At 45.2% G+C, this 143,655-nt stretch overlaps 6 protein-coding genes across 6 annotated transcripts; all 6 read right to left on the reverse strand.

The window, feature by feature from the left end:
• Positions 1-4,561: 4,561 nt before the first annotated feature.
• On the reverse strand, positions 4,562-26,732 carry LOC130479602 (zona pellucida sperm-binding protein 1-like). Its single transcript, XM_056851997.1, is given in 12 exon segments — positions 4,562-4,654; positions 5,073-5,223; positions 5,309-5,498; positions 5,593-5,720; positions 12,187-12,284; positions 12,379-12,563; positions 12,823-12,966; positions 13,674-15,237; positions 16,069-16,187; positions 20,491-20,571; positions 21,936-22,040; positions 26,714-26,732. Coding segments are annotated over 12 exon segments (2,877 nt in total).
• Positions 26,733-28,523: 1,791 nt separating this feature from the next.
• Positions 28,524-51,154, reverse strand: LOC130479603 (zona pellucida sperm-binding protein 1-like). Its single transcript, XM_056851998.1, has 12 exons — positions 51,121-51,154; positions 44,989-45,123; positions 43,418-43,539; positions 42,463-42,802; positions 41,597-41,740; positions 39,826-40,010; positions 39,630-39,727; positions 38,988-39,115; positions 38,708-38,897; positions 38,465-38,615; positions 32,193-32,277; positions 28,524-28,654 (listed from the first exon to the last, which is right to left on the reverse strand). The coding sequence occupies exons 1-12, from the start codon at positions 51,152-51,154 to the stop codon at positions 28,524-28,526; spliced, it is 1,743 nt and encodes a 580-aa protein (XP_056707976.1).
• Positions 51,155-55,853: 4,699 nt separating this feature from the next.
• Positions 55,854-65,138, reverse strand: LOC130479349 (acyl-coenzyme A amino acid N-acyltransferase 1-like). Its single transcript, XM_056851737.1, has 3 exons — positions 64,658-65,138; positions 61,939-62,141; positions 55,854-56,456 (listed from the first exon to the last, which is right to left on the reverse strand). Exons 1-3 carry the CDS (start codon positions 65,118-65,120, stop codon positions 55,860-55,862), a joined length of 1,263 nt encoding a protein of 420 aa, XP_056707715.1. The 5' UTR covers positions 65,121-65,138; the 3' UTR covers positions 55,854-55,859.
• A 13,688-nt stretch (positions 65,139-78,826) lies between these two features.
• On the reverse strand, positions 78,827-85,875 carry CCDC86 (coiled-coil domain containing 86). The gene is made up of 4 exons (XM_056851999.1): positions 85,592-85,875; positions 82,861-82,990; positions 79,967-80,041; positions 78,827-78,946 (listed from the first exon to the last, which is right to left on the reverse strand). Exons 1-4 carry the CDS (start codon positions 85,873-85,875, stop codon positions 78,827-78,829), a joined length of 609 nt encoding a protein of 202 aa, XP_056707977.1.
• Positions 85,876-94,718: 8,843 nt separating this feature from the next.
• On the reverse strand, positions 94,719-101,324 carry LOC130479715 (membrane-spanning 4-domains subfamily A member 5-like). The gene is made up of 6 exons (XM_056852122.1): positions 101,151-101,324; positions 98,664-98,783; positions 98,020-98,076; positions 96,337-96,483; positions 95,098-95,217; positions 94,719-94,737 (listed from the first exon to the last, which is right to left on the reverse strand). The coding sequence occupies exons 1-6, from the start codon at positions 101,322-101,324 to the stop codon at positions 94,726-94,728; spliced, it is 630 nt and encodes a 209-aa protein (XP_056708100.1). The 3' UTR covers positions 94,719-94,725.
• A 20,087-nt stretch (positions 101,325-121,411) lies between these two features.
• LOC130479605 (olfactory receptor 9G4-like) lies at positions 121,412-122,353 on the reverse strand. Its single transcript, XM_056852000.1, has one exon. It carries the CDS (start codon positions 122,351-122,353, stop codon positions 121,412-121,414), a length of 942 nt encoding a protein of 313 aa, XP_056707978.1.
• Between the last annotated feature and the right edge of the window lie 21,302 nt (positions 122,354-143,655).

The following is a 143,655-nucleotide window of genomic DNA, read 5'->3' on the forward strand; positions in this document are numbered from 1 at the left end:
TCATCTGCCCTTTTCCTGCCTCATTTCTTGTCAGCCATTCACCGATCTACCTTATATCTGCCTCCCATTTTTGGCTATATTATTTATTTACTTTGTTTATACCCCACCTTTCTCCACAGTGGGGACCAACGTAGCTTACATTATTATCCTCTCCTTTTTTCCCTCACAGTTGTGTGAGGTAGGTTAGGCTGAAAATATGTGACTGGCCCCAAAGCACTCAGTGAACTTTCACAGCAAGATACAAATTCAAACTTGGGTCTCCCAGACCCTACTCAGAAGCTCTTAGTGGCTTTAATAGGGTGGCTGCTGTTGAACAGCAAAAGGCAGCCAGGCCTAGGTGAGTCATGCAGATTTCATGGTATCAGATCACCCAGAGGTTTCTTCCATCCCCAGGGTTGCCAACTTCCAAGCGAGTCCTCCCACTTCTGAACTCCAGACAACAGAGATCTGTCCCCCCTGGAGAAAATGGCTGCCTTGAAGGGTGGACTCTGACATTATATCCAAGTGAGGCCCTTCCCCTCCCCAAACCCTGCCAAACTCCACCCCAAAATCCTCAGGAATTTCCCAACTTGAAGCTGGCAACCCTAGCCAGGCCTGGCCCGAATGAGCCCTCCCTCAAAGATAAAACAGCCTGGAAAGGACCCTGCTCCTCCCCCAGCCTTTTACTGAAAGCCAGCCTGGCATCTAAGGTTGCCTAGCACAACCACTGAGGGAATCCATTTGTTAAAGTTACAGGTGCTTCTTTTCTCATTGGAGGCTTTTAAAAAACCTCAATGTGTGTGTATATATACATATATATAAGATTTCAGATTTTTCTGCATATCTGGGGTGTTTTTCAGGTTCGTAGAAAGATCTGTTTGGCCCAGTCACATCTCCAGTCACCGGATTTAAGTATCCTCAGATTTGGCTGACTTCGCTATTAGAATATGATGATACCTGATGCCTCCAACCAACAGAATGTGGCAGCACACAAAGAGTGTGGGACATAGGGGTGGGGAGCTGTGAAAACTCTTCAGGCAGGCAGGCATTTCTCAGAACTAACAGGTTGGAGAATACTACTCCAGTCAAACACCAGTGATAGGGCCGCTGCCAATAGATGGTAGCAGTGGAGGAAATGGTTGATGACAGCAGCCATTAAGAGTGATATAGAAGTGACTTATTTCCTGAAGCTAAGACACTACAGTTTTACACCTGAAGTGTTTTCAGATACGAAGAATGAAAATCCAGGAGTGAGCATTTTGAATATGCTGCCAAGGTGAATCACTGGGCTGATGAGCACAAAGTTGATTTTCTGGTGTTTCTTGTAAGAGAATTACTGTCTTCTGCCTGAAGACTTTACATATCTAGCAGTGCAGTATTATTGCACCAACTGTACTTGCTACAGCACTGGTAGTCAAGATCAGATTTATTTACTTCATTTGTACCCTACCTTTCTCCCCAATGGGGACCCAAGGTGACTTACATTATTCTCTTCTCCATTTTATCCTCACAACAACCCTGTGAGGCAGGTTAGGCTGAGGGAGTGTGTGACTGGCCTAGGGTCACCCAGCGAGCTTCATGGCACAAGTGGGGATTAAAACCTGGGCCTCCCAGATACTAGTCTGACACTTCTAACCACTGTACCACACTGGCTCTCCTGTGGATTATCATAGGCTTTTATTTTTGTCTTACATCTCTGCTACAGAGAAGAGTCATGATCTTTTATGGTTCCATCTCCAGACCATTGTCAGCAGTACAACCACAGAAGACACAGCTGCCACAGAAAGGAGCCCCAAGGCAACAGAGTTAAAATCTGTTTGGAGTTCTGAGCCTGGAATAGATGCATAGTAATGTTAGAATAGCACCAACACCCCCAGCCACAGTTCCTTACTCAGATGGCATCAGTGAATGACCAAGTCTGTTCCAGCATCAAGATTTATAGCTACTTTCCAGCAGCAAGCATCTGTCATCTTACCCACATATATAATGGCTACAAAAGCTCCCCCATTCATGAAATAAAGAGCCATGGCCAATCCCACCTTCTGCAGCCATTAAATAGTGGTGGAAGACATCACACAGATTCAGATGCAACCCACTGCAGAAGTGGGGGGGGGCAAGCTGCAGGTCTCCCTGCTGTCCATCCGTCTCATCTTTAATTGTAGCCAGTCTCTCTGTGCACCTTTGACCCATACCCCAAACGTCAGGAAATGGTTAGTTCTCACTGGCTTTGGCCACAACTGTTTATAGGCTGACGCAGCTCAATTTTTAAAACTCAGGCTTTCATGCTACTGCTACCCACAAAAGCAGTCACTTGGGGAGGTAGAGTACTATAAAATAAATACCTAACACGAGCAAGAAGAGTTGCCATTTAGTAGCTTAGGCAAAAAGCTTACGTCTGGCAAAAAAGCTAATAGATGCCTTCTCGTCTAGTTACAGGATGATAGAAGTCTGTTGCCCTGGCATGGGTAGCCCAGGCTAGCCCAATCTCGGCAGATCTTGAAAGCTAAGCAGGGCTGGCTCTTGTCACTATTCCTTGTCACCAAGGAACGCCAGGGTCACGACACAGAGGTAGGCAATGGCAAACCACCTCTGCCTTCAAAACCCTACTTGGTCGCCATAAGTCAGCTACAATTTGACGGTAAAAAAAGAAAAAAAAACTCACTCAAAAATGGCTTCCAGAGTGTGGGGAAAACTGATGGCTCAGCCACCATTGCTCCCAATTACCTCAGTTGCAGAACAAAAGCAGTATAATCATCCTATATGCATACACCAAACCAGGAGACTGAAAAATAATTGAATTTTCCAGGCCCCGAAACTTGGAATTTTGTCAAAAAGAAGGGATGACTAGTCCTCATCAGGCATGGCAATCCAGTGTCATACTTTTAAACAAAAACTGAAGCAGACAGAGGTCTTTTATGCATCGCTGTTTCACTTGCCATCACCTCTCTGATGTCTTTGGGTCTTTGAATTACGCATGCCGTTTCCGACAGTCAGAGGTTGCCTTGCTCTCCCCCTGCGTTTCCCCACATTTTGCCCGTGTTTTCAAATTTGAGATAAAACAGGCCCCTCAAAACGTGGGGAAACGCAGGGGGGATAGAGAGGTGACCTCTGATGGTTGGAAACAGCAGGCATAATCCAAACAAAGACTCAAAGTCATCAGAGGGGTGACTGCAAATGGAACAGCCATGCATAAAAGACCAGGGTTCCCTGCTCCTAATGCAAAGGAAGGAAATTGAAACTGGGATCACATATGCTGAGCAGTTAGTTGGAGTCTGAAAGACTGATACTTTGTTCCATGGGGTAGTCTGACCAATTAGAAAATCCCTCCATTTACAGAGCTTTCGAGCTGTCAGGCAACACTTAGCAGGGAGGGAGCTCAGCCTGAAGCTCCTCTGAAACAATGGACAACTTGTTCAAAGATGATAAGTTGCTCCCTAGCAGACCAGGTGCTTGAAAAGGAGGTTTTTGGCTTTATGAGCTGGTTCAGTCCACTGTGTCAAGTCAGCATTGATCATAATATGTTCATACTCTTCATGCCTTGAAAGTTACCTCTCCCGTATTCCAGTGTACATCCTAGGGTGCTTCAGTAAAGTGACTTGTATTCGTGTTGGACAGTTACCTGCCAGGAACCCTTCATTAGGGATTCATGGTCAGACGAGTAGCTGTGTGGTTTGCGTCCCTTGGTTGCAGTGAAAACAAGACAGGATCAGGGAGATCATCTTATTACAAAGGAACTTACTTTTAGACACTGGCTCCTTGGTCTCCTCAGGAAAGATCACAGGCCCATGAGAGCTTGCCAGATCCAAGGGCTCTGTCCTATTCATAGGGCTCACGAACCTGCGGCCTCCTAGGAGATGCAGCAAGAAGGTACTTTTGAGCACGCTGAGAACATTTACATTCAATGCCAGACAGTGCTTGGCCACAAAAAATATTTTATAATAGCAACAAGGGTTGCTTTTGCTTGATGAATCATGAGATTATTCAATTCAACAGCTTGTTGTAACAAACATTCCAAGTGCTCGTTCATGAGGATAAATCGCTATATTCCCATCGGAAGTAGCATGCAGCTGTATGTGTGTGTTTGTGTGTGTGTACACACACACACATATACAGCTGCATGCTACTTCTCTGTGTGTGTGTGTATGTGTGTGTGTGTGTGTACACACACACACACATATAGGGCTGTATGTATATATCATAAACATGGATCTATTGTGCAGAGGTGGCAATTTGGAAAAGGAAGATCTTAGGCAGAAAAAGGGTTAGGCAACCTCCAAATTATATTTTCTGTAGATGCTTCTCTTTACACAAGAGATGTCTGAGCTTTAATGTAATATACAGTTTTTCTTCTTGGATTTCATTTTCAACTTCCCAACTGCTCTTGCAACAAGATATCAGCCTTTCTCCCTAAAACGTTCAAGCAGTAGGATACAGTGGGAAATATGGTGGATGAAACATCCAGAATCAATCGCGAATAAGAGTGTGCAATAACAACCCTTGTGTGCATGTACCCCGTCTTTGGAGGGACTGGTGCTTGTGTTGGGTTTTCACATTTGGAACCAATTGGCATCAGGCAGAGAGGTCACTCACTTGGAGAAGATCTTGCGCTGCATGTTGCTCGGCAAGGCTCAAACTGAGAAGGGTAGCAGGCTGATGCACTACAGAAGAGGTACACCTGAAACAACAAAGTCTCACTCATATAAGTTTTACATTACAGTTCATAAGTAAGATGTGAACACCACCCACTAAGGATTCTTATTTTAATACCAGGATAGTTGTTAAACTTTGTTTCTCCAACAAGAATATACTGGTAGCATCATCAAAGGTAAGTTTCTTTGGACCCTGAGTTTGCTGTGCTACAAGCAGCACGAGAGTTACCATCAGCAGAGGGGAAGAAAGCATTTATCACTGCCATATCCTAGCTCCCTATAACCTGAAGGACAAAGTACACCTTTGTGAAGAGGGCATGGCAAAACAGAATGATAGCTGGCTAGCAAGTTTGTCACTTTATTATCCATGACATCCATGGGAGAACAGAGGTTTCCTGTCTATGTTTTGTTCCTCAGCATGCAACTGTAAATATATTTCCATACCAACTGACTGAGCACCGCTTGAGAGCCAGACTCCACAAATGTGAAAGTAGAAATGATGAAGCGCTGGTAGTGAGTGGGAAAAGGCAGCTCGGATGAGGCAGGCCCCAGGGGCACCCGCTGGGTTCTGTAGTTGTCTCCTTCAAATGGGCACCTGGGAACAAAAAGCATTGCCATTCAAACAGGCCGTGGAAGCCAACCCGCCACAACCGAGAACGAGCAGCTTTTTCTCCACTCACCCGTCCACCAGGATCGGCCACTGCAGCTGCTCAAGGGGATTAGCGCTGGGAGTAGCCCAACAGTCATGCAGAACCAGAACCAGGGATGGGTCCATTCTCTGCAGGATGTGAACCTCCACGTACACAGGTTCCCTGAGTACCTTCACCACAGGATAATCTCCATCTGAGTAATAGGTTTTGTAACTGGCATCTAGGGATGGGAGGCAAAGCAAAAGTATCAAGAGAGTGGCTCTTCAGGCGAAGACAGTGGTTGGTCTTGGCACCAAGTTTAGAAGTACTTTTACCTGTAGCAATGCGCAGTTCAAGCCGGAGAGGCCCCATCTGGGAAATTGGAGCTGGGGTGGGAGGCAAGAGGACTTCAGCCTGGACTGGCAGGAAGCCGGTGGCATTGTAGATGCAGCGAGCATGGAGACTGCATACAGAAGATGACAAAGTCTCGTTTATTGGTAAGATCTCGCTATTCTACTTTTTATTGCAACATGACCTCTAAAGGAGCTTACATAATATCTTAGGTTGCCATTTTATGACGAGACATATAGGCCCACCAACTACTCAGCAAAACAAGCCATGCTTAACCAGCAGACGCCAACCAAGTAGGCGGTAGCAGCCCATAACAAAAGCCATCTAAACTGAAAGTTATTTAAACCAGAAGCATTTTTAAAAATCTGGGATGATGTTGCTAGATTTACTTCATGGCAAAGGGAATGCCACAGTCAGGTCATATCTGATAGGGGGCCGGTGCCACAGGGGGGTGTTCCTGGGGACGGGGCTGACTTCAGTCAGCTCCCTAAGCCCTTTTGCCCCAGGAACTCCCCCCTTTTGGAGACACGAACTTGCACCTGCAAAAATCATGGCCTAGCCCCATGTAATTCTATGGAGCAGTTTCATGGGGCCTGGGAGGAAATTTGTTTTTTATTCTTACTGCGCTGCTGCAAGGCGGTGCGACATTGCCGTCCCTGGGCACTTTGAAACTACCCCCCCCTTAGGATTGCTCTGTTCGTCTACCACATTTCCCCATTATTGGAAACCATGTCCTGCGGTGTGCTGGCCTTATTTCCCCTCCATTGTGGCTACTATGGCTTATTTATCTCCTCTCCCTTGTTTCTGATGGGAATAATACCCTTGGTTAGAGGAAATGGATCGTTGAATATTAATGGTATTAGAGGTAGAAGCTAATTAATGTTGCGCGCCCGCAATAAAGACTCACAGGGTGAAAACGCATGGTCGCTTTATCCTCCTTTAATCCCCGTTTCAGCCAGGATTCAGCCAGGATCGAACGCGTGCGTTTCACCTAATGTGCGTTCGATCCTGGCTAAAACAGGGATTAAAGGAGGATAAAGCGACCATGCGTTTTCGCCCACAGTCTCTTCTCTTAGCAAAAATCAGTTTTACTTACTAACATCAGGGAAGGGTAACTTGAGTCGAAAATAACAAATTCCTTACTACATTCTAAGTTTCCTATCGCATCCCAGAAGCTGGGAGTTAGCTGGGAGTACTATAGCTTTACATCTTCACATGGTAAAATCTAAAATACAATGGCGATGGCTTCTTCTTGCTAAACCAAGAAGAGGCCCTAGGATGCAAATACTTTTACAACTGTCCTGTTTAACCAATAGCTACTTGACACATACTGTAGGTTACATCACCTTTGATCTGGTCAGCTTGGTTACAAACAATGTAACCCTTGACTGTCTGAAATACAATGAAACTCGCTACCTAAGACCTAACAGTTTCGCCTCTAGTATCTAGTATTGGACGTATACTTTTAGTGAATGCGGAGGCTCCATTTAGCTAACGTGGTCGATAGCCCCTGATAGAGCCATCCTCTTGCCAATTTATAGAGTCATAGAGTTGGAAGGGACCACCAGGGTCATCTAGTCCAACCCCCTGCCCAATGCAGGAAACTCACAACTACCTCCCCACCACACCTAGCATTTGCCTAATCCTTTCTTTAAAACAGTGTACTCTGTTGGCCATCTCTTCATCTTAAGGCAGCAAATTCTTGTAAATTAATTCTGTGATGTGTAAAGACTTCTTCTGCACTTAAGCCACAGCTTCCTGGCTTGGGGCCCTTCTCCCTCTGCCCGTACATAGGGGCTGCGATCACTTTGCAAGGAGGGAAACATTTAGAAATGGAATCCGGCAGTCACATCTCTAAACAGCAAACACCTACATTTCTTACTGCGTGACTCAAATTTCCCTCTTGAGTCTAATGGTCAGCGCTATCCCATCAGTGTTTATTACGAAGCGAGTGAGCGATCATAGGCTCGCAGCCTGTAGTGACTTAGTCAGTTAGTGGCTGCATCCTGCACAGGGCTGGGGGCACAATAGGGTGGCCAACCTCCAGGTAGTAGCTGGAGATCTCCTGCTATTACAACTGGTCTCTCTTTTTATATATTTTTATTATTTTTCAATAATAACCAACATTAGATTTAGACATACACCCTCTATATCCATAAAAATAATCATTAAAAATTCATTAAAAATTCATAAAATTATTAGATGTCTTTAAAATACAATCAAAAACATTTGACTTCCCCACCGTCTTCCTCCCTCTCTAAAATATCCAAGATCTCCTTTGCATCCATGCATTCTAATTCATCTATAAGTCACCCTATTATATTTGTACTTTCCCCTTATCCAATATATTCAATATTAATAATACCAAGGAGAGAAAAAGAAAGGAGAAAAAAAAGAAGAAAAAAGAGAGAAATCCCATCCTGCACAGGGGTGGGGGCACAATAGGGTTGCCAACCGCCAGGTAGTAGCTGGAGATCTCCTGCTATTACAACTGGTCTCCAGCCGATAGAGATCAGATCACCTGGAGAAAAATGGCCACTTTGCCAATTGGACTCTATGGCATTGAAGTCCCTCCCCTCCCCAAACCCTCCCCTCTTCAGGCTCCGCCCCCAAAATCTCCCGCTGGTTGCTAAGAGGGACCTGGCAACCCTAGGGCACAAGTTGGCCGTTAAGTCTAAAGGCTAAAGTTACCTACAGCTTCCCTACCTCTGCTCCCAGGGAGCCCCAGACCTCAGGACCAGCTGGGTGGCATGGCGGGGGGGTTCTGCAGATGAACAGACAGATACGTTCTGCCAAGTGGAGCTTTGCATTTTAGGGTTGCCAGGTCCCTCTTTGCCACCGGCAGGAGGTTTTTGGGGCAGAGCCTGAAGTGGGTGGCGTTTGGGGAGGGGCGGGACTTCAATGTAGGGTTGCCAATTGCCCGGTGGTGGTGGGTAAACTACCGCCCATCCACCGGGCTGCCCACCGGCCAGCTAAGGGCCGGCGGGCACTGCGAGCACGCACACACCAACGCGGCGCACAAGTCACTTTTGGGTAAACCCGAAAGTGACTCGGACGCTCTAGCACCCTCAGCTAAAACTCTATGGAAACCATAGAGTTTTAGCCGGGATCGCTAGAGCGTCCCTGTCACTTCCGGGTTAAACTGGAAGTGACGTAGGCTCTGTAATGTCCTGATTACTTATAGCATTCAATCAAGTAATTCAAGACAGAGGTTAACAATTAAGCAGGTCTTTTATTGATCAATAGAGAGCATAGCGCACGTGGAAGAGACTCTGTCAAAGGTCAGAGCTCTCCACCTAGAACAGGGGTCACCAAACTGCGGCTCGAGAGCCGCATGCGGCTCTTTGGCCCCTTGAGTGCGGCTCTCCGAACTTGGTTCGGAGCCCCTGCTCTTGCGCCCAGTCAATGTCAGTCATTGTCATGATTTAATTTTATGGATACCTTACTTACTTTTTTCCCTCCTCAGAGGCCATGTCTACCCACTGGCTTTCTTGGCGGTAGACCTGGACTCTGAGGAGGGGAAGAAGTCCCCCTTCAGAGGCCAGGTCCACCAATTGGCTTCTATGGGCCTCCGGAGGCCAGGTCTACTGCCAAAAAAGCCAATGGGTAGACCTGGCCTCCCAATGGGACTCAGCCGGAGGCCAGGTCTACCAATAGGCTTTTATGGCGGTAGACCAGGCCTCCAGACGAGGACTCCGGACGGGGAGGGGGAAATGGCAAGGACTTACACTTTAATTTTTATCAATAAAAAGATCATTATTAAGTATGATATCAAGTTTTATTCAGTGAACCTATAGTTTAATTAAGACTTAAAACTTTAATTAAAGTTTATTAAGTTAATAAACAGTGTACCTACTTATATAGTTTAAGAAATTTGGCTCTCAAAAGAAATCTCAATCGTTGTACTGTTGATATTTGGCTCTGTTGACTAATGAGTTTGCCGACCCCTGACCTAGAACAAAGGCTTACAACATGTTTTATAGGTCATTAGACAGACAACACTAATGATGCTTGTGTAGAAGACTTTAGCCACTGACCATTAAGAACGTATAAACAAGCATTTACAAATCCTATAGAATCTTGTGAAGGCGTCACCCTAGCTGGTAATGAAGATCTGCATCCCTTCACATTCTAGGATGACATTAATGGTCTCATCAATCACTAGCCTGTTAGCTCGTTAGCGAGGCTGCTTGTACCATTCAAAACACAGAGAGCAATGATCTAATTTGGTCAGCTGCCTGCAGACAGTTGCAGGTCACTCTGACATTTCCTTACAGTAGGAAATGTCTGTTGACCAAAGAATCCATGTTACCCATAATGCATCGTGATTCTACAATTGTATATAAGAATATATATGCATGTGTGTGTTATGCTTTGTGAATATGTGTATATGTATAAAGAATATATGTTTTTCCCTTAAACTAAATTAATAAGGCACTACAGCTCTTAACGTGCTAACGCCACAGCCCCACGAAGCTCCCGCCAGTGGAGCTGCAGGGCCTGTCAAGCCTACTTCAATGCCATTGAGTCCAATTGCTAAAGCGGCCGTTTTCTCCCGGGGAACTGATCTCTATCGGCTGGAGATCAGTTGTAATAGCAGGAGATCTCCAGCTAGTACCTGGAAGTTGGCAACCCTATTGCATGTGGATCTTTGGATCCAACCCAGCAGTGATCTCCAGATCATGAAATGATTCATTTACAGATTCCTACCTACCAAACAGAAGATATGAAAGGATAAAAGATTCTTTCCAAGAAGAATCTTTTGAACAAGAACCTACAGTCTTAGAAAGTGAAGTGAAAGCTGCATTGAGAGCAATCGGGAGAAACAAATCACCAGGAGCAGATGGGATATCAATAGAGCTATTCCAAGCCACAGAAAAGGAGTCCATCAAAATCTTGACAAGAATATTCCAACAGATATGGAAAACAAAACAATGGCCCACAGACTGGAAACGATCTATTTACATTCCAATTCCCAAGAAAGGAGACATCAAAGATTGCAGCAACTATCGGACCATCGCATTAATTTCTCATGCAAGTAAAGCAGCCCTATCCTAAACCACTGGGATGGTGAATTCACTACACTGACAGAGACCCAAAGAACATTTATTTATTTATTGGTCCTATATCCCGCTCTATATCCTGGCCAAAGCCGGGCTCAGAGTGGCTAAAAGTCATAAAATATCATACACACATATTTAAAACATAATACATATAAAGTGATGCTCAAAATCTTACAGCAAAGGCTGTTACCATATATGGAACGAGAAATGCCTGATGTTCAAGCTGCTTTCAGAAAAGGGAGAGGCACTAGAGATCATATTGCAAACATACACTGGTTACTGGAGCATACGAGAGAATTTCAGAAGACAATCCGCTTGTGTTTCATAGATTACTGCAAAGCTTTTGACTGTGTAGATCATGAAAAGCTATGGCTGGTTTTAAAGGAAATGGGTGTGCCACTACATCTGATCATTTTAATGCGCAACCTGTACTCTGGACAAGAGGCCACAGTTAGAACAGAATATGGAGAAACGGAATGGTTTCCAATTGGCAAAGGTGACAGACAAGGATGTATTTTATCTCCCTATCTCTTCAATCTATATGCAGAACATATAATTAGGAAAGCTGGATTAGATTTAGATTAAGGTGGAGTGAAAATTGGAGGGAGGAACATTAATAATTTGAGATATGCTGATGACACTACATTATTGGCAGAAAACAGCGAAGATTTGAAACAACTACTGCTAAAAGTTAAAAGAGAAAGTGCCAAAGCAGGACTACAGCTGAACATCAAGAAAACAAAAGTAATGACTACAGGAGAATTACACAACTTTAAGGTTGACAATGAGGAAATTGAAATTGTTCAAGACTTTCTATTCCTTGGCTCCACCATCAACCAAAAGGGAGACTGCAGCCAAGAAATCAGAAGGAGATTGAGACTGGGAAGGGCAGCCGTGAAGGAGCTAGAAAAAATTTTGAAGTGTAAGGATGTGTCACTGGCCACCAAGACTAGATTAATTCATGCCATCGTATTCCCTATTACTATGTATGAGTGTGAAAGCTGGACAGTGAAGAAAGCTGATAGGAAGAAAATAGATTCCTTTGAAATGTGGTGTTGGGGGAGAGGGTTACGGATTCCGTGGACTGCCAAAAAAACAAATCAGTGGGTTATCGATTAAATCAAGCCTGAACTGACCCTAGAAGCTAAAATGACTAAAGTGAGGCTATCGTGTTTTGGTCACGTCATGAGACGACAAGAGTCACTGGAAAAGACAGTCATGCTAGGAAAAGTTGAGGGCAGCAGGAAAAGAGGAAGACCCAACAAGAGATGGATTGACTCAATAAAGGAAGCCACAGCCTTCAATTTGCAAGATCTGAGCAAGGCTGTCAAAGATAGGACATTTTGGAGGACTTTCATTCATAGGGTCGCCATGAGTCGGAAACGACTTGACGGCACTTAACACACACACACACACACCTACCAAACTGACATTAGAGGGAGAGGAGGAGGACAGACCACTTGCCCACCCCCCCAGTCTGTTGGCAGCTCCATACATACCATAGCAGAAACTTACATGAATGTGCTGTCGCGGGTGATGGATCCATCTGGCCCATTTTGGATATCAATGCCAGAGATTAACTGATTTTCATAAATTAGTTTGTCACCAATCACCTAGGAAGGATGGAAATGATAGAATGTGTATTCCTCTACGCAACAATTTCAGCTCTGACCGTTTCCCCTGGCTTGAAAGCAGAGGCCTTCTCACCTGGACAGTTGTGCCACACTGGGTCAGGGGGAAGCGGAAGACAAGGAAAGCCTCTGTTCTCCTGACAGGGTCACACCCTGCTTGGGCATAAGACAACTTAACAGTGTCAAGAACAACTGGGTAGTCCAACATGTCCCTAGAGACAACAAGGATGAAGTGGCCGTCCGTAAGGCACTGAACAGTGACTGTAAGGAGCAAAAGGATCATAGAACAGGTCTCAGCAATAGAATGACAACAAGTATGGTTTCTTCATAACCCATTCACCCTCTGGGAGTTGGCAGAGCCATTTTAGCAAAATGTGTAACATTCAGTTGTACGGCTGCATCATGCCCCTGCTCCCCAAAGTTAACATATCGGAGACATTCACAATGCGGCACCAGATAGTTCTTGAACAATCACACCAGTATAAGGAATTCTGTTCATCAGTCAGATGCCAGATTTTACCTGTGTGTCCATAGTAACAAGGAGTACTAAAGTCACTGTCATCATAGCAGCAGCTAGCTTGGCGGCAAGTTGCTTGATCATCGGTGTCTGCACAAGGGATTTTACTGCCCAGAACTCGACATTGTTCCATTGTTAAATGTGTGCCTGCAAGAGCCCAAAACAAAAGCATCCCATGACTTCACTCATTTGTGGGAGCAAGCACAAGCACCTTGATGCTGAATTTGTGTAGCGCATCCTCACCTGTTTGGGCACACAGTAGTTTACATAATATTGCAAGGGCAATTCAAAACGTCAACTCTGGTAGTAAGAAACTTTTGCTATATTTATTATTAAGACATACTCATTTATTTCTGTGGTATAAGTGTGGAATTATTTATAGGTGTGTGTGTGTGTATTGCTGTCAAGTCATAGCTGACTTATGGTTACCCCAAAGAGACCTTTGGAGGTGCTTTGCCATTGCCTGCATCCATATCATGACCCTGGTATTCCTTGGAGATCTCCCATCCTAATACTAGCCAAGGTCAGGGCTGAGAGTGAGTGACTGGCCCAAGGTCACCCAGCAGCAAGCTTCCATGGCGTGAGTGGGGACTTGGATCTGGGTTTCCCAGGTCTCAGTCTGACACCTTAACCACTACACCATGCTGGCTCATGGAGTTTATATAGAACTGGTAAAATATATGAAAAGGTTTAGAGGCACATTTCAAGAGAATTATGGGCAAAATGGTAAAATCTGCAGCGCCACATCCAATGAATGCAGAACCCAAAGTTGTACTTAATGAGGAAACTGCTTCATGCACGTTAAAGCATTTGAAAGGCTAGCAATAATTATTATATATTGGAAGTTCACATACCTATGTTGTATATTGGAGGATATAGCTGAGGCGGCGGGCGCGCCAGGCCAGGTTGAGGCTGAGGAGGCAGCGGGCGCACCAGGCCATGTTGAGGCTGAGCTGGCAGCGGGCGCCCCAGGCCAGGTTGGGGCTGAGCAGGCAGCGGGCGCCCCAGGCCTGGCTGGGGCTGAGGCGGCAGCGGGCGCCCCAGGCCAGGCTGGGGCTGAGGCGGCAGCGGGCGGCCCAGGCCAGGCTGGGGCTGAGCAGGCACTGGGCGCCACAGTCCAGGTTGGGGCTGAGCAGGCAGCGGGCGCCCCAGGCCCGGCTGGGGCTGAGCAGGCACTGGGCGCCCCAGGCCCGGCTGGGGCTGAGGCGGCAGCGGGCGCCCCAGGCCAGGCTGGGGCTGAGCAGGCACTGGGCGCCCCAGTCCAGGTTGGGGCTGAGCAGGCAGCGGGCGCCCCAGGCCAGGCTGGGGCTGAGGCGGCAGCGGGCGCCCCAGGCCAGGCTGGGGCTGAGCAGGCAGCGGGCGCCCCAGGCCCGGCTGGGGCTGAGCAGGCAGCGGGCGCCCCAGGCCCGGCTGGGGCTGAGCAGGCACTGGGCGCCCCAGTCCAGGTTGGGGCTGAGCAGGCAGCGGGCGCCCCAGGCCCGGCTGGGGCTGAGCAGGCACTGGGCGCCCCAGGCCCGGCTGGGGCTGAGCAGGCACTGGGCGCCCCAGGCCCGGCTGAGGCGGCACCTGGTGCACCAGTCCAGGTTGGATATGAGCAGGTACCGGGCGCACCATGCCAGGCTGAGGCGGCACCGGGTGCACCAGTCCAGGCTGAGGCCGAGCAGGCAGCGGGTGCCCCAGGCCAGGTTGGGGCTGAGCAGGCACCGGGCGCCCCAGGCCCGGCTGGGGCTGAGGAGGCACTGGGCGCCCCAGTCCAGGTTGGGGCTGAGGAGGCAGTGGGCGCCCCAGGCCTGGCTGGGGCTGAGCAGGCACTGGGCGCTCCAGGCCAGGCTGAGGAGGCACTGGGCGCCCCAGTCCAGGTTGGGGCTGAGCAGGCACTGGACGCACCATGCCAGGCTGAGGAGGCACTGGGTGCACCAGTCCAGGTTGGGGCTGAGCAGGCACTGGACGCCCCAGGCCCAGCTGGGGCTCAGCAGGCACCGGGCGCCCCAGGCCCGGCTGGGGCTCGGCAGGCACCGGGCGCCCCAGGCCCGGCTGGGGCTCGGCAGGCACCGGGCGCCCCAGGCCCGGCTGGGGCTCGGCAGGCACCGGGCGCCCCAGGCCCGGCTGGGGCTCGGCAGGCACCGGGCGCCCCAGGCCCGGCTGGGGCTCGGCAGGCACCGGGCGCCCCAGGCCCGGCTGGGGCTCAGCAGGCTGGGGCTCAGCAGGCACCGGGCGCACCATGCCAGGCTGTGGTTGAGGAGGCACTGGGCGCACCAGGACAGGCTGTGGCGGCTGGGGCACACGTCGCATGCCGTCCTCTGGTGTCAAGAAGTTTTCTTCTGGTTTCGGGCAGACCATGTTGATATCATGAAAAGCAGCAACACGTCCATTTCCTGTCATTTCCTCTACTCGGACCATCAGACGGTTGTAGCCATCCTGGAAAAGTCATCAAATCAAAATGCTTTGGTAATGTCACTCCCAACCTCTGATGTATTTGCTACTCATGCTTGGGGCATCAGATCAAAATATACAGCTTAGTCAATTCCGATTTAGGACATACTTGCAGTAACAATAGTATTTTTGTGTGTGGGTGCCATCCTGTGATTTTTGGGAGGGGTTGTAATTTTGAAGGGTCAACACTGACTGACTAAACGTGTCGGCATTCCTATACTGCAAATGGCCAAGTTTCTCCTACAAAGAAGTCTTGGAAGTTTACAAAACAATCTTACGTTCTATAGCAGTGTGCTTTTGCTGTAGCTGTGTTTATAGTTTCTTCTTTTTCTCTGACTTTCGGACATCGTTTAATCTATCCCCAACCTGTGATCTCCCCAAAGGTGCTTATAGATCAGAGTATCTTGACAGAAAGCTTTGTTGCAGAGACTTTTCAACATAGGAAGTTGCAAATGACTCAAACTGGACACAGATTGTTAGCAAAAAAAAAGTAAGAAATTGAGCTACACATTTCTCTCTTGGTACAGGTGGCAGATTTAATGTCGGGGCTTGTGTTTGAACATCATCCCATATTGTCTATAGAGCAAATATTAACCACCCTATAAACTCACACCTTAGAGTTTTTCATAACTCGGTGTCTTTTCCTTTTGGCTTATTTGCTCAACAAAAACTTCCTGAGGCACTAGACTGAATGTTCCTACATTTCAATTAGCAACCCCTCATCTCAAGGTCTATGAACTTCCACTCGCCTGTGTTTTCTCTACACTTTCCATTCCTGGCCAACAGGGACTCAGAACTGTAGCTGTTGGACCTTACCTTGCGGTACACGTGGCAGCCTTGGTAACCAGCAGAAAATACTGCTCCATCTTCATTGGATGTGACCCAGTGAAGGCAGATAGAACAATTTGTGACTTCAAAGGCTGTCCCAAATTCATCTGCAGACAATTATAATCAGATGTTTGACTGTTTATGAACAATGTTTAAGTTTTAAAGGGGTATACTTTCGTCTAGATAGAACAAAGATGTGGACCAGCTAATTAAGTGTCATGGTACTCACCCCAAAGCACTCACTAAGATCCACTTACCATTTCCACAGCTAGACAAGCCCTGCAGTTTATGGGAAAATCTAGCCTCTCTAGCAAACCCACAGAAATCACTTGCCCTTGACTTTCCCCCTGTATTAGTTTGCCTGCCAACTAGTTGTGGTTAGGGCATCATGCTTTCTACATTAGATGGAGTTCAGCTGACTCTCACTGATTCAGTTAAGAACTGATTCAGTTAAGAACCCAGCCTTACTGGTGAAAAAACAAGTTAATGCAGTTGCAAAAATGCTTTCTTCCATCTTCATGTAAACTGGAAGGTGACTGCCTACCTTGACCTGGCCATGTGGGTTCACGGCACGGTAATCTCAAGGCTAGAGGCTGGACTATTGTAATACAGCCTAAATACAGCCTACATGAGCCTGCACCCTTTAAGACAACTCTGGAATGCTAGCTGGAACAGAACACCACAGCTCAATTGCTGTATGGAACTAGGCAGAGTATGCACATTACACCTATTCTGTAGTCACTCAACTGGTTACTAATTTGTTCCCAGATTCAGTTCAAGTTGTTGGTTATTACTTATAAAACCTTTCATGGCTTAAGACCCCTATATTTGCAGAAGTGCCTCTCCTGAAAGAGCCATCCTGCAAAGGGATAAGATCGACAATTGCCATCCTTGAGAAACTAAACAACAATTTTAATGCATGGCTTTTTAGAATTGAGCATCAGCTCAAAGAGGAAAGAGCTAATTTTTCATTAACTGCTCCACGACCTTCAGGTCCTGAAAATGAAGTCACAAGATGGGACAATGCAGATGGCAAGGCACAAAATTTAATTATAAGTACACTGGCTAATTCCCAATTGGTCTACATAAAGGGACAAGAAACAGCAAAAGGGATGATTGAAGCCTTAAGAAAAGTTTTTGGTGAGCAAGATGAAGCAAGCAAAGTCTCAATGTTTAGGGAGCTTTTCTCCATCAGACTACAGGAAAATGGAAATGCAGAAACCCATATTGAAACTTTATTAAATCTAATTGACAGGCATGCAACTGCTGGTGAATTGTTAGGTGACAGTTTAAAAGTTGGACTGTTTTTAAGTTCTCTCCCTGAATCTTACTCTGCATTCATTTCAACATTTAATGGAAAAGATTCTAAGTTGGAGGATGTTCTAGGGCTAATCAGAGCTGAGTACCACAGGCAAAAGGGCTCTCATGAGCAGAACAAAAGCAAGAATGATTCAAGTTACATGGTCCGAGAGACCAGGCCAAAGTGGGCAGGAACTAAGCCAATCGATCACAGAAAGCCCAAACCCAAAGACAAAAGGAATGTACCTATCTGTTTCAATTGCAATAAGCCAGGTCATATTCAGAGAGAGTTTTTGCTCAATAAAGATGCAAATACCAACAGCAGCAAACAAACTTGCCCTGTATCACAGAGACACTGTGGCTCACACACCTGAGCAAAAAAATCGCTCTATAATGGACATGGTCAGGTGCATGCTGATTGACTCAGGCCTTCCCTATAGGCACTGGGGAGAAGCTGCAATGACCGCAGTTTACTTGCAGAACAGATTGCCAACCAAAGCCACAGAGAAAACTCCTTATGAGTTATGGCATAACAGAAAGCCAAGCATAGAACACATCAGGATATTTGGATCCAAGGTTTATGCTCATATACCAAAAGAAAAGAAAAGATCCAAACTAGAACCCAGAGCCGAAGAAGGCATCTTTGTAGGATACTCTCCAGAGAGTAAGGGATACAGAATTCTAGACCCGAGTACTAACAAAATTACTACAAGCAGAGTGGTACAGTTTGATGAGCGACCAAGGAGCCATCAGACTGCTGCGACAGATGACTGTCCAGAGGGAGATCGGGACAACGACCAACTGCTGGTGTATCTCCCAGAGCCAATGGATGCAGTCACTACGCAGACACACCCAGATGCTCAACCAGAGGAGGCTGTGAGGGCAAAAATTCCTGAACAAGCAGGTGAGCCAGAGACCGCTGCGGAGGCAGATGGGACCCTGAATCTCAGACGCTCATAGCGAGCCAACAAGGGAGTTTCAGCTAAGAAACTCACCTACCTCGCAAGGACATTGCTACCACATGAACCAGCATCATATGCTGAATTACTGCGCATGCCTGAACCAGAGGCAAGCAAGTGGAGGAAAGCAGCACAAGAGGAAATGGACGCACTGCATAAGAACGAGACATAGATTCTCACCCAACGTCCTGAGGGTAAGAATGCCATTGGGTGCAAATGGGTTTTTAAGGCTAAGCAGGATGCAAAAGGTGAAGTTGAGAGATACAAAGCCAGACTAGTGGCAAAAGGATTCTCTCAGACTTATGGATCAGACTGTGACCAAACTTTTGCACCAGTTGTGAAATACCCCACAATTAGGATGCTCCTAAGCATCGCAGCATCTAGAAACATGCAAACAGAACACTTAGATATTAAGACTGCCTTTTTACATGGTGAAATAGAGGAAGAACTATACATGAAATAGCCCCCAGGGTTTACAGATGAAAAGAATAAACATCTAGTCTGTAAACTTCAAAAGGGGCTTTATGGGCTTAAACAAGCTGCGAAAGCATGGTCGGACAAGCTGACCAAGATGCTACTCAATCAAGGCTTCAGACAAGGCAATGCTGACCCCTGTCTTTACAGTAGACATAAAGATGGGAGATGGACATTTATTCTAACATATGTTGACTATCTGATTATTTGCCATGAAAATCAAAATGACTGTGCTGAGATTATATTCCAACTAAACAAAGAAGTGGAAGTCAAACACTTAGGAAATGCTAACTTTTACTTGGGAATTCAGATTAAACGGGAACAAGATGGAAGTTATCTTCTTAGCCAAAAGCAGAAGATACTAGACCTGTTGCTAAGCCTGGGCCTGGAAGGTGTTAATCCAATGCCTACACCAATGGAATCAGGCTTCTACAGAGAAAAGGTACCCGATGAACCACTGCCAGACAACAATAACTACAGAGCTGCCATAGGCAAACTTCTGTATTTAGCAATGACAACAAGACCTGACATTGCAACAGCTGTAAGTATATTATCCAGAAGGGTTAGCACACCCACCACAAATGATTGGGCTGCAGTTAAAAGGGTGATGAGATACTTAAAGGGTACTGCACACTTTAAACTGAGACTGCCAGCAACTAATAACCCCACACTATTGGGATATGCTGATGCAGACTGGGCTGGAGAAAGATCAGACCTAAGATCTAGTGGTTATATATTTTTCTATGGGGGTGGTGCCATTAGCTGGGCAAGTCATAAACAATAAATTGTTGCCCACTCATCTACTGAAGCAGAATTTGTATCCGCTTCTGAAGTGTGCAGAGAATTAGAGTGGCTTACAATGTTACTGGAGGATTTTGGTATTAAAGAGCCTTTGCCAGTTCAAATGCTAGATGATAACCAGAGTTGTATAGCCCTCTCTCTTTCAGAAAAGAACAGTGCGCTAACAAAGCACATTGGAATCAGGAACCAGTACGTAAGGGCCTTGCAGAGACAAGGAGTTGTCAAACTACACTACTGTCCCACTGGGAAAATGACAGCAGACATATTTACCAAACCGCTACCAAGAGACAAGTACCAAAGCCTGCGTGACAACCTGAATGTTGTGAACGTTGATGGCATACAGAGTCAGTGAGAGCGACTCAGCATGCCTGGACATTGGGGGGCGCTATGTTACTCTTAAGTTTGTAGTTGCTTTTTCTTTAATGAGATGTTGCTGTTTGGCTGAACTTGGGTGGGGGGCTGCACTCTAACTCCTCCTTCTCCTTTCTCAGCAGCCAGTTTGTCTCTCTGCTCTTGCCAGGTGGTCTGCAAAGGAGGCAGACGTTTCTACAGGTCTCTCCTGCATAAACCATACAATCATACTCGCACTCCCATGACGCTGGATTAGCTAGCCACTTGTATAGGGACATGTATTCTTTAGATGAGGCTTTCTATCTTTTATCAACTGCAACAAGAATGTTAACAAACTGAACCTGAATAAATGTACGTTCTACTTTCTTTTGCAATTTGCTTCTTGGGAAGACTGAATTTATTGCACTCAATATCTCGCTTCCACGACTGGGCAAACTCTGCTCTGTTAACCAAATATAAAATCCCAACACTTTTAACCCCCAGTTTAAAAAAAAAAGTGAGAGAAGAGTAAATAAGAGACACTTACCCACAACTTTAAAGCGTACCGAAAGGCTTGGCTTAGGAGGCACTATTAACTGCATGCTGTGCTCTCCGCAGTCATACCTATGTGACAAAACTAAAAAATTAACACTCTGGATACCATATTGCCCATAAGACAAGCCAACTAGAAACACTAGTGCTAAGGCTATACAGTAATTGCAGCGTAACACCATTGCTGAAGGACAAAAGTACCCACGATACTCTTAGTGATTACATTACCAAAGAGTGCTCAGGGATGTGCATTTATAGGGAGGGGAGAGGTTGTGAAACTGTTGGGCAGATTTGCACCTGGAAGAGTTTTGTGAAACCATCTGAGGGGCCATGTCAAAAGTGCAAAGTTCTGAACAGAGAGGAAATATTTCACACCCATGTTCCACCAAATTGTTCTGGTACACCTTCATTTGTGACCTTCTCCTATCACCTCTCTTTCTCTCCCCCCCTTTATTTTTTCTTTCATCCTTTTCTCTCTCTCTCTCTCTGTCTCTCCCTCCATCTTTCTGTCTCTTTCAGACGTTCTGAGAACTCAGATTTCCTACCCCACCCCTTGGGCTGTGGGCAAGTAACATGAAACCAATCTCGAAAGGGACTCCGAATTTCGTCTTTGAGTTGGCAGGTGTCATGCACGTCTTGCCTCAGGTCACAGAAGTGCCATCTGGCATATTGTGATGTACTTTTCAACCTCTGACTATTTTTTTTAAAGCACTAGGCAGAAATTCAACACATGCATCTTTTCCTGGAATGTTCAGAAAGCATCTCTTGTTGAATCTTTGCCTGTTAAAAATTAAAAAAAATGCCCTTTTAGAGGAAAAAAGGACAACCCAAGTATCAATGGTTCTTACTTGCAGATGGTATGGTGTTGCTTCTGCTCATTCACTGATTGATATCTTGTTCATTATAATCTTCAATACACATTTGTGTTTTGAATTGTGAACTTCAGGTAACGGATTGCTACAGCTTGTGCAGCAGAACGAATAATCACATGCATTTTGGAGATGGGTTGTAAACCTACCTGGGGAAAAGTGTCCTGTCACTTTAACAGAGGCTCAATGGGTTATTTCAGGTGATGTTACTTACCTGTATGTCATCAAAATATTCAGCCTTCCATTCTGACACATTAAACCACTATTAAAGGGATAGGAAGCTGACAGGAAGAAAGTAGATTCGTTTGAAATGTGTTGGAGGAGAGTGTTACAGATACCGTGGAGCACCAAAAAGACAAATAAGTGGATTATAGATCAAATCAAGCCTGAACAGTCCCTAGAAGCTAAAATGACTAAACTGAGCTATCGTATTTTGGTCACATTATGAGAAGACAAGAGTCACTGGAAAAGACAATAATGCTAGGGAAACTGGAAGGCAGCAGGAAAAGAGAAAGACCCAATATGAGATGGATTGACTCTGTAAAGGAAGCCACAGCCCTCAGTTTGCAAGACCTGAGCAAGGCTGTTGACTAGGGTTGCCAACCTCCAGGAATTACCAGGAGCAAAGGGACACTGAATTTGCACCCAAAACCCTCATGAAGGGACTCAGCAGACCCTAAAGGGACATCTCCAGAAAGGGCCTCATCGCACAGAAGCCTCATTTTAATTGAGGTCTTTGTACCCACTTACTTAAATGCTAAATTGCATAGTGCAAAAAGATTATAGACTACAATCAACTGACGAAGCAACTTTATTGTGAAACGTACACGAATCCGGAAGGGTCGTTTTGGATTTTCTTTGATTTTTGGACTGATTATACCGCTGGACTTCCCCTTTTTCTGGACTGGGATTCCGTGCCGTCAGGTGAAGTAACCGGGCTACTGGATGTTTATGGACTGAGTGAGCCACGCTGGCAGGGGATGTAACCGTCCATTTGGACCTTGATTTGGGACTATGAGTTGGATTGTGGAACTCCTCAGCTGATTAATTTTGCAGTTTGCTTTGAAAGTAAAGAACACATATAAGGAAAGTATACCTTGGTTGTCTGCACAGCCGTTATTTGTATTTTGTATTTACTTTCTTGTTAAAGAATATTCTTACTAACTAGAGAATTTGAGTTAATATTGGAGCCTGGGTGCTGCAGTTTTCTTCAACCTCCAGGAATTAGCAGGAGATCTCCCACTATTACTGCTGATCTTAGGGTTGCCAGGTCCCTCTTTGCCACCGGCAGGAGGTTTTTGAGCCGGAGCCTGAGGAGGGAGGGTTTGGGGAGGGACTTCCATGCCATAGAGTCCAATTGCCAAAGCGGCCATTTTCTCCAAGTGAACTGAGCTCTATCGGCTGGAGATCAGTTGTAATAGCAGGAGATCTCCAGCTACTACCTGGAGGTTGGCAACCCTAACTGATCTCCAGCCGATAGAGATCAGTTCACCTGGAGAAAATGGCCACTTTGGCAATTGGACTCTATGGCATGGAAGTCCCTCCCCTCCAACCCCGCCCATAGGTTCTGCCCCAAAAACCTCCCGCCAGTGGCGATAAGGGACCTGGCAACCCTACTGTTGACTATAGGACATTTTGGAGGACATTGATTCATAGGATCACCATGAGTCGGACGTGACTTGACAGCACTTAATACACACACACAAAGGGATAGGATATTTTTCTTGGGACCTGTTGGAAACCCTATTCTCCAACCAGTGTCAGCTACCTTCAGGCTTGTATGATAATGGTGTGTGAATCTTCCATGTGTTTAAATTGGCACATGTGGAAGGGACATTTAACCATTATTCCCCACCATATGGATTTCCTGTGGAGTCAAGACATCCATGTGCTAATAACATGCATCTAGGTGTGAGGAAGTCAGCAGGAGATGGTTTTCCTGGCATGGAGAGAAACATTACGATCTGCTCATTTCACACATCAAGTCACTGTTATTGAAGACACAGCTACAGATGCTAGTTAACAAGCTGGCAATCCCCCTAATTACTCATAGGGGAGAGGCTTCCTCTTAGCAACCATGGATGCTGAGCTGACATATATACAATATAACTTTAAAGTGAACCAGTGTTATATAGCAGTTAGAGTGTATGACTAGGGCCTTGGATGTTGTGGGTTCAAACACCCATCCTGTAATGAAACTTACTGCATGACCTTGAGCCAATCATTCTCTCATAGGGCGATTGTGAGGAGAAGCCAAAGGGAGAAGGAACCATATATGCCACCCTGAGCTTCTTTAGGAAGGGTGAGATAAAATGATCAAAAAAGATAAATGGAGAAACTACTATGTTGTATCGTTTACATGGATTTAAATTTTGAGCCACCTCAAACGGGTCTTTGGAGAGTTGGCAGATAACTTTTTAAAAATAAATTGATGGAGGCTAGTATTTTTAAATCGGCACAATCTGTTCAGCCTTCAAGAGGTGGTTGTCCTGAGCGAAATGCAGCTTTGTATCCTGGCCCACGTTCATTCGATGGTAGTGAGAATATTAATCTGACCTCATGGTTTGCACTCCCTTGAGCTTTAACAGCAATTCAGCTGCGCTTACAGCGATCCTGACGGGCACTGATGCCGCAATAGATCTGCCGCAGCAGTGCATTGGCATTGCCTCAAAAGTAAGGTAAGACTGTCGCTTCATTACTTATTAAATCATGAACTGAAGGAAAGTTCTTGTTCTATAGTTCCAAACAAACACATGGCTTGAAAAGCTGAACCTAAGGTCTCTGTAGGGGGCATAGATGTTTTCTAAATAAATAATGCGCTGAATAGTTGAGAAGAATTGGCGACTGGCAGAATGGTCCTCCTATGATAGCACAGGGTGGCTGGGTCCGCATATCGGTGCATATATTACACTGATCTAATCTTTTACCTCTTGAGTCTTTCTGTCTGTATGGGAAGATGCGGGAAGTGAATGATCAATATCCCAAAAATGGTGGACCTCAGGGGAGGCTTCGCAGGTTCTAACTGGATGTGTTTCCTCATTGGGAAGAGGAAACATATAAACAGCGGGTGGGTGTCTAACTCTTACAAGATGAAGGGAGATGGATCTTCCCCATGTATGCCTCTCCCAGCCGAGATAGAATAAAGGCGCGGGGAAGCCTCCGGCAATGGAGTGGGGAAGAACTAAGTCTTCCCCAGTGCCAAGTCCCAACATTGGATTGCCAACTCCAGGACAGGAAATTCCTAGAGGTTTTTTTTGGCGGGTGGAGCCTGGAAACAGGGATGCCAAGAGGCTGGAACTACGGGGACAAAATCTGGGGGGCCCAAGTCAGCCCTAGGGCCCCTGAAGCCAGTGTCAGGCTGTATTCACAGAATGCCTTTAAGAAGATTTCTAGGGGTGCAGGGAAGGCTGAGGACAGGAAACTAGAGCCACATCTGACTCTTGCCTGGTTAGGGTAGCCAGGTCCCTCTTTGCAACTGGCGGGATGTTTTGGGTGGGTGGGGGCCTGAGGAGGGTGGGGTTTCGGGAGGGGAGGAACTTCAATGCCATAGAGTCCAACTGCCCAAACGGCCATTTTCTCCAGGTGAACTGATCTCTGTCGGCTGGAGAGCAGTTGTAATAGCAGGAGGTCTCCAGCTAGTACCAGGAGGGTGACAGCCCCTTTCTGCAAAGTTTACTGCCAGGCTGAGGGAGACCCTTGCTTCTCAGATCCTGCTGCCAAGCCAGCCCTAGAGTAAAGCAAGACCAGCCAGGACAAGCTACAACCATCGCCAGGATGCAGTCTCTTAACATGGTCATTATCTCCAGCACTCTATGGTTTTGACTGATTTATTAAAACAATTAATACCCCCATTTTAACAATTAATACCCCATTTTTCCTCATGGTTCAAGGAGGTCTACAGTAGCAGGCAAAAGTGTTTTCAGTTAACATTAAAACCAGAATGAAACAAACCCCAAATATCTCCCCTTCTTAAAAGATGTCTGCCATCCAACACCCACCCCCCTTCAAAAGCTTTGGCAAACAAGCAAGCCTTGCGATGCCTCCTGAAAATCTCCACGGAGGGAGCTCCTCACACCTCTTCAAGGAGCCCATTCCACAGAGAAGGAACCACAAGGGTTGGTGCCAGGCAGGGCCACCCTAAGTAGCACCCTAAGTAGCACCCTAAGTAGCAGCTTCAGGGGCCCTAGGGCTGACTTGGGCCCCCCAGATGGCTGCCTGACAACCATAATTGGGGCACAGAGACATACGAAAGGAGGTGGTCCTTCAAATATGTGGGTCCCAGGTTGTGAAGGTCTTTAAAGGTCACAAGCAGCACTTTGCATGGAACTCGGAAACAGACTGGCAGCCAATGTAGCTCTTTCAAAACGGGCGACAGATGTTCCCAGCAGCGACCCCTGACAATAGTCAGGCTTCCGCTTTCTGGACCAGGGTTGCCTTCAATGACAGCCCCACGTAGAGCATCTCGCGGTAATTCAACTGTGAGGTTACAGAAACACAGATCAGCATGGCCAGACTGGCTGAGTCTAGAGAACAAGATAATGGGTGAATCAGATGCAGTTGACAGAAGGCGCTCCGTCCTGGGCACCACGCCAACCTGCTTTTCAAACAACGAGGAAGCGCCTATGAGCACACCCCATTGCCAACACCTGTTCAACCTGCAGGCCCCCCTTGTCAACACCTGTTTGAGTAAACAGGGTCTGCTATGCCCTTAGGCAGCCTCTTGAACGGGCAGTTTTAACTGAGGGCACTTTCAGATAGGACTTTTAATCCATTTTGGTATTTGATGGAGAATGGGGTTTGGTTTTGCATTTCAGACAGGTAAGTTCTTTAAACTGTTGCCAGTTCTAATGGTTAATTATTATTATTTTCATTTTAGATGTTGTAAAGGGTAAGTGTTCTATTTTTTTAAATAAATGTTTGATCCATTTTTGAAGCCACTATTCTTCAAGGTTTTTAAAAATCTGTTTCTGAATCACAGCAGCACTGTCTGAGATGTTTGTAGTACTTCGTAATGAGGTGCACAGTTACACACTTCTAGGGTCATATATGCATGGTTTGTTTGTTTCACGATTCTCCTGTGATTGTCTCGGTTTGCCATCAAGGTTATGTGTGACATTCTCCTTCCTGGGGGCTCAGCTCGCTTCCGTCCCACGACTTCCCTGGGTTTTCCAATCCCTGTTTTATCATGCTTTTAAGTTTTGTCCCAAGCCCATCTCGGGCACCAAGAAGGTATATAGTTCAGCCGCTGGTTGATCTTCTTCCCATGTCCCTGCACGCCCCCATTCTCCAACTCCTCCCCCTCCAGCCAGCCTTCAGCCATCCGCTCCGCAATGCCCCAGGAAGCCATACCGGAGACGGAGGCAGCCATGGCCGCCTCCTTCTCTGGGTGCCCTCCACAGGTTTTTTTCTGCTGCTCTGATTATTCCACCAGAAAATATCATCAAATTATCCAAAATACTAATCAAAATCACAGAGAGAAGCAGCAGAGCCTAGGATTGTGCATCCCCCACCCCTGCATTTGAATGATGAGTTACCCACTGAGGGAAGGAGTGAGTCCGTGATCCTAAGCTCCACTGCCACTCTCTGCGATTTTGATTAGTATTTTGGATTATTTGATGATATATTGATATATCGATATTCCATCAGAGCAGCAGGAAAACAAAAATGCAGAGGGTGCCCAGAGAAGGAGGCATCTTTTTTCTTTTGTGCAGTTCACAGACTTGGGGATGAACGGAGAACTCACCCCACCCACCCATAATGTCTATTCTAGTCAGTTTCAGCAGTGTGTGTATACAACTGAGAATCCCCCCCCTTTTACTTTTGTGGATGTACTTCAGTACTCCATTTTGCAAGTTGGGTTGTGAAATGGCCACTCACCTGGGTAGGGGTGACATTTTTGTCAGAGTAAACACTACTGCCAATGACAGTGCAGCATTTCAAGGGGTGGGGACTCAGATGCTTCCTGATTTCTGCTTGTCATTATGCAGTGCTCCTGAGAGTCCCAGGACTTCCTTCACAACAAGCCATACCATGCAAAGGATTTCCAATTCCGGGATATAAAACTGTGAGACAAGAGAGGGACGAACCAGGGACATACTAGCCATGCATAAAAGGCCTAAGTCCACTGAAGTCAAGGACTGCACTGAAAACTCAGTTTTGTTGTAACAGCTACTTATCTGCTATCCATCTCAGGCTACACACATTGTTGATTATTATTTGCTTTCATTATGTTATTAAAATTATTTACCTCCTAATTGTCTTTTTAGTATAGGACAATCCAGGAGGTAAATTCTAATAACCAACAATGCATGGATCCTGCCTAAGTTTCCTAGTACTAAAGCTTGACAGCCTCCCACCCCGCAAAAGAGCTGGAAAATGGGAAGAACATCTAAGGTAAATTGGAAAGCAACTATGAAAGTTCACAGAAGTATATTCCTAGCTAGTTTGATAGACAGCATTTGAAAGCTCAAACAGACATTAAAGCTGAGGACCATGGGATGTTTTGCAGGGAAGAAATAGAAGGGAAAGGGTGTGCAAGACCCCTGGCAGTTCTGTCCTTCAGCTATGCTGTCCAGAATCCAACATTTAGATTATCACATTTGGAACCATGCACCTGGCTAGGCAACATGAAGTTGCATCCCAGTTTGGACTTCAGATGTCTCAGTGGGGGCACTGAAAAGGCACCTAATTTATTTATGCTCCATCTTTCTCACTGAGACTCAAGGCAGATTGTGCAGTGTAAGTCAATAGTATTAGTATGATGAGACATCTAATAAGCAGTGAGATAAAATAATTTGTATCTGGACTTTAGAGAATGTTGGAATTCCCCACTGTAAAGAGTAGAATGGGAGGAACAGGATGGTACTCCTGGAGTACCATTACTATCATGCTCTGGGGTCCATGATTTCTGTGTATTGCCTTTTCCCATGCTTACTGGAATATGGACAAGGGGATATTTTCCAACAACAGAACCATGCCTTGATAAGCTGGCCATAAAAGCATGCTTTGATTGTAGGTAGTAGAGAATGTCACCAGGGGGAGGGGGAGGAGATTATGAAGCAAAGACCATGAACCCAAAGCAGCTGCTGTATGGTACATAACAGACTAGTGGGAAGCCATCTGAGTGTATAGCTTTATTTACATATTTTGCCAATCACTGTTAGAGCTTTGTCATCCTGCTTGTCGTCCTGCTTTTCTTCCAGACCACTAGCACAGCAACAAACAGGATTACACCCAACAATGACAGCACCACCATGTACATCAGGGTCACATTCACACTGGAGACCATGTCTGTGGACAGAGGAGAGGTTAAGAAGCCTGCCTTTGCACTTCATAGATAATACATAGAACTGTATGAAGCAACAAGGTGTACCTAAGTCACACTTTATAGTCAGTTGTAACTAGGGTTGCCAAGTGCCAGGTGGTGGCGGGCAAACCCCCGCCAATCCACCTGGCTGACCAGCTGAAGGTCGGCGGGCAACACGTACATGCACGCCTACCAATGGCGCCACGTCACTTCCGGTTTACACCCGGAAGTGCCACATTGCAAGGGGCCGTTTACCACTCAAACTCCCAGTTTGAGTGGTAAAGGCCCCTTGTGATGTGGCACGTCCGGGTGTGAAGTGATGTGATCGCATTGGTGCAGCTGCGCACGCACAATCATACCTCACCAGCGCCCCAAAACCCTCCATCCAGAGGAAAGGAGGGACCTGGTAAGCCTAGTTGTAACTGACTGTATCTTGCTAAGATAGCAGTACCATAACATGGGCCTGAAAGATACAGATTAAGGCTTGGATCCAGCAATATGCCAGCAGAAGACACTGGCCAATATAAATCTTCCCTTCATTACCCTCCACCCCACCCCCAAATAGTCCATTCCAGTCAATCCCTGGGGTTGCGGGATTCATAAGGACACAAGTCAGGGGGCTGCAATAAAGGAGATAGCAAATTGTCTTTCCTTCCTCAAACCAATACTAACAAAAAAAAGAGGAATGATGATTTTGGCCTCTTTCACCCCCTCAGTATGACCCCAGAAATCAACTTTCCTGGGTTGGAAAGGATTCATGGGGTAGACGAACAAGGGAAATATCCATAATCATTGTGCTCAGCAGTTCCAGGAATACCACCATTTACTTCCTTCCTCCTGTTTTTGAAAATCATTGAGGTATTGTTGACTTTCAAGTAGAGGCTCCAGTTGTAAGCTGTATAAGCTAATGTTGATTTTCAAGTAGAGGCTCCAGTTGTAAGCTGTATAAGCTGAAGCACCCTTTTCAGCAATTTGTATTAGCTACTAACCTATCAGAAACTATCAGGACTTGCTTTAGCAGAGGTAGGCTGCCTAGTGCTAGCAGATTTTAGGATACTTCTGCTTGTAGATAAAGATTGTAGGCCACAGAATATTTCAGTCGTGATCATGCAATATATTAGGGCCAACAAAACAGCAAGCTTCCCCCCCCCAAAAAAAAACTTTTTATCCAACTGGATGTTCAGTTCAAAATGCAAGTGTATTGTTTAAATTGGTTTTATGATATTGTATGTTATTTAATGATGTTAGCTGCCCTGAGCCTGGCCTTGCCCAGGGAATATAAATCAAATAATAAATAAAATAATTAGATGGGGGAGGAGGAAGAGACTCTATACTATAGTTCTAAAGAATCTAAAAATGAAAAATGGAATACAAGACATGTTTAAAACTTGATTGTGTAGCATTGGGTGCATTTTGCAGCTGGGGTTGCAAGACAAGAGACCCAAAAGCAGCTACATTCCCTTTGTCAATACCTTCCCTGCACCCTGTTTCCATTTTCTAGTCAGGCACCATGGTGTAACAATTACCAGGACACTGTTTTTGGTAACTGCTCCTAATATACTATGTGGTGTAGTGGTTTGGAGCGGTGGACTCTGATCTGGAGAACCGGGTTTGATTCCCCACTCCTCCACATGAGCGGCGGAGGCTAATCTGGTGAACTAGGTTAGTTTCCCCACTCCTCCGCATGAAGCCAGCTGGGTGACCTTGGGCCAGTCACACGCTCTCAGCCCCACCCACCTCACAGGGTGTCTGTTGTGGGGAGGGGAAGGGAAGGTGATTGTAAGCCAGTTTGAGTCTCCCCTAAGTGGTAGAGAAATTCGGCATATAAAAACCAACTCTTCTTCTTCTTTCTAGTTGCTAACTGGTTCCATTGTTGCAGTCACTTACTCTTCTCTCCTTTAACTTGTTTTTCTTGATAGTGGCTGCTCTCTTGGAAGATTACAGCACCGTAGGTACTTATTAGGTCCAGGGATTCTGTCCCATTTCTGATCTCCAAAAAACGACGGCTTCCTGAAGGGACAATTGTTGAGAAAGTGACTAAGAATGCATCCATACATTTGGGGGGAGGAAGGGAAAAGACACAGGATGTTTTGGTATTCAGTGGCAAAAGAGTGACCACATTAGTAGGGTTGCCAACCTCCAGGTACTAGCTGGAGATCTCCTGCTATTACAACTGATCTCCAGCCGATAAAGATGAGTTCACCTGGAGAAAATGGCCACTTTGGCAATTGGACTCTATGGCATTGAAGTCCCTCCCCAAACCCCGCCCTCCTCAGGCTCCCCCCCAAAAACCTCCCGCTGATGGAGAAGAGGGACCTGGCAACCCTACACATTAGCTGGTTCACCATTCTTCCCTATCCCTCCTCCCAATGCCGCCAGAGTGTTATGAAACTATAGAAATATACCTATTGGGGATTCTCTTTTAAAAGCCAGCAAAAATCCAGCCAGTGGAAGGGGCGGAGAGGATAAGAAGGAAACCGTGAGATGTGGGCAAACCCACTTTGACTGCAAAGCTTTTAGGAATGTCAGAGCCAACTAGGGGTAAAATGGACAGGGAATGGTTGGGTGTTGTAAAAACCCCACCAAGAGCCAGAATGGAACAAACCCTCCATGTAAAAGCACCCGTAATAATTGTTCTATGGTGGAATTATGATGCTGGAAATACAAGTTGAATCTACATGTTGAATGAGTAAAACTACATTATTGTAAAAAAGAGATTGTTTGAGAGGAAACGCCAAGTTCCTTCCATGGGTGTGCAGCTGTAGCAAGCCCCCCCACCCCATACCGAGGTGATGTGCCGGAGCTTAGAGCACTTTTTATTTCAGCAGAAGAACACTAGAAGATGTCTGAGGAGAGATATTTTACTCAGGCAGGGTCTTGTCACCTGATGTTAAAGGATCGTGCAATCAAGGCGCCCAGTTATGGAACACTGTTTGCTCAAGGATATTACAGCTGGGCAACAACCCAAGGTTAAGTGACCAGAATGAGCAAGGAATGCTGTATTGCCAACAGGGTTTGGGGGGCATTTCAGAAGGAGCACCTTCAGTTCTTGCCCCTCACTCACCTTCTTCCCTAGATGTCACTCCATAGCTCCCAACGCCATGTCTCCCACCCGCCATTTCAGAGTTCCTAGTACCAATGTTTATTTCAAGTTTTAATAGTAGGCAAATATTGGGTGCATAACTGGGAAAGCAGGTGCTTGGGAGTCAGACAGGATAGTTAAACTATTCCATCTTACTTAAATGACTAAACTGAGGCTATTGTACTTTGGACATATTATGAGAAGACAAGAGTCAATGGAAAAGACAATCATGCCAGGAAAAGTTGAAGGCAGCAGGAAAAGAGGAAGACCCAACAAGAGTTGGATTGACTCTATAAAGGAAGCCACGGCTTTCAGTTTGCAAGATCTGAGCAAGGCTGTTAAGGATAGGACACTTTGGAGGACATTGATTCATAGGGTCGCCATGAGTCGGAAACGACTTGACGGCACTTCACACACACACACACACACACACATCTTACTTGAAGCCACTGGCCTTTGGCATGAGGTCCTGCATGGTTCTAGTGGTGAGGGGTAGCAGACAGACACACTACAGAAGAGATACACCTAAAAAAACAACACCAACACTGGCATTAATGCATGACAGATGCCCACCTCATCCTAGCAGGACTAATTTCCACCTTTTTTGCCACTCCATCTATCATCCTCTACACCCTAAATTTTATTGTAAGGCCATTTTTGCATGGCTTTCCCCTCGCAGTTACCCTGCCGACTACTTCAGGGCTTTGCCTTGATTATGCATGCATTTTCCCAGTGTCGGAGGTCACCTCGCTCTCCCCTCGAGTTTCTGCGCATTTTGCCCACATTTTCTGGCTTTGTGTTTAACCAGCATCCAGAAAATCCAAGCAAAATGCTCGGAAATGCATGGAGTGTTGGAACATGAGACTGCACATGGCAAGCAGATGTAAAAGATCTATGTGACAGCCAGGTGATTGGTGGTGTCACATGACAGCTCAATGACTGAGCAGAAAAACTGGCTTGTACTGGACTGAGCTAGATAGTCCTGGAGACAAGGCAGCCAACAGGTGATTGGCTGAGAGACTATGCCAGATATGTATATAGGTGTGTTATATATGTATTGGGTTGTGGGTTGTGGAGAGTTGATGACCAAGCGGAGCATTCTGTCACTGTGAATAAAAGAGCACTTTTGTACTAAGTGCTGAGTCTTCTGTGCTTACTCGCCTGTAGAGCTGCAACGCTTTCTAACATACGCCAACAGGGTTATGGGCCCAGAACAGCTCAACTGCGCTACATCCTGGAGGTTCTGAGCAGAGGTACTATCTGTGGAACAAGGGCTGTAGTGAGCAGAAGGCGAGTGGATGTCTGAGGTTGAGTCAGACGGAGCAGAGGAGGTGCCCAGCAGGTCTGTCAGCAGCAGTGCGTCTGAGGCGGAGGAGGAGAGCGACACGGAGCAGGAGCAGCAGGGAGCGGGAGAAATTATGGCTCAAGCTGCAATGTCCTTGCTTGTGGAGAAGCTCACTTCTACCAACTACAATGTGTGGGCGTTACGTATGCAACACTACCTTAAAAGAGAGGCACTGTGGATTTATGTCTCCAACCCCCCGGATCCTGAGACGCCGCAGGACGTGGTGAAAGATGAGAAGGCACTGGCAAGCATAGTGCTGAGCGTGGCTGACGACCAGCTTGTCCATGTGACGGGAGCTTTAAAAGCGAAAGCAGCCTGGAACTCATTATCTCAGGTCTACGTACAAAAAACAGCTGGCTCTTTGATAGCCATATCGAGACGTTTGTACAGAACTTTTCTTTTGCCGTCAGTTCCTGTGAGAAACCATATAAATGAACTGACTGAATGTTTCCAAATGCTAGAGCAGAGGGGGAAGACTCTACAGGAGGATGATAAAGTTTATATACTCCTGAGCTCTCTGTCTGAGCAGTATAATATGTTAGTTACTGCTCTGGAGTCGGTTGAAATTGATAAACTGACTCTACAATATGTTGTTGGAAAAATTTTGGACCATGAAAAGAGATTGCTTGCAACAAATCCTGAGAAGCCTGCCAAGCCGGAGGGAAACCTGCCAAGCCGGGAGACGCGGAGGTTTGCCGGCGGAGAGAGGAATGCGGAGCAGAGAAAGCCGGGTGATTTACAGCAGCACGTGGCTCTGAGGGTCAGACGTTGCTACATCTGCAAGGCAACAAATCACTTAAAGCGCGACTGCCCAGAAGCAAGCAAGAAAAGCCGAAGGGACCAGTCGTCACGTGAGTTTGTGAGCGGTCAGAAGGCATCATTGGTGCTGACTGAGCACAGTGACACAGCCGGTGTCTGGATTTTAGACTCTGGTGCGTCACAGACCATTTGCCGGCATCAGGAACTTTTAAAAGACACACGGGACTCAAGTTTGCCGCATGTAAGCCTCGCTGATGGAAGGAATTCTGAAGTGACACGTGAGGGGAGTGTGTGGTTCCCAGCTTTGAACTATACATTTAAAAAGGTGCTATGTGTCCCTGAACTAGAGAACAATCTGTTAAGTGTAAGTGCCCTTGACAGGGCTGGATATACTGTAACATTTACAGACAAGGCTTGTAAGATATCCAAAGGTGGGAAAGTGCTTCTTACAGGGAAAATGTGTAATAATATGTATGTGGTAGAAAATAGGCATGTGGAGGCAAAGATGATAACTAATAAGAGCCCCCATGACAATTGCATACATCTGCTACATAGAAGGTTGGCTCATGCAAATTATGAGACCATAAAGAAAACGCTAGCCTTACTGGGGAAGGAAAAAGTTAAAGAGTGTGGGAACTACCTGGATTGTGAGGTATGCAAAAGTTCCAAATCTAAGGCTTACCCAGTGGCTAAGCATAGTGAGAGACTCTCAGACACTGCATTAAAGGTAGTGCATGCAGATGTAATAGGCCCCTACAGGGAGAGTCACTCAGGTAACCATTACGCGTTGATTCTGGTGGATGATTGCACCAGATTCTCATGGGTGTATCCTTTGAAAAAGAAGTCACAGGTGTTTGAAACATTTAAGTATTGGGCCAAAAGAGTGCAGAAACAGCTTAAATGTACCTTGGATTCTCTCCAAACAGATTTTGGGGGAGAATTCATGTCAAATGAGTTTAAGAAATGGTTACAGGTGCAAGGTGTGAGGCACAGAGTTGCCAACGTGGCGGTGCCAGCAGAAAATGGTGTTGCTGAGCGACATGGGGGAATGCTACAAACAAAAATGTATTCCATGTTGCAGGATGCAGGGTTGCCAATGACATACTGGGCAGAGGCAATCAAGGCCGCCGCTTATGTTTCCAACAGGATCTGGACCAGGTCCATACAAGACATACCTTATAGGGTTTTGTACCAGAGGGATCCTAGCTTAGGTTACCTCAGAGTGTTTGGTACAAAAGCCTGGGTTGATGTGCCAATATCCAAGAGAAGGAAAGGAGGAGCGAGAGCTAAGAAACTAACCTTCCTTGGGTATCAGTCTGGCATGAAATCATACAGGTTTGCTGATGAGCATAATTCTCTCAGCTACAGCAGAGCTGCGAATTTTTGTGAGGGAAATAACTGGGCCAGAATTCATGGACAGGAGGAGCCAAAAGAAATTGGGCTACCATTGACAGATCTCTCACAGGATGCAGATGGGGTGAAGCAGGAGGGATCTCCTCAGAGGGCTTCATCACCAAGGGCTGAAGAGGGGAGGCAGATTCCTAGGGTGTCAAGCAGGAGCACTAAAGGAATTCCCCCAGAGAGGTATGGTTTTGAGACTACTGATGTCAATCATGTACAGGTCAAAGAACCAAAGAGTTTTCAGGAGGTAATGGCTTTGGAAAGCAGGGAAAAGGAGGCCTGGCTAGAAGCCATGCAAACTGAGTTTGATTCCCTGAAAGAGAATAAGGTATTCTCTGTAACAAAACTGCCAGCTCAGAGAAAAGCCATAGGGTGCAGATGGCTTTACAAAGTCAAACAGTGTCCAGAAGGGAAGATACTCCGTAAGGCCAGGCTTGTGGCTAAGGGTTATTCCCAAGTTGAAGGGCAAGACTTTGATGAATTATTTGCTCCCACTGTGAAGGCTGATACTATAAGAGCTGCATTGTGTAAAGCTGTCAGAGATAATATGTTAGTGCACCATTTTGATTTCACCACTGCATATCTGAATGCAACAATAAGTGAAGAGATATATATGGAGCAGATCTCTGGGTTTGAATGCAAGGGTAAACAAGGAGTATTAAAATTGCATAAGGCTCTGTATGGATTAAAGCAGAGCGCACGTGCATGGTCCCAATGCATTAGTGAAGCATTGGCAAATCTTGGGTTTAAGCAAGGTGTTGCTGATCCTTGTATGTTTACCAAATGTGTAAAGGGCTCTGACTGTGTTGTATTTTTATATGTTGATGATCTTTGTTTGTTGTGTCATACAAAGGAACAACTAAACTGGTTTAAGGAGGCTACTGGAAAACTGTTTAAAATGAAGCATCTTGGTGACATTCAAAATTATCTGGGGGTAGAAATTACCAGAAACCCAGAAGGATATTTTGAATTGTGCCAGGAGAAAAAGATTGAACAGCTCCTAGAAAAATTTAAAATGACAGAGGCAAAAAGCACTGAGACTCCCATGACAACAGGGTATGTGAAAGAGGTGGATGACAAGGTATTCCATGACAAAAATCAATACCAATCGTTGGTGGGTTCATTGTTATATCTGTCATGTTGGACAAGACCAGACATTTGTATGGCAGTACATTTGCTTTGCCAGAAATGTGCATGTCCATACATGAAAGACTGGAATGCAGCAAAAAGGGTGCTGCGATACTTAAAAGGCTCAGCTTCAGCCAGGTTGTGTTTAAAGGCTGATGCAGAGGAAACAATCACAGTGTATAGTGACTCCAGTTGGGGAGAGAGAGAAGAAGGAAAGTCTACCACTGGGTATGTGTTATTTTTACATGGGGCACTGGTTATGTGGAAGTCTTTGAAACAGACTCATGTAGCTACCAGCACATGTGAGGCAGAATATTCTGCATTAAGCGACAGTGAGATTCAGCTGGAATGGCTGTGTCAACTGGCTAAAGACCTAAATCTTGAATGTGAAATGCCTGTAAGTGTTTACTGTGATAATACTGCAGCACAGCAATTGGCTGGATATCAAGGTATTAGAACAAGAAGTAAACACATCACAATAAGATACCAAAATGTCAGGGAAGCGGTAAACAATGGTTTAATAGTTCTGAAACATTGTGCTTCAAATGTAAATATTGCTGACGTTTTTACCAAGTGTTTGCCTACAGAAAAGTTTGAACTGTTTAGAAGCAAATTGGGGCTTGCAATGTCAGTCTAGGAGGAGTGTTGGAACATGAGACTGCACATGGCAAGCAGATGTAAAAGATCTATGTGACAGCCAGGTGATTGGTGGTGTCACATGACAGCTCAATGACTGAGCAGAAAAACTGGCTTGTACTGGACTGAGCGAGATAGTCCTGGAGACAAGGCAGCCAACAGGTGATTGGCTGAGAGACTATGCCAGATATGTATATAGGTGTGTTATATATGTATTGGGTTGTGGGTTGTGGAGAGTTGATGACCAAGCGGAGCATTCTGTCACTGTGAATAAAAGAGCACTTTTGTACTAAGTGCTGAGTCTTCTGTGCTTACTCGCCTGTAGAGCTGCAACGCTTTCTAACATACGCCAACATGGAGAAAGTGAGTCGACCTCTGACAGTGGGAAAATGCATGCATAATCAAGGCAAAGCCCCGAAGTAGTCGTCAGGGTGACCACAAGGAAACAGCCATGCATAAATGACGTATGTTTACAAACAGAGTGCATACTTTGTGTCTTTGACAGATAAGGCGTAATACTTCCATTTAAGACGTACTCCAGTATATTTTCCAGCAATTACTAGGCTTTCTACCAGAAAGGAGGGTAGGGATGCCAACTGTGGGTTGGGAAATTCATGGAGATTTTGGAATGGACAGGGAGCTCAGCAGAGATGTGCTGCCATAGATTCTACCCTCTAAAGTTGCCATTTTATGCAGGGGGACTGATTTCTGTAGGCTAGAGATGAGTTGGGAAGATGACTGGGGAAGGCACTGGCAAAGCACCCCGTAAACAAAGTCTGCCTATTAAACGTCGGGATGTGACGTCACCCCATGGGTCAGGAATGACCTGGTGCTTGCACAGAGGACCTTTACCTTAGATATGAGCTGTAGGTCTTGGAGAATTCCAGGCCCCACCTAGAGATTGGCAACTCTAGAGGTCAGTTCATTTGGACTTACACATGTAGTAGGATATCTGATGAAAGGAGCTTTGACTCTTGAGAGCTTCTACCCCTAAAATCTTGTTTGTCTCTAAGGTGCTACTGGACTTGAATCTAGCTGTTCTACTGCAGACCAACATGGCTGCCCTCTGAAACTATGTATTAGGATAGGTAAGCAAATGCATGGCCTTTATGAGTAGCTGTTAATGACAACCCTTCTAAATATAAGATAGCCATTTTAATTACAGCTAGACCAAAGTCTGACAACTTCAATTGAACTGAGAAGAGCTAATTTCACCCTAGGCTCCTAACACTTAATCCTGGTCAAGCCACTTCCCTGGCAGACTGCATACCTTTAACTTGGCACTGTAAATGTTCTAGGCAGGTTAAGAACTGCAAGTCAATAAAAAGGTTTCCTAGAGAAATTTCTGAGTCATCCATAACTGAGGAACATGAATAACGTCCTCCCGCCCCCATGGAAAGGTTTTATTGCTCTAATTGAAGAATTTTGTCCCATCATTCTTACCAAGCCATCAAGCACCACTTGAGAGCCAGACTCCACAAATGTGAAAGTAGAAATGATGAAGCGCTGGTAGTGAGTGGGAAATGGCAGCTCGGATGAGGCAGGCCCCAGGGGCACCCGCTGGGTTCTGTAGTTGTCTCCTTCAAATGGGCACCTGGGAACAAAAAGCAGGCCGTGGAAACATTCAAACAGGCCGTGGAAGCCAACCCACCACAATCGAGAACAAGCAGCTTTTTCTCCACTCACCCGTCCACCAGGATCGGCCACTGCAGCTGCTCAAAGGGATTAGTGCTGGGAGTAGCCCAACAGTCATGCAGAACCAGAACCAGGGATGGGTCCATTCTCTGCAGGATGCGAACCTCCATGTACACAGGGTCCCCGAGTACCTTCATCACAGGATAATTTCCATCCGAGTAATAGGATTTGTAGCTGACATCTGGGGACAAGAGGCAAAGCAGAAGTGTCAGCTGTGTGGCTCTACAGGGGAGGGTAGTGTTTGTGGCACTAAGTCTGAGAGAACATTTACCTGTAGCAATGCGCAGTTCAAGCCGGAGAGGCCCCATCTGGGAAACTGGAGCTGGGGTGGGAGGCAAGAGGACTTCAGCCTGGACTGGCAGGAAGTCAGCGGCATTGTAGATGCAGCGAGCATGGAGACTGCATACATGAGAGAACAGATCGTGCGTAGTCTTGTACTAGCCATTAGCCTCCATTGTTTTCAAATCAACTTTATGGTTCCTATGACTATGTCAAATCAACTTTATGGTTCCTATGACTATGCAAGAATCCTATCTTATTTTAATAAGTCATTTTATAGCAAGGGATAAAACCCACCAAGTAATAGGCTAGAAATGAAGTCAGCAAGAAAATAAATAATTGGTTGTCCAGAAGCACCAAGAGGTCAGTTCCGATTTGAATAAGTTTTTTAGTAATCATAGTAGGTAATACTCTTATTCCACAGACTTCCTTTTGGAGGCCACTACTGTTTACAACCTGAGCCTCTGATGAGCCTGAGGTGCAAAAAGAAAGATGCAATCTGTAGTAGTTGTTGTAGTGTCTCATTGGGAAATAAAGGTGTAATATGCAAGACTAACAGCATCCAGCCTACGGGTGCAACAACCCCTGAGAAGGTACCAACTATCTCAGAAAAGTATGGAATAGATCACCTTACATGAAAGTGCTGTCTCGTGTGATAGAGCCGTCTGGCCCACTTAAGATGGCAATGCCAGATACCAGCTGATTTTCATATATCAATCTACCACCAGTCACCTAGAAAAAACCAACAACAATACAAGTTATGTGTCACAAAGGTACAGTCAAACAAATACACATGGAGGGGTCAAGGCTGCACAATCCTGCATCATCACCTGGACTGTTGTGCCACACTGTGTCAGGGGAAAGTGGAAGACCAGGAAATCCTCTGTTCTTCTCATGGGATCACACCCTGCTTGGGTGTAAGACAGCCTGACACTTTCGAGGATAACTGGGTAGTCCAACATATGCCTGGAGACAACCAGGATGAAGTGACCATCCTGAAGACACTGAACAGTGACTGCAAAGCAGAAGAACAGGACGAGAATTACAAAGAAGTTCCTAGTTTTGGTAGTAAAATCTTGGTGTCCTTAGAACCAAACTGTGTGGGCAGAAAAAAGAAAGCTCTATTTCTTTAGTTTCAGCAGTTCAAGAGTTTCTCCCATCTCTTATCAGATCTCTAGATCATTTATGCATGGGAGTTTTACCTGAGGTTTGTTGCTGGATGGACCCACACTTTCCAGTTGGGAATCTCTGCACCAGCAGTCTGCAAACTCAAATCAAGTCACACCCCTTTAAATGCTGCTTTGTAATTGGCTTACTTCGCAGTGCTCACTGTGAGAGTAGATTCCCCCCCAAACCCAACTGCCGTATAAAAAACTTTTGAGGAAGGTAAGGTTCTCTGGAAGAAAACCTAACACTGTCAAACGAAAAGCCACTATCATTTATTGTCATAATCCCCATACAATTGATACTTCTCATTTGATAGCTAACAGGTTCAGGTGTGTTAGTTTGCTAGTTGACAGCTTGAGATTCAAATAGGGTTGCCAACCTCCAGGTGGGGCCTGGAGATTTCCCAGAATTACAACTGATCTCCAGACAATGGAGATTGGGTCACCTGGAGAAAATGGCTTCTTTGGAAGGTAGACTATTATGGCATTATACCCTGCAGAGATCCCTCACCAAACCCTGCCCTCCCCAGGCTCCACCCCCAACATCTCCAGGAATTTCCCAACCAGGAGTTGGCAACCCTAGATGCAAAGCTTGCTAAGCACAACACGAGATGCCATCAAGGACAAACATTCAGCTAAAAGTTTAAGAATACAAAATGACAGAACTGTAGAGGCTGGCAAACACTGACCTGTTTTGGTCTGAAGCCAGATGTTTAACCAGCCAGAACTTGTTAGGGAAAAGCTAAACCTAGACAACCACACTTTTTAGATCTTGCCCATAGATTTAGTGATTCAAAGAGAGACTACTGGAGTTCAGAAAGCAATGGTGAAATTGTCTGCTTGATCACATTAAGGTGATCCAGGTTAACTAGCCACATTTTAAAAGCTGATTTCCAAGTAATTTGAGAAGATATTAGGAACAGGATGAATGTGGGTTGCATAGCATTGTATCAAACAAACAAAAGAATGGCCAAACGTGTAGATCACTGGTTCCCAACCAGGGGTCCGTGGACCCCCAGGGATCCGTGAGAACTAAATTAAGGTCCGCGAAACAAAGTAATAAACCCATAATAAATTATTTTCAATTAAAAGTTCTCTATTATATATATATATATATATATATATATATATATATATATATATATATATATATATATATATATTCAAATATTATTCTAAGTTTAATGTTTAACTAACAGTTATGATTAAAGTTTATTTTCAAATTCTCAGAATTTTTATTTTGAACCTTGGGGTCCCTGCACCGAACAAAAAAGTCCTAGTGGTCCCTGGTCAAAAAAAGGTTGGGAACCACTGGTGTAGATTGAAGCTTCATCTCTTGCTAAAATGCATCACAGCAGTGGCTGCCTGCATCCGAGCCAAATTTTCAGGCAGGAACTGAGACAATTAGTGGAAAGCTCAGAAGAGATGAAAGTACCTGTGTTGCCATAGTAACACTGAGCAGTTTGGTCCCCTTCATTATAACAGCATCCTGCCTGGTAACAAGCAGCTGGTCCTTGTGCAACTGCACAGGGAACCTTCCCAGATGAAACCTGGCACTGCTCCTGTGTTAGCGGGGAACCTGAGATTGCAAAAGAAGAGCCAGGATTATCAGGACGTTCGAATGGCACACCCTCACAATACATCTTCGACCTGGAAGAAAAAGATCAGCTATTCAGTTGTAAAAGCTCGTATTTTACACCACCATTCAAATCTGCTCATCATACCAGTCCAAGTGTCCGCAAAAGCAGCTCAGTTCTCCCAACAAAACAGCTGCATTGAGAAATTGTGTTCAGTTGTAAGTGACAACAGAAAAATGGCGTTACTTCCCTTCATGAAGAGCAAACAGTTTAGACTAACACTTAGAATCACTCTAAATCATGCTCCATTTTTCACCTTCCTTTTACATAATAGCCCAGAACCCAAAGCTCTGCTTAATGCCTTATATATACATACACTGAACATTCAAAATGCTGGCACTAATTCCTCATTGAAGTCGCACCAGCAACCCCCTCTACTGCTCTGTCTGCCAGCGGGAATTAACTAAACAAAGAAAAAAGAAATTGCTGTTTTTGCATGGAAGTGATGTCATGCTACCCTGGGAATCACCAGAAACTTTCTCATAGGCTTTCCCCACAGGGTTTCTTATGATTCCTAGGAAAGCATGATGTCACTTCCAGGTTATCCCCAGAAATGATATAATGCTGTTGCACTGAGGGTGCCCCTCCGAGCCCCCCAATTCTTGCCAGTTGACAGCTGCTGACAGGCAATCCTACATTGAAGACCTATTAAAAGTGCACATACCTATGTTGTATATTGAAGGATAGAGCTGAGGCAGTGGGCCGGGCTGTGGTGGCTGGGGCTGAGCAGGCTGCGGGCGCACCGGGCCAGGCTGGGGCTGAGCAGGCCGCGGGCGCACCGGGCCAGGCTGGGGCTGAGCAGGCCGCGGGCGCACCGGGCCAGGCTGGGGCTGAGCAGGCCGCGGGCGCACCGGGCCAGGCTGGGGTGGCACGTGATGCATGTTGCCATCTGGTGTTGGAATGTGCTCTGGCTTAGGGCAGACCATATCGATGTCATGAGTAGCAGCAACACGGCCATTTCTCGCCAGCTCCTCTATTTGGACTTTCAAGTGGTTGCGGCCATCCTGGAAAAGTCATCACATTAGAATATCACGATAATGCCCCTTCCAGGCTTCTGATGTATTCGTTACTCATGCTTGGACCACCCAATCAAGATTTACAACTCTTTTCTAAAACTAGCTGTACTATCTGAAGAAAGAGCTTCTGCAATGACCACAGTAATACCTCTCCCCACACCTTCCTGTATATACACACACAATTCTGACCAATTAACTGTGAATGTTTGGCACCAATGGGCAAGGTTTTCCTAGAAGCATATCTTGGGAGTCAGCAAAACATACTTAGTTTCTGTATTAGTGAGCCAAGATGTCATGTTTTTAGCATAAACTTCTTCCCTTTCTCCGGTACTCTGCATCATGCTTTGATCTTTAGAGGTCAGTTTTACTCGTCCTAGATTTATGTTGTCCTCACAACTTCAAGTGTCCTTACTATAATCCCATTCACAGATTTAACCATAAGATACTGGAGAAGTAACCCAACAGGTACATGACAGAAGGTAAAGGTAACTTGAGGTTTCTGTTTAATTGGTACAGTGTGCTCATAGGACTTGTATTAACTGGAATACTTCAGGATAAGTAGGTGGCTTACAGTGGCCCCATTAGTGCACAGAAGCACCTCACCTTTTTCAGTACGTGGCAGCCATTGTAGCCAGCAGAGAAAATGGCAGCCCCATCTTCATTTGATGTGATCCAATGAAGGCAGCTGGAACAATTTGTAACTTCAAAGGCTGTTCTGAACTCATCTGAAAACAAATGTAGCATCAATTAAGGAATAAGAACACTTGAGAGATAGAGAACCTGAGAGCCCACAATACCTTCAGAGATCTTCAAGGGATGGAGCCTGAACACCAGTTATTATGTGAAAGCAGAGACCCCAACTCATGCTATTTGAAGTTCGGGGACTCATCAACAATTGATAATTGCTCCCACACATTCCCTTTAGATACTTTCTTCACCAGCTAGTAAGTCAAGTCTTGCTGAGGTTTAGTACACATTGGATTGAATTGTATTAGTTCTAATCCCATTGCTGTGGAAATTTGCACTCCTATTGTTATATCATTCATTCTAGCTGGACACATTTCAAAAGAATGCAGGAGGAAAATGCCCTGTTGGTTTCAAACTGCTAATTTCCTTACCAACAGTCCTTTTATTGCTTTATGGATATAGTCATACCATCGCTAGTGTAGCGGGAAATCTATCTTGCTGTCTCACTAGGAGATTAAGATGAAAGAATGCCACACTCAAGCAAGAAAGCTTTAGGTATACCTGAGCAAGGTTGACCATCACAGTGGACACTGGCTCACAAAAGCTTGTGCCACAATAAACACATACATCTTGAAGGTGCCATAGTTTCTTTTGTTTCGACTGCAGCAGCCTAACACAGCTACCTCACTGAAGAGTCCCTAAAATTAGGGTTGCTAAGTCCCTTCATTAGCGGTTTAATGTGCAGAAATCCAGGCAAACAACATTAAAAGGTAAATAACATCTCATTAAGCCTCTTCTAGAGGATTAGGACATTTTTTCTCCAGGGAGCTGAACACATGAACCTGCCTTATACTGAAATAGACCCATGGTTGATCAAGGTCAGTATTGTCTACTTGAACTTAAGGTGACTCTCCAGGCTCTCAGGCAGAGGTCTTTCCAACACCTGCAACTTGAGCTTTATTAAATTGGAGATGCCTGAGATAGAAGGTGGGATGTTCTGCATGCAAAGCAGATTCTCTTCCACCAACATCCCAGCCCTTCTCTAAAGAAGGTAGCAACTCTACCGGAAATGCTATAGCAAAAGCAGAGACACATAGCAGCATAGAAAGCATGCAGTACCTCTTTTTTGGAAGAAGATTTTTTAAAAACATCAGGTACCCTGAACAAGAGTTCACATTTATCCTCCCTTGAGAGGAGTTTCTTACTACCCTCTCCTTGGCCAGGGTCACACAAAGGTAGCTGTTGGCTTTCTACCATCCATCTTAGAAAACATATCAGCCATCAAAAAGGATTTAAGAGCATCAGTATTTCTTACTCCAAACCTTCCCCAAGGCACATAAATTTACAACATAATCCTAAACAGAGTAACGCCCTTCTGATTTCATTGACTACAGTGAAGTCAATGGGCTTCAAAGGGCACCACTTCTGCTTAGGATGCCACTTTTGATATCACTAACCCAGTAGTAGAAAAAGAAAGCCCTCCTTACCCACAACTTTAAAGCGGATGCTTTGACCCTGGCTACGAAACACAAGCAACTGCATGCCATATTCACCACAATCATAGCGATGCTGTGGGGCCAAGGAACTAACCCTCCAGAAGTTACCTTGTCCGTTACATAATCCTAGAAACCCCAAGAGAACCAAGCCTGTACAACCACTGCACCCCATCCCTACATGAGCTACAGAGCCCCCTCAGCTCAGCAGCCAGCCCCCACAGCAGAAAACTGTGAGAGAGGCTGGCTAAGTAGGTGAGCATAGTCTGCACCTGAGGATTATCTGGGAACTAATGAGGCACCAAGACAAAAATAATAAATGCTATCCAAAGGGAAATGTAAGTAGCATCTATCCAACACTCATCTTTAGCGTTCCCCCACATCCACCCTTATTCTTATGAATTGATAAGGAATGCTGTGAAAGCAGAAGTATTTTAGAGTTGCAATCCTATGCACACCTGCTTGGGATTCCCAGTGAATTCAGTGGGATTTACTTCTGAATAAGTTTCATGGAATCATGCAAGAGATGGCCCTTCTCCTGTTCTTTTGTTTAGGTTGATGTCCTTTAGTTTTGAAAATCACTTTCCTTTATCTCTGTACTTCTCACCCTTCTGAACCCCCCCCCCCACTCCTATGCCTTTAACAGCTGTGTGGCAGGCAGAAATTCAACAGGAAGAACTTCTCCCTCACCACTTTCACCCCCTGCTGAACTAGTTGTCAGCCACGCAGTCATGTTCAGTTTGATGCCGACAGCGCCATTCAGACTCCAGTCACCCAGGCATAGTAAAATGCAGGAAGATTGAAATGTGACTACCAATCATCCTTCCTGCTTGATCACCAATCACTTAAAAATCCCCAATACATACACACTGAAACAGCCTTTCTGTTTTCCACACATCAGAAAACCCACCTCTGCATTTGAAATTCCCTTTGCAAACAGACTGTGGGAATAGAGCTGAAAATTGCTTTAAGTGGCACATGAGAATCTGGTCTCAGGCTTGTCTAGGATTGGGACCAGGGCTGCAAAGGAATGAGGGGAAGATTAGAAGGCTGGGAGGACAGCCAGAGAAAATGGGCAAAGGTGCATAATACATTATGAGACACTGCAGAGGTGAGGAAGGCTGGCGTTCAAACACTGTCGTACCTCTGCACTGAGCATAGTGATACGTAAGACCTTTCCTTACTTTTTTCTTCTTCTAATAAAGGAAGGCAGTAGTAGTGGCTGGTCTGCTAATATTAAGAATTGCTCCTTATTTTAGATCACCAGCTGTGCAGAAACATAAGTGGTATAATGTGAACCCTTTGTCTGGTTATTTCAAAGCTTGTATCAGGGGCACAGCAAGTGTCTTTTTGATCCAGCAGTCTTCCGAGGAAGATTGCTAACCGAGCAACTACTCGAAAATCAGCTCCTCAGCAGCATCTAGCGGACAAAAAAAGAGAAAACACCAGAGTTCTGTTAAAAGTCATTGCAGGGGGTGGCGATGGAGGGACAACTTTATTTTTGTTATTTATAGTCCACCTTTCTCCCTTGGACTCAAGGCGGATTACACAGAGTGCATCAATACAGTCCACAGGCAGGACACGAAATGAACAATGAAATGGGATTAGGTTTGTACAACCAAACAAAAGTCTAAAAACAGAACTGAAGCAAAGCATAAGTATTAACATGACACATGTCGAATGCTGCAAAATCCCACAGAAGGACAGGGCCCAGACAATGCTTCAATCATTACTATAGCACCAACAATGTGCATGACACTTTGAAGAGTGCAAGGAGATAGATATTATTATTACCCCCTGAGCGAGCTCTCTGATCAGTGCTTAAAAGTGCATAGCTGGGATCCCTTCATCAATCCCCCAGAAGAGCTATGCATCATCCTTTTAATTTTATTTTATAATGTGGAATAGTAAATTGGAATGTATTTCTCTAATCCGGGGGCTGAAGAGAAACACTGCACTGTGAACCACCACTTCAGAGATCGCCATGCTTGGGAAAAGACAAATGTGAGCTCCCCCCCACACCCCCATTCAATGGAAATAACAGTGTTTCTGTTAATTAAATTCAGCCTTCCACAAACACTAACAGGATCTATTGGTTAGTAAGGATGTATCAACCCATCAGTCTTGGATTTTGATCTATTTCTTTCCCCATGTTTTCCCCTGGAATTAAACCCAGACAAATGGTGACCATATAAGCATGGGCCGTGACTCCGATGGGGCCCGTTTCGCGGCGACAGACAGGGAGTCCAGCTCCGGCACGTCTGGGGCGGTGAGAGGGCTGCCGGGCAGCTTGCCAGGCTGCAGAACAATGGCGGGGTTCCTCCCCGCTTGCAGGCATGGCTCGCGGCTCCGCTCAGCAGCGGGCATCAGCTACAGTGCAGCAGGGGCCAGGTAATGGCGGCTTGCGCAATGGCGCCTTGCTGCTCTTTGGCCCTTCCCCTGCAAAAATTCAAACGGGGCAATCAGAGCCCACCTGGGGGGTCAGGGTTTCCCGGCCAGTTGCTTCAGACCGGAGGTTTTCAGTCAGGTCTGCTGGCCGGGTATTTAAGGCATCTTGCCTCCTTGCTCGATTCTCCCTACGAGCTTGTCTCGCCCACCCTTCCCTATGTTTTATGGCTTGTTGCATTATGTTGTCACGGTTTTAGTGGTTGGCGGTTTGGGCACGGGGCTGGATTCAGTTTTGGGGGATAGCTGGCCTGCGTGCCCCCTTTCCCCCACTCTGGGGACCCCAGTAAGGGGTTTTGGGGGAGGCCTAGACTGGCACATATCCAGCTCGGGGGCTGTGAGGATGGCCTCTGTGGGGGTTCATCTTCCCTGAACCCCACAAATTTGCTGCCACCGATAAATGTGAGGGTTTTTAATATTTCTTAAACCCCGCACCTTGTCACCTTTGTTGGTGTGAGGAGAAAGCTTCCTTTTCCTCCCCCCAGATGAAATTGAGAGGCTGTAAAGGTAAAAAGGTAAAGGTCCCCTGTGCAAGCACCGGGTCATTCCTGACCCATGGGGCGACGTCACATCCCGATGTTTTCTAGGCAGACTTTGTTTTGCGGGGTGGTTTGCCAGTGCCTTCCCCAGTCATCTTCCCTTTACCCCCAGCGAGCTGGGTACTAGAGGCTGTAGCTGACTCTATAATAATAAAGATAAATTGAAGTTTATTATTTAATGAGAGGTAGATAGATTGATTGCTTTACTTCAAGAGAGGCACAAAACTTAAGTTGATTAGGAACAGTTCAAATCTTGAATGGTTACAGGCACATGTCAGGAGCAGGCCATGATGACAGTTCATGGTTGCCCTCCACCATTGGCACTGTGGTGGGGGGTGGGATTTGGATTCAGGGCACAATGTGGCTTATAGAGTGATTTGAATATTGTATTAGTGGATAAATAGTGCGCTGAACATGTAATTTTTCTTTTTCTTTTTATGTATATGTATTTTATATTTTTTTTCTTTTTTTTCTTTTTTGTGTGTTTATTATGAAAATAAAAAAAATTATATATATAAAAAAATGACAGTTCATGGTTGTGCTCCCAGGTGTTGTTTTGCTGTTCTCTCCAATGCCAGTCCGTGCCCCGTGTTTACACTTCATAGAGTCCTTCACAGATTCCTTTAGTGTGGGAATTGCCAAGTACTCCTTCCTGCCTCTGGGAGGGGGGTTGCGTGGGTTACTGGTTATCTCCTTTTGCTTTTCCATATATGCCATGTGCCTTGCCTTAGCCCCTTACTAGTGTCATCCTGAATATGGCTTCTGTAACCTGTCGAGTCTAATCAATAAAGCTGCTTTCGTGGACTTGCCGTCTGCTGGAATCTGTTTATGGGTTTGCCGCAGGGCGAGAGCTTACAGCACAGTACTTAGTTTTCAGTACAGACTCTTCAGGCTATTCAGCAAATATTCAGACTTTGTTCATTATACTCACTATACTCCGTTTATCCTAGCACAGAGAACACCAGAGAGTGGAGGTTTATCCACAACCTTTCCCACTTCTCAGATTTGCCCACACCTTTTGGAAAACAAATCTTTCCCCCCCAAAACACTGAATCAGGAGTCTCCCTATTTCAGGAGCCAGCTCCCACTTTGGGACTGAAGAAAGGGTTTTCTCTCTCTACCCCAGTCTCCCCTCTATCACCACTCAGGTGTGGTTTATTTCAGCTAGGTAGTATGTGAACCCACAGGCTCTAAGAGTCTCTACACACGACTGCACAGTTGAGGAGCTCAGAGCTAAAAAGAGCAAGTGTCAGGGTCCTGACGGGAGTTTTCCCTGGCTTTGCTCAAGTGGCGTGGCGTGCCGTGAATCATGCTTCTGTCTGTTCACGTGTATCATGCGGGTTTGTTTCTCCGTGTGATGTCAAGCAGTCAGGCAGGCTCTTGACATGAGTTAAGCCCATTGCTGTTCTAGTGTTTCTTTTGGGTTTCGTGTCCCTGAACTGTTCCAGCAGCCCACTCTCCCGTCCTCCCTCCCTGCTCCGACCTTGAGCCCCTAGCAGGCCTCACAGTATTATGGCTGGCTTACTCCCCTGCTTCCTACCAGGCCCTGTTGTTATCTTTTGATTCCCAGGCCGCTTCGCTTTGCACCTGGGATGGCGTGATGCTTAAAGTTATGCTTTGTGGTTTTGGTCGCCATTAGCAGCTTTGACTTCGTGGATTGCTCATGCTGTATACCTACATGCTCCTCAATAAACGTTTGCCTGCTTCTGATTTACCTGTCTGAGCAAGTGACTTATTGGGATTGCTGAGGGCAGCTGAAGAACCTCACAGAAAGAACTTCTCTCTCCCTCCAAGAAGACTCCTATCAGCTCACCAGACTCTGTCCACTGCCTGCTGGCCTTGGCTGACAGAATTCCTCAGTCTCAGAGTTTACATGTAACCCTGTATCCATCACAGCCTCCTTCCAAGTGGCAGTGGATCACACAGCAGGCTTCCGTCCATGTGGGTCCTGCATACTGCCATCCCAGGCTGCTGCCAGCATGCGGGCTGGGTGCAGGAGGACTTCAGTTGACAGTCAGGTCAGCTGAGGCCTGGATCCCACCCCTATGCTATGCCAATGCCTAGTGCTGTAATCAATAAAGTTGTGGGCATTTTCTTCCAGCCAGAGACTCTGGTCATTTTTTCACGGAGGTTTGGAGCGGTTTCACTTTTGTTTTGCCCCACTGCTAATTTTTGATTTTTCATGAACGCTTCGAATTTTAGCAAAAAAATCGCATCAACCCCATGTCTTCTCAAACCTGTGTTGGTCCGTTCTTTGTAGTTGCTATGCGGTTTTTGGCTCCATGAAAAATGTTCCTGGGTTTGGACCAATTGTCCCTGCCCATGTCGGCTAATTTCTCCTCCCCTGTGAACTGCGATTGGCTGGGAGAGTTTCAAACCTGGGGGACAGCCTCCCTCCAAGGCAGGACAGATCGGCATGCTGTGAAGGGAAGGGAGAGTGTTTGGCCATTTATGCATGGAAGGTTTTTCCTTGGGTTTGCCACTCTTTAGATGCACATTTCCCCATCCAAATTCTCAAAATTCTGCTTTGGGGGCTTACTGTTGAGTTTTGAAAATTCGGATGGGGAAAATGTGCATCCTGAGAGTGGAAAATCCAAAGCAAAGCTCCCTCCCATCACCCTCCTGAAGAGGGGCGGCCGGTCTGCTTTGGGTCTGCCGGGGCGAAACAGTCACGGCCCAGCTGCCAGGAAGTCTTGCTGCCCGGCGCCAAGGTGTCCTGCTTCCCCTCCCTGTTTGTGGCGCCCCCTCCATTGTTTTCCATCCTACGCATGCTTTCCCTGCCAGTGCGATCCTGTGTGTGTGTGTTTGGGGGGGGGGGCATCCTGAGAGCAGCAAATCCAAGGTAAAACTCCTGCCACCCTTCTGAAGAGGGGCAGCCAGTCTGCTCTGGGTCTCCCTCCTCTACCTGGATGGAAGTTCCTGGCAATGGATGGCTGGAGCTCTATGGGGGGGCACAATGATGACCGTCTGTCAAAGTCTTGGAAAGGGGGGCGTGGCCAAGTTCGGGGCGGGGACGGGGAGCATGGTGAATAGAAAAATTATATAAGGAAACCAGAGGGACTGGTGCTTGTTGGAAGAATTTTCCTTTTGCCTTCTCCCTCGGTCCTTGATGTAAATGGAAAATCTCTGCTAGCCTACTCACCAAAGCTTAGCAAAAACCTTAGTTCGTTGTGCATGGTTCTCTGCCTGCTTCACTTACCAAAAAGCAACCCAGAGAGATCTGGAGAAACACTCTTACACAGCACACAGAACAGCTAAAGTAAATCATGCAGCTTTATTATACTTAAAAGGAAATATAAAGCAAGAGAAAAAAACAGTACTTAACTGAATATATATATATGACAGAATATAACAAAACTTACATGCAAGACAAACAATTACAGACAAACAATTACAAACAAACAATTACAGACAAACAATTACAGAGGCCTCTGGGTCAATTCCAGAGAGAGAGATGGCAACAACTGGGAAGCCTGATCTCTTTCCCTAGAATGACAAAATACCAGGATTTTGGGAGGCTCTTTTATAGGTAAAACTGTGGGAGAAAGATTTTTACAACAGCCCTCCTTTCATGTTTTCCCGGAGATAGGCTTGCCATGTTTTTGCTTTGAAGCTTTCTGTTCCCAGAATGTTATTTTCAACAGAGTCTCTGACAATTTGTTTGTTTGTGACAAGTTCCCCCAATTTAGCAGATAGATTGCTGCCGGACCAAATGTCCGTTCTCTCCTTAAACAATTACAAGCATCCTGGTGTGTTTTCTTTTGGGTAAACTAGCTCCTAGCCTGCAATTTCCTTTAAGATCAGAGGCCCTAATTGGAAACTGGGGTCAGCTAAAAAGTCAGGTCTTCGTGTGGCTATAGGTTATAATATTAAGATATAAGTGTGGTTATTTTTAACCCAAACTCATTTAATATAACCTAATATATTTAATATGAACTAATGTTCAATACAAAAAAATTCTCACGACAGTGCTTTTTTTTGCGCTGGGGCGGAGTTGGGGGCGGGCATAAACCATGAGTTTTTCAGAAGGGGACAGACCAAACCGTTGTAGAATACTGCGCGCTTTGTTCCCATGAAAAACCAAAACTACTTTTTTTGCTCCGGGGCAAAAGAGCATCAAAATTGTCCATGAAAAGTGGGCCTCTGTGTATCATTTGCTAAGGTGATGGGGCACCTTGGGCCTGGGGCTGAGGGTAGGTTGCATGTGGTAGTTTTGGGTGCCGGCATCGGGCTCCCCACTAAGCACTGGGTCCACAACCTAAGCTTGTTATTCCATTCGGGCCATAAACATCATCAAAGAAGTAATTGCTACCCCCAGCTTCCCCCTCCTTGTTATCTTACTGATCAGCCAATGAGGTTTAAAACTTTTCACTCTAACCCAATCTGCTTTGAGAAGCATCTTATTTCTCCATCTTCACACTTTTGGGGTATAAATTTAGCTCCAAGAATATCCGATTTGGGTTTCAACCGTTGGTTCCTATCTCTATAATGAGTTCCAGTGACTGGTTCCAAAATCCTGGGTGAAGATGAATTTTGGGGGAAGGAGTGTGTGACTTTGCAACATCTCTGCCATCCCAACAAGGGCATTTGTAGAGATCATGCTCCTCTTTCCACTCCACTTTCTCGTAAGTGGCTTTCTCCTCTTAACAACAAACCTCACTGGACTAGGCTAGTATATCTTTCTCTCCCCCCTGCTTCTGTTTAGATTCTTTAAGTTCATACTCTTTGGGCAAAAACGCATGGTCGCTTTAGCCTCCTTTATTCCATGTTTCAGCCAGGATTCAGCCAGGATCGAACACACGTTAGGTGAAACGCATGCATTCGATCCTGGCTGAATCCTGGCTGAAACAGGGAATAAAGGAGGCTAAAGCGACCATGCATTTTTGCCCTTTGTTTGGTTAGAATTTAGCAGAAGTTAGGATCTGCAGAACACCTCTTTAATTTGTGTGTGCATGCATGTTTCAAACTCTTTATTCAATTTGCTACTTCCCTTTACTATTACTCTTTCTTAACAAATCCTTAACTTTGAACCAATGTCTCAGTTTATTGTGAGAATCTGTACACCTGTATGAGATGTCAGATGAAGTCCTGGACCCTGATATACAATATGGTCCCAATAATATTTGCCCTAAGCACAGGTTAAAACTAAGCTCTAAATTCTAAATGTTACTTACTGCACATACCTACCAGAGGCTCACTCACAAGGGCAGCAGGACAGCACCAGGACACCACATGCAGACCAACAATCAACTGAGCCTGCTCTTGCCCTGGACTTTTTTTGTTTCTTGTAATCAACAGTGGCACTAGGATGGTATCTTATTCCTCAGTTGAGGATACCCCCCCACACACACACACATTTTTTATTTTTGCAACCCATTTCTCTTCCAATGAGACAAAATCTGTGTTACCATATCATTGTCCTTCAATACTAAATGTTACCTGGGATGTTCAAGATCATTTGGCTCGATTCTTTTGAGACTTATTGCTATGCCATATCAAGCTTTCTTGTTGCTTGTGTCAGCTCATATCTAGCCCTTCAAGGATTGTTTTACCCTATTCACCACCTACCAATAAATTCTGGGATTCTGAATACCTGTAAGCATGCAAGGACATTAAGAAGGAAACTTGTCATCAGGGTTATACCTGTACCAAGTTTTAGTGGTCCTCTCAATGTATGGGACACAGTTCTGTACAGTCCGGTTGCAGGTACCATTTATTGCAAATCTGTGCACTTAGCACCTTGATATAGTTGCTGGAATCTGTCTGTGTGCCATACTTCAGTTGGAATAATTCCCAGAAATAAGTTAGGCTTTCAGATAGTGTGTGAGGCTTCTTCTATAGCACTGGTTCCCAACCGGGGGTCCATGGACCTCCAGGGGTCCGTGAGAACTAAATTAAGGTCCGCGAAACAAAGTTATAAACCCATAATAAATTAATATTTTCAATTAAAAGTTCTCTATTATAAAAAACATATTCAAATATTATTCTAAGTTTAATGTTTAACTAACAGTTATGATTAAAGTTTATTTTCAAATTCTCTGAATTTTTATTTTGAACCTTGGGGTCCCTGCACCGAACAAAAAAGTCCTAGTGGTCCCTGGTCAAAAAAAGGTTGGGAACCACTGTTCTATAGGAATCTCAGTGTCTATACATTCTGTTAGTACAAGCAGCACCCATAATAGTGAGCCTTTTGTTCTTTACCCAACAATCATTTTTTCACATACCTACATAAACATCCAGTTTTTATGCCAGAGAAATAGGAGGAAAATGGCCTATATTTCTCCCCTTCTGTTGAATTTGACACTTCAAGAATTTTCATGGGATTCGTCTTATGCCCATCCATAAACATCTTGTGGCTACCCACGCTAGGCATGCATGGTTTTTCTGAGCCTGGGAACTATAACATCATCTGAGGGCCACGATCAGGGCACCATTCTTGTTAGTTCCTATTTAAGGTTTTAATTATTGATATGGTACTAATGATTTTATTTGTAATTTGATGCTGTTCGCCACCCTGACCCAGGCTTTAGTTGGGAAAGGTGGGATAAAACAATAATAAAAACAAATTAAAAAATCTCAAAAAGTTTATTCTCAGTGTTCTATACCAGCAGATGGCATTGCAGGATCACTTTCCTCAAAACTATTTGGCTCTCATCCAAAAATAGTTCCTCAAGCAAATCTGAATGGTTTTTTCAGGATGCCCAGTATGTTTAGTGATATTTTCAAATGTTTCATGAAATATCCTTCAAATAAAACTTGAAGTCAAATAATCCACGCTCCTTTATTCCTCTATATCATAGAATTATGTTCGATTTAGGTTTTCATTTCCTTAAAAACTATTTTTTCATGAACTCTGTTGGAGGGTACTGTTGGCCTGCTTTGCAAGTAGAGGATATGTCTGTGAGAATCAGGCTTATCGTCTCTGTGTTGTTTATTAGCTTCCAACCTTGTAGCTGCACAAAGTGAAATCCAAACATGCCCCAGTTTTCCAGACCCTAACGTAGACCAGCCTGGAGGTTTTCCGGACCAGACTAACAACAAATCTGTCAGGATCAGGCGTCTGTCCCTAGCATCCCATAAGCAAACTCATCCAGGCAGGTAGCTCTGAAGCAGTAATACTTTATTAGGAGCAACAGGACAGATTAAAGGACTGACTGTCTACAAACAGGTGAGGCTTGTAATGAGGAAACGTTGGTAGGTTGCATGTTTAAAAGCAATGCAGGCTTTGGGAGTAAACATGAGCAAGCAGTCCCGAGATGAGCAGTTCCCAGGGGGAAAGACTAAACAGCGGCCCAGCACCTGCAGAGCAGGGGGAAAACAGGACGGGGGAAACTAGACACAGAGTTTACAGGCATGGGAACCGAAGACTTGACACGTAGCCAACCACTAGCCTAACTCAGGTCAAAAGCCTTTACTCCTGTTAGAGAGCAAGGACTGACTTGTTAGAGAGCAAGGCTTGACAGACTACCAACAAATCCTTGGCCCAAGGAGTTTATAATCTAACAAATGACATAAAGGAGATAATGAGGAGGAGTGAAGATGAGGCAAGGATAAAGGAGAGGAATATTTTTATTGTTTTCAGGTACACATACTGAGGGACAGGGCTGCTTAGGCTATAATACAATAGCACTGAAAGCCCTTCAGTGATGGGGAGGGGGGGGGAGGAGAGTAGCAACCAGAGAGGGCTGAGACAAGGAAAGTACAGGGAAAACCTTTGTGCGGATTCTATCTTGTCACTGCAAATGCCTCTACATTCACAGCAGCAATGTGAGCTGCATGGAGAATCATGTCCACGTGAAAGCAGCTTGCTCTGTATATTTTTATTTGATTCAGTCTGGAAAACTAGGAAATGCCACACGTAGCTAGCCTTCCCTCCTAACATCACACATTGCTGCTTCCAGCTGGACCAAGGTGAAGCTCAAGGAATTTCTGGATTTCCTTCCAGGAGTGCTCTTGGGCTTTGGCATGAGGCTCCATTTCACCACCCCATTGTGTAGGTTTGAGAATGCCTGGGATCCAGGAGGCGAAGCACAATGGGGAACTAGGAGGTTCTATGAGGTGTCCAGCCCTTGGATAAGATAGCAAAGTACAATTATTTTTCCTATACTTCTTTGCTCTGGCTATGGCCAGCTCTGCAAACAACTTGCTGTTGAGGGCATGGTCATCTTCTCCCACCACGAAGAGCAGTTGCCCCTGGGCCTTCTCCAAAGGGATGGCAGAGGCTTGATGTGCCTCGTCCCAAGGATCTCCAATGATATGATGGCCGTAGAGTGCTCCCATGTTGCTTATGATATACTTTTCCGGGTAGTAGCGGACAGCGGGGATATAGATATCCCGAAAGCGGAGTGGTGTACCATTCACATTTGTGGTACCGTTGATACAGACAGCAACGTCTATTTGCTCTAAGAAGGAAGCCATGGCCAATGCAACCTCAGCTCCTTTGGACAGTCCAATGACCCCAAGTCCTGGGCCTCTAACCTGGGGGGGGGGAACCAAATAAGGTTAAAACAGTTAATGCGACAATGACTTGAGAGGCTATATTTGAACACAGGTTATTAATTACCCGGTCAACTGTTATGGGCCCAGGTGAGAAAAGGTTAGGATAGAATTCTCCCATTTTTGAAATCCATATGAAATGTATAAGAACGGGGAGAAACAGTAGTTTTATGCTGACAGAAGCACAAAGGAGATGCCCTCTTTGAAAGACTGACCTTGAAGATAACGAGACGGCATACAGGATGCTCCCTACTGAGATTTAAATTGCTGACAAAAAGACATTTAAATTCTCTCTCTGTAATGTGGCATTTTATTCTGTACTATGATGTAATGAATGTTACAATGCGATGTTAAGTAAAGTGTTTTAAATCCTGCTGTAGGCAGGAACTCCTTATAAGGTAACAACTACAGAATTGCCAACTCGGGATCAGAATTAAAATCTCACATCCAAGGATCAGATAAGGAGCAAAGAGAGAAAAAGATTCTGATCTTGAAAGGTATAAAAAGAAGGAACTTCTGGAGTTAGAGCTCCTAACAAGTTGGTACACATGCTGACTTGAATGGATCTCTCCATCCCTTACCCTTACCTGGGATGTAAAGCCTTGACTCAGAGCCATGATTCTTGCATGGACTGCGGCTCTAAGTCCCTAACACTTAGAAAGACGTCTCTAAGCGTCTAGCCTTTAAGTATGCTGGATGCTTACAGATTTCACCAACATTTACAGGTCTTCCTGTAGGATTGAAGAACTCCCTCAGGGGGATTCATTTCATGACAGCCAGCCCTTGCTAGGACTGGAGGTCAGAATTGAATGCCTGCAGACGTCTCCATTCTATGAATGAAGGCTCCTAGAATCCATCAACTTTAGTATGGAGTCTAAGAGTTTGGATCTTTCCATATTTGATATGGAAACACTGAGGACTCATTGATTCTAGCAGGGATTAATGTGTTCTTACTGAAAGATCTATATAGCCTAATATTGGCCTCCCAGTCTTGACAGAAAGAAGATTGTAAAAAGTATAGTCTCCTTTACACAGAACCAGGAGCTAATACTCTGAGCATGCATCAGAGATTTCTCTAGTTAAAAGAGAGATTTCTGAACATTGTCTGAGTAGGAGTCAGAGGGCTTCCTAACTGACAGGAGATCCTCTGCACTCAGTTCTTACACAGAACTCATTAGTCTTTACATAGATTTAGGCTCTTACATTGAACTAAAGGTTCACACATAGATCTCTCTGATATTGATACACATCAGAACAGAGTCTTATACAGAACTGTGGAACATTTACATAAGCCTTAAGCTATCACATAACTACAGATAACTGAATAACTGCAGTAGTGCATAAGCTGTTACTTACTTTATCTTTGCACACACACACACACAATTCTTCCTGATCCTAACATAGATCAGAGTCCTTTTCATAGGCTGATAACATATAGAGGAATTCTATAAAGTTTCATGAACTTAGTCCTGGCATGGACTGGACTCTCTTAAGATGTCTTCAGATCTGACATGATTTCATGGAACCAGAGGTTTCTCTAACTTTCACACATAAACTAAAAGACATTAGAGTGTTAAATAACATATAAAGACATTACAATGTTAAATAACATATAAAGGTTTACACATCCTTAACATAAATTGGGAACTTTTCAGATCTCTCTAAGTCCTACTGTTCTGGGGAGGTTTGTAAATGACATGACTGGGTAAAGTATGTCTTGTTTTTTTTAATGTTTTAGATACTTTAAATTAAGATGCTTGTAACTATAACATGTGCATTGCACTAACCATATTTTACAATATTTCTGTAACTGATTTATTTCCTGAATGACATATTATTACTTTTTTAAGAATAGATACTCTCATATAGAGGCATAGAGATTATTAAAGACTGCTTGCAACATAAACATGTTTAAGACTTATAAAGTTCTGAAACATGTTATAAATACAGACATTATAACCATTTACATGCATATATTTTATGTACAATAAATTGTAAATACATTCACATTCTTTTCATAATTTATTGAGGCAATTCAAGAGAAAGCTTACTTCGCAAGAAGTAAGAAGCATTGAGTCCTGTCTAGCAGGTGTCTAACTGAATAAGATAACATACTTCTTCTCAGGAAGGGGTCCATTCTAAGAGTTTAGGCACTGAAAGGCACAGACCCGCTTCACAACCTTTAACTCTGACCCTGGTGGTTCTTATGAGGGCAGAAAGATAGAATATAAATTTTGTAAAATAAATATAAATAAATTGGTACCTTAGGTTCTGAGCATCATGCAGAATGAATAGGTAGGCCAAAGTGACAGAATTGGTAACTTCCAATTGTAGGTAGGTGATTTTTAAAAAAAATGATTATCAGGGGACTAGAGCAACTGCCCTGTGAGGAGCAGTTAAAACGCTTACCTGGGGGGTGCCCCAAGTTTGTAGGAAAATCTTCCTTCCCTCTACCTGGCTCCGATCTGCAGAATTAAGTATCTGCAGATGGAGCCAGGTTGAGAATTATATATATAGATATGGCATTATAACATGCTGTGTAGGGTTGCCAGGTCCCTCTTTACCATCGGTGGGAGGTTTTTGGGGCAAAGCCTGAGGAGGGCAGTGGTTGGGGAGGGACTTCAATGCCATATAGTCCTATCACCAAAGCGGCCATTTTCTCCAGGTGAACTGATCTCTATCGGCTGAAGATCAGTTGTAATAGCAGGAGATCTCCAGCTAGTACCTGGAGGTGGCAACCGTAATACTGTGGTCCTGCTCCATCTCCAAATCTCCAGGAATTTCTCAACCTTGAGTTGGCAACCCTGTTAAATATGCCAATTCACACATTACAAACTCCACATTTCCCCCATATGGTACTGGGAACAATTCTCAGGCACAGACCCAATTTGGACTGGGACCACAGCATGCAAGGAGAAGGGGTTTCAACCTCGCCCCCAATTTTCCCAGCCTAAAATAGTCCCAAGCTGCTATTGAAATGGCTGGTATTGCAGACTTTGATAATGATACCTGTTTAGCAGGGGCACAAGTGGGATGAGGTTCAACCTGCAACACTGTAATAATTATAATTGATCTCTAGCTTTTAGGTGATTTCAAATGGAAGACTTTTTTTAAAGTCATAATTATGTGGCCATATGAAGATTGTGCCCTTTCTAGACAGGAGTCAAAATTACATGTTATATTTTCTACATATCCTCCTGGTTTCTGATGATCAGACATGCATTGCATGTTGCATACTCGAAACAATTCCCAGGTACGTATGGGCCGATTGGGACCGGGACCCTACACATGGGGTGGGTGGGGGCGAGAGTAATCCTTACCACTGCACCATTTTCCAATAGTGAAATGGCCCTTGGAGGGCACTGTTTGGCCAATTGAAAAAACTTCATGTACTCATGGGCTGCACATAAATTTCTACAATGGGTAGGGTTGCCAGGTCCCCCCTGGCCACCTGTGGGGGATGGGGATACAGTTGCCAGATCCAGGTTGGGAAACTCTTGGAGATTTGGGGATGGAACCTAGGGAGGGCAGGGACCTCAGTGAGGTGGAAGTGCCACAGAGTCCATTCTCCAAAGCAGTCATTTTCTTCAGGGGAACTGAATCTTTGTAGTCTGGAGATGAGCTGTAATTCCAGGGGATCCCCAGGTCCCACCTGGAGGCTGGCATCGCTAACAATGGGGCAAATAGGGGCTATTTTAGGTCGGTCAAATAGCAATGGGAAGGAAGGCTTAAGCTCCCTCTCCCTATACACTGCAATCCTGATCTGAATTGCCTGTGGTGTACCTGAGAACTGAGTTCTGGAACCTGTCTGATCATCGCCAGGACCTTGAGAAGACAGGAGTAAAATGTAACCATGCCTTGAAATAACAGAAATATTTGCTGTTTGTGCAAGATGATATATCTCTCATACTTTCAAATATCTTTAAAACTGTCTGCAAGCAGTATGTTCAGCTGCTAGTCCCACAGTCTTCTTCCTGACTTCTCCTATAAATAGGGTTGCCAACCTCCAGGTACTAGCTGGAGATCTCCTGCTATGACAACTGATCTCTAGCCGATAGAGATCAGTTCGCCTGGAGAAAATGGCAGCTTTGGCATCAAAGTCCCTCCCTTCCCCAAAACCCACCCTTCTCAGGCTCTGCCCCAAAAATCTCCCGCCGGTGATGAAGAGGGACCTGACGACCCTACCTGTAAAAGGTGTCATTATACCAGCAAGGGAAATCTATTACAGAATGAGTGTTACAGTTTTTCTGCACAGCAAATATTGTTGTGGAACAGGAAGACTGGTCATTTATGCATGGGTCCTTGAACTCATGTTTGCCCCGTCTGACTTGGTTGTTCCTTGAAGTTCCTTGCACATGTTTTCCGTCCATTAGAAATGACCTCGCTGCCAGCCCTTGCAATGCCCGGGTCTTCCCATTCCTCTGTTAACCCGACTCTTCCCTTTCCCCTGACTTAGCCCGGCTGAAATCTTAGCTCAGAAGGCAAACCACGGGTGACAGGAAGATTGGCATCTCTCACAGCAATCACAAAGCAGCATGTAAAGAGGCGGGGATTCAAATGGGTCCTGCTTCCTCGAGGCTCTTTCTAAGCAAAAGAAGGCTTTTTAAAACCGAGGCTTGGATTGCTCTCTCCCCCCCCCACCCTTTATTTCAAATTGCTCAGCTTTTTGTTTTTTGTTCTTAAAATGCTTTTTTATGCGGCAATTGGGTTTTGGGGTGGGGAATCTTCTCTCACAGTGAGCACTGTGAAGTAAGCCAATTACAAAGCAGCATTTAAAGGGGCGGGACTTGATTTGAGCTTGGAGTGAGCTTGATGCAGAGATTTATGCGGCAATTGGGTTTTGGGGTGGGGAATCTTCTCTCACCGTGAGCACTGTGAAGTAAGCCAATTACAAAGCAGCATTTAAAGGGTCGGGACTTGATTTGAGTTTGGAATGAGCTTGATGCAGAGATTTATGCAGCAATTGGGTTTTGGGGTGGGGAATCTTCTCTCACTGTGAGCACTGTGAAGTAAGCCAATTACAAAGCAGCATTTAAAGGGGTGGGACTTGATTTGAGCTTGGAGTGAGCTTGATGCAGAGATTTATGCGGCAATTGGGTTTTGGGGTGGGGAATCTTTCACAGTGAGCACTGTGAAGTAAGCCAATTACAAAGCAGCATTTAAAGGGGCGGGACTTGATTTGAGCTTGGAGTGAGCTTGATGCAGAGATTTATGCAGCAATTGGGTTTTGGGGTGGGGAATCTTCTCTCACCGTGAGCACTGTGAAGTAAGCCAATTACAAAGCAGCATTTAAAGGGGAGGGGACTCGATTTGAGCTTGGCGTGAGCTTGATGCAGAGATTCCCAACTGGAAAGTGTGGGTCTAGCCAGCAACGAACCTCAGATAAAACTCCCATGCATAAATGACCTATATTTGTTGTACTTTGTAATTACACAGAAAAAGACATACCCTCCTTAGACCCTACCTTAGGGTGTTTTAAGAGCAACTTGGCAGCTTCTTCAAAATACTCCATGTTAATTTCTTCCAAGGTCCGTGGCAGATCCAGATATGCAAAGTAGGCCAGAGCCAGAACAGCGAAGCCTTTACTGGCCAAAAGGCCAGCCCGGAACTCAATGAGCCCTCCACCGCCACCAAACATATCAATCACGCCTGGAAATGGGCCAGGCCCTGGGGACAGGTCAGAGAAATAGAGAAGAGAGATAGGTGAAGAGCTGAAACTTAATTCAAAGACTTCTATAGAGAACTAATGATTTGTGAGGCTTCCCTTTAGGTTTGTCTCTCCTCCCCACTCCCATTCTGACTCAAGACTAGCTACTCTTTTCTCTGCCTTGGCATAGGCCAGTTAACAATGGCAGAAGATACAGCAATAAGCAGAATCCTACCAACTCTTATTATACACTTAATGAGAAAAAGAGCTATGCTAGAGGAAGGGAAAAATTATTTTTTACTCAAACACATTGGGGAGAAGGGTCAGTGGGGGTGTGATCACTGATGCCATAGAGTTCCTTCCTCCAAAGCTGTCATTTCCTCCACAGGTACTGATCTCTGTCATCTGGAGATCAGCTGTAATTCCAGGAGAACTGCAGTAGCGCCCAGAGGCTGACAACCGTAGTTAGACCCTACCTCAGGATCCAGTCCCACTTCTGGAGATACATTGGGTAGGTGACTAGAAACCCCATTTTATTCCCTTGTCCCACCTGTTCGGGCTCTTACCTTTCTCCTCTTGAGTGGAATCCATTGCATGGTGTGTGGTTGTTTGAAATATTTGGCTCCTTTTAATGGACTTTCTAGTGATGGGTATTACTGAATGATTGGGAGGGATTATTCTGACTACTTAAGTCTACTAATTTTCTGTCCCAGACATTTGCATCACTGCTCTCAATAAACTTATTTCCAATTACACTCTAACCACATTCTCAGGCCCTAACTGTACATTAAAGGTAAAGATCCCCTGTGCAAGCACCGGGTCATTCTTGACCCATGGGGTGACATCACATCCCGACGTTTACAAGGCAGACTTTGTTTATGGGGTAGTTTGCCAGTGCCTTCCCCAGTCATCTTCTCTTTACCCCCAACAAGCTGGGTACGCATTTTGCCGACCTCGGAAGGATGGACGGCTGAGTCAACCTTGAGCCGGCTACCTGAAACCAACTTCTGTCGGGATCGAACTCAGGTCGTGAGCAGAGCTTGGACTGCAGTACTGCAGCTTACCACTCTGCGCCACGGGGCTCCTTCCAACTGTACATTACAAAATACTTAAATTGTGTCCAGGTCCATTGTGACTTTCAATCGGTCACAAGTTGCAGGTTCTCCACTGAGAACTTAATTCCTAAGCATGCAGGAGCCTAGGTTAGATCTAGTGGATTACCAGCATTTCCATTTACACAGGCATGTGACTTCTACAGATCAACAGGAGAGCCAGTCAGCCCAACCAAATTAACATGTTTTTGGAATAAGGGCTAAATTGATCTGTGTTCAGTATGTGGTCTAACTAAGGATGGAGGACATGCCTGTCAGTGACTGCTAGCCAGCACAGCTTGCGGAAGGTTCCATGATCAGAGGCAATTTGCTAGCCCCAGGGAATGTCTTCCTAACAGCACCTAGTCCAGTACAAGAAGACTCTTCTTTATATTGTGTGATCATTTTGCATCCAACTTTCATGTCAACTCATGCTTGCTATGTGCCACAGCTTAAAACATTTTCAGTGGGTATGCTCAATATGAGCTGAGTTGTGAACTGGATGCATGATAAAGCAACAGCATGCCTATTCACCATGTGCTGAACAATGAGGATATTTACCCAACCCACACTTTCAGCACACCAATTTGATTATGTGAATTGGCTTTAATAGTGGCTTCAAGGCCTACTGCAGCTGTAAGAGCTGGTTATTCTCCTGTAACTCAAAAGTCCTACCTGTCTCAATATGTCTGTGGGCCGAAACAACATAGACTGGATCCCTTGATCCATCAGCCACAGTGGCAGTCATGGAACTTTCCAAGGTTATCTTTCCCATAGGTTTTGAGGTAAGAAAGCATTGCTGGTGGGAGATGAACATGAGAAAGATCCGTGGTACTTGCATCCATGTATCTGAGGATCTTGATGTAAAGTAACGGGAGGACCCAATGGGTTAATTTCATCTGTTGTAACTACTATAGGGACTTGGGTGGATGTAATGTTGGACTGACCTCAGTCTTCTAAGATGGAGTACATGCAAGCAATTTGTGAACCACACTGAAAAGATCTGGAAAGAAAAAATCTGCAGAGTTGGGGGAGGGACTGTGACTCAATGGTAGAAGGTCCGAAATTGAATCCCTGGCATCTCCAGCTAAAAGAATCAGGAGGTAGTGATGTGAAAGACCAGAGGTGCTGGAGAGACACTGCCAGTCTCAGTAGAAAATACTGACCTTGATGGACCAATGGTCTGATTCGGTATAAAGCAGCTTCGTGTGTTTCACAAAGGACTGGGAAAAGGGCATGTAAAATGGAAAAGTAGCAAAGAAGTTACATCCTGCTCTATGTCTCAGAAATACATAGAGGTGGCTTCCATCCAACCACTGATCAAATCCATGCCCACTTCAGTCATGCTATAGTGTGGTTGAATGCTCCTAGGCCATTCACCATCTTAGTCAAAAGACTGGAGCAGGAATGGGGAGAGAAGAAAAAACAGAATTCCATTTCTTTACCTGGAGGCAAGAAAAGGGCTCCACGAACTTGTCCATCCTTGATCTGGAACCGTTCTACTCCGGGGGCCACAAACCACCTCTCGATAGGGCAAGTAGCCAGTGGTGTATCGTTTGTTGAAGGCATCAGAATAAAAGAGCCAAAAAGAGTGATCTGGACATGGAAAGGGCTGCCTATTGCATCACGTTTAATCAATCTGTGGAACATCTTCTCTGGCTTCAGGGACCAGAAAAGGCCCATGGGACACACGCCTATGTAGTCACCACCCACAGCAGATGCCTCCTTCACATCTACTTCTCCAGCCTCATTTGCCCAGTAGAAGGCTCTGGCTTGGAACTTCACTCCCTTCTCGTCTATCAGTGATGAATACAGGGTCACTGGCTGGGAGGGGGTCAGGCCGCAGGCTCGGATCCACACTGGTGAGTCAGCAAGTGATTTTTCAGGGGTGACCGTGAGCTGGACCATGGTAATTAGCCTTTGATGACACCTGGGAAAGTCCATGAAATTTGCAGTAAAATAAAGAGAAAGAGAGATGAGGGGATATGATGGGAACACAAACGTGATAAACCAGTGATATTAGGGGCACTACAGAGGACCTTCCTGCTCATTTTGTATACTTGTGTGGTGGTTTGGACTATGACTGCTGAGGGAATAGTTTGTATTATGGAAAAGAGAGACAGGAGAAGCTAGACAGGTACTATATGGAGACCATTTTTTAAAAGACCCATTGAGTTTCTCTAACTTAAATCCAAAGAACTAAGAGCAAAGCTTTGCCAGTGGAACTGATTTCCCACCCCCTCTTCCTGTTTTCTACTACTTTTAGTGCCACTAAAAAGCATGTCCCCTTTTTACACCTGCATCCTTACCATTAAATTATGTAGGCGAGGAAATTATGGCAAGTGATGCTTTTCAAACCCTTGAAATACTGTGGCCTGACAAGCTGTATCTAGTCAGAGGTTCCCGTTCCTTTCCGCATCCCTCCCTTTCACAGAGGGCTGTGGGGATGACTCCCTTCTATTGTCCGCGGATGCGTAAATAATGACCACCAGGGCCATCTAGTCCAACCCCCCTGCACAATGCAGGAAATTAACAATTACCTCCCCCCCCACACCCCTAGTGACCAGAAGATGGCCAAGATGCCCTCCCTCTCATCATCTGCTTGAGTACACTAGATACACCTCAAAAAAGCAACTTTTTTCTTCTTTTTGCTTCTTCCAAGGAGAGTATAAAGCAACTGCACAACAACTTCGAACAAGTTCTAGCCAAAGACCACAATGACAGCAAAATCCTGATATTTAGAGAATTCCATTCTTCCTAGACGCAGTGATGCTGGGTGTAATCCTCACCAGACTGAATCTTCTAAGGAGTCCTACAGCAAAACCTTTTATTAAAATCACTGATTCTCAGCACCAGTTTTACACAACTCTCTTTTCCTTGGTTATCCAGAGACTCTCAATTAAAAGAATTACATCCGATGTACAGGAAATCTAGCAAAGTGTATACAGAATATATATTTATTCTAGTTGGTGGTATTTCTTCTCATTTGTTTCGAATTTATGTAATAAAGATCTCATTTTTAAAAACTGTTGAGCTATTTTTGTTGGATCTTGGGCTCCGGGTCTCTGTATCATGCATCTGGAGTATATGGTATAGGATTTGCCCAGATCTGGCCCCGTCCCTTTTCCACAATTAATTCCACACAACCACAGCCCCCTCAGGGAAACTGAAGTCTCTACCTCTGCCCTTGAGGGATAGGGAGAGGGAACCTTGACAGCAGTGTGTGCTGTAGCTGCCTACTGTGGCTGAGGGCTGCTGGGGTTAAGAGAGTACAGCTTGCCTATAGCTATCTATCATTAGCATTACCAATCTCCAGGTTGTAGCTGGAGATCTCATGCTATTACAACTGATCTCCAGCCGATAGAGATCAGTTCCCCAGGAGAAAACGGCTGCTTTGGCAATTGGACTCTACGGCATTGAAGTCCCTCCCCTCCCCAAACTCCACCCTCCTCAGGCTCCACCCCAAAAACCTCCTGCCGATGGTGAAGAGGGACCTGGCAATCTTATCTATCATAAAGGTTGTGGTGAAGTAAAACTTGAAGTTCAACCTCTTTTGGACAAAGTAGACATCGCAAGCCGTTGTCTGTAATTTCCCCCTGGCTTAACAACTACAAAAAAGCAGCTTTGAAAGATTGCATCTTAATTAGAGGAGCAGGATAGGGTGGAGGAAAAGAGAAGGTGTGTAATTCTTTTCTCTGGCTGTTTTTCCCACTTCCCTCTCCCCCACCATGCAGGAGAAAGAGCCTTGGAATTACTTACCGTGAAGGCTCCTTCTGCTCTGAGGGATGGAGGGCGTCTTCAGCTCGGGTTATTTCCATTTCTCTTTGTCAGGGAAGGGAGGAACAAAAATCTCTAACCTTCCTGCTCCCGGGGGAAATAGCCCCTCCTCCCTCTGAAGCTCCAGTATTTGTAGAGCTATGTTGGAAGGATTGTAACGGAAGCTGAGTAAAGAAAAAACATTGTGTAATAACAAGGAACAAGGCCGTAGCCAACCATATAACAATTTAACACAGAAGGACAAAAAACAAGAGACATGGACAGGCTCCTGGGAACTGAGTTGTATGCAACAGAATTCTCCTCCCTAGTATGGCCTCTGTAGCTGGACGAATTGAGAGTCTCAACGTTGCTGCAGCCAGCTTTCTGGTCCATTGATGTCAGTTTCTTAATTTTTTTTTTTTATATATAGCTGCAAGTATTGTTGGGAGGGGAAGACTCCCTCCGTCCCTCAGAGCAGAAGGAGCCTTCACGGTAAGTAATTCCAAGGCTCTTTCTCACTTTGAGGGAGGAGGGCTTCTTCAGCTCAGAACATACAAGAGCTGTATTCCGAATAGGGTGGGACCAGCTACTTATCTACCACAGTCCTTAGCACCTCTCTTCCGAAGGCAGCGTCCTCGGCGGAGAATGAGTCCACTCGATAGTGCCTCATGAATGTAGAGACTGATGACTACGTCGCCGCCTTACAGATTTGCTCGAGAGAGACCCTTTGATTGAGGGCTGCCGATGTGGCTGCGCTCCTGATGGAATGAGCGGCAGTATGCTTGGGGATCTGCAGACCGCTAGCACGGTAAGTCTGAGTTATGCATCTCTTGATGTTACTGCTGAGGGCTGCTCTTGACATAGGCCTCCCTTTGTTAGGAGCGGTTAGGTTAATGACCAGGGAGTCCGATGACCTTATGGTTTGAGTGCGGCGAATATAAATCCAGAGAGCTCTCCTGAGGTCTAATGAATGCCACTCCCTTTCCTGCTGACTGGAAGGGTTTGGAAAGAAAGTTGGCAAGGAGATCTCTTGCTCTCTGTGGAAACGCATATTGATCTTTGGGATGAAAACCGGGTCAGGTCAAAGAACCACCTTATCGTTGTGCACCTTGTATAGTCCTGGTCTGATCGACAGGGCTCCAAGCTCAGATACTTTTCTGGCTGAGGTTATAGCTGTTAGGAACAAGGTTTTCATTCTGAGGCACTTCATGTCAACTGATCGAAGAGGTTCGAAGGGCAGTCGCATAAGAGCCTTCAAGACTACGTGCAGATTCCAGGTGGGGAATCGGTGAATTACCTCCGGTGACGAAGACTTGACTCCTCTAAGGAATGCTCTGATATGCAGATGGTGAGGTAATGCGTATCCAGAGATGCGAGGAACCAAGGTAGCTATGGCGGCTAGTTGTCTTCTCATGGTGGATGACTTGAGGCCCAACTTCCGGCCGTCTTGTAAGAATGCGAGGATGTCGACCACCTTGGGTTTAAGTGGGTCGATAGTTCTTCCACGGCACCAGGAATCGAAGGCCCTCCAGGTAACGCCATAGATCCTGAGAGTCTAAGTCTCCTAGACCCGTGTTGGCAAACCTATGGCACGTGTGCCATAAGCGGCATGCCGAACCCTCTCTGTGGGCACGCGCGGAGCTGTTGCGTCTGCCCCCTCCTCCACCCCTCCTTGCGGCCTCAATGCAAGTTTCCGCTGCACCGCAGCCAACTTTGTCATGGGGCGGAGGCGAGGCGCAAGCGTAGCGGTACAGCTGGCCGGGTAGCCCTCGGGGCCGAGCATGAGTGGCCGGTGGCGGCGGCGGGTCTGGAGCGGTGCCTGGGTGGGGCGGTGGCTGAGGAGCTGCTGGCCTGGGTGGCCGCGACAGCAGCTTCCTGGTGAGCAAGAGCGTGGCCAGCGCCTTTGACCTCTGCCTGCTGTGAGTGGCCCTGGCCCCTTGGAGGCCAGGGGAAGAGGGGTTTCTCTCCCCCAGGTAGGCTGCGCTGTGATCGGCGGCGGCGAGTTGGGAATCGCTCCCCCCTTTCCCTCCCCTCCCCTCGGAGCCTCCCTGAGTCGGAGCTGCTCAGGAGCTGATTTCCACCTCCTCGCCCCCTGGCGCCGGCTTGGAAGGGTGCGTGTCTTGGTTATGTTTTTTTGCAAAGCGCATCTTGCCCGGGGTTTGCATTTTGCTGCAGGAGGCGGAGGGGAGCCAGGGAGCCGGACAGGAGGAACGGGGTGGGAAAGCCTCCCCAACCCAACCCACTTTTGCAAACTTGCCGCCCTTTCCACCCGCACGGCTTTTGCTGCCCCCTCTTACCCAGGGCGCGATGCAAAGGCGCCTCTTCCTCTGCAACGTGGGAGGCTTTTTTTGTGTGTGTTTGTGTCTTTGAATCGTTGGGGGGCAAGTTGCAAAAGTTCGCCTTGGGGGTTTTCATGCAAGCCTGCGGACGACTGGACCTTTCCTCGGGGGGGTGTCTCTCTCTCTCTCTCTCTTCCCCCCCAATACACCTTGTTGCTGGGGCAAGCTGGCCCCTCGCGCATTTTTCCCATCCAGATTCTCAAAACTCTGCATGGGGGGTTATTGGCCATTTGTGAATGGGAGGTTTTGCCTTGGATTTTCCACTCAGAATTCCTTAAAAGTGTGGAATTCTCTGCCAAATAATTTTAAGTCAATGAAAGCACTTGGGATTGCTTTCCTCACTTTGTTTGGATCATCTTATGCTTGTGAGCAGCTGTTTTCAGCTTTGAATTATATCAAATCTGACACCAGAAACAGACTAACAGTTGACCTGAGTGCTGCATGTGTTGCTCTCAAACTTACAAAGTATGAGCCAAGGGTAGACAAATTATCAGCATGCACACAACAGCAAAAATCACATTAATTGTTCAAAAACATGCCTTTCGATAAAAAGTTGTTTGTATCATTGAAAGCTCTGTTATTGTGTTTTTCTTTTAAGGCAAAAGATGTTAACGTATGAGTTGTTTTTTCTAAACTAAAACCTCAGTATTCAGGTTAAATTGCCGCATTGGCACTTGGCGATAAATAAGTGGGTTTTGGGTTGCAGTTTGGGCACTCGGTCTCTAAAAGGTTCGCCATCACTGTCCTAGACGCTAGTATTGTACTGGTGACATCCGAATCATATCCCAGGGCCAAAAGCCTTCTCCTCTCAATGACCATACGGTCAGTCTGTACCAATTGGGATCCAGATGGCAAATTGGTCCCTGTAGGAGCAGATCATGTCTGGCTGGTAGAGGCCATGGGGGTTGGACCGACAACTCATGCAACACTGGGTACCATGGGCGACGTGGCCAGTCGGGAGCCACCAGGAGAATCGTGGCCCGGAGAGTGCGGATGCTTCTTAGGACCCTTGGAAGAAGGGGCAGTGGGGGGAAGGCATACAGCAGCCCTGCTGGCCAAGGGGACAGCAGAGCATTGGTCGCCTCCGCTTCTGGGTGTCTGTACCGTGAGAAAAAGTGTGGTAGTTTCTTGTTGAGGGCCGTGGCAAATAGGTCTATTATGGGTGTTCCGAATCTCCTTGAGATTTGCAAGAAGACCTCCGGATTCAGACCCCATTCCACCTCTTCCAGATGCTGTCGGCTCAGCCAATCTGTTTGTACATTCAAGTACTCCTTGGATGTGTTTTGCTGAAATCGACGCCAGGTGTTTCTCTGCCCAGTTGAACACCAGCGACACCTGCTTGTGGAGTGAGGAAGATCAGGACCCACCCTGTTTGTTGGCATGAGCCTTTGTGGCCACGTTGTCCGTCCTGATGAGCAAATGAATGCCCTCCAATTGGGGTTCGAAGTGTAGCAGGACTTTCAGTACTGCTGTGATTTCTAGAAAGTTGATGCTCCTCCCCTTTTCCGATGGCCCCCAGGTCCCTTGGGCTGGTTGGTTCTGAAAGGTAGCCCCCCAGCCTGGCAGGCTTGTGTCTGTGAATAGCTGGGCCGATGGGACATGTAAGAATATGAGGCCTCTCGATAGGTTGACTGGATTGGTCCACCATTGAAGGCCCGACCGCAGCTGTTTGGACAAGATCAGGGACTTGTTCTTCTTTCTTGTTATGGTCTGCTGGTGAGGACACAAAAATCATTGGAGGGGCCTTGAATGGAAATGGGCCCACGGGACTGCCGGAATGCAGGCAATCATGTGACCCTGTAACTTGGCCAGGGTCATGAGATGCGGGTGCCGTGATGACAGGATTTTTCTGGTTTTGGAGGTTATGTCCGCTACCTTCTCTGGAGGTAGGATTAGGGAGTTCAAGGTTGTATTGACTATAACTCCAAGGTGGATTAGTCTCTGGGAAGGCTGCAGGATGCTCTTGTCCCAATTGACTAAGAAGCCGTGGGTCCTGAGCAGTTGGGTGACATACTGCGTGTGCCTCAGACTGAGATCCCTGGACGGAGAGCAGATGAGGATGTCGTCCAGGTACAGGTACCTGGACTCCCTGCCTGCGAGCTATGGCCACCAGGGTCACTAGGATCTTGGTGAAGACCCAGGGAGCTGATGTGAGGCTGAATGGGAGAGCCCGAAACTGGTAGTGTTGGTCTGAAATCTGGAACCTCAGGAATCTCTTGTGACTGGGGTGGACCAGTATGTGAAGATAGGCCTTGGTGAGGTCCACTGATGTGAGGAATGCTACCGGTCTGAGGGTCTCTTTTATAGATCATAGAGTTTCTATTCTGAGTCTCCTGTGGATGATGAATCTGTTGATATATTTGAGGTTCAGAATGGCCCGCCAATCCCCGTTTCTTTTGGGAACCGTAAAAAACACCGAATATAAGCCGGAGAACTGCTCTGACGGCACGACCGGTTCTATTGCTTGTATACTTAAAAGGTATTGAACTGCAAGTTGGGCTCGTAGAAGCTTCTCTCCCCGCAGCGGGTCATAGGAGGCGATGAGGCGGTCCGGGGGAAGGCTTGAAAGCTCGATTAAGTAGCCGTGATTGACCACTTGAGCTACCCAAAGGTCCGCATGGGAGGCCTCCCATTGCTTTGCAAATTGGCTCAAGTGTCCCCCCACAGGAGGGTTTCTGGCGTCACTATTTTGCTTGGCGGTTGTTGGATCTGTCGTTGTTGGACTGGGCAAACCTGGAAGATCTTGAAAATCTGCCTCCCCTGTGAAAAGAACCTCTGGATTGGTTCCAATTTCCCCTTCTCTGATCACCTCTGGACCTTGCAAAAGGACGAAAGGAATGACCAGAAGAATGCTTGTTGTCTTGGCGGTAACTCTTAGGTAACACCTTTTTCTTGTCCTTCGTTTCGACAAGAATAGTATCCAACTGGTCTCCAAAGAGCTTGCCTCCTTGGTATGGAAACCCCATCAAGTCAACTTTAGACCTTGGATCCACCTGCCACAGGCGCAACCACAGGGCTCGTCTAGCTGCTGCTTGGGTAACTATCGCCCGGGCGGAGAAGGAGAGGGTGTCAAGTGTAGAATCCGCTAAGAAGATTACCGCCTTCAGGACCCGGGAAACTCTCTCCAAGGCCTTCTTGTTGTCCTCTGGGATCAGCTGATGTAACTTGCGGGTCCACACAATAGCTGCCCTGGAAATCAGGGCTGAGGTCACTGAGGCACTAACTGACGAGGCCGATGCCTCGTGTGCTCTCTTAAGGGCGAGCTCCACCTTCCTATCTAAAGGGTCCCTTATCGATCCCATGCCATCTCTTGTAACCAGGTCATATGAATGTAGTGCGGCTACAGGAGCCTCCACCAGGGGGAGCTGTAATAACTGGCTAGAGGCGCTGGCGAGGGAATAGAATTTCTTAACTCCAGCTGGGACTGGTTTACTTACTAAGGGTTTCTCCCACTCGGACTTAATGAGGGTGGTAAAATAATCAGGCACTGGTATGGTTCTAGAGGGAACGGAGTGCCTATGGAAAAACTCCCTTGAGTCTTTGAACTTATCCTCAGCCTGAGGATCCTGGTCCTTGGATAGGTCTAGTGCTGCCAAGGCTCTGGAGAGGAGAGATTGAAAATCCTCCATAGAGAAGAGTCTTAACTGCTTTTCTTCCGCAGGGGGAAGGTCCTCTTCGGAGGAAGACTCAACGTCCTCTCCGCCCTCATTGTCGGAAGAGTCAGGGGAGGGAGTAACAGATGTGTGCCTGACCGGGGTGGTCTTTTGGGCCGCCTTAGTCGGCCAGGGATTTCTCCCGCCGTCCTGAGCACCGCTGAAGGCTGAGCTCGTACCCTCCAATGGGTCCTGACGTGTGGGATTGGTAGGGTTAACGCCGCTAATCGACGGGGGTGGGGAAGGGGTCTGCAGTGCCTGGAGCCCTTCTACAAAGGCGCCTCTGATTAAGCTTGCCAGTTCGGATCTCAAGGCAGAAAACCCTCCCTCCTAAATAAAGGACGCACGGGGCTGTACGTTACCAACCGCTGCGTCGTCAACCGCTCCGCTGATCAGCTGTAAGTCGGGAAGAGGGGGAGGGCGAAACCGAAGCTCTGCAGGGCTGGCTGGGATAACGGTTGAACCGCTACTGGGAGAGGAATGGCCGGAAGCGCTGATAAGATATGGCTTTGAGCCGCGCCACTTTTCTCCGCTCGCTATATTCCGGTGATCGGCTAGCAGCCATGCCGCTCAATTTAGGAGCTTTCGCTTCTTTGGAGCTTGAAGCTCCCTTAGCGGTCGTTCCGGCAAATTTCCTTTTTTTAGTTCCCTTATCCGTCGCTGCTGAGGCTTTTTTAACGTTTTTCCCCTTTAGTAGAAGACTGGCAGTCCTTCTTGTCTTTGCCGGGGCGGCAGTCTTTCTGATCTGCCGCCTTCAAAAGGCTCGGATCCAAATCCTCATTGGAAATGTAGGCGGCCGCCATCTTTTTTCGGCGGGAAAAGGCCTGGCTAGAAGCCTGGGGCCAAGGAGCCGACAAGAGGAAAGGGGAGACGGACAGGAAAACTAAGACTAGGACAAAAAAACTACAGAAAAACTAATCCTAAGGCTAAAACTACACTAAAACTTAAAAAACTAGACTGAGAACTTCTCTAACTATCAAGGTACAGCAGAGCGCTGCCAAAAGCCTGCTTCCCTATCCAAAGGCAGGAAACAAAACTGGAGCTTCAGAGGGAGGAGGTGCTATTTCCCCCGGGAGACAGGAAGGTTAGAGATTTTTGTTCCTGCCTCCCTGACAAAGAGAAATGGAAATAACCCGAGCTGAAGACGCCCTCCTCCCTCAGAGCGAGAAAACGCTTTCTCTTCCCCTTATGAATGAAAACCTTCACACAAGGTCACTAGCTTTGCACTGATCAGGAGATAACAGTTAACTCCTCTCTGCTTGGCACATACTGTCAAGTGCGCTACTTGCCAAGCCTGGTCCCTCCCTCCCACTCATCTATCCCACCCTGATCCAAGCTCGTGAGACATGTGATACCTTTGGGCTTCTTTGTTGTTTAGGAGTCGAGGTCCACCAGCAAGCAAGCAGCTAAGGGAAGGGCTACAGCACACCCTGCGCACCGGGAATTGCTTGTACATCTCCTTCAGGCAAGAGCTCTGGCCGGTTCAAGCTACCTATAAACAAGATGCAAATACACACCAAGGAAGGAGCTGTAGCACCACCGTGTGATCTGGGTGCACCTCACATAAACATTAGCAAAAAGGCACAAATGAGGGTAGAGGAAATGAGCCATAACTGGCTCGATTCTGATTACTTTTAATACAGAACTTGATATGGGAGGGAGGGAGAAGGTGCACGGGAGAGAGAAAAACAGGTTTTATAACTATTCCATGAGAACAGTATTGCGACAGAAGACCTGGGCAAAACAGTAATTGCTCCATTCCAGTTCCCCGAGGGAGTCTTTTAATAAATGATGTGGAAGGCTTGGCTCCAAGTATGTTCTGGGAACTTAACATTCATGTCTGGCAGACAATGCATAGAACACAGATCTTCCTAGCACTCAAGAGAGGAAAAGCACACGTGCATGATCTTATTTGCTTCTCCAGAGACCTACTCAAGGCAGTTCACATGATAAAAACACAACGCTGAAGTCATAAAACGAAAAATAGAAATATTAAAACCGCCAATCAAACAAGTTAAAAGTCCGTCGTGTGTGTGTGTAAAAACAACCTTACAGCTAGAAGCAAGCCATTAAAACAACGGCTAAAAAATGAAGCTCCTTAGTGAAAAGCCCGGTACAGATAAAGGTTTTGGCCTGGAGCAAAAGACAGTCAAGGTGGTGCCAGGTGAGACTCAAGGGGGAGGACATTCCAAAGGTGTGATAACGCCACTGAAAAATCCCTGACTTGGGTTGCTACCTGCCTCACCTCAGCAGCCAAGGGCACTGAGAGCAGAGCCTGGGAAAAGGGTCTAAGCCGGCAAGCTGTACAGTATGAGATAAGGTGATCCTTCAAGTACCTTGGTCTCAAGACCTCTAAGATCTTGAAGCATGGATCTCCAACCCTGTTTAGCCTGTGGGCCCTTCTGGAATTTTGAGAACCAATATACAATGGCTACCATAGGAAGCAGGGCCAATCATGAAATGTTCAGGAGGTAACAGAAAATGTTGGAATATTCCAAACTAAACATCTTCTAAGAGGCTGTCAGCTGCTTCAAAATAGGCAGCTACTACAGATGCAAAGGCAATGCCCCCCTGGGAATAGTTTTCCTCAGGTTTGCAGAAACATCTTCCCTAGTCATGGGTGGATCCTCTGTGTGATTTTTTTTTAATTGTATGGTTGGAATCCAATAGCACCTTAGAGACCAATAAGATTGGGGGTGGGGGGCATAAGCTTTCAAGAGTCAAAGCTCCCTGTCATATCAGATATTATTGGTCTCTAAGGTGCTACTCAAACCACCTCTGTTAGTCTGCCATGAAAACCCCAAAAGGGGGTGCCATAAGTCGGTTGCAACTTGAGGGCACTTTACACACCCAATGGACTCAGATCTAACTCTTGAGAGACAGTCTTTCATGTCTTGTCTAGTTTGGAAATATTATAGCCTCAACAAGTCAAGGAGGGCCAAACAGTATGCAGTTTTACATCTAGTAGGCCACACATTGTATTTGACCTTTCATGCCAAAGCCGCTTAGGGTCCCAATATTGGAGAAAAGCAGGATTAAACATATACTAAATAATAGTATATATACTGCAGAAGCAAACTCTGATGATGCAAAAGCTAGCTTCTGCATGCTGATTCTCTCACTAGATAAGCAGCAGGTAGTTGGCAGAGCTTCTGTTAGTTCCCTGCAGAAGAAGCCTTTCAATGGTGATGGTCTGCTGCTTTACCTTGAAATGACCACAAAAGGGAGGCGGAATTGGATTCTGTGGCCATACACCCCATTTCCTTCAGAGCCTAGCCCCTCCCCAGCAGATGCGTTTGGCTGAGAAGCATGGTTGCTTTTTGAGTGATTGCATTTGGGGGGAGTTAGCGAATATCCTCAATCCCCCCCTCATCTCCCTAGCTCGCTCCCTCTTAAACATAATCTCCTGCCCCTTGTGAATTCTTCATGAGTACCAACTTGTCATGTATAAAATCAAAGCTTAGTTTTTCTAAAGATTGGAGGACTTTGACCTTCTCTGTTGACTTAATGCCTTTTGTTCTCGGATGGTATTCAACTAAGCAATCATTAACTGATAGAAGTAATGAAAGGTAACATATCCATGTCTAATTTAGGTAATATTTCAGCCTGATCAAGGGGTCAATGATCCTGAAGTCCTGCCCCTCCCCCTTGTTTTTACATTTCTGAGGTCTACTGTTGTCACTCAACTCAGCACTAGCATTCTCTTAGTAAGGATGTTATTGTATACTGTCATTGTATGCCTTTTCATTTCATCCATTTTCAGCCCTTCAGGTTCATTTGTTAGCATTTCTATGTTATACATCACTCACATGAAACAGATGTAATAACCACACTAAAAAGATCACATACCTAAATAAAGATTAAGGGATTCAGTTTGTGCAAGGAGGGAAAAAGAAAATGAAATGAGTTTTTTAAGTGAAACATTTGGGTTTCAAAATATGGATGAGTTTGTGATGAGTTTTAAGGGAAAACGTTATTTCTAGACAGGCTGTGTCTAGAAATGCATTCCACATACCTTTAAAGTTCAGAAAACTGGTACTGGTTGCAGACCTCAGCATCCGGAGGATCTCATCTTCCATTTTAAGTAAAGCTTAACCCTAGATACACAGACGTATGTACTCTATGATTATATTTAATTATGTATCCAGGCAATTAAACTTTTGTGCCAAAAGATAAAAAAAGAAAACAGCAGAATTCTATAGCCTGTGCAAGTCAATTTTTTAAAGTTCTTTGGTTTTGTGTAATTAATTTTTTAATGGTGTAATTTATTCTATAATGCTGTATTTCTCAAGTCTTGCTAGTCTGGGGAATGACAAGGATGCTGAAGCCTGCCCTCACCAGGTATCTAGGCTCTTCTTTAGCTTCTGAAATTTCAGCACATGTTGCTTATAGTGACAAGAACAGTCACTTCCAAACACAGATACTCTCAGTAAGCAGTAAGTGATGCAGGGATGGGAATGTGTGTGGACACAATTCCTGTGCTACTTTGGCAGGACTGCGTTTTCATGCCCTGGTCTGCAAGCAGCCTTTGTTTTGTAGGTCATAACTCCCCTCCTGGACAATGTACTAGCCCTTCACCATTCCCAACAGCTTTTAATTTAAGCCAGTGTCAATCAGAGATGGCTACAGATATTTGGCTAGAAACCAATCCTGCATCTCTCTCTCCTTCCCGGTAATTCAGTATAAAAACTTACATAACCTGAAAACTGTATCAACAAGATTTGGTTTAACACACATTATACTAATTTTTCCTCTGTCCTACAACATTTTGTTTGATAATGACGCATTATTCACACAATGGAGTTTAACTTACTGTAATTCTGCTTCTGTCCACAACAGTGGAATTGTTACTGCTGGCCAAGTTCTTCAACAATAGTCTGTCTGAGTGAACACAGCCTTGATTTTGACCAGTCAAGGGTAGGATTTTGTTACACAACATGCAAATAAAACTACTGACCTAAACCCAGAAAAAAGCAAGGGAGAGACCTGTATGTGAAGCAAGGATTTTATTTGTGGTAAAACAAGCAGTCTCAGAGACGTCAGTTTTAAACCTCCCTTGAGTCTGTCATAGTTAGTTGTTCTTTTAATAAATACCCACCAGGCATATACACACCCACTTTTGTACTCAAAGAGGCCAGCAGGATTGAAGCCCTTGACACTGGATCTTTGTAGCTACTGATCCAAAAAATGTAGCTGATTGTGTAATTTTGATTGCTCTTATGACACCTTCACTATTCTAGCTAATGAGAGTGGTTAAGACAGAAATCTGTATTTCCCCCCATAGGATGCCCCATGTTTAAAACAAACAGCCAGCACAGCTAGGAAGGGCAATGGAAACTAGACACCTGCCTCAGTACTAAGCTCTACAGTTAAGTCCAGCCCATCACGTTGTCCTATAACCAAAGATCAAAGCCAAATTCCAAACCAGGTATAGTAACATTTTCAGAAACATCAGATCCAGGTGACTGCCCCTTTTTATTCTACCCCTGTGAAGAACACTTTTGCAAATTACCTCCAGGTTATTTAGGATCTTTCATATATAACTAAAGAGCAAGTCTGCAGACAAACTCTACACCGCTTTGCTTGAATTCACAGACATTTGCTGTTCTTTGTATTTAGAAATAGATCCCAGTAAGTCAGTCTTTGACATTCTGCCTCTCCACTGCCAAGAAATTAAGAAAGAGAGGCTTCAGCAAAGGGACACATGGATGCAATGTAGGCTTCTTGGTAAGAATCTGGGCTTCAGTTGCAAGAGAAGCCAGGAGAGAGCAAGCAGTACATCCTAGCTCCCTGGTGAAATGGGGCCAGCATCCTGCTTATCTGTCCCAGGAAGTTATTTTTCCATGTAGGGGTAATCATTCTCCCTTCATTCCTTGGCTGCTTTGCGCTGTGCCTGGCGTTTCTGCAACAGAACCAGCGTGTCTCGCTTCTCAATGCGGCGCAACTGCTTCTTCTTTGCACGCTTCAGTTTCAGTGGATTCCGAATCTGAGGAAGGAAGGGAAATCCATGTAAGAGACCTCTCTGGAGAACTTCTCCACAGAGATCCCAGAAAGCAAAAAGGCTTCGGAAAATTACAGGCTGGTCCTCTGGCCTACAGCACATCCAGCTGAACAAATGCGTGGGCACACAGCTACCGATAGAGTGATAGTTAATCTCCTACAACTAAAAGTATCACCCCCAGAGAACTAATCTTATATAGGATTAATTCCCAGCATGCATCTTTCCCACTTGATTCCCACTGAAAATTCAAATGGAGTCTTTGTGGCTAAGATTCAAAGAATCCAGTTCAAGTAGCTTTATAGGTAAAAAGACAGCCAGTGTGACACAATAGGGATAAAACTGGGAAAGGGAAGCCATGTAAACCACCCTAAGATCCTTGGAGAAAGATGGGATAAAAATGCATAGATGAATAAAATTAATACATCAGACTTTTACACAATCTACATCAACAGAGGGCAGTGAGGCTCAATCAAGGTGTGCATATGTGTTGACTCTGGAGATAACCCCAAATCATTCCTCTTAAATTAAAAGCATCAGGGTAACGCGGTCTGCTAAAGTTTTACTGGGTTATGAAAAAAATGTTCATTTTAAGAGCAATGTGATAAATGTAAGCTGCTGAATACTTATGGAGTTGGATTCTACTAAAGTTTCTACTGGCACAAGACAGATCAAGAGTGATCTTTACAATTCTCTTCCTCACTGCAGAGAGATTTCCACATGGTTTTTTCTTCATGTAGATCCCATGATCCCCGGCATAGTCTTTTCAGGAGTGAGTCAAGAGGGCTGATTTCTCTCTTTAGCATCAGTGAAAAAGACGGTAGGATCTGACACACATTTTTTGTGCACAGAGCAACTTAATATTGTAATATTTCTTTTCTATCTACGAATAGAACTGAGAGAGAAAGGATGGTCTGTACACTACTAACAGTGCTTCTCCTCTGCCACACATAAAGATTGATGCAAGTTTCCTTTCAGGGGAATATAAGAACTTGTTCTGAGACTCACCACTTGCACAATCTCCGCTTTCCTCTCATTTTCCAACCGTCGTTTTAAGTTCTCTTCTCGTCGCTGTTTTTTCTTCTGTAGGTGGAGAAAATGAAACATTTGTGTGCATTGCTTTACGGGCCACAGCCAAAGGAGTCCAGAGGAATGTTCATACAGGGAATTCCAAAGCACTAAGGCAGGAGTTCTCAAACTTCAGCAAACCCGGGACTGCCATTTTAATTTACATTGTGGGGATACTCCAAACCGTCCCCTCCTCCCTCACCAGGACCTGCCATGTGCTATATAGTATCCTTACAAAGTGTGTGGCAAGCTGTGCATGCCCCATGGAAGTCTCCATCCTCTACCACCTTTGTAGCAATACAGTGAGAACTCTATCAGTGATGCTTTAAATCCAGTTGGAGTAAAATGTTTGTGTTGTCTGTTCATGACCACTCAGTTCCTAGGTGTGAGCAGAGAACAACAGAAGAGAACAGCAAAAAAAAAAAAAAATCTGTTCCACATGATCCAAGAAATCACAGAGAGAAATTTAAAGCATGGTTAGATGCAGAAAGATCGTGGAAATACATTAACTAAACAGGACAAGAAAAGATGGGAACAATACACTGAAGAACTATACAGAAGAGATGAAAGGGTAACAGATCCCTTTCAAGAAGAATCTTTTGAAGAAGAACCTGCAATTTTAGAAAGTGAAGTGAAAACTGCACTCAAAGCAACTGGGAGAAACAAATCACCAGGAATAAATGGGATATCAGTAGAGCTATTTCAAGCTATAGAAACAGTCCATCAAAATCTTAAGAATATGCCAACAAATATGGAAAACAAAACAATGGCTTACAGACTGGAAACACTCAATCTATACTCCAATTTAAAAAAAAAAGATGTAAAAGACTGCACCAACTATCAGACCACTGCATCAATTTCTCATGTAAGTGATGCTCAAAATCTTACAACAAAGACTGTTACCATATATGGAATGAGAAATGCAAGATGTTCAAGCTGGATTCAGAAAAGGAAGAGGCACTAGCAATCATATTGCAACTTTACATTGGTTTATGGAGCAAACAGGAGAAATTCAGAAGAAAATCAGCTTGTGTTTCATAGATTCCAGCAAAGCTTTTGACTTTGTGGATCATGAAAAGCTATGAATGGGTTTAAAAGAAATTGGTATGCCAAAACATCTGATTATTTTGACGTGAAACTTGGACTGTGGACAAGGAACTACTATTAGTACAGAATATGGAGAAACAGAATGGTTTCCAATAGGCAAAGGTGTCAGACAAGGATGTATTTCATTTCCCTATCTCTTCAATCAATATGCACATTATAGGCAGAAAATAATGAAGACTTGAAATGACTACTGATGAAGGTTAAAGCAGAAAGTTTCAAAGCAGGATTACAGCCGAACATCAAGAAGACAAAAGTAACGACTACTGAAGAATTATACAACTTTATGGTTGACTAAGAAGAAATTGAAATCATTAAAGACTTTCTATTCCTTAGCTCGATCATCAACCAAAAGGGAGACTGCAACCAAGAAATCAGGAGATTGAGACTGGGAAGGACAGCCATGAAGGAGTTAGAAAAGATTCTTAAGTGTAAGGATGTGTTGCTGGTAACCAAGATAATTTGTACTATAGTATTTCCCTTACTATGTATGGATGTGAAAGCTGGATAGAGATGAAAGCAGAAAGGGAGAAAGTTGATTCATTTGAAATGTGGTATTGGAAGAGAGTTTTACGGATACCATGGATTTCCAAAAAGACAAATAAGTGGGTTCTAGATCAAATCAAGCCTGAGTTCTATCAAGAAGCTAAAATTACCAGACTGAGGCTCACACACTTTGGTCACATTATGAGAAGACAAGCCTCACTGAAAAAGACAACAGTGCTAGGAAAAGATGAAGGCAGCAGAAAAAGAGGAAGATCCAACATGAGATGAATTGTCTCAATCAAGGAAGCCATGGCCCTCAGTTTGAAAGATTTAACCAAGGCTGTTAATTAGAAGATGTGTTGGAGGTCATGAATTCATAGGGCCGCCACAACTGACTTGGAAGTGACTTGATGGCACTTAACACACTGACATCGATTCACAAAATTATCAACTGTTCCAAGAGACTTAGCTGGCTTAAACTGAGATGTAGTGGGGAGGGGGGGAGCTTGAGGGGACAAAGGTGTGTCTGAGCAACGACTTAAGACCAATTATACGACTGCACCTGGTTAAGTTTATTAGCCATCCTGTGTTGTGATTTTAAATTTCGGTTTTTATGTTTTTTAAATATTTTATTTTTGCGGTAAGCTACCTTGAGCTCTGTCAGGAAGAAAGGTGGCTAATAAATGTTTTAAATAAAATAAATAAATAAATTTCCAGGCACTCCAGATGAGATAAGGGAAGTGATATACTAGATTCTGCAAAGTCTCTGAAGTCATAAGCTTGAATTTCATCTCAGAATTCTATCAAGAAAATAGAGACCATGTACTAGACCAGAATCTGGGAGATTCAGGCTCATACCCCAACTCTGCCATGGAAGCTTGCTGGGTGACCTTGGGCAAGTCATACATTCTTAGCCATACCTATTTCACAGAACTGCTGCAACGAAAACATGCATGAGAGAACGATAGCACAATTTAAGCCGCTTTGAGTCTCCATTGGGGATAAAGGCAGGATAATTAACTAAATAGATTAAAATATTGTCGAAGGCTTTCACGGTCAGAGTTCATTGGTTCTTGTAGGTTATCCGGGCTGTGTGACCGTGGTCTTGGTATTTTCTTTCCTGACATTTCGCCAGCAGCTGTGGCAGGCATCTTCAGAGGAGTGACAGTCTGCTTCACTACTAGTGACAGGCACACAGCTATAATTGATTAACAGGCTATTCTCTAGCATGCATGCCTCCTCACCTCACGCTCTCTCTGTTTTTCTTCCTCCAGCTGCCGGGCAAAATCTCTGACCGCCTTTTTCTCTTGACGTTCCTTCATCTTGCGTTCCCAAGAGGTATGCAAAGGCTTGTCCTGAATCATATGAGAAAATCTAATGAGGGGGAAAACACATTCCATTAGCAGCCCGAACTAAACAGTTATCTCTTAGCATTAGCACAACACACAGAAACAGCACTACTATGAGTGTTTACCCATAAGCCTCAATGTGGGACTTACTTCTGAATAAACAAACATGTTTGCATTACAGGAAGAATAAATGGTAGAGATACTACCTTGGGCCAGTCACACATTCTCAACCCTGACACTGGCTAGTATTTGGATGAGAGACCTCCAAGGAATACCAGGGACATGACACAGAGGCAGGCAATGGCAAACCATCTCTAAACGTCTCTTGCCTTGAAAACCCTATGGGGACGCCATAAGTCTGCTGTGACTTGACAGCAAAAAAAAAAAGTGTGTGGGGGGGGGGGGGAGAGAGAGAGACCGCAAAAGAGTTACAGAACTAATCACTGGAGGAAATTACCAGGAATTCTGGTAACCCAGCATGAGATGCGCCTGTTTGATATACTGCTATTGGACTAGGTCTAGAGAGACACAGTTTCAAATCCCCACTGCGCCATGAAACTCATCAGGAGACCTGCGGCCAGCAATTCTCTCTGGCAGGGTTATTGTTAGGATAAAATTCAGAAACAGAGAACCACGCATGCTGCCATGAATTCTTTGGAGGAACAGCTAAATAAAAATTGAGAGCTATCCAATACAAGTGACATGGTTTGACCTAAAAGCGTAGTTCAGAGTAACACCACCAAACATGTCCATCAAACTCAACAAGACTTTATTTTATAAAAGGCTCCCCCCACCCCCGTTCTTTTGGGAACGCAAGTAGGCAAGCATAACTTATAAAAGAAACTGTTGTCAGTCAATGCATTTAGAAGATGTAACGAATGTAAACAGTTAGCCATTTATGCTTGGTAGTTAGCAGCGCGTTCCAGGCTGAAGTGCCCCACAGCTTTCTTTTAGTTTTGCACACTGAACCATCATTCAGGAAGTGACTGCGAAGCCAGCGCAGACCTGCGTTGCATTTTTAAGAGCCATTTTAACGTGACCTTTTATGCATTTATGCATGGGAGATTTAGCCTTGGATTTGCCGCACTCCAGATGTACATTTTCCCCATTCGAATACTCAAAACTCAAAACTGCCCCCATGCAGTTTTGAGAATCCGGATGGGGAAAATGTGCATCTAAGCAGCAGCAAATCCAAGGCCAAACCTCCCACGCATAAATGGCCTTTGTGTTTGCTCTGCCCTTGCCGTGAAGAATCCCCTCAAGGAACCGTGCAAAATTCACAGCCGCGCGTTAGCTATGGAAACGGAGGTTAATGGAAGGAACAAAGGAGCAGGCGGGTGAGGGTGGGATTTCTCCTTTTGCGCCGGGACCGTGAATAAGCATTTTAAAGGTCGCATTTATAAAATAATAATTGAGACAGCAAGGTAGACTTCCCCTGACTATGGAAGATCCACTGATTTAGCAATTTGTAACAATCTCTTTTCCTTTCTGTAAAATGTATTAGGGCAGCCAGGGAATAGCTTGTTGCTGGGCAGAATATCTCTGTATGTCTGTGTGCTAAGGAAGTGGGTTAAGAGGCATGGAGAGTCAGAGTAAACCATAACAAGAACTGGGTGAAACTGTTATTCTACTATTGTCGAAGGCTTTCAGAGACAGAGACACTGTCCTTCAGTGTTACTCCTCTGAAGATGCCGGCCACAGTTGCTGGCGAAACGTCAGGAAAGAAAATTCCAAGACCACGGTTACACAGCCCGGATAACCTACGAGAACCAATAAATAGATTAATTCTTCTGAAGATGCCGGCCACAGCTGCTGGCGAAACGTCAGGAAAGAAAATACCAAGACCACGGTCACACAGCCCGGATAACCTACAAGAACCAATAAACCATGCAAGATAAGTCTACTTCAAACAGGTAGTTTTTCTTGGTGTGGAATATACATTACTTTTGTCCAGATTTGGATTTGTAAAAATTATTGCTTGTACAAGCCCCACTACAGCCTCTCTCATTAAGTGAAGAAACATGGGTTAAAGGTACCCCAGGACATGGGTTAAACGTACCCCAAGAAAAATTAAATCTTGTGTGGCTATGTTGTGAGATCTCAGCCATCACTTTGGTGGTTGAATAGCAACCCCAATAAACAATGCTGCAACATCCAATGGTCTTATCAATGGGAGGAGGAGGCTGGCATGGGGGCAGGGAGAGAACCAATGTTATTCTACTGTTACTCTACTGCCGCCTTGATGTCTGGAGTGTTATCAGCGCTACCCTGCATGTTGATGGGTTGTCATATCTTGAATTTGGATAAATATCCCTTCCTCAGTACGATCGGGGCTCAGAGATTTCTGCCCATTAGGGCCTCTGAGTCAGCAGCTGCAAATAAACTGTTTTCTTGAAATAACGATCTCGGGTCTCTCCCCACCCCCACGAACCCTTGTTTACCACATAATAATAATAATAATAATAATAATAATAATAAAACCGCTTTGAGCGAGCATCAAAATTGACTGCATAAATGGCCAACGCATTCATGGGATGCGCCGCCACTCCCCAACAAGGCCACGCAACCCCAGTCCTGCCACCGCTCCCAGTTTCGCCCGCCCAGTCCCCGACCATCAAGCGCCCACCGCTTCTTGCCGGGGTCTTTCCACACCCGTCCTGATTTAGGCTTCCCTTTAGGGACGATGGCGGCCGCTCCCTTCCGCTTCTTCCCCCCAGCAGCCCCCCGAGGCTCCTCGGGCCGGGGAACCGCCAAGGCAGGAGCTCCTCCTCCGTTCCCGGGCGGCAAAAGCTCCGCGGCCGGCTCAGGCTCGGCCCTGCCCGCCTCCTCGTCCGGCCGCATCGCAGCGACCACCGCCGCAGCCTCCCTCCACGTGCGACGCTCGCGAGCGTCCCGCCGCGATGACGTCATGGGCCGCGACAACGAACGCCGCCTTGGGAGCCATTGTGCCACAGAGACGGAGGGCCTAGAGCGGCACCGGCCGCCCGCTGTCGTGTTTTGCGCTGCGACTTGACGCTCCTCTGCGGGGTTGCGTGCAAAAAGGGCGCCTCGTCTGTATACCACTCCTCGTGGGCTGCGGGCTACAAAGGGTGTAAATGGGGCGACTGAACATAAATTACCTTTGCTGCACCCGGAGGTGTCCTTTGTATGTTTTGGGTGGTAATTCAAAACAGCCATAAGTAGATAGTGATCAAACATGGGGGGGGGGAGGGGAGGGTGAAACATTCATTCATGTTTGAAAACATTTAGGCCCCGCCTTATCGGCAACGGTCGCGAGGCGGCTCCCGCCCAAAAATTAAAACCCACATAAGACCAAAGGCTGAAAGTGAAGAGCCTGAGTTGTGGTATTAAGTATCAAGGACCATAAAACAGGAAGAGGTTGGTAATTCGAAGCAGTTCGCTTATTAAGCTTAATAATACATTGGGAGCTTCCCAAATGCGCAGGAGAGCTCGCACGCTTAAACAAAGGATTGCCACTTGACACTGAGAGACACTGTCCTTCAGAGTTTCTACTCTGAAGATGCCGGCCACAGTTGCTGGCGAAACGTCAGGAAAGAAAATTCCAAGACCACGGTCACACAGCCCGGATAACCTACAAGAACCAATGAACTCTGACCGTGAAAGCCTTCGACAATATAGATTGCCACCCCATTGGTTCTTGTAGGTTATCCGGGCTGTGTGACCGTGGTCTTGGTATTTTCTTTCCTGACGTTTCGCCAGCAGCTGTGGCAGGCATCTTCAGAGGAATTAATCTGTTTATTGGTTCTTGTAGGTTATCCGGGCTGTGTGACCGTGGTCTTGGTATTTTCTTTCCTGACGTTTCGCCAGCAGCTGTGGCAGGCATCTTCAGAGGAATTAATCTGTTTATTGGTTCTTGTAGGTTATCCGGGCTGTGTGACCGTGGTCTTGGTATTTTCTTTCCTGACGTTTCGCCAGCAGCTGTGGCCGGCATCTTCAGAGGAGGAACACTGAAGGACAGTGTCAAGTGTGTAGGAAGAGTAATATATAGTCAGAAGGGGGTTGGGTTTGAGCTGAGTCATTGTCCTGCAAAGTATTAAAGGTAATGTGCAAATCACAAGCCTTGGATTCCACATGTTAACAGATCGCTTCAGGATACAGTGGTTCCACATTAACATACTACACCCTCATTAGCACATTATCTTGATTCTTACAGGACAATGGTTAGCTCATTACTTTTAATACTTTGCAGGACAATGACTCAGCTCAAACCCAACCTCCTTCTGACTACATATTACTCTTCCTACACACTTGACACTGAGAGACACTGTCCTTCAGTGTTACTCCTCTGAAGATGCCGGCCACAGCTGCTAGCAAAACGTCAGGAAAGAAAATACCAAGACCACGGTTACACAGCCAGGATAACCTACGAGAACCAATGAACTCTGACCGTGAAAGCCTTCGACAATAGATTGCCACCCCAATTATAACTTTTGGTTAGGGATGTTTTAATTACGTCAACTCACTAGACATTGGTTGTCTACCTTACTCTAATTAACATAGGATATAGAGATTGGTCGAAGCTGTTTCTAAGCAGATGCTAAGTCTTGTGATTTTGGAAGTACAAAACACATTCCTTAAGCAGTAGGTAACTCTGAGCTGTGTATTAGTGGAAGGCTGTACCAAGCACAGACAGTCTGATTTACTGGCCCATGGCTCCCGGGTGCCACCTTCCCAAAGCCTCCATGTATGTGCATATGAATACATAGTGTTTTAAACCAGCCCTTATATCCTGGGCTTAGCATTTCTATAAGTGCAAATATGCAGACTGAACATAAAAGCATACAATCAAATAATAATGATTACAGGCATTACAAAAGAAAGAGACCCATAAAATGGAGAGGGAGATGCAGCCTGAGAGGGGGGGGGGGTCTGTTTGTTGGCAAGAGGCTGCACAAGAAAAACCATGCTTGAGCAGACCAAGGCCCATCAAGTCCACAGTCTGTTCTGTTCCCACAGTGCCCAACCAGGTGCCTCTAGGAAGCCCATAAGCAAGACGACTGCAGCAGCACCATGCCTCCTGTGTTTCACAGCGCTTAATATAATAGGCATGCTCCTCTGATACTGGAGAGAATAGATATGCATCATGACCGGTAGTCATGAATAGCCCTCTTCTCCATGATCATGTCCACTCCGCTCTTAAAGCCTTCCAAGTTGGCAGCCATCACCACATCCTGGGGCAGGGAGTTCCACAATCTAACTATACGTTGTGTGAAGAAATATTTCCTTTTATCTGTTTTGAATCTCTCGCCCTCCAGCTCCAGCAGATGATCCTGTGTTCTGGCATTATGAGGGAGAAAAGCTTCTCCCTGTCCACTCTCTCCATACCATGCATAATTTTATAGTCATCTCTCCCCTAAACCACCTTCTTTCTAAGCTAAACAGCCCTAAGCATTTCAACCACTCCTCCTCATAGGGCAGTTGCTCTAGCCGCCTGATCATTTTGGTTGCTCTTTTCTGCATCAGGTTGCCAACCTCCAAGTGGTGGCTGGAGATCTCCTGCTATTACAACTGATCTCAAGCCGATAGAGATCAATTCCCCTGGAGAAAATGGCCGTTTTGGCAAATGGACTCTATGGCATTGAAGTTCCTCCCCTCCCCAAACCCCGTCCTCCTCAGCCTCCGCCCCTGAAATCTCCTGGTATTTCCCATGTGGAGCTGGTAACTCTTGTTTCTGCACCTTCTCAAGGTCTGCAATATCCTTTTTTAGGTGTAGTGACCAGATCTGTACACAGTATTCCAAATGTGGTCCACCATAGATTTGTACAAGGGCACTGAGATAGCAGCAGTTTTATTCTCTAATTTCTAATTATGGCCAGCATGAAATTTGCCTTTTTCACAGCAGCCGCCATCTCACTGTTCACCCCCAGCTCCAGGACATTGATGAACAGGTTGAAAAGCACTGGTCTCAAAACAGATCCCTGAGTAGGGTTGCCAACCTCCAGGTACTAGTAGTGAAAATATAGTACTAGGCTCAAACCAATTAATTTAAATAATACACAAGCAAACTATGCAAACATATATTGTGAACAATGTGTAACATCTACAGACAAGTGAAAACAGCAGTGATAGTATGTACAAGCAAATCTAAGATGGAAAGTCTTTTTCAAGGTAAGTAAGAGTCTTATCTCTAGGTTGTTTTCTTCAAAAAGCAACACGAGGAAGGCTGAAAAAGTCCACAGTAACGCGGTCCGGATGCACACTAGCGTTTTCACTGCAAAATTGCAGCTTCATCAGCTGGAATCTTCATAGATATTAATTGGTTTGTCTTTGTAGATGCAATAATAGCAATCTAATACAGAGAGAATAATTCAGTCTTGTTGCACCAAAAAGGCTGCTCAAAATGGCTATTTGCTTGTACATACTATCACTGCTGTTTTCACTTGTCTGTAGATGTTACACATTGTTCACAATATATGTTTGCATAGTTTGCTTGTGTATTATTTAAATTAATTGGTTTGAGCCTAGTACTATATTTTCACTACTATCCCAGTAGTACTTGTGCATATTTTTCTCAACCTCCAGGTTCTAGCTGGAGATCTCCTGTTATTACAACCGATCTCCAGCCAATAGAGATCAGTTCGCTTGGAGAAAACGGCCGCTTTGGCCATTGGACTCTATGGCATTGAAGTCCCTCCCCTCCCCAAACGCCACCCTACTCAGGCTCCGCCCCCAAAACCTCCCAAAACCTCCCACCGATGGCGAAGAGGGATCTGGCAACCCTATCACTGCTCACGTCCTTCCATTGTGAGAACTGACAATGTATTCTGGTTGCTCCGGCAGCCTAACTAAAATAGACTCTCATAACAGTAGAAGAGCGTTTAGTCTGGCAAAATGCGTGGCACTTCCTTCTGCTGTGTTGGTAGAGAGATTTAAAAAGATTCCATACTCAGGAAGATTATGCTCATGCTTGTTAGGGGAGGTGGAAACAACCGAGCATATTATTCTGAGATGTCCACATCACAAGGCGGCCAGATCAAAATATCTTCAGCCTGTGCTTAATGGCTTTCTGGGCGAATCCGATGAAATTAAATTGGAAAACCTACTGTCCGATCAAAACCACCAGGCATGCAGACAAGCTGCTAAATTTTGCCTCGGGATATGTAAGACTCGGGGAATGACAGTAAAGCCGTTGTAAAGCTGTAGACTTTTATTCTTCCGTTGTATTGAAGCCACAGGCTCATTTCTGTCCACATGCTTACTGACACTTTCAAAAAACTCTAAAAGGTTAGTGAGACAGGACCGACATTTGCAGAAGCCATGTTGGGTTTTGCTCAGCAGGGCTTGCCTTTCTATATGCTTCACAATTCTGTCTTTAATAATGCTTTCCATCAATTTACCTGGAACAGACGTGAAGCTAACTGGCCTGTAATTTCCTGTAAGTTCTTTGGAGCTAGGCACTGGATCTGGTGGTGCCATTAACGAAACTTAAGAGGGCCTTTTTCTCTGGTAAGGTTTACCTCCTCCTTTTTTTACTAGGGAACTGCTACCATGCCAAACTACAACACTAGATGAACCATAGTCTGACTTGCTATAATGTGGCTTGTATAGCAGTTATACTCCATTTAATAATGTCTGGGGTGAAACAAAACCTGGCAGAGTGGTTTTATATTTCTTGTTTATGGGTCCAGGTTGCTTTTCATTGTCCTGGCCAATTCCCCTTATTACAGTCCCCATTTTACATGTCTTTTGTCCATGCAGGTCCTGTGATTCCAAATTTGGCCTGTTTGATGGTCCAAGTGGGCCCCCTCCTCCCTTTTCCACCGGTGGAAAAACTGGTTGGATCCAACCCTATATATGGATTGTCTTAATGAGACCATTGGTATATCTGTTTTAGACTGAACTTTGGCAGTAGCACAGAAATTCCTTTTACTCCAGTGTTGCACTATAAACCAAATAAAGAGGATTCATTCTGCAGTGTTAAATACATGGCTGTAGTTCTAATCTATGGTATTGTTTTTCACTATAAACATATTTACTAGTTTGTTATCCAGGAAGCAGCAGACCCAACACACATGAAAACTTTGGAATCAGCTGTTTCATACCAAATGTAATTAATAATGAACAAACAGCTTTACACATTTAGTGACCAATATGTTTTAATTGTAATACAGAAGACACATGGCCGAAGGTGCTATACAACCCTCATAGTCAAGCCTGAGGTGCTATATAAAAACAAGAAAGTTGGCTTTGACAAGGCACAAAGAGATCCCACTGAATATACCATGCCAGCAATACATTAATCTGAGCAGCACTAGTACTATGGTTTAGGACAGCTGCTTATTTCGATGTGTAATTTAAATAAAGTTAGTACAACTGCTAATATTTATGTACTAGGTTATAAATGCAATAACTGCTTATTTTCTTGAGATTTTCCTTTACAGGAGGCTATGTAAAAAAAAATAGGCTATGTACTGGTTCAGATGTAACATCCTTTGCAAACAACGGTGGGAAGTTATGTCTGAACTGACCCTACATCTATTCATGTCATACAAAACTACAGAGATACAATGGGGGGGGGGGTTCCCCCTGGGGAATGTTTTCAGTTTTTCCAATGGAAAGAGATAATCCTCAGGTACTAATTCCTGTGTATAAGGTCAAAACATTTTCAAATATATATTTTTAAATGTAACTTATTTTGTACAGAGTTAATATGCTATAATGGGTATTGTAATACTCTGAAATGTTCAGTGTTTTCTGTGTTATAAATTTGAACTTGATATCCAAACATGCTGCTCGCCATGTTATGAACGTTCGAAGCTTTTTTTGTCCAAATATCACACTTGTTTTATTGTTCACAGTGGGTAGCCGTGTTAGTCTGTTTGCAGTAGTCAAAAAGGGCAAGAGTCCAGTAGCACCTTAAAGACTAACAAAAATATTTTCTGGTAGGGTATGAGCTTTCGTGAGCCACAGCTCACTTCTTATTGTGGAAGTTTTTTCTATTTTCAACTCTCCCTTCTCAGATGGCAAAAACTATGATATCTGTGCTAAGGTAGCATAGGATGCAGCAATTTTTAACTCTCTCTTAAGTAGTCACAATTTTGCTTGTAGAAAATTAAAGCATTTATATATCTAAATTCCATAAATATGTCAAATAAGACAATTTTATATGCTAAGTTATAAATTATAGATTGTATGTAGTTAAAGCGGTAAAGCAAGCCTACTTTTGATAAAAGAGCAAGTATTTCATATATTTCAGTTTCCCCCAAATGTCCTCTTTTTTGGGGGGGATTTCTCCCCTTGGCTTCAAAATTTCCAAAAAAAAAATTATATATGTATGGAGTCATTGCTTAGATTGTTAAATAGTAATACAGCGAAGATATGACCTGCATTAAGTCCACCCAGTGAGTTCATAACAGAGGTGAGATTAGAACCATCCTCTTAAACACTACACTACAGTTGTCTAGATCATACCTTAGCCTCTTAAATACTATACTACAGTTGCCTTGATCATACCCATACACACAAGTAGACACATGTAATAATCCTTTTGATGTTATTAATTGCAGCAGTGATTTCAGGCACAGTTCCCCAAAAGAAACCTGCTGAAGTATCTTAAGTTCTTGAAGACAAATTCCAGAGAGGTTCCATGTTAGTGTGCTGCATCTTAAATGATAAAGAACCTCGTGGTACCTTAAACACTAACAAACATATTGTGGTATATAAACCAGTGTCCATTTGGCAGATGCAGTCTTAAGGTAACTCCTCAAAATACTGAAGCCTAATTAACAGACACTAACAGAGTTCTTAGGAAAAGGATTTAAAAAAAGGAATCAGATAAGGTCACTGAAACATTTGTCATCGTCGTAGTTCTCACACCACACTTTGCTGAAAGTCAGTTCTGCTATATGGGCCAGTTTGCACAGTTAGCAGAAACGTGGCATATTTTCCTGAAATGTCCTATTTCACAATGCAAAAGGGGAAGTGTCTTATTGACTTTCCCCACTCTAAAAACCTTCTTGCCAATATAAAACTAGTGTGCAATGGAGACGAGTACAGCGTAGACTTCTCCTGGATTTGCTGTCTTTCTATGTGTGGGGCTTGAAGTCATCGCATGAAGTCATATTATTTAAAAGAATTACTTGATTTTGCTGAATCTAAAAATGGCTTGGTTCTGCTGAATGCACAAACAGACTCACAATCTTTCCTTATTTCCACTACCATGGGGAAACAATGCAGCATATGCCATCACTCCTTTAATATACTTTGTCAAAATTCTTGATCAAAATAGCGTGTATGATTTCCATTAAATGAAACAGCCTCTATTGAATGTCTCACATTGGTTTACACCCTGTAGCCAGAACAAAGCACATTAGTGATTAATTTTCCTGTATCTTGTATCTATTCTATTCACGTTTCTTCCCTACTTCTTTAGTTCAACAAAATCATTTAAGGAGACCTCTCTCTCTCTCTCGCATCAGCCTGTCTGCCTCTAAATGAGGATGTGCATAACATTAACATTTTTCTTACAGCATTTATTCTCACTGCATTTAATCTTAAGAATGGCAAGCATGACTTCTGCTTGTAGAACAGATCTTCCCTCTTCCCCCTATTTTCTGCAAATCACACCACTCAAGAATCTGCTCCTGAGGTCAGGGGACCCTCATGAATAGCGTGAGATGCCATATGAGGATAGCTTTCTCAAGTAGGAATCTGAGGAGACTGAGAACAGCTCCCTGTTGTGTGAATAAAAGGCACCTTTGGGTCCAACTCACAGTTTTTTGGGGTATATCTGTAAAGCAACTGCCATCTATCTCCAAGTAACGCTAGAGGTAGGCTGGAATTATCTCCTGTCACATTCTCCCCTCCAGTGAATTATCTCAAGCAGATAGAGTGGCTATCTAAAAGGCACAGTTCACTGTCCCTTATAAGAAGTGGTAATATACAATAAGTGTACAAATCCATCTGAACATCAAACTGCATTAAATATAATTTTACTTTTTTGTTTTTTTCTAGAGTACTGGGGCAAAACAGGTGTGCAGGGAGATTTTGTAATGTAACTTTATCCTCTGGTTACAAACAGCAGAAAGCACTGATGCAATACTTTCCCTGAGAATACGTAACTGGAATTCTTTCTATGGAACATGGATAACAACACAAATGTTGAAAAACCCACACTGATTTTTCCAGAATGATCCACAAGCAACTACTAGTTTACGATCGGTTCTAACTTCCATTCCTCCCTCCCCACAAAAAAATTCACATGGACTTTCAATTTCTCTGTAACTTTGTTTTAGGTCTATGCCACCACAGAGATCCTTCCAAAAGCACTTCCATGATTGAAAGTGTTCTTGGAAAAAGTCCAGGAAATTCCAGGGATTGTTTGATCAATTCATTCACTGCTCTTTGTCCCTTACACATACACACCCTAGCTACAACAGAGGAGAACATGGTTAATTATTTCCCAGAGACAGGTAGGAGCTCAAAAATGAGATTTTAAAGGGACAGAAAATATACTCTCTTGATACTGTACAGAAGTATAGGGGGAAACTCTGGCATTATCCAACAGCCTCTACTATGAAGGAGAGTTTAGTGCAAATAAACTGGCATGGAGTTTTTCTTCTCTGGAGAACAAAACTTTATCAGAATGCTGAAATGTTTTCTTCTTTTGATGTCTGGAGACCACCTGGGAAAGGTGAAGAGTCTGCAAGAAGTTCACAGCTGCGTAGCTTTAGGCAAGGAAAACCTTTAGGTCTATACTCAGTGCTGCTGCAAGTGGTGTGACAAAGAGAAGGCTCTTTTCTATCTCGATAGCTGGAAAACATACATCAGAACACAAACAATGACAATGATCTATAGGCTTTATGCAAACTGCCTTCTAATAAACATGTACAGGGAAGAGTGCTGATGACCACTGAAGAAGCAACAAACAAACTTCAACTCTAGAAACCAAATCCCGTTCCCACAAAACCTACACCTTTCATGGGGGCAGGACATTACTGTTAAAGCCAGGGAGGACAGGGGGCATTTTTGGAGCTAATATACAACCAATCCTGTAGTTGTCTTTCTACAGAATGCTTTTGATAAGATGGATGGGTGAGGAAGGGTGGTATTTAGGGCTGGATCACAGCAATAGTAAAGTATGCAAGGCAAAAAGTGGGGTTCTATTCTCACCATTTGTCTATAGGATTGCTCTTTTGTAGATTTGAGAGTCACCACCACAGCAGTGAGAGATATGGCCAGTTCAAGCAGTGAAAGGATGATGAATACTGAGTTCAAGCCATACACAAGCACCTGTGGGCAAAGGGAAAGAACAATAATGTGAGTTACCACTGACCCAGCTGCATGGAATTGCATTGTGTTGCCATAATTTCAGAAACAGAAAGCCCACCCTAAACTACAGCTGGCTTTAATATCTTGGATGTGCAGGCTTTTGAAGAACATACAGGAAACCTGCCATCAGGCAGAGGTATGGACAAATGTGATCCTTCAACAGGGTTTTGGTGATGAAGCCCAACTGCTGAGGTTTGGTTTAGCTCCAAAGCATGGGTTCTCTAAAATATTTTGTTACAAGAGGTAGTTTTGGAAGATCCTAAAACAAACCTTTGTAGGAATTAAAGAGATTGCAAATGAGAATCGGCTCCCAGATCAGGTTCTTTTCTTTCCTTTCTTACCCCATGAAAAAAGACCTCTGGAGACAGCATGTGTAAACTGGACTGAATATTAATATACAGTAGTTTAATTTCTTGCAGGAAGATGAGGGAGGGACCTTCAACCCCAAATAACTATTACCATCACAAATGCTAAAAAGTCTGCTTTTCATCCTGCTGGCACACTTCATAGGGGGGGCTCACCCTGGTCTCTCAGTGTGGAATTCCCGGGTCTTGCATTCTGCCTCCTGGTGTGTGCCCCCCCAGTGTTAAGGTTCTTGCCCAAAAGCAAATTTTACAAACTGATCAAGCAATTCTGTACAAATATAGTTTGATCTGTTTTGAATTGAGCATTCCTAGTAGGATTCCCTTTTTCTGCAGTAAGCAGACCAGACATTCCAAGTCTATCTTTTTTATATGCATTTACTTACGATAGTCCTCCTGGCTCTTATTGTTGCCTCTTTCATAAAGCATCCTCACATTCATTCTTAAACACTGAAATGGGAGGGGGGGGGAATCTCAGCACACCCAGGTTTGAACAAATGGAATTGTGTGTCTTTGTGTTCCTTTGAGATTTGGCCACTGTCATGGTTTAGGGCGATAATGGAGTGGAATATTTCCAGTATATATTAGCTATTCTCTGCATTCATTTGGGCATAACATAGCTTTGAATGTCTCTGAATGCCTTGAGCCCAAGGTCAATGAGACTGCTTGAAGCAAATCTGGGATTGCTACTGCATGCATAGGGAGAAAGAAGAAATACCTCTCCAGAGTCGGAGCAATAATATTCGTCAATTCCAGCACAGCGGTCCGCTTTTAATGTCTCTTTTCCAATCTCAGTACCATGGAGAATTACTGCCACTACTGAAGCCACACCGACCAACAAGTTCGCAAGCAAACATATTTTCTCCTATAGCAAGAACATCAAGGCAACTAGTTAGGAAACATGAACCTAATATTGACATAAGGAAATTATAACTTTTGTTTTCCCTGATATGTTTTCAGTTTAAATAGGAAAGAAAGAGAAATTCTAATCACCCTACACATGATACAGTGATTTGCTCCATGTCCTTTCTTCATGATTAATCCAAGTGCATTTTACAATGAACGCACGACACCATTACAAGTCATTTTTCAATGGAACCCCAGAACTCTCTCCCCAGAGAGAGTCTACTGTACCCTTTTTTTGTTTTCTCTGGCATTCCCTCATGATCCCTCCTTCCTGCTCTGTAGTCCAAACTCTGTAGATTAAACAAGAAGCCTATCCTTTCCAAACAATTGCCAGACTGTGAATTGCATATATAGCCAAATAAAAGCCATTAACTGTTGGTAGTAATAGACACATTCACTGTTAACACAGATAAGAATAGAATATGTTGGTAGTAATAGAAGCATTCAGTTAATATAGAATAGAAGCCAAATGTGACAAATAATTCCAGTAGTGCAGACGTTTATGCCAACTACCCTTTAGATTTTTCCCCTTTGGATCTCAGGATCTGAGATGAAAGTCCCAACAGCGTGACGTCTGACTGAGCTGCACCCAAACAGTCCTCTCACTACCAAACAGATGATCAGCATTGCCAGCAATGACAATGTTGGTGATTTGTTGGCCTACTGTTGTCAGAAAGGAGGCAGAGGACTGAGCAAGGCCTGGTCCCTCCACTTGTCCCTTGCAGCAGCTGATTAGTGCTGTTGCTCTGTGTGCACACAATAGATTTTCAATGACATAAAAGTAGTGTGATTGAGCAATCATTGTCCAAAGTTCAAACACTAATTTTCTGTCCTTGTATGATCTCTGGTTAAGTACATTTTTGTAGTGCTTCAAAACCCATAACAATGTCTGAATAGGCTCAGGAAAAATGAATGTACTGTGGCAAGAGTGACTATTACCTTCAGATCTCTGAAAAGCTATCACTTACATCTTACAATCCTGATTTGTTTGGCAGTACAGAAGTACCACACACCATACAGAGGGCTGGATGGAAAGCACCCCTCCTTGACTTCTGCACTCTAGGCTGCAAGATCTGTAGGTGTCTGCTCAGCAGATCACCTTGGTTGGATTGTGGAAAGTGTCAAGATGAAGGCTGTTTAACTACAGCATGTTAAAATCCAAGACCAGAAACTCATTAATGAATTCTTAAGTTGACTTATCCTATGGAAATATACCGGCTGTTCAGCCTCAGCCCATTCTTCAATTATAAATACACTTTTCCCCATCTGATTTTTCTGACTCTTGCCTCTATTATAACAAGTATCTTTATTTGACCCTACCTCTTCTCCAGGCCTTAATGGACAGGGTTTTGCTGCTAAACCGGTTGCCCCCAAACCGTTCATTTTCTCTTTATGGAGGCACAATTCAGCACACGCCCCTGAACAAATACTGCCACCAGCTCTGGCCACATCTGTATTATACCTATTTTGAAGAAATACTTGGGAGAATATTTACCAACAATGCATTGTCTCGTTTCTCCATTTCCACCAGCAAAGCCCCAGAGAGCAGGAGCTATGCAAGAAAAGAAAAATGAAGAACAATAATCAGGTTGCTTCTCTTTCCATTCAGGAGCTACTAGTCATGCTATGAAAAATGGCTGAAACAGAATGTGCGGGAGGAAAACCTGCACAGGCTCTTGGGTAAGGGATGTGACTACACAGCCTATAGCATTCACTATCATGAGTCAGACAGCTCAGAGAGCCACAAAAGACTGAAAGTCCCCAGGTGCTAATGATGTTCCCAGTACCAAGCTCATTCTAATCAGAGGGTTCCTCATGGTGGGTCAAGATGCACTACATGAATTGAGTAACATCTGAACAGCGATCATCTTCAAGCAGGTATACTAAACAAGCACACTGTCACACCTGAAGAACATGCAAGTTTTCTTTTTCAGCACCACTGCTTCCCAAACCAAACACTTGGGTTTGCAGCAGAATAAACATTTAAGCAGGGCCTAGCTAGTCCTCATGTCCCAGCTACGAGCCTCTCTAGCTGTGCTTGAACAGAGACAGATCCCTACAGAAGCTTCTTTGAGGCCTGCTTGCTTATGTGAACTGGCGGATGAACTCCTGAGTCTTTCCAAGGCAGATATTGTTTACCAAGATTCCAATCCAGAAGTAGACCCCACTGCTCACGGTGAGTTTCTTGAAGTCTTCTTGTGCGACTGTCAGGGCAATGCCAAAACTAATCTGTGTAGCCCCCAAGACAATCTGTACAACCTGGAAAGTGAGAAAAAAAGAGGTTCTGAATCAGTATTCTTGGGTGTTTGGGTGCATCTGCATTACTGCTGTTGTCACTCACACTAACTTCCCCCTCATCCATACACTAATCTTGCTTACTATTTTGTTTTCATCAGCAATAGTTCCGAACACCAGCTGTCAAATTTCTCATATGGCTACATCTTATCATGGTTATCACTGATACAATCAGCACCACTCTGCCATATTCTTCATGTTGCCAATGACATCACTTTTGCCATTGCTAACCTATTTTTGCTAGCCGCTCTTGGATTGTACTAAATCTTCATCACCACCCTCCATCTGCAAGGTGTTCTGCATCATAATTTTACCCATCACAGAGAAATATTTACCAGAACACTCATTTTTTTTTGCTTCTAGTTTTTCATTCCTAGTTGGTGTGTGATGATCATTCTTTTTAGCCTAGACTCGAGATTGTTTGTTATCAACCTGATGCCTGAGAAGTCAGAATCTTTCCTATTCCAAGTTTGTGTATCATAGGAAAAGCTGGATGTGCCAGTTAAGATCATAACATGGATGACAGGATATTTTCTAGTACAGGCATGCACAAAGTGATCCAGCAAGTGGAACTCAGCCACCACACATGGTGACTGTCTGGGTGCTTGACAACGTGTCCCTGATATTTTGTCCCAAGTAGGCAGCCAAACAGTTGGTACATCAAGACCACTGTAAGTTAATATATAGCCAGTAGGTTGTGTGTGGTTTAGCTAATCACCATTTGTGCAGGCCTGATCAAGTAGCTAAATGAATTATCCTGAGGAATGAGAGTAAGCCCTTCCCTACCACACACAAACCATTTGATTGAACCAATGGGAAACAGCAAGGCCAGGAAAAATGAAGAGGATTTCTGTTCCAATAAGAAAATGCTGGTTTCTGTTTATAATATTAATGTTTGTATATGTGTATACCAGGGGTGTCCAATCTTTTGGCTTCCCTGGGCCACACTGGAAGAAGAATTGTCTTGGGCCGCACATAAAATACACTAACTTTAACGATAGCGGATTCATAATGTTTTAAGTAAGTTTACGATTTTGTGTTGGGCTGCATTCATAGTCATCCTGGGCCGTTTGGACAAGCCTGATGTATACAATACTATTTAGGTCATTCCTTGGAAAATGAAAATAATATTTTTATTGCTTTTTACAAAGAAGATGATGGGGTTTCTCTTCTTCACATGATGCAATCATGCTATTGCTAATCCAATCTACGCCCCCACCCCCACTTCTATATTTGCCTTCTTCCAAGGAACACTGGCTGGCATGGAAAGGGGTAGAGAATCTGATTGCATGCAGAAGGCACAGGGTCAATCTCTGGCATATTCAGCTGAAAGTGAAGTGAAAAACCTCCACCACCTAAGTTTCTGGAAAGTCACTGCCAGTCAGAATAGATAATACTGTCCAGGATAGACCAGACTTAGAATTATAGAATTGGAAGGTACCACCAGGGTCATCTAGTCCAACCCCTTCACAATGCAGGAAATTCACAACTACCTCCCCCACACACCCCCAGTGCCCAGAAGATGGCCATGATGCCCTCCCTCTCATGAACTGCCTAATTTCATAGAATCAGCATTGCTGACCATCTAGGCTCTGCTTAAAAACCTCCAGGGAAGGACAGCTCACCATCTCCTGAGGAAGCCTGTTCCACTGAGGAACCGCTCTATTAGAAAATTCTTCCTAATGTCCAGATGGAAACTCTTCTGATTTAATTTTAACCCGTTGGTTCTGGTCCAAACTTCTGGGGCAACAGAAAACAACTCGGCACCATCCTCTATATGACAGCCCTTCAAGTACTTGAAGATGGTTATCATATCCCCTCTCAGTCTTCTCCTTTTCAGGCTAAACATACCCAGCTCCTTCAACCTTTCCTCATAGGACTTGGTCTCCAGACCCCTCACCATCTTTGTTGCCCCCCACAAAGAAATCCCACAAGCAAGGAGCATGGCCAGGCCACAGCCAGCAACCCCCAGGAGAAATTGTGATGTGGGTCCTGGTGGGCCAGCATTGTGCCAGCATGCTAATAACACTTCTGGAAAACACTGGAAATGATGTCAGTAGACATTCTAGAAGTTACAAAAACTCTGTGGTTTTACCATAGAGTTTTTGTAGAGTGCCCACTATGTCATTTCCATTTTTTACTGGAAGTGACATCAGTGCACCACCACAAGGCTGGCGCGTGCTCCATCCCCACCCATTTCCTCCCCCCAGTGCAAAACACTGGGATGCCGGGAGGTCTCCCACTACAGCAGGAGGCTTGGCATCCCTACAATACTATAGTATCTTCAGGATTTGGACTAGGCAACGTTTGAAACATTTACAGAGGCCTTACCCCAAGTGCCTTGGGCAGTGTATTTTTGAAGTTTTTGGGCTGGGTTGATGCGAGCTGTGATGATGTGGAAGTTGACTCCAACTCACTCATCCCCTCTGCTACCTGTGGGGCTTTCTGCTGGATGACTTGTGTGATGATTCTCACATTTCCACATTCTGTAACCGCACTGGCCATTTCTGGAGAAAGCAGAGGTTAGGTGCCAAGTTATCAGGGGAAGAGCAGAATGAAGGGATGAAGGTAGACGCTAGGATTCTACCTGCCTAGAGATCTAACATTTCTGGACATTTTGAAATCACGGGGGTGGGGGAGAGACACATTTTCTTCCCAGAAAAAAACCTGTAACTTTTTGGGGAAATGGAAATATATGCAATATTTACTTTCCTACTCAACCAAAACCTATTTTACTGCTTTAACAACTTAAATACATAGTGTATAATCTAAGCATATACAATTGTATTAAGTGGCATCTTTATACAATTTAAAATGTATAAATGTCTTTGTTTTCTACAATCAAAACAGCAAATATACCAAATACGAGAGAGAGAGAGAGATGCAATTTGTTGCATCTTAGCATTCCAATCATTTCAAAAGAAAAAAAAATCATAGTTTTTTTCAATGCTCACCAAAATTTCCCAATTTTCCACTGGGAAAAAAACAGGAAAAAAATGGTTCCCACCTACATTTTCCCTGGGGCCTTCACATCTTTACACTTGCCCTTTTCATGCACGCAATGATATCCATATCAGTTCACTCACTTACGAGTACGAAACAGTTCTTTACTTGCACCTGTCTGCACTGGAGCTATATTGAACTCTAAAGAGAACGCCAGTTTAGAGACTGAACTCTCTTATTTGCTTCAAAGGCTGCTGGAGTCTTATGGGGATAAGCTAATTCTCCACCCTATTTTGTCCTAGCTGCATATCCTCATGTTAACCAGGTATGAACGGAAGCCCCATGATGCTCGCTTCAAATGTAAAAAGGCATTCACCCTCATGCATAGTTTCAAGGGGTAGCTATGTTGGTCTGCAGTAGAACAGCTAGATGCAAGTCTACTAGCACCAAGAACCAACAAGATTTTCAGGGCATAGGCTGTGGATGGTAAAAGCTCTCAGATGGACATAGCTGCTCCCATGCATGGCAACAACTGCCTCATTAGGACAACTGAAGTAACTTAGTTTTTCTGTCTATTGGCTGTTTTAAGTTATTGATTTTAATTGGTGTTTTTAGGTATTTTGTGGTATTCTCTCTCTTTCATGTGTTCATAGACTCTCTATGAACACATGAAAGGCTGGTTTTCTTTGCAATGAAAGAACTGCCAAGAAAGCATCTTTGTCAGGGATATATTATGGTTTGATCCTGAGGGCCAGAGACTGGCAAGCTACTCAGGGCCCTATATAGACTAGAAAACGGAGGAAAATAACCAGTGTTCAAAGCATAAAAGGAGGGGGGATCTGGTGAATTCAAAAACTTTTTTTCTGTTTATCCCTCCTTCATAATCAATGTTTTAATCATTATTTTTGTGTTCTGTATGTATCTTAAATCTGTTTTTTAATTGTTTTAATGATGGGTGTTTTGGGGAGGGTGATTTTAGTGCTTTTAAAATGTGATTTTATCATGTATGTTTTAAATTGTTCACTGCCTTGGTGGCCCTTAGAAGAGAAAAAAGGCAGGATACAAATTTTGCAAATAAATTCAAAGGTAGAAAGTTCCTCCTAACAAATGGAACTAGGAGGGGGCAAGGGTAAAGGTAAAGCTTAATTTAAAAGACAGCTTATTTAGTGTTTATAATTCAGCTAGAGAGCAAGATCTAACATCAGATCGCCTCTCTCTTTAATTACAATGAAAAAAAAATCAGAAAACACTGTGATTTACGTCATGAAAAATGGAGCTGGGGCAAGGCTTTGAAACCCACATTTCCCGTGCCGTAACTGCAATCCTAATATCTGTTTCTGCTATTAACTGAAATCAAAGGGACAGATCTAAGATCTCCGCCTACTCTATCTGCACTGTAAGCACTGGAGAGGGCAGCTTTGCAATCGATTAGCCTGGAATGTAGTGCGCGCGTTTATTCAGGAAGGGTAATAAATAGAATAATGTTGATCTCAATTATTTAAATTGGTGTTTTCTTTCTTGGCAGCTTTTCAGCTGCTGGTTTAAAGATCCTTCACTTCCATGGATGGTGCCTTTTCTAGACACGGGACCCACCGAGCTGCAAACATATGACATCCCCTGGCAGGGAGAGGGGATGCCAGGGTCAAGGCCAGGACAATGAATGGCAGATCAAAAGAGCCAAGGATAGGAAACACAAGCAGGACACCAAGAGGCGTACCCCTGTGAGGAACAAGGCAAGGGGCAAAGGCTACAGAGCAAGCCTCACCACCACGGATTTATTTTTTCATTTTTTCAATTTCTAGCCCGCCTGCTAATCCCCAGCCGAGGCCAGCCTCAGGGCTGGTTGCAACAGATTAATCCCAATAAAACAGGGGTGGGGAACGTCAGGCCCGGGGGCCGTATAAGGCCCGCGAAAGCATTTGCTCTGGCCCTTTGTGGGTCCTGGCAGATCTCTAGCTCAGAAGGATCTAAGACTGGTGATCCGCCCCCTCTTTCGGACAGGAATAGCTTCTATTCAAGGTGGATTTGAGTTTGTTTTGCCGAGAAAAGGCACCTTTTTTCTGCCTTGAAGAAGCGTCATTAGCTATGGAGCTGCTAGGACTGCCCAAGAATATAGCAGGCTAATTTTAAGTTGATAATTTTGAATGGCCCGCGAATTGTATTATAAATATCCAAATGGCCCTTGGCAGAAAAAAAGGTTCCCCACCCCTGCAATAAAAGGTAGACGTCAACCTCATAATTAAAAATATTAAAACAGCAGCAATAAACTAGCTTGTCGATGGTGCGTCATCAGCAAACCAGTTGCTCGAAAGGTTCAGAGCACTTCTGTATAATGAAATAATAAAATGGTTGAGGGAAGGTAGGGAGGCCGGCGATAGATGACATCCTGCGGCTGCTCTCAACCACAAGCCCGGCGGAATAACTACATCGTGCAGGCCCTGCGGAGCCTTGTACCAGGGATCACCGGCAGATTGGAATTTGCAGGACACAGTGATCGATGGGGGGTATACCAGGAGAGGCAGTCCCGAAGGGGTGTTGCAGACCACGTAAGGCTTTGTCAAAACCAGCACCTTGAGCCTGACCCGGTAGTCCAGCTGGAGCCAGTGCAGGTGACAAAGCCCTGGTTGGATGGGCTCCCACAGCGGGGTCCTCATCGGAGCCTCGCTGCAGCATTCTGCACTAGCTGGAGCTTCCAAGAGCAGCCCTACGGAGAGCGAGTTACGGCAATCCAGCCCAGAGGTGACCATCCTAGAGGATCTTGCCTCACGGCCCCGCGGCTTCTCTGAGGGCCAAACTGAACGTTACCCCTCTGTCTGCCCGGCTTTGCCCCGGTGACAACGATTGTATTGAAACAGTCGCTCATGCCTTATTTTATTGTAGTTTCTATACAGAATATCGCAATGAACTATGAAGCCCCTTGTTGACTGATAGACAATGTCCCAGATGCTGATATTCTGTGGTTGCCAACCTCCAGGGCTTGTATTATAACAAAAACAACCGATTATAATCTTTACCAGGTTTTCATATTAAGGTGGCACATTTAATGACATTCCTTTGCCATGTGCTCTGACTACAACTATAATGCGAAACATGAACCAACTCAATGTTATACGCACAAAATCTTCCACAGATATGCAATACAAATACCACATAATGGATCAGTCATCATGCAAAATCTCGAGGTCAGAGGGTACAGCCTCCATATGTAACAAGTGAAGTCCATGAACCATATCACTGCTACTTCTCAAGGTAAGCGTTCATATCTACTGTTATTTTTTCCAGACATGTCCATGTGTAAAGTTCTTTTCTTTTCTTTTCTTTACAGGTTACCGGTTGGTTGTTCCTGTTTCGAAGATTTCTTCCTGAGAAGATGCACATGGATTCTTAATGCAAGCTCGAGTTTTACTCTCAGTTTGCCCAGACACATTCCACCAGTAAGGAAGGGAAAAGCTCTTTGTTACACAAGCCCTGGAGGTTGGCAACCACAGAATTTCAGTCTAGCCCTTGAGATTGGCAAACACTCTTTCCTCCAGGCCATTCCTGGAGGGTGGCAACAGATAATTTTTTCTCCAGGTCAGTCCTGGAGGTTGGGAACTGAGGTTTTTTTCCTCCTTAGGTTCGTCCAGGAGAGTAGTACCAACAACACTTGCAACTCAGATTTTACAATTTGATTTACACTATAATAGGTTGTTTTTGCTAGAACACAACCTCCAGGTAGTAGCTGGAGATCTTCTATTACAACTGACCTCCAGCCGATAGAGCTCAGTCCACCTGGAGAAAATGGCCTTTTTAGCAATTGGACTCTATGGCATTGAAGTCCCCCCCCAAACCCCGAACTCCTCAGGCTGTGCCCTAAAAACCTCCAACCAGTGGCAAAGAGGGACCTGGCAACCCAAGGAGGGGCCCTTCTTCTCCCCCCGGGCACCGTTCCAAGCCCATTTGGGTTCTCCCTCTCTCTCTTTTTAAGTCATTCCCTGAAGATACTATACAGCTGCGGTGAACACGCACTGAGTCCAGGGAACCCGGAACAACTCTTTAAAATCCGGGTCTCCAAAATGGTGCCGGTGGGTGCCACGGTGCCCACGGACACCTCTCCTAGTTCCCACCAAGTGTTTTTAGGAAGTGGGTGGGGCGAGGTGGGGCTTTTGCCCTGCAAGGCTTCTGATGGGCCAAGGGAGACTTGATCAGTTGTGCAGATTTTTTAAAATGTTGCTTTGGCAGCAGCTGCCATCACAGTCACTCTGCCATGCGTGCGTGTGTGTAAAGTGCCTTCAAGTCACAGCTGACTTACGGCGACCCCTTATGGGGTTTTCAAGGCAAGAGACGAACAGAGGTGGTTTGCCAGTGCCTTCCTCTGCACAGCAACCCGTACAGTATTCCTTGGAGGCCTCCCATCCAAATACTAGACAGGCTGACCCTGCTTAGCTTTCGAGATCTGACGAGATCAGGCTGTATACCATGCTGCCTTCCCTCTAGTCCAGTGGTTCCCAACCTTTTTTTGACCAGGGACCACTAGGACTTTTTGGTTCGGTGCAGGGACCCCAAGGTTCAAAATAAAAATTCCGGGAATTTGAAAATAAACTTTAATCATCACTGTTAGTTAAACATTAAACTTAGAATTATATTTGAATATATATATTTTATAATAGAGAACTTTTAATTGAAAATATTAATGTATTATGGGTTTATAACTTTGTTTCGCGGACCTTAATTTAGTTCTCACGGACCCCTGGGGGTCCATGGACCCCTGGTTGGGAACCAGTGCTTTAGTCACTATGTAACTGAAGATAAACTGTGCCAGCTATTTTGCAGCCGGCTCTGCCTCCTGTTGCCATTCTGTGGCAACCACCACACTGGGTTACACTTTTGAAGGTGCCCGCAGGCTCAACAAGTTTTGGGATCCCTGCTTTAAAAACTATAATGTTTTGTTTGGCCCTGAACACACATGCGGAGGCAGGAGGCTTGCTCTCTGCACATGCGTGCTAGCAGCATGGAGCGTCCAACAAGGAAGTGGAAGCTCTGCAGTGGCCACCGGGTGAGGCTCATATGCCTAACCTGAGGGTCTCGGCGTATGGGTTGAAGACCACTGCTTTACTTAACCTTGTTTTGTTTTGGTAGAAGTGAAGGACCGCTGTATGATGAATCGACTTGGTTCAGCAATTCCTTTTGGCAGAACTCTCACTGCAGCTAGGTACTGGCAGAGCCTTCTCCACCGTTGCCCCCTCTTTGTGCAACAGGAGAGGGTGAGGAAGAGGTACTAAATCAATTTAACCCCATGGCAACGAGTACACCCAATTTCCTTCTTAACCAGTGAGAACCCCTCACTCCCTTCTTTTAAGAAGGCGTATGACAGATCTGTAATATTTGAGATAACAGAAAAAAAAATTTCCTGGTAAATGCTAACTCCTCTTTGGAATGGATTGTTTATTTGGATTATCTGCTGCGTACTCTTGATGTTGCTGTTGTAAACTACCCTGAGCTATTGGAAGAGCAGGGAAGATTTTTTTTGAATCAAAAACAGAAGTGTTAAGAGAAGCGATTCCAGCCAATTGCTTCATCTTGCACACATTGCTCAATTTGTTCTTATTTTGTAGCTCTAGTAGAGATGTCCTTAGTCACGGAAAGGACAGTAGTTGATTGCAAAAGAGCAGTGGGGCGGGAAAGGAAAACCTCCCAACAAGAACATTGTGTTGCAAAAAAAGAAAAGAAAAAAAGAAAAGTGTATTGCAAACAGATGCAAACAATGTAAAAGATAAAGCAGCCAGAGACTGCTTGGAAAAGATTTATAATGTTGAAACATCTCCTCTATACCCAAAGAAGTTCCTCAGGCCTCCTTCAGCCAGTTATTTGGTTAAAGGCCACTTATGCATTCTTATCTCCTCACTTGTTGATCCAAGAAGCAGACCCCTCAGTGGGTGCGGTGACAATTTCTTAGGGCCAATCTGTACATTAGTCACCCCCTGTGGTTCCTGCTCCAGCCTTCTTCTTTGTGAAAGCAATCTACATGGGGAGGAGCATCACTTCAATGCTTCTCCCGTGTACATTAGTCTAAATGCATGAAGAATTTGAACACCAGCATCAGAAGCTGTTAGGGACGTGTAGCACCACAGTTGTAGCCACAGGGGAGCTAGAATTTACCCTTTTATTTATGGCAGTTTAGGGGAAATGGTCAGGCAGCATCCTACAAATTGTTCACTAAGTGGTAAACCTGACTTTCAATATTCTGGCCACTGGGTGTAAAGGAACTGGTATATTTGACACACAGTTTAACATTTAAATTGAAACATGTTTTTTTTAAATAAATGTTAAAACTATTACCCTTTAGAATAGTGATGTGGAAAGATTCTGGGTCATGTGGAAGAGGCATTAAGTTGAAGAATCTCAAATGGTCCATTCTTGAGCAAGGAGGTTGAAGGGGGGCGAGCGGGGGGAACTTCCAGGCATTCCTGGATGAAGGTTGTTTTCCATTCCAATCTGGTTTTAGGCCTGGTTACAAGACTGAAACAGCCTTGGTCACATTGGTGGACGTCCTTTGCTAAGCAATGGAGCATTGACTCTATTGGTTCTCCTGGACCTCTCAGCAGCTTTTAATACCACTGATCACTGTATTCTTTTGGACTGCCTTTCCAAGATGTGACTGGAAGACACCATTTTGCAGTGGCACCAGTCCTGCCTGGAGGGTAGGTTTTAGAAGCTGGTGCTGAGGGGCTGCTGATCAGCCCCTTGGCCTTTGGCATCCCACAAGGCTCCATCTTGTTCCCATGCTCTTCAACTTCTGCATGAAACCACTGGGTAAGATCATCTGGAGATCTGGGCTGAGCTGTTACCAATATGTGGATGACACTCATCTCTACCTTGTGCTTCCAGCTGATCCCAGGAAAGCTGAAGAAACCCTGAACTGGTGCCTAGAGGCCGTTTTGGATTGGATGCTGGCTAATAAACTGAAGCTTAATCCTGACATGAAACGCTACTAGTAAGTGGCAGGTCCGAGCTGGGTCTTAGGGACTTAAGGTTTCACCTGTCCCGGATGGGGCTGTACTCCCCTTGAAGGAACAGGTCCATAGTCTGGGGGTGCCCCTGCTGGAAAAGCAGGAGGCAGCTGTGGCCAGGCATGGTTTTTACCAGCTTCAACTGGTTAGCCAGCTGTGGCCTTTCCTGGGCAGAAGTGGCCTAACATACCTGTCGGGGTATGCTGTGAGGATAAAACGGAGGAAAGGAGAATGATGAAAGGGCGAGGTATAAATGAAATAAATAAAATTAAAGATGGGGGGACAGATAAAAGACAGGTTGGTGGCAAGGAGAGAAGAAAGCAGAGAAAGGTTGCCAGGAGGAGTGAAACAGGAAGTAGTGCAAGGAGGGGGATACAGGAGAAGGAGAGGTATCCCCTGTAAGTTCTTGCAGATTCCCCGTCATGCAACTGGACCATAGTTTTCCTGGATAGAGGCTTCCAGGGGGAGGGAAGAAGGGAATAAAGAACACAGATGGCAGATAAATGTAGGTTGGGTGATGGGTGGGAAGGAGAGAAGGGAGCAGGAAAAGGGCTATGTGGGCTTTCAGGGAAGGGAAAGAGAAAATAGTGGGGGAGAGGGAAATGAGATGTCCTTCCTTGCAGGTTCCCCACTTGATATCTAATGTTGTACTTCTAGTAAGATCGCACTGTCTGTCGGATTGCCAGTATGGTGTGGTGTTCAGAGCGCTAGATCAGGATTTGGGAGAACTAGGTGTGAATTCCTACTCTGCCGTGGAAGCTTGCTGGGTGAACTTGGGCCAGTCACCTACTCTCAACCTAACCTACCTCACGGGGTTGTTGTGACAATAAAATGGACGTCGCTTTGGGTTCCCACTGGGGAGAACGGCAAGGTATGCAAGAAGTCAATAAATAAATGTGCCAGCTTGAAAGTAAATCCCACTGGACACAATGGGAATTATTACTGCTGAATAAAACATGTTTAGGATAGGGAATAAAAGGAGCAGGAACAGGGCAAGAAAGGAACAAAGCAATAGTCGGCACAATCAGATTGGGCACACACTTTTAATACTCCAGTCTGCAAAACGAAACCCATTTTTAAATGTTAATTGTTCCGGTCGTTTTTTTTTAATGTATATCGGTCTACCGATCCTCAGCATTCGGTGCAGCCAGAAAATATTGGAAGAACTAAAAGGAATTAGAAAGCTGATGTTGTTAGAGCAGCAGAGTAAGATTAGTTACGCAGCAGAGCCCTTCAAATCTACTTAGCAGCATTTTCTTTAAATCCAACAATAATAAATCCAATCCTGTTTCTTTTCTCCTGTGGGTCGTGACCCACGGGAGGGGGGGACCAACAGTCCAGAAACACAGACAGAAGAGTTGCTTTTTACCTGCCCGCTTTCTCTACCACTTCAGGGAGACTCAAACCGGCTTCCAATCACCTTCCCTCCCCCTCCCCTTCAATACGGACCCTGCATAAACAGTTTGGGGCGTCGACAAGATTTATTCATGGAAGGTTTTGCATTGGATTTGTCACTCTATAGATCACTGGTTCCCAACCAGGGGTCCACGGACCCCCAGGGGTCCCCGAGCACTAAATTAAGGTCCGCCAAACAAAGTTATAAACCTATAATAAATTAATATTTTCGATTAAAAGTTCTCTATCATAAAAATATATATTCAAATATTATTCTAAGTGTAATGTTTAACTAACAGTTATGATTAAAGTTTATTTTCAAATCCTCGGAATTTTTATTTGGAACCTTGGGGTCCCTGCACCGAACAAAAAAGTCCTTGTGGTCCCTGGTCAAAAAAAGGTTGGGAACCACTGCTATAGATGCACATTTTCCCCATCTGAAGCCTCAAAACTCTGTATGGCGGCTTATTGTTGAGTTTTGAGAATACGGATGGGGGGAAAGTGCATCTGAAGAGTGGCAAACCCAATGCAAAACCTTCCATGAATAAATGGCCAGGGGCAGGTGGGGCTGAGAGCGCTCTAAGAGCTGCGACTAGCCCAAGGTCCCCCCGCTGGCTTCACGTGCAGGAGTGGGGAAACCAAGCCCGGTCCGCCACGCTAGTGTCCACCGCTCCTGGGGAGGAAGCAGGGGATCGAACCCGGCTCTCCAGATCAGACTCCGCCGCTCCAAGCCCCCGCTCTTAACCACGACCCCACGCTGGCTTTCGGCTGACCGGGACGCGCCAGAAAAGGAGAGGGGTGAGACCGGGAACACTGCACGATTGGGCGAAAACGCACGGTCGCTTTGGCCTCCTCTCTTCCCTGTTGCAGCCAGGATCGAACGCGCGGACGTTCTTCCCTGTTCCAGCCAGGATCCAGCCAGGATCGAACGCACGACGTGCGTTCGATCCTGGCTGGATCCTGGCTGCAACAGGGAAGAACGTCCGTGCGTTCGATCCTGGCTGCAACAGGAAAGAACGTTCGTGCGTTCGATCCTGGCTGCAACACAAAAGAACGTTCGTGCGTTCGATCCTGGCCGCAACAGGAAAGAACGTTCGTGAACGTTCGATCCTGGCTGCAACGGGAAAGAACGTTCGTGCGTTCGATCCTGGCTGCAACAGAAAAGAACGTTCGTGAACGTTCGATCCTGGCTGCAACAGAAAAGAACGTTCGCGCGTTCGATCCAACAGGAAAGAACGTCCGCGCGTTCGATCCTGGCTGCATCCTGGCTGGACCAGGGAAGAAAGGAGGCTCCAGCGCCCGTGCGTTTGCGCCCCTCCTGCTCGTCTGAACAGCACCACGGACACGGATCCTTCCCCAGGCAACCCCTCCCCGGCAGCACGCCCTCCAAGGACTTCTCCAAGGACTTCTCCCCGCAGCCGCGCCTCGCCCTGATCCAACGTTTCCGCCGGGCTCCTCGGCTGCACAGACCTCCCCGCCCCCACGGCAAGGGGGTCCGGCGGCGCGAACGCGTCTCCGCTGAAGCCTTACCTGCGACGAAGCCGCTGCCTCCTTGAATCCCCTGGCTGATGGCTGGGTTTCGGGATGTTGGGCTGGCCCTCCTGGAAGCCCTGCCCACGGAAGCGGCCAGCCGGGCTTTGCAGATGTTTACTCCGTTTCCCCCCCTTCGTCCAGACTGCGGAGGCTCTAGAGATCGGTCCGGGCGCGCAGTTCTCTTCCTGGAAACGACTGGCCAGTGTCCAGCAGGGGGCAGGGTGGGGAGAGGCGCGGGGGATCGCGAACGGAGGAGGGAGGGGAGTTGGCCGGGCGGCCGCAGCAGCTGCTGCTGACAGTGTCGCAATGAGCGGACGGAGGCTGCTTCGCCTCCCAGGCAGCAAACACATGCTTGTCGACGCCCCAAACTGTTTATGCAGGGGCAGTTTCGAGGCCATTTATTCATGGAAGGTTTTGCATTGGATTTGCCACCCTTTAGATCAGTGGTTCCCAACCTTTTTTTGACCAGGGACCACGACTTTTTGGTTCGGTGCAGGGACCCCAAGGTTCAAAATAAAAATTCCGAGAATTTGAAAATAAACTTTAATCATCACTGTTAGTTAAACATTAAACTTAGAATAATATTTGAATATATATATTTTTATAATAGAGAACTTTTCATTGAAAATATTAATTTATTATGGGTTTATAACTTTGTTTCGCGGGTCTTAATTTAGTTCTCGCGGACCCCTGGGGGTCCACGGACCCCTGGTTGGGAACCAGTGCTTTAGATGCACTTTCCCCCCACCCGTATTCTCAAAACTCAACAACAAGCCGCCTTGCAGAGTTTTGAGAATTCAGATGGGGGAAATGTGCATCTAGAGAGTGACAAATCCAATTTCTTGTCGACGCCCCAAACTGTTTGTGCAGGGGCAGTTTTGAAGCTCGCTCAAAACTCTTTGGCCATTTATTCATGGAAGGTTTTGCATTGGGTTTGCCACTCTTTAGATCACTGGTTCCCAACCAGGGGTCCGTGGACCCCCAGGGGTCCGTGAGAACTAAATTAAGGTCCGCAAAACAAAGTTATAAATCCATAATAAATTAATATTTTCAATTAAAAGTTCTCTATTATAAAATATATATATTCAAATATTATTCTAACTTTAATGTTTAACTAACAGTTATGATTAAAGTTTATTTTCAAATTCTCAGAATTTTTATTTTGAACCTTGGGGTCCCTGCACCGAACAAAAAAGTCCTAGTGGTCCCTGGTCAAAAAAAGGTTGGGAACCACTGCTTTAGATGCACCTTTCCCCCATCCGTATTCTCAAAACTCAACAATAAGCCGCCTTGCAGAGTTTTGAGAATTCAGATGGGGGAAATGTGCATCTATAGAGTGACAAATCCAATGCAAAACCGTCCATTAAAAAATGCGACCTTTAAAATGCCTGTTTCACGGTCCCGATGCAAAAGGAGACATTCCAATCCCCGCACACACTTGCCTGCTGTGAGCACTTGCCCCATGATAATCCCATAAACACATCCACAGACAAATAGTCCAAAAGAGAGTTGATTTATTCGGAAGATCTACAGGTTGACAGCAGCAAACATTTAGATTGGCAATAATGGGGATTAGGGGTATGGTGCAGGGCCTATATGAAAGAGCAATGGTCATATCAAGATAGCAATGGAAGTCCTGGCAACTCCCCTCCCAACGAGGGTGGATTCCCATGGGACTCAGAAGCAGACTAGGAATTCGGCGGTTGGCAGAGCTGTCCTTGAACAGCACCTGGTGGAACCAAAACAATCTCAGTCAGGCCGCTTCAGCAGAGAACAGGCCTGACACCTGCTCCTTCATTCCTGTTTGCATAGCCATTAGCGAGTGCATAGCTAACACGCAGCTGTGGTTTTGCATGTTTCCTTGAGGGGACTCTTCGCGGTGGGGGCGGAGCAGACACAAAAGATCGTGTTAAAGGGGCTCTTAAGTAATGCGTAGCAGGTACGCGCCGGCTTCGCAGTCACTTCCTGGATGATGGTTCAGCGTGAAAAACTCAAAAAATATGCGGGTCAATTCATCCTGGAACGCGTGGCTAATTACCAAGCATAAATGGCATGCGCACAGTGAGGAAAAAGTTCTGTATTATTGCTACACATTGAATTGAGCTTCAAAACTAAAATACTTATGACAAGCTGCTCAAAAAAAAGCCAATAAAACAGCAAATAAAATTGACTGCAATTTGAAGATTTATATCAATGTTACCATGTGCTGGGCTAGGTGTGTTTGCACTACTCTTCCTATAGGAAACCCAGTGCTCTTTACAATCCCCCAACACTTGTTTAACCTTACAGTTCCAGGATACAGGCAAACAATTATGATCACAAGGTTAACTGTGCCATCCTAAACAGGTCTACTCAGAATCTGACTCAGGTCTGTTCAACAGGTCTTACTCCTAGGAAAGTGTTCTTAGGATTGCACTGTAAATGCGCTACCGTCCGCAATCTCTGTAGCCTGTATAGTAGGTATACTGTTTTCGGATAAATATTGCAGTTCTGGTTTAGGGATCATACGAACTGTGAAGCATGTTCTGTTTGAATGTCTGTGGTATAAGGAGGCTAGAGAGAAATTGGTCAAACCACTTCTGTGCCGGTGAAATGAGCTTCTGCTAGATATTTTAGTTACTAAATTTTTAATGGAATCTAGGCCAGCAAGTACAGTCAGCTAAATTCCTTGTTCAGGCCATGAGAGTTGGAGCAGCCTGTGACAAGACATCTTCTCTAGTATGCTATAGCCTGCCTTCTCTGGCTTGGATTCTTCATTCCTTCCTCTTCCTAGTTGGGATTGATTGAAACGACTCAAGACCGTTAGGTCAGAGGAGCAGAGAAAGAAAGACTTGACGGCAGCTTAAAACAAAAACGCATAGAAATGTTCAATTAGACAGCAACAGATTAAAAACCACTAAAACATCTTCCCAAATAAAAGAATCCCCATCCAACTAAGAGCCCATTCCTGAGTGGGGTGTGTGGGTGGTCCCGTGGTGGCCAGAGGCTGTGCAGCCACGCCGCTGCCAGAATGGCTTGCTGCCAGTGGAGTAAGGTGAAAAAAGAAATAAAAATAATTTTAAAACTCTATTCAGTTCCATGGGGCTGCGTCACGATTTTGCAGGCGTATCTCGATGCCTGCAAAATGGCACTTTTTGAACCCAAAAGGGGTTAGGAAGCTGTCTAAAGGCAGCTCTGCCCCTGGGCACGCCTCTGGACTGCCCCCCAGGATGCCAGCGCAGGGAGATATGTTGGGGAAATGCTGGTGCCAGCGTCTGAGAGCCATGCTGCCACAGCGGTCCAGGGCCCCCGTCGTAAGTCACCCTGCGCTGGCATCCGTGTCAATTAGCACGGCACACGTGGCATGGACAGTGGCATGGGGTCATGGTAGCTCCTGTGGACAGTCACCCCCCCCCTTTAGGAATGGCCTGTCAATCTGAATGCTTGCTCAAAAAGTTTGCAGCAGCTTCCCAAATGCTACAAGAGATGGGACCAGGGCATGTTTCCCCTGGAATGGTGTATCATAATCTGGGTGATGCCACTAAAAAGGCCTTGTCATCGTCCAGATTTCTGTAAACAGAGGTATCTGCAGCAGGATATCATCTGATAGCCTCAGCATTTGCTCATACCGGAGATCCTTAAGACAGTTTGGCTCCAAATTGCATTTTCTTAGCAATTCTCTGTAAATAAGATTGTTTTTTTTTTTTTTTTTAAATCCTCATGTTACAAATGGAGGGGATGGCACTGAGGCAGAGAGCAACGAGGCAGTTTTGTTGGGCAGGCATGATATTAGGACCATGAACTTTTTGGCTCATAGCTTGCACTCTTAGAGACTATGCACTAATGTAACAGTTACAATGAATATTGTTGGTAAAATATTAAGAAAAAATTGGTACAATATTTAGAATAATATTTTAAAATTAAAATCATGTAAAAATATCAACACACTGCAGCCTAGGAATGAAATATTAAACATAACAATTTACTCAGAAGGATCCTTGGCTGCAAATCAGCTCCCACACAACTCCCACATCTTCACACATAGCGCTGCCAATATACAAGTCTGAGGTGAAACTATTTGCCACCAGATCGGTGATGAAAACTTCCTGGAACAGCTGGCTAAAGTGATTCCAGTGACGAAACCTGTGCAGGTGCACACAAAAACATAGAGATGGAAAAGGTGATATATGACAGATACCTCTCCAGTGCCCGTCCATGGTGTGGCAAGTGCCGCTTGACCACCGACATAAAGAAGGGAACATTTGGTGTTTTACTTCTTTGCCTAATATATTTTTATTCCACCCCTCCTCCAAAGAGCTCAGAGCAGCTCCTGTGGTTATTCCTACTACTATTATGCAGTTGTAACCATCTTGAGAACTCATTCAGAAATGCAATTGTTATATTCTAATGCAGGGGTGGGGAACCTTTTTCCTGCCAAGAGCCATTTGGATATTTATAACATCATTTGCCGGCCATACAAAATGATCAACTTAAAAAATAGCCAACCAAGCCCCAAGCAGGCAGCTGCCCCAGATGACACCCCCCCACGCGCATGGCCAAGCAGGAATCCAACCAATGGCACAGGATAGTCTGTTGAACCAGCTGGGCATAGCCATCCAGCCGCATGCTGGAGTTGCTCCTGCTCCGCATGGTCAGGGCCAGATTCTACAGCCGGCTCCTGCTACCTCCGCCTACAGGGATGAAATGCGGACACACTGGCTAAGAACTCCCCCCCCCCGCACATTGTGGCCCTGCCTCCTTTGACCCCTCCATTGTTGCCACATCTGCCCCCAGCCCTCTTGTAGTACAGAGGGAATACGTTTGTCCATGGCTCGGGGGGGGAAAGGGTTAACACAATTTCTTGGGCAGTCCTAGCAGCTCCATAGCTAATGACTCTTCTGCAAGGGGAAAAAAAGGTTCCTATTCTCGGCAAAACAAACTCACATCTGCCTTGAATAGAGGCTATTCCTGTCCTCCGGAGGGGGCGGATCACCAGTCTTAGATCCTTCTGAGCTAGAGATCTACCAGGACCCACAAAGGGCCAGACCAAATGATTTTGTGGGCCTTAAATGGCCCCCGGGCCTGACGTTCCCCACCCCTGTTATAATGGAAGAAAAATGATACTAAAACTTGATACATAATGGTATTCCTAAGTGTAGCCCATAGAAGATTCTTCCCTATATTTTGCCCATTAAATCCAATGGGAGCTATTTACTTCTGTGGAACAAAATAAAATGGCAACATTGTTGAAGGGGAAAGCAAATATGATGCCTGTCCCAGTGTCTCAAAGTCAAGAGCAGATCTCCCACCTCAGCTGTGTCTACAGCCCCTCTGTTTTCTCCCACAGAAGTGAATGGTTCCCATTGCCTTTGCATACATTTCCATTCCAAAATGCGAGCACAGACAGATTTTTGTATTGTTCTCTTAATAATTTTTTTGTTGGGGAAAAAACCAGAAACAGGATGGCTGGTGACAGAATTTAGAGCTGTAATTTCCATAGAATAATAAGCAGCAAAAATATATAATTATTGTATGAGAACAATTATCTCATAATTTGATTTTGCTGAACTTTTGAAATTGAAGCCTGTCTTCCAAGCATTCTTTCCTTTCTGGGGTCTCCTATTCCAGGGAGCATAGCGAGATCCCTGCCCTTAGTTGCAGGTATACAGCCAGCTGCTATGTTTAAGAATCTATTGACAGAGGTACAAACCCTGATGCTGGCATTAGAGTACCTTCACCCCCATCCTAAACACATACACAGGGAAACATAATTAGAACAAAGCAGCAGCTCTTTCTGAACTTCTTTCTTCCCAAACCATGATGGGTGGAGCAATGAAGATGGTCGCTCCCACAAATCCAGTGTAGTTCGGGAAGGATCCTCTGCAGGCAACATTCAGCACACCAAAGTCTCAACTAATGGAAGAAGAAGGTTCCCGCTGCCTCTAGTTGGATGCCACTTGACCAGAGTGATTGGCACTTCGATGTGTGGTACCTGTACCCTGGGCTGTGATGTGACTGTTCTGTGCACATCATTATCGTATGTTTGTGTATTTTGGTGTTCCCTGGTTTAAGGACTTGTGAGCTCAACCTGATTAACTAAGAGGTTACATGCAGTGTGGCAAGGTAAAATAATGTAATCACTGCTATGCCCCATAGCTCCTTCGTTTAGTGTCCACCCCTTGACAGAGTGTACTGTGCATGTTCCCCTATGTGTACTATGTTCCACTGTGGAATCACAATGTGTGTGTGTGTGTGTGTGTGGAGGGGGAGGCTACCAGGGATTTCTGCACCAGTCTGATACGAGAAATAAGGAAGTAGCTAATTCTCTTTCTTAAAAGGTTTAGGTAATCATGTGTCGAGCATCTTTCAGATTTGCTCAAAAGCATGCTTAAAACCCAGTTAGGGTTGCCAACCCCCAGGTGATAAGCCAAAATAGACACCGCTGTGTATAAATGTGGTTACACCAAATCTAACACAGATCAACCATAACAACAGATTGTATTATACAATAATTTGAACTATGCCTATTAAAGGTTAATGAAATGAAATGAAATGAAATATTGTACAATAACATTGACAAGCACATACAAAAAGTCCTATTTCTAAAGCATAAAGACACAAAGTCACAATATTCCAAGGTTTCCAAAATTCACTATCCTGAAGACAGGCAAAAATCTTGAATTGGTACCTGTTGGACTTTTTGTCTGTCTTTAGGATAGCGAGTTTTGGAAACCTTGGAATATTGTGACTGTGTCTTTATGCTTTAGAAATAGGACTTTTTGTATGTGCTTGTCAATGTTATTGTATAATACAGTCTGTTGTTTAGCTATACTTTGTATGGTTGATCTGTGTTAGATTTGGAGTAACCCCCAGGTGATGGCTGGAGATCTCCCGCTATTACAAGTGATCTCCAGGCGACAGAGATCAGTTCACCTGGAGAAAATGGCTGCGTTGGAAGGTGGCTTCTATGGCATTATACTCCACTGGAGTCCCTCCCCTCCTCAAACCCCACCCTCCTCAAGCTCGACCTCCCAAATCTCCAGGTTTTTTACCAACCTGGAGCTGGTAACTCTAAACCCAATGCTCCCCATTCCTGTGTGGGTGTTATCCTTTATCCACAGGACCAAAGAAAAGGAGACAGAAAGGAGAAGTGGGAAAGTGAACAAGCATGGGGGCCGGGAGTGTCTGTTCAGCCTCTTGCAATCATGTGCTCATTCGGTCTTGTTTGCTTCTGAACAGAAGTCTGCCAAAGAATGGTCAGACAGAAAGAGTAAGCGCCAGGCATAAACTTTGCGGGAGCAGCGGGGCTCAGACCTCCAGAGGGATTGCACACTAGGGGCAGCGCCCCCACTAAGCTGCCAACCTCTTTTCCACCCTAGTGTACATTTATGGCATCTGCGTTTAAGGGACTAATGTCATCTTCGTGACTTAAGTGGGGTGAATGAGTCTTGCTGGTTTGGAGAGTAACTAGAGATAGGTGGAAACTAAAGGATTCCTGTGGCAGGAAAACATCCAGAGAATACCATTGATGACCATTTGCCTGTAATGAGATTTGAGATGATGCACATCTTTCAGTCTAAAATGTCTGGGCATGTTCAAAGCTTAAGGAAACAAGTAAATGGTTGCAAGACTACCTCTTATAGGGTTTCCCAAGCAAGGGTCACCATCTGGCTCCACAGCCTAAAAACCGACTCCCCTCCACCTCTCGCTCTCTGTCCCTCACGCACACACACATGCAGGCACTCACAAACATAGAACATAGTGAGATGAATTTAAGAAAGATGTAGACAAGCTGGAACGTGTCCAGAGGAGGGCAACAAAGATGGTGAGGGGTCTGGAGACCAAGTCCTATGAGGAAAGGCTGAAGGAGCTGGGTATTTTTAGCCTGAAGAGGAGAAGGCTGAGAGGGGATATGATAACCATGTTCAAGTACTTGAAGGGCTGTCATAGAGAGGAGGGTGCCGAGTTGTTTTCTGTTGCCCCAGGAGGTCGGACCAGAAACAACGGGTTGACATTAAATCAAAACAGTTTCTGTCTAGACATTAGGAAGAATTTTCTAACAGTAAGAGTGGTTCCTCAGTGGAGCAGGCTTCCTCGGGAGGTGGTAAGCTCTCCTTCCCTGGAGATTGTTAAGAAGAGGTTAGATGGCCATCTGTCAGCAATGCTGATTCTATAACCTTAAGCAGATGTTGAGAGGGAGGGCACCTTGGCCATCTTCTGGGCATATAGTGGGGTTCACTGGGTGTGTGTGTGGGGAGGTAGTTGTGAGTTTCCTGCATTGTGCAGGGGGTTGGAATAGATGACCCTGGTGGTCCCTCTATAATTCTATGACTTTTTTGGAAGTTGCTGTCCAAAGTGGCCAGTTATTATTATATGGTATTATAGCCAATGCACAATCTTGATCTTAATTACAGTCAAACTAGCGTCATTTATGCATGGATACTTGGACTCACATTCGCCCCCCGTCTGACTCAGTTGTTCCTTTGAGTTCTGCACGTTTTTTCCGTCCATTAGAGATGACCTCGTGCCCAGCCCTCGCAATGTCCGGGTCTTCCCGTTCCTCTGTCAACCCAACTTTTCCCTCTTCCCTGAGCTCAACCCAACTGAAATTTCTGTGCAGATGGCAAAGCACGGGCCACCGGAAGCCAGCTTTCTCTCACAGCCAATTACAAAGCAGTGTGTAAAGAGGTGGGGATTCAAATGCTTCCTGCTTCCTGGGAGCTCTTTCTGAGCAAAATAAAGGCTTTTTAAAACCGAGGCTTGGATTTCTCCCCCCCCTTTCAGATTGCTCCGTTTTTTGCTTTTAAAATCCCCCCCCCCCCGGCAGCAATTGGGTTTTGCAATAAAATGCTGCAGAGGAGAGGGGAGCTTAACTCTTTAGTGCCTTGTTTTTCTGATCAAAATTGCCCCCCCACAGCTCCGCCCCCTGCAGCTCCAGCACAGCCTCCAGCAATGGCCTTTCAGTTTTTTCCTAAAAAGCCCATCAGGAAATTATTTGCGGGTCTCCTGCCTGAAGGATCAAAATTCTCTCTTTAAGCCCTTTAAATCCCTGAGTGCGTTTGCACACAGCTGTTTCCTCTTTGTGAAAGAGCTACACTTGGATTATGCTGGTGTTTAGGGTTATCTGGTCTGGACCCTAAGAAGATTGCTGTATCCTTAACCATTGCCTTGAAGGGAATCCTTTTGCAGCTTCTCCCATCCCTGTAGCGCACGGTGATGTTTTTGTGCATGGTGAGGACAGCCACCCAATTCTATATGCCTGTACAGTAAATGAACAGGCATATGGATTAGATGTCCCATGAATCTCTGCTAGAGTCCAATATTTCTCTCATGCCTAGACAGCACTGAAATAAATTGATTAAGATTTCATTTACTTTTTCCATCCTGCTGTTTCTTCTTCTTATAGACCCAAATTCTGCAGATGCTGCTAGGAAGAAATAATAGCAGGACTAGAAGAGGAATGCACTAAGAAAACCTGAGTACACAGGAGGGTGGCTAAACTTTAATAAGCTCCTGATATCACCCACTTGGAAGGAGTCCTGGGGCGCCCCCAGCCCCTTGTGCTATAGTAAAAAATGACCAAAGAGGATGGTATTTCATTCTCGTTTCAATAATAGAAAATATTGGAATCTGTCGGATGCATGGCGATTTAAACATCCCTATAAGAAAGATTACATTCACTTTTCTAATAGACACAATTCATATTCAAGAATCAATCTTGGATGGATCTCAAATACCTTACTTTATTGCCATTTACTTTAGAGCGAAGAACCTCCCCAGCACTTTCTTGAAGGCCGCCTTCACATCTTTGTTGCGCAAGCTGTAAATCATGGGGTTGACTAGAGGGTTGACTACAGTATAGAACAAAGCATTTGCCTTGTCCCAGTTTGGAGTGTGCAGTGAGCTGGGTCGGGAATACATCAAGATGAGGGAACCATAGAACAAGGAGACAGAGATTAGGTGAGCAGAGCAAGTGGAGAAGGCCTTGCGCCTCCCAGCAGCGGAGCGGATGCGTACAATGGCTGCCACGATCCCAATATAGGAACCCAGGATGAGAGCACTGGTTGCCAAAACATAGCAACCGACGACAGAAGCCAGGATGAGTTCATAGACCCGAGTATCATCACAGACCATCTTCACAAGTGGTGGTGCGTCACAAAAGAAATGGTTGATGGTGTTGTCCCCACAGAAGCGTAGGTGGAAGGTGTTGCCTGTGTGTATGATGGCATTGACAAAGCCAGCTACATAAGAAGCAACAACCAGTTGGATGCAGAGCTTCTTGGGCATGGCAGTGGCATAGAGTAGCGGGTTGCAGATGGCCACGTAACGGTCATATGCCATGGCAGCCAATAGGAAGCACTCGCTGTAGGCCATGACACAAGAGAAGAAGAGCTGGGTTGCACAGCCAGCAAGAGACATGACATTGGTCTTGGACACACAGTCATACAGGATCCGGGGAGTGTACACTGAGGAGTACCAGATGTCCAGGAAGGAAAGGCTGCCCACAAAGAAGTACATGGGGGTGTGCAAGCGGGAATCAAGGTAGATTAGAGCCATGAGACCCAAGTTCCCTGACAGTGTGAGTGTGTATGAGACCAAAAACAGCACAAAGAAGACCAGGCGCAGGACTGGATCTGTTGTGAAACCCACCAAAACAAAATCTGTAAGAAAAGTCTGGTTGAGTTCTATTTCCATTGTCTCGATAGGCTTCATCTGTTGATACGAGAAAAAGAATGGGATTTTTTGCTATTTATTTCAATGGTATGTAGCATACACCTGTCACTTTGAAGGGTGTGTTTGAAAATCTTCCCAGTACATTTTGTTTCATTTTGCCCATTACCCAAACTGCCCTCCTTTCTGTTTTGGAAATACTTTGCAAATGTTTACAGCAGACTGCTTTGACATGGTACTTCTTGAGAGAACATGAGGAAACGTGTGCTGCTGCATACAGCTGGGCAACATAGCGCTGCTGACAGAAGCAAGGCCAGTTACTCAGTGGCGACTATAATCAAGAATACTAAATGTTACTGGGGGAACAGAGGTAATAACATGGGCATATCATAGAATCATAGAGTTGGAAGGGACCACCAGCATCATCTACTCTAACCCCCTGCACAATGCAGGAATTTGTCAGGAGCAGGCCATGAGGATGGTATGTGGTGGTGTTGTTGTGCTGCTTCCAAGTGCAGTTATGCTATTCTGTCCAAGGCCAGTCTAAGCCCCGTGTTTAGTCTTCATAGGGGTATTCTTCACGGACATTTGCTGCTGTTTTGATGCTGATTTGCATCGGAGTCAAATTTTGGTTATTCACTGCAGATCCGTGGTTTCCCCCCCTTAGCAAAATAAGCCGGGTTAAAAGAGAGGCAATCCAAACCACTTTTGAAACGATCTTTCCTGTGGCCGCGTGTTTTGTTGCGCGGATGCCCATGAAAAAATGTTTGCTTCGCTCCCCGGGACGTCTCCTTTCTCCTCCCCCAAGAACGGTGATTGGCTGGGGGAGTTTTGCCCTCGGACAAGAATACCGCCCCTTTGGCTGCCTGCCTGCCTGCCTAGAGTCCTGGCACTTCTCTCCCTCCGTCCCCGCACGCCTTCCCCGCCCCTCGCCCGGAATGGGCCTTGGAGCTGGGCCCACACCTCCAAGCCCAGGGGAACGTTGGACGGACGGCTCCAGGGGGAGACTGGCGGGGCCACGCCATGTGCTCCTCGCGCGCTGGGGGTGGTGGTGGTGGCAGCTCAGTCTAGGGCAGTGGGGGGGATCTTCAAGAGAAGGGGCTGTTGGCCCTTCTGCCCCAAAGGGGAGGGGGGATTTTTGAGAAATCGGATGGGGAAAATGTGCATCCTGAGAGCGGAAAACCCAAGTCAAAACTCCCTCCCATCACTTTTCTGAAGAGGGGCGGCCAGCCTCCTCTTATCTCCCTCCTCTCTCTCGATGCACTGTGGCCGGATCATGGCCAGCACGCAATCCAGGGGCCTTCTTTCCTCCCCCCCCCTCGCCATGCACACTGGCTGGATTGGGGCTGGCACGCAAGCTAGGAGCCCTCCTGTCTCTCATGTGGCAATGTGGCTGGATCATGGCCAGCGCGCAATCCAGGGGCCTTCTTTCCTCTCCCCCCCTCGCCATGCACACTGGCTGGATCGGGGCTGGCATGCAAGCTAGGAGCCCTCCTGTCTCTCACGATGCAATGTGGCCGGATCATGGCCAGCGCGCAATCCAGGGGCCTTCTTTCCTCCCCCCCCCCTCGCCATGCACACTGGCTGGATCGGGGCTGGCATGCAAGCTAGGAGCCCTCCTGTCTCTCACGATGCAATGTGGCCGGATCATGGCCAGCGCGCAATCCAGGGGCCTTCTTTCCTCCCCCCCCCCTCGCCATGCACACTGGCTGGATTGGGGCTGGCACGCAAGCTAGGAGCCCTCCTGTCTCTCACGATGCAATGTGGCCGGATCATGGCCAGCGCGCAATCCAGGGGCCTTCTTTCCTCCCCCCCCCCTCGCCATGCACACTGGCTGGATCGGGGCTGGCATGCAAGCTAGGAGCCCTCCTGTCTCTCACGATGCAATGTGGCCGGATCATGGCCAGCGTGCAATCCAGGGGCCTTCTTTCCTCCCCCCCCCTCGCCATGCACACTGGCTGGATCGGGGCTGGCATGCAAGCTAGGAGCCCTCCTGTCTCTCACGATGCAATGTGGCCGGATCATGGCCAGCGCGCAATCCAGGGGCCTTCTTTCCTCCCCCCCCCCCTCGCCATGCACACTGGCTGGATCGGGGCTGGCACGCAAGCTAGGAGCCCTCCTGTCTCTCATGAGGCAATGTGGCCGGATCATGGCCAGCGCGCAATCCAGGGGCCTTCTTTCCTCTCCCCACCCCCCATTCCCACTTTCAGCTAAGCACTTCTCTGGGCACATGGATTCCCTGCCCCCCCCCCCCAATCCTGTCTATCATTAAAGGGCAATGGGTTCCACACCTATAGAAAATAGAGGGAAGCTTTGAGGAAAGCGCTACCTTGCCCCCCCCCCCAATTTGGAATCTGACTGTTCCCAAAGCAGAACAGAGCGAGGGTGGGAGAAAAATGGAGGAGACCAGAGGGACTGGGGCTTGTTTTTTGCGCTGGGGCTGGTGAACCGCAAGAGGGAATCTGCTGGGCGGAGTTGGGGGCAGGCATAAACAATGAGCCTGTTGGAAGGGGAGGCCCCCTGCAAAAGGGACAGACCAAGCCGTTGTCAAATACAGCGTGCTTTGTTCCCATGAAAAACCAAAGGTACAGATAATTGACGGGGATAAATCGTGGCCATGAAAAAAACATTTAAATCGTGTTTTTCTTTAGTCCGTGGCAAAACAGAAGCAAAATCTACCGTGAAGAATGCCCCATGGATTCCCATACTGTGGGAATCGCCGAGTGCTCCTTCCTGCCTGTTGGAAGTGGGGGGGTTGCCTGGGTATCCGGTTATCTCCTTTTGCTCTCCCATATATGTTATGTGCCTTGCCTTTGACCCTTACTAGTGTCCTTTTGAATATGGCTTCTGAAACCTGTCGATTCTAACCAATAAAACTGCTTTCGTGGATTTGCCGTCTGCTGAAATCTGTTTATGGGTTTGCCGCAGGGCTAGAGCTTACAGAATTTCACAACTACCTCCCCCCACACACACCCAGTGACCCCCACTCCATGCCCAGAAGATGGCCAAGATGCCCTCCGTCTCATGAACTGCCTAAGGTCATAGAATCAGCATTGCTGACAGATGGCCATCTAGCCTCAGCTTAAAAACCTCCAGGGAAGGAGCACTTACCACCTCCCGAGGAAGCCTGTTCCACTGAGGAACCGCTCTGTTAGAAAATTCTTCCTAATGTCTAGATGGAAACTCTTTTTGATTTAATTTTAACCCATTGGTTCTGGTCCGACCTTCTGGGGCAACAGAAAACAACTCGGCACCTTGGAAATACTGGAAATGGACTGGGCCAAGAGCCAGAAATATCTTCATGCTTTCTTAAACACGGAACAGCCAGGATGCAAAGAAGGGACTGCACAAACGGAGGGAATTCTGCATTCAACCAGACATGTAATTAAGAAAGGGAGACAGATCCATGCACTGATACCATCATTTACCTGATCAATCCTTAAGGAACACTTTGCAGCTATGGATCAAGAAGATGGGTGGAGTTACATTCCCATCACAGGCATCTTGAAAGCTGTAAAATGGGAAAAGTATGTCTAACAGTTTTCTTTCATCCACAGTCATTTTCATATCTCATATGACATTCACCCTCTCATTCCTTTGGCTGTAACTTGAAGTGGACAGTAAGGCATGGGCTTCTTGGAGAAGGGGGGTATTTAGTATAGTTAGCATAAGGTTGTGTGTGTGTGTGTGTGTGTGTGTGTAAAGTGCCGTCAAGTCGCAGCCAACTTATGGAGACCCCTTTTGGGGTTTTCATGGCACGAGACTAACAGAGGTGGTTTGCCAGTGCCTTCCTCTGCACAGCAACCCTGGACTTCCTTGGTGGTCTCCCATCCAAATACTAACCAGGGCTGACCCTAGTTAGCTTCTGAGATCTGTCGAGATCAGGCTAGTCTGGGCCATCCAGGTCAGGGCAGCATAAGGTTACCCCCTCCCAAATTTTGGCTAACTCCAGATAACTAGTTTTGGAACACTCACCTTTAGTGCTTAATAATAGAAATAACAAGCTCCTGAGAAGAGGTGGTTTCTTCTGGGACACAACAAAAGACTATAGTATAAGCAAGAGGATATACACGGGCAGCCCATTCACGAAGGCTGCCGTGGAGGCGAAAAAAGCCTTTTAGAAATGTCTTAAAATGAAAACAAGGGGGAAATGCCCCATAGAAAACAGCAAGGCTGCGTCACTGAAAAAGGTGGTGTAGCCCCGCCACCACTCAAGGAGGTGTTCCTGGGGCAACAGAGCTGTGGAAGCTGCCTAAACGCATCTCCATCGGCGGGAACACCCTGGGAACACCCACACAGATGCCGACATGTTTGCCCCCTGAGTCAGTGTAGGTGCCACCTTATTCCGTGATAAGGTTGTACCTACACCGGCACAGGGTCACGCTGGATCCTAAGGAGCTTTGGCTCCCCCCCTTCATGCATGGGCTCTAAATGCCCTAAGAAGAACACTTTAAGACCATGCTCTAGTGCAATTAGCCACGAGGGGGCATATGTTGCTTACAGCACATACATTGCTCTAGCTATGTAAATGATTAAATGAACAATTAAGTATGCCTTATCCAAAAGTATGCTTTTTCTTGTGTGTGTGTGATGGGTGTGTGATGAGTGTGAAAAAGTGATGGGTGGAAATAAAAAAGAGAGTGAAAGAAAGAGTTATGGGGTGGGAGCAGAAAGAGAGAAGGAGTGGCAGTAGATGGACAGAAAGTAAGAGAGGAGGTGGGGAAGTGAAAGAGAGACACTGAGAGAAGTGGGGAGGGGGAGAAGGGAGGAATCAAAGGTGGGAGTATGGCATGGCCGTCCCCACAAGTTTATGCAGGTCCCTGCTTGTGTGTGTGTGTGTGTGTGTGTGTGTGTGTGTGTGTGTTTCCCAAGTGTGTGTATTTCCCAAGTGTGGCCCCCATCCTCCGATACCTAAATCTGCAGATCGGAGCCACACTTAACCAAAACAGCTTTTTCTGCAGACTCGGGGACCCTCTAGGTCTGCAGAAAAATCTGAAAAGTTAAAGAAATAATTGTAGGTTTAACCCCCCACCACCCAAAAAAAAAATTAAAGAAAACATTGTCTGTGCATGCTTACTGTTAAGAAGATGGAGAGGGGTGCAGCAGCAGCTGCTGCAGCAGGAGAACCCTGGAGCCTGGTGGTGGCAACTGTGATGGAGCATGAGAACGGCTGGTGGGCCCATCTGCAATGCTGGCAGAGGCACTGGGAGTTGCTCCAGGCCCACTCATGGCAATGTTGCTCGGGAGCCACTTCGTCCCACCTGCAGTGGCCGTGGAGCCTGGGAGCCGCTCTGAGCTCACAGCAACTCCCATGGCTGCTATGGCCAGGTTGCAAGGTGAGTCAGGCTGGATGGTGATGGGAGGGGGAGAAGGGATTCCCCCACATGAGTTTTCCGCATCCACACTTGTATAATATCTATCTATCTATCTGTCTGCCTGCCTGCCTGCCTGCCTGCCTGCCTGCCTGCCTATCTATCTATCTATCTATCTATCTATCTATCTATCTATCTATCTATCTATCTATCTATCTATCTATCTATCTATCTATCTATCTATCTATCTATCTATCTATCTATCTATCTATCTATCTACCCATCTATCTATCTATCTATCTATCTATCTATCTATCTATCTATCTATCTATCTATCTATCTATCTATCTATCTATCTATCTATCTATCTACCCATCTATCTATCTATCTATCTACCCATCTATCTATCTATCTATCTATCTATCTATCTATCTATCTATCTATCTATCTATCTATCTATCTATCTATCTATCTATCTATCTGTGTGCGTGTGTATACATATCTACATTAGGGTTGCCAGGTCCCTCTTCGCCACCAGTGGGAGGTTTGGGGGATGGTGCCAGCGGAGGGTGTTGTCTGGGGGGAGGCTGGAGCCTTTCCAGCCCCGCTGTGACCATGCTCCGAGCGCGAGCACAGCAGGGCTGGGACGGGGAGGAAGGCTGCAGCCTCCCTTTCCATGCTACAAGCCCAATCGGGTTTGCAGTGTGGAACAGGAGTCTGGAGCCTTCTCACCCCCTCACCCTGGCCCATGGCAGGATGTACTGAAGATTCTTCCTTAAGGATATTTTGTCAGGCAGCCACTACATGCAACACAAATACTCACTGCAACCCATTCTCATAATTCCATTTAAGAAAGCTATTTGGATTTTGTACATGAAGGCATCATTTTCTATTTCTCAAAACTATTACTAGGCATTATTCTGACATTCTTCCCACATTTGATGTATATACATTTCAGACCCTTGGTCACTGATAGTCTCATTCCTATTTTAAAGAGGCTGAGAGTGAAGTAAAAGCATAAATGTGTACATGAAGCACCATCTTGTTTCAGATACACAACTGTAGACAGAAGCGGGAAAAGGGAACTTGGAACCCTTCCTCCTTGGGAAAAAAAATTCAGCCTTGTTGGAGTCATAGTTCTCAGACCTGGTTTATGGATACATGTGGGCTGGCCAGATCCTGGGAAGGGAAGCTTAAACTGGGAGTTTAGGGTTTTGTTCTTTTTTTTGTTAAGGCACAATGTCATCACACAGCTTAAGCTTGGAACAACCAGTCTTACCTGTAAGAAGCATGGCATATTCTCCTGTTAATTCCATTTGAGTGTGTTAAGAAGGGGGTTTATACTGGAGGGTTTTTTTCTTTACTTAAAGCGACCACAATCCTTGCCCAAGGGTCTTGATAAAGTCACTGTATCTCAGTCTGATCCCAGTGCGGGCAATTAAAGACTGATTCCTCCTGCTTGCTGGTTTGAGGTGGGAATATTAGGATTAGGTCACTTGAGTAATGTTTTGACACATTCTCCTTGAGGTGTTTAATATTTAAGAGCAATAAGAGTCTGTCCCTTGGGCTATAAGCTCTGCATGTAAACAAGCACCTGAACTCGGTATTTCCATCTTGAGGGCACCTAAAAGCTCAGTTGTGGTGGAACCATTACTTTTTTCTGGAAACAATTGCAACTGTAGATTTAGTTCTAAGCATAATAGGTACTGTAAATCCCACCTCTGGAATAGGGTGGGCATAGAGGTCAAATGTGTATCTGTGCATTTGTAAACTGATGCACCACCAGTTATGACTGCCAAGTGGATTTGATTACCAAAACTCCTTTAAGTCATCAGTTCATACCAAAAACTTAATTTCTTACACAAATTCAAAGAAGAATGAACACTGTCTTAAAAAAAATTCTTGTGTAATCAATTTCACTTCTACACGAAGTGTTTCCAAGAATGAAGGCAATGAAATATCACTATTTATTTGCTTCTTGTTTTATTGATTGCTTTTGAAATGACAGACAGCTCCAGCCCAGTTCTGTCTTGGCTACCTGCCTGTGACCCCCCTGCCTTTATACTAGGATTGCCAGTTGTGGAGCAGGACACCCATTGAGTTTCATGGGAGAATGGAGATTTGAACTTGGGTGTTCCCAGTCATGGTCTGGCATGCTAAGTACACCACATTGGCACTCAGCTAGGTTTGCTGCCTCACATGAACATAAAAAGTGTCCAGCTGGATTAGATCAGATTACTAGTCCATTTATTATTTTGTTTATTTAAAACTTTCCTATGCTGCCTTTCCACCTAGCTCAGGGTCCCCAAGGCAGCAAACATTTAAAACATTGAAACAGCATTCAAAATACATACCAGAGTAGGCAGTCCTTAAAGTATGGTGGTTCCAAGCTGTGTAGGGCTTTAAAGGTCAATACCAGCACAGTGAATTGGGTCTGCAAGCAAATTGGGACCCAGTGTAGGTAGAACAAGAATGGAGTGATAGAGTCCCTACAAACCATTCCAGTTAACATTCATGTTGCAGTATTTCGTGCCACTGTAGTTTCTGTACAGTCTTCAAGTGGCGCCTCACATAGAGCACAATGGTGTAGTCTAATCTAGATATTATCAGGGCATGCACCGCAGCAGCAACATTTTTCCTGTCCACCAGCCAAAGCCATGAAAGGCTCACCATCAGCCAAAGCCAGTGAAAGTTAGGGCTGTCGATTTGGTTCGTCCCGAACCGAAAAACAGCCGAATTTTCCCCAATTCAGCGGTTTCTAGTTCGGATGGAACTGAATTCAAAAAAGGTGGGAAAACAACGAGCTGAATTTGGCGAGTTTGGGCGGATGCCGAATAAATTCGGTGCCCCCAAAGCAGCATTATCCCGCGGCCAATCGGTGGCTAAACTGGGTTTTCTTCTGGCCAATCAGTTGCGGTTGAGTGCGTGAGCCCAGCTGCTGCACGGCCCGGGGAGAGAAAGAGACCATATCTGTTTTTGTGAGAGAGAGATCCCTGGGGGGGCGGGTTGCGTGTGCACATTCGTGCCTTTCAGCGGCTTTGAAGGGGCATGTTTGGAGGTAGAGATCCCAAACTTTCAGTAGCTTGAGAGAACCCTTGTTGCAAGAACCCCCAAGTTTTGTTAAGATTGGGTCAGGGAGTCCCATCTTATGGAGCCCGGAAGGGGTCCCCCCCAATCTGTCCATTGGAATAAAGCGATTAAGAACACATTCGCGGCTTTCCACGGCTCCGGGGGGGGGATATTTTTGGAGGTAGAGGTCCCAAAATTTCAGTGTAGCTTGAGGGGACCCTTCTTGCAAGAACCCCTTAGTTTTGTGAAGATTGGGCCTGGGGGTCCGAAGTTATGGGGCCCGGAAGGGGTCCCCCCATCCTTAATGTGCATCTTTATTCCATTTATAGCACAGTTGCAGCTTTCTGCGGCTCCGGGGGGGGGGCATTTTGGAGGTAGAGGTCCCAAAATTTCAGTGTAGCTTGAGGGGTCCCTTCTTGCAAGAACCATAACTTCGGACCTCCTGACCCAATCTTTACAAAACTTAGGGGTTCTTGCAAGAAGGGTCCCCTCAAGCTACACTGAAATTTTGGGACCTCTACCTCCAAAAATGCCCCCCTGGAGTCATGGAAAGCCACAAATGTGTTCTTAATTGCTTTATTCCAATGGGCAGATTGTGGGGGACTCCTTCTGGGCCCCATAAATCGGGACCCCCTGACCCAATCTTAACAAAACTTGGGGGTTCTTGCAAGAAGGGTCCCCTCAAGCTACACAGAAATTTTGGGACCTCTACCTCCAAACATGCCCCCCCTGGAGCCAAGGAAAGGTGCAAATGTGTTTTTAATGGCTTTTAACGGCCGAATTTTTTTCCGAACTCCAAACTTAGTGCCAAATTCCACAGATCCGAATCGGGGGAGTTTGGACTTTGGCATTTCCCAAATAAAAACGGGCCAAATTTTGCCGAATCCGAATTTTACTGAATTTTTTCCCCCAACAGCCCTAGTGAAAGTCACTCCAGGCCTCTGGTTCAGGCCTTCTTTTAAAAATGCAGCAGGGACACAGGGAAACTCCCAGTAGGAGTGGCTTGCCTCCCAGCATCCTTTCCCAGAACAGAATCCATTTACTTAATTAACAAAGGTCCTTCACCAGTGATCTTGAGCCGTACATAGGGTTGCCAAGTCCTCCTTTGCCACTGGCGGGAGGTTTTTGAAGAGGAGCCTAAGGAGGGCAGGATTTGGCGAGGGGAGGGACTTCAATGCCATAGAGTCCAACGTCCAAAGCAGCCATTTTCTCCAGGGGAATTGATCTCTGTCATCTGGAGATCAGTTGTAATAGCAGGAGATCTCCAGCTACTACCTGGAGGTTGGCAACCCTAGCAGTACAATAAGATTACAATTAATTAATTATAAGATACACAATGTTGTTAGACCACACTATAAAACATAAGATAATAATAACTAAGATTATTAATTAATTCTGAGCTGGAGGGCGCTTTAAAAATATTACAGAAGACAGAAACTTAGATCTAGTAGTTTCTTGACAAATATCAGCTAGCAGAAAAGAGACTACCTTGGCTCAAAGGAAAGTTAATACTTTTACAAAATAGGGGTAACCTACAATTCTCTAAGTGAAGCCCATTGCACCAGAATAATAACACATGGTCAAGAGTCTCAATTTTACCAGTAGAACAACTACATAGACAGTCAGAGAATGGAATTCCCCTGTAGCGCCCAATCAGTTCTGCTGTAGCATCCAATCTGCCTAACATGACTGCACGGCAGCTGTTTGATACAATAAGGTGTCTTAGATATAACGGCAGGTGAACAGGAGGGGTTATTCCAAGAGCCAAAAGAGAACAAACATGCCAAGCACAAAGTTCGGTGCTAATTTTATCAGATTCAGATTTATTGATACAGCATAAGCCAGTAAAACACATGTATCGTTTATACAAAAGACCTTTTGGCTAAGATCAAGTGTAGTGCTAATTTTATCAAACTGAAATTCCTCTTCACCTCTCAGTGGTTCATGATGGCCCTTAACTTGGATCATGGTAAGAGGGAGACCCAGGTTGTTTAAGCATGGGACTTTCACCTGAGGTTCACTGCTCGCTGGAGCCACACTTTCCTGTCGGGAATCTATGCACCAGCAGTCTCATTTCATTTTCCTACTTTTTGAGAATACCAGAACATTAGACTTTTCGTAATTAACTGCCAGCTCTTCTGAATTACAGTAATTAATAAACAATTTTAGCACCTTCCTGAGACCCACTTCAGTTCTTGCCAGTAACGAAGTGTCATACGCATACAGAAGAACGGGTATATTACAGCTGGTTAGCGTTAGTGGATGATGCTGTGGATCCTGGAGACTAGCAATCATATCGTTCACAAAAAGATTAAAATGTAAAGGTGCTAGAAGGCAACCTTGTTTAACTCCTTTAAAGAGAGGAATGGTATCTGACAGTTTGCAGCACACAGGGGCTGTGGGATTTTAATGATCTAAGTTCTCTTAGATGGTGACCTGAGCAGATATCCTGGCATGTCGTTCCAGTTTAAATGGTTTATCTTGTGGTTTTAAGACAAATATTTTACTTTGAGCCCCAAGTTTTGATAAAGTACAGTTGGCTTGAGGCTCAAAACTTTAAGGAGAGTACTATAGCCTCTCCTAAAATATAGAGGCTCGATTCTATCCTTCAGAAGGATTATGGCACCTGATAAACAACTGCTTTAGACAAGCTTAAGAAAGCGTCTTAGGTTGGATTCAGAAAAGAAGTAAATAGCCTTGGTTATTGGAAAATAGGCATTTTTATTTATTTACCAATTTGTTAATGATCTACTCATTTCAAAACAAACTGAGAAGACCAAAGTTTTACATAACAGTAGTAACTTAGGAGAATTCCTGTAGGGAGGCACACAGAAAGAGCATTCCAAACAGGTCTACTAAGAAGTAAGTCCCATTTTACTTCAGTGGTACTCATTCCCAGGAAAGAGGTGTCAGGATTGCAGTCAGAGGCACTGAGTAGGAAGTCTGAACTAAAAAGATCTAAAACAGGTTTTTTCCCTTTTAACTATGTGCCATTTAAAAATTGGAGTTGATTGCATATGGGTGGAAGGGGTTGTGAGAAAGCGCTGCAAATGTGCTAATAAGAAGCTCAAATGTGTGGAGAGGAGGGTGCAAAGTGCCCTTTCGCTTGCAAATCAGAAATAGGGTACTCAGGTTTCTGGTGTTAGGGCTAGACTAAACACTGTAGTTGGCTCCAGGTTTTCTGGACCCGGCTTGTATTCTCTTCGGCCCCACAGCAGCTGTGGGGAACGGCTTCTAAAAAAGAAAAGAAAAAAGGAGAGCCCGAACAGGCTTGGAATTGTGAACGGGAGAAGGGGAGAAGGGAGGAAGGGCTCCTGCCTCCTCCCCGAGCCGTTTTTCTGTGTAAAAACTGTGCTGGGGGAATTATTTCCCCATGTTTGCTGCTCCTTGTGGAATATCTGTGCAACCTGGAGCCAAGTCTTTAAGAAAGGTAACAGAGATGGGTGTGTTTAAAAAAAAAAAATCCACTTTTTAGCAAGAAGATACAGGGATGGTAACTACTGGTTTCAACACAAGGGAGGTCCTGCGGTCTACAATTCTAACTCACAGTACAAACAAGCATGGTGTCAGGTACCGGCCTGGTACTCAGCGGTTGAGCCAGGTGGTTTTCCAAGGTCAAACTGTTATTCAGATCTGAGGTTGTTGTGCCTTGTTATACCCTGGGAAAAGCAAGCGTTATCCGAGGGCTGCTGTAGCAACCAGTAGTCATCCTGACTATTCACTTTCACCTTTTATCTTCTGTACCCGTAGAGCTTCCCCCCATTAGTGTCCTTGCACTTTCCAAGTGGTTTCTGTAACCTGCTGTGTTTTTTCCATTAAATCATCTTTCTATGGAGAACCTGCCTAGAAGTGGTTTGTGGGAATTGTATGGCGAGCCCCGAGCTCACACATGGACCCTATCCCATGAGGCTAAACCAACACACACAAAGAGCAGAGAGGAGAACCTGCGCTTCCATCGGAATGCATGCAGTAAATACACCACATCCCCCTTCTTTACTTTGGGGTGCTCACTCAGCACAATCCAAACATTAAAGATATGGAGCCAGAGGGTACTGGCACGTGACTCACTGTTTGGGTATACCTTTGCCAATAACACATCACATATTCTTTGAACTTAGCAGGCAACTTGATCAACCCCCCCCCCACCCCCGCCGCCCCCAGTGCACCTTCGGCTGGTGTTTCAGTAGGTTTTGGAAGGACAGCAGGAGGGTAACCACCTTCATGTTTTTGCTGCTATGGAACTTCACCAGAGAGCTATCCTGGTACTGCCTCATCAATGTTACAAGTTCTTTTCTCAGATGCCTCCTATGTTTACGCTTGTATTTTCCAGTGTAAAAGAATGTGGTTTAGCGATTGTTCCTAGGACTGATACTGGTACCCATCTTGCACGTGTCTACATTCCCACACTCTCCCCCTCTTGTAGTGGTGGAAGAGGAACAGCCTGCTTATCATAGCGGTTCTTTTGTTGACACAAAAGAATAACTTCCAACTGTAAGCACTTGCTCCATAGGATTCCCAATAGCCACACCAGGAGACTAGTAGTCCAAAAGAGTTGGTTTATTGGTAACACAGGTAAGCAGAGCTTAGAAATCAAAAGGCAGCAATGAGGGGGAAATGGCATTGCACTTGATTATATGAGAACACTACAAAAGCAGGCGCAGCACAGTCTCATGAGATAACACCAAACAGCTTAGAAGCACCAAGTCTCCCCCGAGCTTCCTCGACCCTGGGAAGCATGGAGAAGCTAGCGGTTGAGATAAGCAACCTTGGAGTCCGAGCCGAAACAAAAGTTCAAAGGCAGCCAAGGCAGCCAGAGTTCAAAGACAGCCTGACACCAACAGAGTGTCAGGCCTTTGCCTTTTTGCTGGAGCAAAGGCTCTTGACATGAGTCAGGCCAGGTTCTGGCCACACGTCAAGTCCTTGGTTCTCATGCTTCTGAACGTCTGTGTACAGTTTCGCTCATCCTGTTTTCTGCAGCGGTGGTAATGTTTAGTCTGTCTTTCTGGGAACCGCTTATCTCGAGGATGCCTAGCAATGTTGACTTTTTCAGTCCATAGTGTCTTAAGCATGTAACCTGCCTGTGTTCCCCATTACTAGCTTCATCTGCCTGTAGGCAGTCAGTCCTTTCATCTGTCTTTTTGCTCCTAATAAAGTATTACTGCTTCAGAACTAGCTGCCTGGGTGAGTTTGCTTATGGGATGCTAGGGACAGACGCCTATCACTGACACAGAGATCAGTTGATAATTTAGGTGTATTGCTGAAGAGGCTATCAGAGTACTGTGTAAAAGCCTTCCTATCAGGAGGCGTGTAGGGGTATATTCAAGACTTGAAATAGGACTGTTTCTCAAACGGAGTAAAGCCAAACTGAGTTGTGAACCATCTATGAAAGCTTTTTTTAAACATATGTTTGGTGGTTTGGACCATCTGACCATTGGACTGGGAGTAGCCAGGACTGGAGTGTTTAATGGAGATGCCCATTAAAGCAAATTGTTTCATCACTCAACTAGCAAAAGGAACATGAACACAAACAAGTTCTTTAGGAATACCTTCAAGTACAAATCGCAGCTGCAGACTTACCAGAGGCTGCCTTTGCAGCTTCAGGGCATGGTGCCGACCCGGAAATCGAGATTACAGCCGGGTGAGGGTCCTCGCTCAGCTGCTTCTTCCCTGTTTCCATGCTGGCCAAGGTCCGGTCTGGCCCTCCCCCTGCAGCAGCCTATCATGACTCTGTGGGTGGGGGTGTGGCCTCCTGTGGGTGGGGGGCGGGGCATGATGAAAGTATGGTTGCATCAGGGCCACCCCTCCTGCCCCCGACACTCCCGCCATCCGTGTTAATTGATTTATGATATGTTCTGTTTGTCACCGCTTTAGGCAGTTTTGGGCATTGGACCAGGTTCATTTGTGGGGAGGCTGCACCTACGTGCCTGCCTCCTCATTTCGGCAACCCCCATAAAGGGTCTTAGGGGTCGAGTCCTACTGCAGATGCCCAACTCAGGGGCTGTTGCATGGCTCCACTCCCAGATGGCAAGGGTACAACTTAGAGGTTTGCGTTCATGTGGAACCACTGGCTCGCCACTCTGAGTTTTCCCCAACACTCAGTTTGTGGATGTGTTTCATCAGCTGACAGGGTGGTTGCCCGATGCCTGGATCCATGCCCTATGTATGCCTTGCCAATGCTCTATCTGCTGTAATCAATAAAGCTGTGTCCTTTTTCAATCTACTTTTTGTGTTATTGCATCCTTCCTCCGTATCAGGATCATAAGCCCATCTCTGGTTCTTTCCCAAGGACACTCCTACGGCGCTGCAGCTGCCCTTAGGATTGCAATCAGTGCTTTCATCTTGGCTGCAACCATGCCTGCCATCTTACCCAGCAACAGCATATTTTGAATAATAATCAAAAACTATAAGATAGGATTGGTCACTGAGCTCAAAAATATCAGCTGCCAGTTTAAACCAAGGCAAGTCTGAGATCTTATGTGAGATCATTGGCTCTCTGAAGTTGCTAGGTTGAAGTTCCTGGCATGGTACTCAAAGTTCAACCCACTGCTGTATGTTAGTGTTCGTGTTGGGCCAATTCATGTTTTTATGAGCCCATGCTTTTGACCTCTTCATGCCTTGATGGGGGCAGTGGAGCAGGGTCAGCATGTGATACCCATGCCTCCTTAGAAACAAATATTTTAGGACCTATCATAAGCTGGTCATGTTCAATCATGATTTGGTCTCTGAGGAGTCTATAATCTGATTTAACCAGCTTCCTTCTGTGTGGCCATCCTTGGACATCCAGGGCTGTGAGGGCCTGTAATTCATGGTCTGTCCTTAGGTGGTCTTGCAACGGTTTTAACTATGATTCTGTGGGAGGCTCCTCTCCCAACAGACTGTAACTTACTTTCTCCTCATGGGCTTGGAAAAGATTGCCTCTAAGGATTTATGGTCTAACTGGACTAACACTTGGGTATCAAATACATACTGGTGGAATTTAGTCACAGCAAACCAATTTGCTAGTACCAAAGTTGTGAGGAATAAGAGCTGTCAAAACGCTACTATTTTAATTCTCTGCATGGTTCATGATCTAGCCAAAGTTAAGCCAATTACCATCAGACTAATTGGGAATTAAAATACTGATGAGGTGACTCTCACGTCAAAACAGGACTGAAAATATTTCCCTTTGGCAGGATCATAACTCTTATTTTTTTTAAAGTATTGTCTTAATGCCTATTTGGTATATATAGCTAAAAACAACAACTCCTTGAACAATAGCATACTATGAACTCCACTCTGAACTCTAACATTAACCACGTCGTAACGGCAACAGTTTATTTGATGACTTAGAACAATAAAGGAAGCCACAGCCCTCAATTTGCAAGACCTGAGCAAGGCTGGCAAAGATAGGACATTTTGGAGGACATTGATTCATAGGACATTGATTCATATGCTTACCTTTTCCCTATACAAATGGGACCCAGGCCTCATTATTAGAAGTCATGCCAAAATATGCCCTGCAAGTCACATTCCAGGCATATGGGACGATAAAATATGAGTGAAAGTGCTATGAGTGGATTGAATAGATGTGTCTCCAGCATGTTTGTTCATTGTTGTTACAGACAATGGCCAGCATAGAATTACAAAACAGTGCAGGTACATATATATACCGTTAAGTGAAAGCAGAGAGAATAGAAAAAGATATCCTAAAAAGAACAAGTTAAAATACATTTATCAACATATTAAAATACCAGTTAAAAAACACACATTATACCTTGGTTCACCCATCACTCATCATCTGATGCATCACAAACAATATAACCCCTTTTGTTTTGAGCATTCCTTTTGGTAATGGCCTTCCAACAAAATTTAGCTACATCATAGGATATAGCGGGATTTTTATCCTCGAGCAGAAATTGAATAATTAAACTCTCTTTAGTTAAAGATTGATGTAACAGGCCAAGAGTCACAAGAACAACAAGAGTCACTGGAAAAGACAGTCATGCTAGGAAAAGTTGAGGGCAGCAGGAAAAGAGGAAGACCCAACAAGAGATGGATTGACTCAATAAAGGAAGCCACAGCCTTCAATTTGCAAGATCTGAGCAAGGCTGTCAAAGATAGGACATTTTGGAGGGCTTTCATTCATTGGGTCGCCATGAGTCGGAAGCGACTTGACGGCACTTAACACACACACAACAGGCCAAATCGTTGCAACCAGGGTTCAATTATGGATCTTCTAAGTTCCAAAGAAAATTCGCAATGTAATAAAATGTGTGACAGGGACTCTTCCGCTCCCATTGTACATAAGCATTTTCTCAGCTCTCTGGGATGATTTAAAAATCTGCTCAGGAGAACAGCCGAGGGGAGGGCATCAAATCGTGCTCTAGAGAATGCCCATCTTAGTTGAAGTGATGTAATGCTGAAGAGATACGGGGCCATGGCTTTGCCACCACAAAATAATAAATCCCTATAAGCCCTAGAAAGTTGTGCAATCTCCAACTGAAACTCCATTATCACAGATGACTCCAGTATGAACTTCACCATTCTTTCAGATCTCTGGGAACCAGCTTGCTCAGGGTTCCATCTGTTTGTGCAGTCAAATTGGATAGGACTCAGGACAAGGCCTCATCTGTCATGTACCTTTACTCTAGAGCCAGGGTCCCCAACCTTTTTGAGCCTCTGGATTTTGAGAGAGGTTGGTGAGTGCCACCACAAAGAGGTTGCCATGGGAGGTGGAGCCAAATCCAAAATGGCTGTCACAGGAGGTGGAGCTGAATGGAACACCTCCCTCCTCCCACCTCCTGGGAAGAAGAAAAGCCTAAAGGAGGGATGGAAACCACCCGCTGACCAAAGAAAGCCCAGATGCTTACTAGTTCTTCCAGTGGAAATACCCTTTCATTTGAATGGGCCAGCCCTGACTTACAATGGCCTCACCCACTTTCTGAAAAGCTCAGCAGGTTCAAAGGGAAGTACTGGTGGGTGCCATGGCACCCATGACCACCGTGTTGGGCAACCCTGTAGAGAGCACATCTACACTACACACTACAGTGGTTCAAGTGTTACTCCCCCTTCCTGATAAAATGTTAGGAAGGTTAATTAACTTATTTATTGGAATTCTGGCTCTGTGGGAATGGTGACAAGAATTTCTAACAGAAAAGTCTCAGCACGTCATCTATGCTTGCCAGAATTCCTTGGAAGAAACACCCTTATTGGTATCTAGTGTATCCATGCCCTCTGAAGATCCCCAGAAAGACCTGCTTAGTCCTGATTTAGATGTTTTTAGGCAGAAGGAATGCTATTTTGATTTGGGGCATGATTTCCAGGTAGATTAACTTGGTGTGCTATTATGCATTCAATAAATATTTTATCTTTGTGATTATCTTGTGCATTGCCTGGAGTGAGAGATTATTGGCAAAGAGGTTAGAAATGCAACTCCTCCCCAAATATATTCACAAATGCTGAAGTGGTTGGCATTTTTGCAAAACGGAAAAATACCAAAATCATAGCACACTGTGCCATACATACATTTCATTGGCAATATTCTTAACATTATGTGATCTTTATTCAACTATGAAAATCTCATATATGAAGATAATCAATGATGAACTATAAATAGTTGTGTGGGAACTATAAATAGCTGTGTGGGAACTGCATAATATACTGTTGAGAAAGAAGATGCAGTGTGATTCTAATTGACCATAGATGTGGGCTGCAGCTGAAATGACCATTGCAAGAAACTGGAGAAATAATGAGCCATCTATTAATGAACAGTTCAAAAAGTTTGGTTTTCTTTCATTCATAATTATTTTTTATAATAAACCTAACACAAGATACGTATTTTTCAACAGATTACATCAGATTGTAGTAAGATCTTATAAAGTTCTGTTTCTAAATCTATCAAAATTAGCAATATAAAGGAGCCTTAATAATAACCTGCCTATATGATACATAACCAACACTGTTTATACATAAACTAAAACTTCTAGTTTGACATTTTTATCCCAGTTGATCCAGTTCTAAAATAACATGAATGGTTGCCAGTTCCTAATAAATAAATTCTGCAATGCCTCCCTTCCCTCCTGGTGATGTTTATATATCGTCATCTTATCTATCAAGAAACCAACATTTAAGCCAGCTGTCTATTGTTGATAAGTTTGTATTTCTAATTTCCCCCCAAGATTAACCCTGCTGATATCAGCATATTAAACACCAAATATCTGTGCATTTCTCCATGTCATCTTGTATTAAATCCAAAGGGCCAATCTTGGACCATGCACTGTTTTACACTCTAGATCCTGTTCAGTTGTCTCACCATATATGAATCAGTACCTGTTTGTTTGAGACAAGGGACTGGACAAAATGAATCAATCTAGCTAGGGTGTAATGCCACCTACACAGTCATTTAAACCCATTTCCCCATAAATCCTTAACAAAGAGGTCAGAACATCTTTATGCGTTTTACCTTAGAGTTGTTCTGAGAAGTTTGTCCTCGGATCTCTTCCCCTCCTAAAGGTCAAGTTCTGTGTTTCTTTATTCATTATAATTGTAGGCATTTTAGCCAATATAACCGGAAGCTTGAGCTATCATCTTTTCCAAACCCACGTAATTCATTTACACCCCCACCTTTCTCCACAATGGGGACCCACAGCAACATACCTCATTCTCCTCCCCGTCATTTTATCCTCATGATAGGTACGTTAGCGTGAGATTGTGTTAATGGCCAAAGTCACCTATTGAGCTTCCATGACAGACTGTGGATTAAAACATGGGTCTCCCAGATCCTAAGTTAAAGCTCTGACCACTATATAACACCAGCCATTGTGGGTGGCTGCTGTTGAACAGTAGCAAGCAGACTGTCTTGGCTAGGCTTACCAGGTCCCTCTTCTTCTTCGGCGGGAGGTTTTTTTTTTTTGGGGGGGGTTGCGCGCATCCGGAAGTGCTTCATCACTTCCAATTTACACCCAGAAGTGCTGCATTGGAAAGGGCCGTTTTCCACTCAAACTCCCAGTGGAAACCATAGCGCTTCTGGAAAAATACTAGAACATTGCTCTGGTGTGATGCCAGCTATTCTGGGTTGCTCTGGAAGTGATGTCATTGTGAGGTTACAAAAATCGCCTCCCCTCGTCTCCTGCCATATTCCAATCCCATTGACTTCAATGGACTTAGAAGAGTATAACTCTCCTTAGGACTGCACTGTTAAATACCTATAAAAAAGCAACTGAAAGAATTGAGATTAATGACACATGGGGTATAGATTTGATTTGGACAAGAAGCCATTTGGTTTCGCCTCTCAGCTGCCCAGCTGGACAAATCCAATGCCCAGGTTGAAAACAACCATCATCTCATGATATGGAATGATGGAACTGAAAACCAGCTTGTCCGTGTGATGTGTATACCTATAAGGCCCATAACAGAGCATGATCTCATGAGCTTTTGAAAAAGAAATTGCTGTTAAACCACAATTTCCCACTTACTATTTGTACTCTATAGTTGTCTGTAAAAACTGCTGCTGTGTTCCACACTTCACTGCTGAACCGGACATATCTGTGGTTAGATAAGGCACAACATTTGGCTTTATGATTATCTTTCTAAATGTGTCCTTTGGAAAGTTGTAGAAGCCAGGTTACAAGAAACAGCAAAACAGTAAAAAACAGAAAAAGTATTTAATGTTTGTTTTCTTTGGGATATGTTTGATGATACTGTATTGATTAGGATGCTTTCCCCAAAGCAATGGTTTCCAAACTGGGTTTCAAGAAACTTTAAGGTTCCTTGGAAATTTGATAGGGATTATGATGAAGAGGGACATGGGTGTATAGCTTTAAGTGAGCTCCGAAAGAACTAGTTTCTTTCTCCCCCTCAAGGCTTGTATAGGAGGCGCCTCATTTGATGTTGAGGTTGCACTCTTTCTGTGTGTATTACTGTTCCCACCCAGTTGCAAGCAATACAGAGATCTGTTGCTGAAGCTGCCAGTCTCCTGTGTGTTGACTACAGACCAGAGCTGGAGGGTGAACTGGAAGAAGGACAAGCTAGGTAAGCTCATCTCTGCCCAACATGCCTCAGAGGATGCAGCAGGAGTTTCTTCATGAAGCTTCCTGGAAAGAGGGCATTTCCCTCTTCATTGTTCAGACTCACAGGCCATTTATTCATGGAAGGTTGTGCATTGGATTTGCCACTCTTTAGATGCACTTTCCCCCCATCCATATTCTCAAAACTCAACAATAAGCCTCCTGCAGAGTTTTGAGAATTCAGATGGGGAAAATGTGCATCTATAGAGTGACAAATCCAATGCAAAACCGTCCATGAATAAATGCCCACAGGGATTAGGGTGAGATCTGAGTTCACTTGGGACAACAGAGACAACCAACAGCTTGAGACAGTGCCCTGCATGAACGGAGCACACGCCATAAAACAAACTCCAGAATCCTCCCACAGGAATTCCATAGCAGATGGAGACAAAGCAGAAGTGTAATTCCAGATGAGTAGCTCTGTTACTCTGTAGCAGGAAAGTAAAGTGGGAGTGCAGTGGCACCTTGAATGCTATGTATCTCAGTAGCAGCTTTTGTGTGTCAAAGCTCACTTCATCAGATGCATGAAGTGTTCAACCTGTAGGCAGATGCATTTATATTCGAAGTTGCAACAAACAGAAATGCAGTGGGGTAGGGAGATGTTATAAAGAGAAGCCAATTTAAAACAATATTCAATAAAAAAGAGTAATTACTCAGAGTGAGCAAGGAGTACTTCAGGTACTTCAGGTTGCCTGACAGGTAAAGCAGAATTAATATACAATAAGTCTAGTGCAGGGTAAAATATGATAAGGAAATAATACTAGAGCTACATCTTTTAAAGGTGGGATGTGCTAAGAGATATTAGCAGCTATAGAGAAATGCCAGGTCTTTGTTGAGACCTGGTAGGGAGATAGCATTGAACTATTTTGTGAATGCTAATCCATCAGGATTCTCCCTTTGA

The sequence above is a fragment of the Euleptes europaea genome, chromosome 6 (assembly GCF_029931775.1).
Source record: "Euleptes europaea isolate rEulEur1 chromosome 6, rEulEur1.hap1, whole genome shotgun sequence".
Classification (NCBI taxonomy): domain Eukaryota; kingdom Metazoa; phylum Chordata; class Lepidosauria; order Squamata; family Sphaerodactylidae; genus Euleptes; species Euleptes europaea.

Coding starts and splice junctions, on each gene's coding strand:
- LOC130479603 (XM_056851998.1), bottom strand. CDS start 51,154: ATGCACAACGAACTAAGGTTTTTGCTAAGCTTTG. Junction 45,124..51,120: donor AAGGTTTTTGCTAAGCTTTG/GTGAGTAGGCTA, acceptor TGGGGTTTCTAG/GATTATGTAACGGACAAGGT. Junction 42,803..43,417: donor GCTGCCACGTACTGAAAAAG/GTGAGGTGCTTC, acceptor TGACTTTTCCAG/GATGGCCGCAACCACTTGAA.
- LOC130479349 (XM_056851737.1), bottom strand. CDS start 65,120: ATGGTCCAGCTCACGGTCACCCCTGAAAAATCACTTGCTGACTCACCA. Junction 62,142..64,657: donor AGCCCTTTTCTTGCCTCCAG/GTAAAGAAATGG, acceptor ACCTGTCCCCAG/GGCCTGGCCCATTTCCAGGC. Junction 56,457..61,938: donor TGCTCTTAAAACACCCTAAG/GTAGGGTCTAAG, acceptor CCCCCCCCCCAG/GTTAGAGGCCCAGGACTTGG.
- CCDC86 (XM_056851999.1), bottom strand. CDS start 85,875: ATGACGTCATCGCGGCGGGACGCTCGCGAGCGTCGCACGTGGAGGGAG. Junction 82,991..85,591: donor AAAGACCCCGGCAAGAAGCG/GTGGGCGCTTGA, acceptor CCCCCTCATTAG/ATTTTCTCATATGATTCAGG. Junction 80,042..82,860: donor AAAAACAGAGAGAGCGTGAG/GTGAGGAGGCAT, acceptor CTCCACCTACAG/AAGAAAAAACAGCGACGAGA.
- LOC130479715 (XM_056852122.1), bottom strand. CDS start 101,324: ATGGCCAGTGCGGTTACAGAATGTGGAAATGTGAGAATCATCACACAA. Junction 98,077..98,663: donor ACTTCTGGATTGGAATCTTG/GTAAACAATATC, acceptor TTTCTTGCATAG/CTCCTGCTCTCTGGGGCTTT. Junction 95,218..96,336: donor ATTGCTCCGACTCTGGAGAG/GTATTTCTTCTT, acceptor CTTTGCCCACAG/GTGCTTGTGTATGGCTTGAA.
- LOC130479605 (XM_056852000.1), bottom strand. CDS start 122,353: ATGGAAATAGAACTCAACCAGACTTTTCTTACAGATTTTGTTTTGGTG.